Source organism: Bubalus kerabau, chromosome 9, assembly GCF_029407905.1.
Source record: "Bubalus kerabau isolate K-KA32 ecotype Philippines breed swamp buffalo chromosome 9, PCC_UOA_SB_1v2, whole genome shotgun sequence".
Classification (NCBI taxonomy): domain Eukaryota; kingdom Metazoa; phylum Chordata; class Mammalia; order Artiodactyla; family Bovidae; genus Bubalus; species Bubalus kerabau.
Genome location: NC_073632.1, coordinates 107,793,334 through 107,937,512, shown reverse-complemented (window position 1 = coordinate 107,937,512; position 144,179 = coordinate 107,793,334).

The window sequence follows — 144,179 nt, the reverse complement described above, 5'->3', positions numbered from 1 at the left end:
TGGGATTTCCCAGGCAAGAATACTGAAGTGGGTTGCCATTTCCTTCTCTGGGGGATCTTCCCAACCCAGGAAATGAACCCACATTTCCTGCTTGTCAGGCGGATTCCTTACCACTGAGTCATCTGGGTAGGGTTTGGTAAAACTTTCTGAGAAGACCAGGAAGGAATCATTTTAGAGACTGGGGGGCCATACAGTCTCTATCAAAACCACTCAACTCTGCCATTACAACGTGAAAGGAGCCACCGACGTCAGCATATGAGCATGCTGTGTTCCATGTTTACGGGCACTGACATTTGAGTATTGTATCATTTTCATGTATAATGAAGTATTCTTTCCATCTCTTGCAACCATTAATAAGCATAAAAAATATCCTTAGCTTTGGGGCTGTATTTGAGCCACAGCCAGTAACAGAATGGAAAGTGCAGAGAACACGGTAGGGTACTGGAGGTGGGTGTGAACCACCGGCATGAGGCTGGACCTCGAGGAGTCAGTCTGACGTAAGAAGACCTCCGGCTCCTTTGGAAGAACTTTCCCGCCCTACAGCTGGGATGGCAAATACTGCCCCGAACAGCTGCTGTAGCCCTTCTTCCCCAGAGACCAACTCCAAGTGAGCTTCCTCAAAGCACCCAAACAACTGTTTGCAAAATGCGTAGGAGTTTAATGAGTGGGGGCAGAAGCAGAGGAAAAGGTTTATTAGGCTTTCCTAGGCTCTTCCATGTAAGGGTGGGGAGGGTACAATGTGACACTGAGAACACAGTGAGTGAGAAAAAGACATTTGAATGTTCCAAAGACCCACTGAGAGAGACACGGGGAGCCCTGCACTGATTCGTGAGTTAGGAGGATGGAGACAGGCTAGAGGAACATCACAGCGCAACTGATACAAACCACAGCTACACTTCAAGAGATAACATATGCTTTCTTGCAATTAAAAGGAAGAGATGAATAGTGTAAGATCTTGATATTTAAGTGTCTCTTTGGTGGCTCATTGGTAAAGAATCCGCCTGCCAAACAGGAGGCACGGTTTCAATCCCTGAGTCACGAAGATCCCCTGGAGGAGGAAATGGCAATCCACTCCAGGATTGTTGCCTGGGAATTTCCATGGACAGAGGAGGCTGGAGGGTTAGGAAATCAACCCTGAATATCCATTGGAAGGGCTGATGATAAAACTGAAGATCCAATACTTTCTCCACCTGATGTGGAGAACTGACATTGGAAAACACCCTGATGATGGGAAAGATTGAAGGCAAAAGGAGAAGAGGGCAGCAGAGGATGAGATGGTTGGATGGTTTCACCGACTCACGGACGTGAGTTTGAGCAAGCGCCTGGCAGGAGTTCATGGGGTCAGGAAGTCAGACATGACTTAGTGACTGAACAGAAACAATGTGTTATTTAAGAGTTCCTGTTGTGTTTTATTTAAAAGCTGTATGATTCACCACATAAGAGATGGGGTAGGGAGAGGAGCAGGTGGTACCCAGTGCTGAATTCCATTTTCTCAAATCAAGTTCCTTCTCAACTTCAAAATTTCTCCAGTGCTGCACAACCTAATAGAACTTTTAACCATCTTTGGTTTTGTCAGAAAATGCTCTACACTTTGCTCTTTAACTAGATGACAGAGACCAATTAAATTAATGAGCCTCACAAAAGTGTTTCCCTTGGCAAACGGCAGGCTGTGTTAATGTTTGCACAGTGCCGTTTTTGAGCTCTAAGCCTCTATGTTAAATGCCAGTCTTGCCCCAAATATCTCTGTGTGCTATTGAGGTCTACCAAACTATAGTTGGGCTTCCCAGGTGGTGCTAGTGATAAAGAACCTGCCTGCCAATGCAGAAGACATAAGAGATGTGGGTTCAATCCCCAGGCTGGGAAGATCCCCTGGAGGAGGGAATGACAACCCACTCCAGTATTCTTGCCTGGAGAATCCCATGGATGAGGAGCCTGGAGAGGTAAAGCCCATGAGGTCACAAAGAGTCAGGCACAACTGAAGCGACTTAGCATGCATGCACAAATTATAGTTATACTCTTGCCTGGAAAATCCCATGGATGGAGGAGCCTGGTGGGCTGCAGTCCATGGGGTCGCTAAGAGTCAGACAGGACTGAGCAACTTCACTTTCACTTTCACTTTCATGCATTGGAGAAGGAAATGGCAACCCACTCCAGTGTTCTTGCCTGGAGAATCCCAGGGAGGACAGGGAGCCTGGTGGGCTGCCGTCTATGGGTTGCACAGAGTTGGACACGACTGAAGCGACTTAGCAGCAGCAGCAGCGTGTGTGTGTGTGTGTGTGTGTGTGTGTGTGTGTGCAGTGTGCTGTGCTTAGTCGCTATGTTGTGTCCATTTATTTTGCAGCCCCGTGGACTGCAGCCTGCCAGGCTCCTCTTTCCATGGGATTTTCCAGGCCAGAATACAGGAGTGGGTTGCCATTTCCTCCTCCAAGGGATCTTCTCAATGCAAGGATCAAACTCACATCTCCCACATTGACAGGCAGATTCTTTACCCCTGAGACACTTGGGAAGCCCATACACACACACACACATATTTTCAGAGTCAAATTTAATCTTCTGTTTCTATGCATAATGTAGATATACAGAGAGAATACAGCATACATGATGTAGATATACAGAGAGAATATGGCATACACGAATATCATCTTCAAGTGAATCACCTCATTTAGTCAAATCTACTTTTTTATTAACAGTCTCTAGATAATCATTTTCTCTACAATTAGTTATTTAATAATGACAAGTAAAATTTCCCAAATGATCACAAGAGTCTAAAAGATGATAAAAACATGTCTATTCACATCGCTTGAATACTTTAGTACTTTGATAGTGGTCTAATTAAATGCTTATTATAATCTCTCTGACATCATATTTACACTTGCTGTCAGCTGAAGAATAAAGTCAGAGGCAAATAGCAAAGGCTCAGTGATCAGGAAGAAACCTTCATCTTCATTCTGGACAAAACGGAAATGAAATGTATGCTCTGTTTTGTGATTCCTTCAAAATAGTGCAATGTTCTTGCAACATATAAGCACAATGTGTATTTTGAGGACTAGTTGAAAAACTGCAACTCTTTAACTAAGCTCTTTTGCAATATTATTTAAGACTGTAGATTTTTCCTAAACTAGGTTGTAATGTGGTTAAATGTCCATGCTACCTTGTAGAAAACATCAAAATATAAATCCCTTGGTGTGTTTCAGTATCCATGTGGCACCAGGGGTGAAGAATCCACCTGTCAATCAGGGGACACAAGAAACATGAGTTCAGTCCCTGGAGAAGAAAATGGAAATCCACTCCAGTAGTCTTGCCTGGGAAACTCCATGGACAGAGGAGCTTGGAGAGCTACTGTCCATGGAGTCAAGAAGAGTTGGCCACACTGAGTGCACATATGCTGCGTTGCACCGCACTGTTCTCACCACGTACCTATTTCCTAAAACAATAGCTCTTAGATCAGTAGTCACATGTGAAACTAACTAGAGCCTATACAGTTAAAGTGATTTTTCTCATAAAAATATCTTTTATAGATTTCAATGTATTCTCTATAGAAAATCATTATGTTCATTGAAAAAAGTCACAACAATTGAATAAAAAACATTTTTTAATACTGAATCTTTGAATTTATAGGCATGTGGAAAATGACTAATATGTTAGGGTGACAAAGAGCCAATATCTCAAAGATCACTTGACTTTTTAATTTGTTTTAAATGCAAAAATTCACTGAGTACACACAAGGAAAGCACGGACGCAATTTTGGCATTCTAGTGAAATTCCAATTTAGATGAACTGATTATTTCAATGGAATATTGCACATTGTAGAATTATATTGTGTTTCTATTAGATATATGGGGTTTTTTTTTCTAATATGGGTACTTTTTAGCCTTTATAGTTACAACCTAAAATAGCTGATTTGCTAGTCTTGCAAGATAGCTGCTAGTCTTGTTGAAAGATACAGATTTATCTGGAAAAAAATTTTGATAGTAAGCATTTGCCTTTACCTACAGGACAACTACGAACTGATATATAAGTTGTTTGGTGTACAATTACTAAGAAGGAATTTACTCATATTAGTGCTTGGAATATGTAAACATCACATTTCTACCATTTAATTCACTATGCCCCAGAAAAAATTTACTAAAGCTGCAAAAGTGTCTTTGTTGGTTGCTAGTGTACTTCTAAGCACATAAAGTATTAGTTTTAAGGCAAATTAGATTAGACAACTGGTAATAAATATATATGGAATATATTTGAGAGTTCAAAATGAATACATTTCGAGTTCTACTTTTGGCCCGGAGATAGTAAGATGATCCAGAATTAGCCTTCTATCATTAGCGTCTAGGAACTGAGCAAAATACAGACACAGCTATTTTTCAGGCATTACAAAACAGGCGACTCTGACTGTGATCCCCGGGAGAAAGAGAACATCACTCAGGGCTTTGTGCCAAGAAGCAATTTCCAAAATGCAGCAGACGCAGGAGGACCTCAAACAGAGCCTGACACTCTTACAGATGTGAGGACAAAAAGTAGAGTTTGAAAAGACGGAGAGCCTAGAAGATTTGAGGCTAATTTCAGAAAGAAAGGAGTCATGCAGAGGAAGATATCTAGATATCTATATAAGAGCCCTAATGAGTCTTCAGCAGAGTAGCAATCTGTGTATGGTAGGGTAAATCTTCACAGAGATGGATGAGAAAAACTTCTGACCTATTTATTAAGAAGAAATGCTGTGTATATGTGCTCAGTCCTGTCTGACTCTTTGGGACCTTATGGACTGTAGCTTGCCTGACACCTCTGTCCATGGGATTACCCAGGCAAGAATACTGGAGTGGGTTGCCATTTTCTCCTCCAGAAGATCTTCCTGACCCAGGGGTTGAGCCCATGTCTCCTGCATCTCCAGCATTGCAGGCAGATTCTTTACCACCGAGCCACAGGGTGAGGTGCAATGAGAACAATTTTCAGAGCTTACATAAGGTTAGCAATCAAAAGAATTGTCTCTTGCAGATTCACACATTTATATGAAATGCAAAACACCAATACACTTGAGAAGGAAAATAAAGCTATTACCTTAATTTAAACAAACAAACAAACATAATTTTTGGTATCAGATAACAAGGCAATGGCCAAGACAGTATGTTATTGATGCAGTGTTAGATAAATTGACCAATATAATGTAAAAGGAAATCCAGAAATAGCTCATACCCTTGAATTTTGATGAAGATGGAACTATAGTTTGGAAGGCATGGCTTTTCATTAAGTTTTCCTAGAACACTTGTACTTGTCATACGGAAAAAAAATAAATCTTAATCCCTACCTCACAGAATACAGCAAAATCAATTGCAGAATGATTTTACCCTGATATATAAAAAATATAGCATTAAAGCTCCTGAAATGCTTTTCTAGGATGACAGGATATTTATGTGAGTGTGGGATATGTGAACTCGTACAGCACAAAATATTCCTAGCACAAAAGGGCAAAAAGAGATGTTTTAGACAACACTAAAATAAGTGTTCATTAAAATATGACTTTGGAAGAGTACACTGGCGAGATGCAAACTTTGAGATGAAATCTGTGGTATATACATTCAATAAGAACTTGTACCCAGAATACATAAAGGCTAACCTCACCCAATAAGACAAAGGTATCCAACCCCAATAGGAAAAAAAATTAATACCATGTGAGATAAGAATGAAAAAAGAACAGAATCGTTAAATAGGAAAAGATAGAAAATACCAATTGTTGGCTAGGATATAGAGCAACAGAAACCTCATGCACTGAAGATAGAGATGTAATTACCAGAGCTGCCTGGGGCCACTGTTTGGCAACACCTACTGAAGTGGCTTATTCCTTGGAAGGGAAGTTATAACCAACCTAGATAGCATATTCAAAAGCAGAGACATTACTTTGCCAACAAAGGTTCATCTAGTCAAGGCTATGGTTTTTCCTGTGGTCATGTATGGATGTGAGAGTTGGACTGTGAAGAAGGCTGAGCGCTGAAGAATTGATGCTTTTGAACTGTGGTGTTGGAGAAGACTCGTGAGAGTCCCTTGGACTGCAAGGAGATCCAACCAGTCCATTCTGAAGGAGATCAGCCCTGGGATTTCTTTGGAAGGAATGATGCTGAAGCTGAAACTCCAGTACTTTGGCCACCTCATGCGAAGAATTGACTCATTGGAAAAGACTCTGATGCTGGGAGGGATTGGGGGCAAGAGGAGAAGGGGACGACAGAGGATGAGATGGCTGGATGGCATCACTGACTTGATGGACGTGAGTTTGAGTGAACTCCAGGAGTTGGTGATGGACAGGGAGGCCTGGCGTGCTGTGATTCATGGGGTCGCAAAGAGTGGGACACGACTGAGCGACTGATCTGATCTGATCTGACTGAAGCGGCATCACACTTAACCTCATCATCAGTTCTGTTTCTACAGTACATACTTTAAACGATGAGTGTATGTGTCCCTGTATTCACAGCAACACAAATCATGATAACAGCAAAATAAAGTATAAATAAATCAAATGTCCATCAGCCAATGAATTTATAAATCAGTATAATATATGGTAAATTGACTAGTTTCAGTCTTGATTCTAATGTATAACAATTCTTTGAATTGGGGCAATTCATTTAAATTCTCTAAGTATCAATATATATCTGTAAAACAGTCACCATATTTGTCTGGCTGGGTTGCTGAGGTAAAACAAAACAAAGAAAAATAAAACAAAAACAAATGTGTGAAAGTCACCGGGAAATAGCAGAGCTGGAAGGCAGCGCACCTGGAAGAGAGCTCTGCCGTCGGCTCCCCTCCCCCAGCACGCCGAGAGACGTTTCTCGTTTCATTGACTTGACCAAATGTATCTCTTTCCTTTTGCTTATATTCTAGTTAAGCTGGTAGAAGAAATCATAGTTTGAATTCTGAATTTAGACATTTAAAATTTTTATACGTATCCGTACGTGATTTATTTGTGTTTATTCTCTGTTTCTGCCTTGCTAGATCTTTCTCACTTTTCAAGCCTCCTGCTCATTTTTTTCTTCAAAGCCAGCCTGCCATTTGCTGCTCTTTCTTCTATTCGGATATTACAGTGAATTTCAATCACAGCACCTATTTCCTTATTCTCGAACACTTTATTAATAACTCTGATGCTGATGAGTAGGAGGGGAAGATGTTAGATTAACATATCAGAAGGCTAAAGTCTTTTCTTCAAATATGCATTATTAAAGATATAAGAGAGAAGATTCCTTCACATTAACCCTCCCACTCCTCCTCCTTAAGTGTTGTTCATGTTAATTTGCTAGTAATAGCAGTGTGGAGAAACCTATTAGCAGCTGGCAGTTTAGTGGGGAGTTTCACTTACAGCTAAAGAAAATGCACTATAAAGATGGAATGGATATCTTGTGATAAAATGCAGTTTAAGGATTTTAAAAAACAAGAATAGTTTAAAAATACACATGCAAGTTTTACTGATTTTGCTTAGAATTTGACTATATATACAAAAAATATTAACATATTAATTTAGCAAAATTGCTTTTATCGGTTCTCTATTTTTACACTAAGCACCAGCCACTTCCAAATAGCCAGTTGTCTAGCACAGCTCAAACACAGTTGAGGGAGAGTAAAGATAGGCTGGAGCTAGGTTATGATTTTATTTTTATCATATATTCTTTTGCTTACAGCTATATTAAAGTGTAACAGATATACAATAAATGGTGCATATTTAATTAGACAATTTGATGAGTTCTGCCTTATGTATAAACTTGTGAAATGATCACAATTAAGATAAACATCACTTTCAGAATTTTCTCTTATCCCATCATAATCCCACCCCACTAATCCACTCTGCCCCATATGCAGATAACCACCTTTCCACTATCTGTCCTCACTGACTGGTCTCCATTTTCTATAGTTTATATAAATGAAATCAGACAGTTTGCACTATTTTTAGTCTGGGTTCTTTCACTCAGCATAATTATTTAATATATATAGCAATAGTTTATCTTTTTATTATTCAGTTCAGTTCATTCCTTCACTCATGTCTGGCTCTTTGCGGCCCCATGGACTGCAGCATGCCAGGCTCCTCTGTCCATCACCAACTCCTGGAGTTTACTCAAACTCATGTCCATCGAGTCAGTGATGCCATCCAACCATCTCATCCTCTGTCGTCCCCTTCTCCTTCCACCTTCAATCTTTCCCAGCATCAAGGTCTTTTCAAATGAGTCAGTTCTTTGCATCAGGTGGCCTAAGTATTGGAGTCTCAACTTCAGCATCAGTCTTTGCCATGAATATTCAGACAGATTTCCCTGCAGTTCAAGGGACTCTCAAGAGTCTTCTCTGACACCACAGTTCAAAAGCATCAATTCTTTGGCACTCAACTTGCTTTATAGTCCAATTCTCACTTCCATGCATGACTACTGGAAAAACCACAGCTTTGACTAGATGGAACTTTGTTGGTAAAAATAATGTTTCTGCTTTTTAATATGCTGTCTAACTTGGTCATAGCTTTTCTTCTAAGGAGCAAGCATCTTTTAATTTCATGGCTGCAGTCACCATCTGGGAGCACAAAAAAACAAAGTCTCTCACTGTTTCCATTGTTTCCCCATCTATTTGCCTTAAAGTGATGGGACCGGATGCCATGATCTTAGTTTTCTGAATTCTGAGCTTTAAGGCAACATTTCCACTCTACTCCTTCACTTTCATCAAGAGGCTCTTTAGATCTTCTCTTTCTGCCATAACAGTGATATCATCTGTGTATCTGAGGTTATTGATATTTCTCCCAGCAGCCTTGATTCCAGCTTGTGCTTCATCCAGCCTGGCATTTTGCATGATGTACTCTGCATAAAAGTTCAATAAGCAGGATGACAATACACAGCCATGATGCACTCCTTTCCCAATTTGGAACCAGTCTGTCTGTTGTTCCATGTCCAGTTCTAACTATTGTTTCCTGACCTGCATACAGATTTCTCAAGAGGCAGGTCAGGAGGTCTGGTATTCCCATCTCTTTCAGAATTTTCCAGTTTGTTGTGATCTACATAGTCAAAGGCTTTGGTATAGTCATTAAAGCAGAAGAGGATGTTTTTCTAGAACTCGCTTGCTTTTTCTATGATCCAGGATATTTTGGCAATTTGATCTCTGATTCCAATGCCTTTCCTAAATCCAGCTTGAACATTTGGAAGTTTACAGTTCATGTATTATTGAAGCCTGGCTTGGAGAATTTTGAGCATTACTTTACTAGCATGTGAGATGAGTGCAATTGTGCGGTAGTTTGAACATTCTTTGGCATTGCCTTTCTTTGAGATTGGAATGAAAACTGACCTTTTTCAGTCCTGTGGCCACTGCTGAGTTTTCCAGATTTGCTGGCATATTGACTGAAGAACTTTCACAGCATCATCTTTTAGGATTGAAATAGCTCAACTGGAATTCCATCACCTCCACTAGCTTTGCTCGTAGTGAAGCTTCCTAAGGCCCACTTGACTTCACATTCCAGGGTGTCTGGTTCTAGATTAGTGATCACACCATCATTGTTATCTGAATCATGAAGATCTTTTTTGTATAGTTTCCTCTGTGTGTTCCTGCAGCCTCTTCTTAATATCTTCTGCTTCTGTGAGGTCCATACGATTTCGGTCCTTTATTGTTTTCATCTTAGCATGAGATTTTCCCTTGGTATCTCTAATTTACTTGAAGAGATCTCTAGTCTTTCCCAGTCTATTGTTTTCCTCTATTTCTCTGCATTGATTGCTGAGGAAGGCTTTCTTATCTCTCCTTGCTATTCTTTGGACTTCTGCCTTCATATGGGTATATCTTTCCTTTTATCCTTTGCCTTTAGCTTTTTGTCTTTTCTCAGCTATTTGTAAGGCCTCATCAGACAACCATTTTGTCTTTTTGCATTTATTTTTCTTGAAGATGGTCTTGATCCCTGTCTCCTGTCCAATGTCATGAACCTGTGTCCATAGTTCTTCAGGTACTCTGTCTATCAGATCTAATCTTTTGAATCTATTTGTCACTCCCACCGTATAATTGTAAGGGATTTGATTTAGGTAATACCTGAATGGTCGAGTGCTTTTTCCTGCTTTCTTCAATTTAAGTCTGAATTTGACAAAAGGAGTTCATGATCTGAGCCACAGTCAGCTCCCAGTCTTGTTTTTGCTGACTGTATAGAGCTTCTCCATCTTTGGCTGCAAAGAATATAATCAATCTGATTTCAGTGTTGACCATCTGGACAAGACCCAGTTTCCCCCTCAGTCAGTCTCCCCCATCAGGATGATTATCTTATTGCTGAATTCTAGGTCCATTGTGTGGATATACCAAAATATGTTCACCAATGACTGGACATTTGGGTTGTTTCTCTTTTTGGCTATTATAAATAATACTTTGATCACTTGATGCGGTTACTCATTGGAAAAGGCCCTGATTTGGGGAGATTAAGGGCAGGAGGAGAAGATAGCAGCTGAGGATGGGATGGTTAGATAGCATCACTGACTCAATAGACATAAATTTGAGCAAACTCCAGGAGATAGTGAAGAACAGAGAAGCCTGGAGTGCTAAAGTCCATGGGGTCTTGACAGAATTTAGCAACTGAATGACAACAAAATTAAATCCAGGATATCACATTTCATTTAAACAACATATAACCTAGTTTCTTTTGATCTGTAATAGTTTCTCTTTTCTTTCATGTCTTGGGTTAACTCAAGAATTCTACACCAAGTATTTTGTAAAATGTCCGTGAGTTATGATTTGGTCCAATATTTTCTTCAACACTAGGCTGGGATTGTGGGCTTTAGAGACAAATACCATTGAAATGCCCTTCTGATCATATTCTATCAGGGCTGCATAAAACCAATGTGAATTAATACTGGATATTAACTTGGATCACTTAAGGTCATAATAAAGCCAAATTTCTCTCTAAAGTTACTACTTCCCTTTTTTCACACTCTATTCTTTGGAAATGACCTAGTAAATACATCTCACATTCAAAAGGGGATTTTTCACATTTTAAAATGAGGTTGTATAATAGTGTTTCCTTGTGCATAACAAATGACCACAATCTGAATGGCTTCTAGCAACAGAGGTTTGTTATCTCTCAGGTTTCAGTGCTCAGGAGTCTGTGTGGCTTAGCCAAGTCTTTGGCTCGTAATGGATGCAATAGACTGAATCTAGGTGTTTTCAATATGGTGGAATCAGCTAGAGCTCAGTGTCTCTTACAAGCCCATTCAGGTTGTTGGCCGAATCCAGGTCATTGTGGCTGTAGGACCGACCTCTCCATAGGCTTGCTGCTGTTGCCCAGAGATTGCCCTGGGCCCCAAGGATACCTCAAAATCTAGCCCTATGGCCCATTGAGAGGCCATTCACACAGGATGGTTTGCTTTCTTCCAGGCCAGCAGGCCTCCTGCTCCTGCAACTAAGGTCACCCAGGATAACATCCCTTTTGGATTAACTCAAAATCAGCTGATAATTAACTTAATTATGAGAGCAAAATCCACTGTATTCACAGGTTCTGTCTACACTCAAAGGGAAATATGCAGGGTATGTACACCGCAGAGAAGTGGGGGAATCTGTTCAGCCATATTATGTTTCTTGTAACAGGTTGTCTTCCTATTATTAAATTATAAAACTTCTTAATCTGTTCCAGATACAAATCCCCCACCAGATATGTGTTTTGCAAATATTTCTCCCAGTCTGAGGCTTGCATTTTTATTTCTGTAACAATATCTTTTGAAGAGCAAAAATATTTGTCTTACCCAAGGCCATTAAAATTTTCTTGTGTTTTCTCCCAGAAATTCCAAAATGCCAAGGCAATTAAATGAGAAAAGGAAAAATATTTCAATGAATAATGTTACAGAAAAATAAACATTAGCTGAAAAAAAAAACATGAATCCATTCTTTACAATACAGTTTTTACAGAATTCAAATCAAAACTAACCGTATATTGAAATGTAAAACAAAATTTTGACTTCTTTATTGATAATATGAAAATTATTATTTGTGATGAGTTTTATAAAAAAATATTGCAACTGTTTTTGATATTCTATCATAATAAGAACCCTCACTCTTTTAATAACAATTTCATAGCAAATATTTACTCTGTCCAACTTTATGCCAAATAATGGGGAGAGAATATTAAGGAAAAACAAACTGTGTTCAGTTGAAGCTTGAATTTTAGGGAAGAAACAAGTATTGATGGAATAAACAGATGAGTATAATAAATAAAAACAAATCTATTAAAATTACATAGGCATTTACCCTTTGACATAACACTTTCACTAATGTATACAAAGATATACTTGGCAATAAGCAAAAATTCCACTTCTGCCTTCCAGTTGAACTAATATTCCAGCAGATGAAAATTATAAACCTGGACAAAAAAAAATTTAATGATTTGAGAGGACTAGAGAAGGCGATGGCACCCTACTCCAGTACTCTTGCCTGTAAGATCCCATGGACGGAGGAGCTTGGTAGGCTGCAGTCCATGGGATCGCAAAGAGTCGGACACGACTGAGTGACTTCACTTTCACTTTCCACTTTCATGTATTGGAGAAGGAAATGGCAACTCACTCCAGTGTTCTTGCCTGGAGAATCCCAGGGACGGGGGAGCCTGGTGGGCTGCCGTCTGTGGGATCACAAAGAGTCGGACACGACTGAAGTGACTTAGCAGCAGCAGAGAGCAACCAGATATTTGACATAGAAAGGAGGTCTTTTGTATTATCTTTTATATCCACGGAACACATCACTGTGCTTGACACTGTTTACCTCAACAGTTTCCTCTTTATAAGGAATTGTGTTATTTTTCCTTCTGTCTTTTGCTATAACAGAAACAAAGATGCTGCAAAGAATAGCCTGTACATATGTCATTCGACACTTTTACCAGAGAATCTAAGGGAAATTATTTAATGACTTGCCAACAAATTTAATGTCAGCTATAAGAATTTTTGTATATGACATTTATGAAGCAAAGTAAGTTCCTTCTATTTCTAATTTATTGAGTGTTTATCAAGAATGAATGGTTAGTTCTATCAAGTGCTTTTGTTAATGTATCTATTATGAAAAAATTGGAATTTCCCAATGATTCAGCAATAAAGAATTTGCCTGCAATGCTGGAGACAAAGGAGACAGTTTCCATCCCTGAGTTGGGAGAATCCCCTAGAAGAGGAAATGCCAATCCACTCTGGTATTCTTGCCTGGAAAATCCCACTGCCAGAGGTGTGTGACAGGCTACAGTCCGAAGGGTCACAAACAGTCAGACATGACTGAACAACTGAGCACACACATAAAAAAACAGCTCTAAAATAAGACTGAAATTTTAATGAGAGTGCAAAACCAGATAGAGATCTAATTTAAATTTTTGATCATTAAACTGTGGTTTTATAAAAATATTTTTGTTCTTGCTATTATTCACTGTCATGTTTAGGGGTTCAGTGGATGCAACGCCTGTAAATCTTAAATTTCATGTAACAGTTTTCATTTTGTAGTCACATTAGCATTACCGTTTTTGAAATGATTATTCTATGATGAAACAAATATGTAATTGTGCAATATTAGTAGAAACAATGACTTTTCAGATCATATAAAAATAGATAAAAATCTAAAATAAAAAAATAAATACACATTTCAGAGCAGGACAAACTAATATTATATAAACTCAAGAGTTGTCTGCTGAAAAGGCATACAAGTAGCAACAACTCAACACATACTCCTAGCACTGATCCTGATCTCCAGATGACAGTTTCCATCAGAGAGAGCCAGGAGTGTTTGAAGGAATATCTGATTTCTTGTCAGAAAAGCACAGATGAGCCTGGACATCATATCCCTTCAGAAACAAGAAAACAATGAATGATTAATGGGATCTTGCTAAAGAGCAAAGGGAGGAAACAGAGAGTTTGACTCCAACCGGTTGAAGTTGAGACAATTTGAACGTTAAGAATGCTCACCAGTGAAGGTTTTTAGGGCAAGAACTCATCATTTAGGAAAATCAATAAAGGGAAATAATTAAGCATTTACCACTTCTTTCCAGGACAGACTATTTTCAGGATAAGAAATTGTATATAAGGACTTTTTTTTTCTCTTTATGAAAACTACAACCAAAAACTAAACACCTCTGCACAGCAAAAGAAAGCATAAACAAAATGAAAAGACAACATACTGAAGGCGAGAACATATTTACAAGCCACCTGTCTCATATCCCTCCTGAGAAATTTGAGGTAGGGATGTAGAAAGAGGAGCAGGCCTCTGCAACTGCTGATGTCAGGAACAAAACAGATCACAGAGTTCTCGAAGCCCCTGGCCTTCCTGACATTCACTCTTATTTCCTGGATCGTGGGGAAATCTGGGAGGGAAAATGAAAAGTAAAAGTGTTAGTCATTCAGTTGTGTCCAACTCTTTGTTACCCCATGGACTGTAGCCCACCAGGCTCCTCTGTCCATGGGGTTTCCCAGGCAAGAATACTGGAGTGGGTTGCCATGCCCTTCTCCAGGGGATCTTCCCAACCCAGAGATCGAACCTGGCTCTTCTGCATTTCAGGCAAAATTTTTACCATCTGAGCTGAGTTAGAGAGACTAATGAACAACTTTGGAAATATTTTAGTATTTTCACAACTGGCATGGCATATGCTCAGTGAATTTGAGGTCTTCGACCTTTGAGGTGCACTCTGGAATCTTGAGCTGAGCTCCCCATTTGCTTCTAGGTCTCTCACAGTAAAGACCTGAGAGAAGGCCCTTCTCCTCACGGGACAGCCTTCCATCCATCTTATCAGAGGAGGCATCCTGTGTTCCTCTCAGGCAATCAGGTGAGCGGACTGAACCCTGCATTGCAGATAGAGCTCACCCCGCAAGTATGACTCGAGGGCAGCCTTGAGGTGGAGGAGTGCTGGCTAGACCTCAGGTCTAAGCTAAAATGTCATGCAATTACCAGAAGCTCTAAATTTTTCAGTAACTGTGTACATGCTCCAGGCATTAATGGAGCAGCTGTTATGATCCTGTTTATCTTTAAGTTATGAATTCATTAGCCAGGGAGAAGGAGTGTCCTCATCCCCAACCTACAGCATCCACATCCCCATGTTCCCTGAATTTATTTATAAGTGACAGCTTCGGAATTCATGTCAGTTTATATATGTGTGTGTGTATGTGTGTTAGTCGAAGTCATGTCTGACCATTTGCGACCCCAAGGACTGTAGTTTGCCAGGCTCCTCTGTCCATGGGATTCTCCAGGCAAGAATACTGGAGTGGGTAACCTTTCCTTTCTCCAGGGGATCTTCCTAACCCACAGATCAAACCCGTGTCTTCTGCATTGCAAACAGATTCTTTACCTTCTAAGCCACCAGGGAAGCCCTGTCAGGTTATATAAAACCATCTAAATGAAGTACTGTTTCCAAGATATTCATAAGCCTATGTTGTGGGGAGTGTATTTAGACACAGAGGAAAGTGCTGTATGCATTAGACCCTTCCTCTGCCTTCTGGAATTCCCTTTAGGTCTTAGGAGAAATCACTGCGGAATGAGTAGGGGGAGCCGAGGAGCAAACCAGGATCCAAAGAGCTTTGTCAGAACCCTCAGGTAAAGGCAACTTCATATAGATTGGAAGATAAACAACATCAGCAATTAGGAGGCAGGAGCCATGGGAACAGGCAGAACAGCTGCTCGTGAGTGGCCTGGATGTCAGATATCTGCTGGATAGAAGCTTATAGAAAAGTGTTCAGAAAGTGAGTCAAAGCTTGGTTAGTGGCTCCAACCAACACATGGATATGAGTAATGGCTGAGGAGGACGACGGGAGATGAGATGTCATATGGACACAGGTCTCGAGGAGTAACTGGCACCCACTGCAGACAGAGGAGCCTGGTGGGCTACAGTCCATGGGGTTGCAAAGAGAACACAACTTAGCAACTGAGCGCTTGTGCGCACACACACACACACACACACACACACACACACACATACACACAGACACCAGTAGGGGCTCCCAATGAATGTGAGCCCATACACCCCACTTCAGTGAGTGATGTAGACACCCACTGAAGAGATGGGTTCTTGACTTAGGATCCCTAAAATTCAGAAGCTAAGGTGATCTGTGGAAGACACTCGAGGGTATTTAGGAAGGATTGGGTTTCAGACATGAGCAAATGGAGATACAGATGTTTGGAAACTATCAAACTCATTCATGTAGCTGCTGCCATATTTGTGGTTCCTGGAGAGGGAGATGATTAGAATTCAGTTTCCTGTTAATAAAATAGAAAAATTAATAATTATAAAGGTGCCATTTACAGTAGCTATAAAAATTTTAAGGTAACCTGAAATAATTTTTTTAATGTAAGCCTTTTTCCAAGGAAATTTTAAGACTCAATTGAAATTCATTTAAGAATACCTAATTAAATAGACATACCATATGATTGCATATAAAGCCTATCATAAAAAATTTCATTTCTCCTCAACTTGATCTATTACTCCAATAAAAATTTCAGTAGAGGATTTTGTGTAATTTAATAAGCTGAACAAATGGCCAAAGTTAGAAAGACATTCTAAAGAAGAAAGCGAAAAATGTAAAGCTTGCCAATATGGTGAGCATGAAAAGTTATCTTCTTGTGGTTTTAGTTTACATTTTTCTGATTACTAAAAAGGTTGAACAAATACTCATATTTTTGATCTTTATTTGTTTTTCTCCTGTGAGATGCCAACAAGTTATTTGCTCTTTTCTCAACTGGGTGATTTGTTTTTTCTCTCTGATCCATAGAAATCCCTTTAAATATTCCTGATTAAAAATTTTTTTCAGTCATAGTTAGGTAAATATTTTCTGTTAGCTTATGGCTTGTTCTCTAACTCTCCTCATGGTATCTTTCATTGCACAAATATCTGTGATACAATGGAATTATCTTTCCTTTAATATTTAGTGCTTTCAAACTATTTTTTATTGTATATTCATCAAGAAAATACTGACTTTAAATTTTAAGTTAATACATGTCATTTATTTTTGCCTAACACATAAGGTAAGAACACAGTTTCATTTTCCCATATAGATAATTAATTTTCAGCATTATTTATTGAATATCTCCCCTTTCTGCCTGAAGTATAAGAGTGACTCTTGTTTAGTTCCTAAGTGTGCCGGATGCTTTGTAACTCCATGGGCTGTAGCCCACCAGGCCCCTCTATCCATGGGATTTCCTTGACAGGAATACTGGAGTGGGTTGCCATTTCCTTCTCCAGGGAATCTTCCCAACCCAGGTATCCAGCTCACATCTCCGGTGTTGGCAGATTCTTTACCACCGAGCCACCTGGAAAGCCCCAGCAGCGCCTCTGTTGCTCGTCGCTAAGCTGTGTCTGACTCTTTGCAACCTCATGGACTGCAGCATGCCAGGCTTCCTTGTCCCTCACTATCTACCAGAATTTACCTCTGAATTCATGTCCATTGAATCAGTGATGCCATCCAACCATCTCATCCTCTGCTGCCTTCTTATCCTCCTGCCTTCAATCTTTCCCAGAGTCTTGTCCAGTAAGTCGACTGCATCATGTGGCCAAAGTATTGAAGCTTCAGCTTCCGCATCAGTCCTTATTCAGGGTTAATTTCCTTTAGGATTGACTGGTTTGATCTCCTTGCTGTCCAAGGAACTCTCTAACATGCAGCCAATCTCCATATAAGTATGGATCTGTTTCTGAACTGTTTCTGATTTATTTCCACTTTATGTCTCCATCTCTGTATAAATATTGTAATGTCTTAATTTGCATATCTTTAAAAAATGTGACTACTAGGAAATTTTAAATTATGTATGTGGCCTGTATTACACTTCTACTTAACAGAGCTGATGTAATCTTAGTAACCTCCTCTTATTTTGCAAACCTTGAACTATTAATTCTTTTTCCTTGTTATTGTCCTACTGGAATTTCCTGAAGTGTGTTGAATAGATGCAGTAATTGGAGGTAATGTTTTGTCCCTGGTTATATGGAAATATGTTTAATATTTTACCATTAACTAAGATGTAGTTGCAAGACAGATTTACACGGGGATAAAATTTTTCTTCTATTTCTAAACTATTAGCTTTTTTGTTTGCCTTGTTTTAAATCATTAGTGGATGCATAATAATATCCATTGCTTTTTTCCTGCATTAATATGATATTTAATATTTCATATGATAATTATATGATAAATAATATTTCATTATTTTTTAATACTGAATCAACCTATTTTTCCTAAAATTCACACAACTTGGTCAAAATGCATTATCTTTTTAATATATTATTAGATTTTATTTATTAAAATATTTTAAAGACTTTGGTATTCATACTCATAAATGAGTGAGTTTAGCCTGAAATTTTAAAGTGATGTTGTTCCCTGGGTGGTACACATGCAGCCAAACATACACATACACACACACACACACACGGCATTCTTGTTGTATACTTATCTTCATATTTCTTTGACCAAAATTCTTTATTATGCCTCAGACCTTTGTCTGGGATAGTTTTCCTCCTCTTAAAACATATCCTTTAGAATTTTATCAGAAAGGGGTAAGCATAATTTTTTAGATTTTTGCTTGAAATTGAAACTATTTTTCACTCTTGAGAGTTAGCTTTGCTGAATTCGGGTTCTGAGCTGAGGCCCGCGCACTGCCCTCGCGCTGCGGGTGCAGAGCTGTCCTTTCTGGCTCCTGTTGCTGCTGTCTCTGCGTCACCGTCAGTCCCATGGCCGGCTTTTGCAGACAATTTATTTTTTCTCTATTTTTAAGATCTTTTTTTAGTGTTGGGAATTCACTGTTTGATTATGATAGCTTTAGGTGCACATTGTGAACCTTTTGTCTTTTATCATATTAAAAATGCTCAGCCTGTATCTCATCGTTTTGTTCAGCCCTTCTCTTATTATCTCTTTTTTCCTAGACTTGAATAAGACATATATTTAATTGCATTCTTCTATGTCACTAAAATCTTTTTATGTTTCATCTTTCTTTCTTATAAAGGATTTATTCAGACTCACTACTTCACCCTAGTTCAGTTCAGTTCAGTCGCTCAGTTGTGTCCGACTCTTTGCGACCCCATGGACTGCAGCACGCCAAGCCTCCCTGTCCATCACCAACTCCCAGAGTTTATTCAAACTCATGTCCATCAAGTTGGTGATGCCATCTAACCGTCTCACCCTCTGTCATCCCCTTCTCCTCCTGCCTTCAATCTTTTCCCAGCATCAGGGTCTTTTCAAATGAGTCAGCTCTTCACATCAGGTGGTCAAAGTATTGGAGCCTAGTACATCTTCAGCCTAGTACATCATCTTTCTTCTGATTTGTGTAAGATGTTATTTAGTCTCTCCACTGAGTTTCTGATTTAAGGTAGTATGCATGCATGTGCAATTTATTCTGAAGAGCTGTATTTATTTTGTTATCAAATACACCTGCTCACTTAGGAGAGTATTTTATTTTTTATTCTATTTTTATTCCCTTCTTATTCTTTTCTGAATATTTAAATATATATGCAGAGTACATCATGAGAAACGCTGGACTGGAAGAAACACAAACTGGAATCAAGATTGCCGGGAGAAATATCAATAACCTCAGATATGCAGATGACACCACCCTTATGGCAGAAAGTGAAGAGGAACTCAAAAGCCTCTTGATGAAAGTGAAAGTGGAGAGTGAAAAAGTTGGCTTAAAGCTCAACATTCAGAAAACGAAGATCATGGCATCTGGTCCCACCACCTCATGGGAAATAGATGGGGAAACAGTGGAAACACTGTCAGACTTTATTTTTCTGGGCTCCAAAATCACTGCAGATGGTGACTGCAGCCATGAAATTAAAAGACGCTTACTCCTTGGAAGGAAAGTTATGACCAACCTAGACAGTATATTCAAAAGCAGAGACGTTACTTTGCCCACAAAGGTTCGTCTAGTCAAGGCTATGGTTTTTCCTGTGATCATGTATGGTTGTGAGAGTTGGACTGTGAAGAAGGCTGAGCGCCGAAGAATTGATACTTTTGAACTGTGGTGTTGGAGAAGACTCTTGAGAGTCCCTTGGACTGCAAGGAGATCCAACCAGTCCATTCTAAAGGAGATCAGCCCTGGGATTTCTTTGGAAGGAATGATGCTATAGCTGAAACTCCAGTACTTTGGCCACCTCATGCAAAGAGTTGACTCATTGGAAAAGACTCTGATGCTGGGAGGGATTGGGGGCAGGAGGAGAAGGGGACGACAGAGGATGAGATGGCTGGATGGCATCACTGACTCAATAGACGTGAGTCTGAGTGAACTCCGGGAGTTGGTGATGGACAGGGAGACCTGGAGTGCTGTAATTCATGGGGTCGCAAAGAGTCGGACACAACTGAGCGACTGATCTGATCTGATCTGATCTGATAATTCAAGTATCTACAACAAGTCTTCTCTGGGGATTTGTATCAATTCAGATCTGTATTTTAAAGTTTTTTTTTTTAATTTTGTATGTTTAGCTGTTATGAACCAATGTGTTTTCGTCACCATATTTCCAGAAATAAAAGTTTTCTCAATTACTTTTAGAAAAAAACTTTATTTTAATAAAATACTTAGGCTTGGTCGTGTGTACTCAGCCACTCACTAGTGTCTGACTCTTTGTGACCCAAAGGACTATAACCCACCAAGTTCCTCTGGCTATAGAATTTCCCAGGCAAGAATACTAGAGCAATCCAGGGATTAAAAAGGCTGGCTTAAAACTCAACATTCAGAAACTAAGATCATGGCATCCAGTCCCATCCCATTATGGCAAGTAGATGGGGAAACAATGGAAGCAGTGACAGACTTTCTTTTCTTGGGCTCCAAAATCACTGCAGATAGTGATTGCAGCCATGAAATTAAAAGACACTTGCTCCTTGGAATAAAAGCTATGACAAACCTAGAAAGCATATCAAAAAACAAAGACAAAGGTTCATATAGTCAAAGCTATGATTTTTCCAGTAGTCATGTATGGATGTGAGAGTTGGGCCATAAAGAAGGCTGAATGGCAAAGAACTGATGCTTTTGAGCTGTAATGTTGGAGAAGACTTTTGAGATTCCCTGGGACTGCAAGGAGATCAAACCAGACAATCCTAAAGGAAATCAATTCTGAATATTCATTGGAACATCTGATGCTGAGGCTGAAATTCTAATACTTTGGCCACCTGATGTGAAGAGCCAACTCATTAGAAAAGACCCTGATTCTGGGAAAGATTGAAGGCAGGAGGAGAAGGGGATGACAGAGGGTTAGACGGTTGGATGGCATCATTGACTCAATGGACAGGAGTTTGAGCAAGTTCTGAGAGATGGTGGACAGGGAAGCTTGGTGTGCTGCAGTCCATGGGGTCACAAAGAATCGGACACGGCTGTGTGACTGAACAACAACAGGGAACTAGGATCCTGCAAGCTGCCTTGTGTGGCCAAAAAACAAATAAATACGTTTAAAGAAATAAAAAGTGTCAAGTCTGCAAAGTAAACATTTCTTGGAATGTGCGGTATTCATTTTCTTCTTTAAATTAGTATTTCTTGACAGAAGCCCTGGCAGTTCTTGAACTCCCATTTCAAAATTTAAATATTGAACCAGTAATTTTAAATAGCATGAGCTCTGTTTATGATTTTGTTCACTCATCATATAGGAAAAAATCTGTTTATACATTTTAGATAAAATGCCTGTGTTATGGTTTTGCTAAATGAAACAAATAGATGTAAGCAAAATCTAAATTATGATTTTCATTATGTTTTAATCCCATAGATCTTTCTATGAAAAAGGAAATTTAAAAGTTACTGTTTTTCCATTTAAATTCTTCATTCTGTGTCAGTTTTAATACATCTTCTCCGTGCTGACATAACAAATGTTCTCTAGTAACTAATGGGTATTGTAATCTTATTCATAAGGAAATTCTAAAAAGTTACATCCAGTGAGAACACAAGACCCACTGGCTTTTTGAGATGGCAACTGATTGACTTTCTATAGACCCCCATAAATCCAGTGAAACAGAAAAAAAAGGTGCCCCATTTTGTTCCAGAACACATTTAATTAAATTCCTGCCCTTTAGAAATCTGTTCCTTAAAATGGCATCAACCTTGGAGATATCTATCACAAGTCTAGGGAGGAAAGCACATTTTTCCTATGTGTACAACTTCTGCGTAACAGAGTAGAGGACTCTAGGGTAAAGGGCACAACAGAAGTTGTATCTTCCATTGATTATCCCACTTGGGGTTGAGAAATATCCATGGGAAGTCTTTGATACTAAATGGTGGTCCCACTAAAAGCAGAGGAAGTCTTCACAGTTCATTTTTTGTATCCTGCAGTTTTCTTTAGAAAATATAATATCAGAAAGTAACTATTTCAGGAGATAAGTAAATCACACATATTTACACATCAAAATCAATAAACGTAGCAGTTACATAACAAACCTTGGAGCCAGCATCAGATTTTTTTTTTAATCCCCATTAAATTTAAAGTGCATGGACTGAACGACAGCCCCTGCTATCGCGCTATCACTGATACCATCCCTCGGGAAATACAAATAAAGAGCTCCTGAGTCAGGGCCAGAGGGGAACATTTTCCAGGCAGGAAGGAATCTATAGCCCCTTTTCAGTTTAGCCAAGAAGAGGTTTCCACTTTCCCCTCTCTGCCTCCTGCGAAAAGTATTTATAGACATTTGAGAGAAGCACATTTTTAAAGCGTATTACTGGAATCCAGTTACACTAAGAGGGCGGCACTTGTAACTTTTCAGCATCAGGGACACAGAATTGGGCAAAAGAATGAGCAAAGAAAATGTTTGAAGCACTTTAAATAAATCTTGGGTTGTATAATTTTAGAATATTTTTAATAAGAGTTGCTACTTGGAAGAGAAGTTAGAAAACAAAGATAAGAGAAATACAAATAAAATCATTTGTTACAATACCACTTAGAACTATTACTGATAGTTTGATGTCTCTTATTCCAGATTTTCATATGCATCTATTAAGATATTTAAATATCTACATATACTCCATTCTGCCTATCTATCATTAAAAAAGTGCATATTAGATATCCTGTTTTATAGCCTGCTTTTTTTTATCTTGAAAATATGTAGCACAGAGCCACCGTTTTCTGGGAAACAAATGCAGAATTTTCTCAACATTTTAAATCATTATATATTGTTCCATTTTATGGTATCTATCTGTCTATCTGTCTATCTATCTATCTGTCTAGACCTATAGAATCCACCTGCAGTGCAGGAAACCTGTTCCATTCTTGGGTCAAGAAGATCCCCTGGAGAAGGGGATGGCAACCCACTCCAGTATTCTTGCCTGGAGAATTCTGTGGACAGAGAAGCCTGGTGAGCTACAGTCCATGGAGTAGTATGGAGTCAGATACCACTGAGCAACTAAAACTTTCACCTTTTCATATAAAAATAGAAACAGAGATATATAGATTAGAGGTATGTGATATAAATACATTCTTCTATTTAATAGTAATTTGTGTTCTCATAGACACAGATGTAGGGTTTGGAGAATTCATATGCAAATGTTGTTAAGGTTAGGAGGTAGAAGAGTGGAAGAAACAATTTAAAAGGAAAATACTGGGTGTGTATAAAATTAGATTATTATTAAAAAGTCATGTCTGTAGAAGTGTTTTAATTTATACAGCAGGAATTTTACACTGAATTTAAAATGGTAAAGAACCAGAAGAGAAAAGCAATTTTGTTTCTTGGACCAAATTTTTTCCTTGTGGAATTTGAAGATCTGTATGTGAAGATTTCTGCATAACCTGTCTCTATTTCTATCTATTGTCAAAATCCCAAATTAAACCACCTGGTGGATAAAACAGTAATTAGCAAGAGTTTACTGTGCCCATAGGAAAGTTTGCAACCTGGGAGCTTTCAAAGCCAAAACTGATAGGAAGCTCATGATACGAAGGGTGTGACATTACAAGATGGCTTGTAAAGTAAAAGGAAGGTGTTGTTCAACATTTGCAGGGACTGGTTATTACAGAGCAGCTTCCAGACAGCAGGGAACTGTTCAAAAATGATTATCTTATTCCATTTTAGAAAGATGAATTAACTTTCCTGTATGATTACCAGAGGCATTTACAAGAAATGACGTAAGTTAAGTTAGTTTATGCTCACGAAATATGTAGATTTATTTTTGCTCATGTGGTTTAAATGGTTTTGTCTCCTTGGAAGACTGTCAAGCCTCCTCTCCATTTTATTTTAACCCCATTGATACATGCTCTAAAACTTTGGGGAGCATTTAATTTGTTTTCATATTTTCACCTGGTCTCCCCATGGATTCTTAAAGCTTCCTCAAGCATGGTTGCTGGATTTCCAAGGTCAACATCCTAAGAGAGCCAGGGGCATGGTGCTTTCACGACCTAGCCTCAAAAGTCACTTAGTGTCGATTCTGGTGTCCTCCAATATTCAAGGCAATCACAATGCTCAATTCACTTTCAAGGGGAAGGAAATACACCTCATCTTTTGTTCAGGAAGTGCAAAATTCTAGATACACATGCAGCGGATTTTTACAAAGATTTTTGGAAAATACGATCTGTCATACACATCATCTCAGTGAACAGATATTTCACAAAAGGCTGGAAAATAGAGAATATCTTCATAGTTTGTCATAGTTTCTCTATTGCATGACTGAGACCAGAAACAAGAAATCCATTATTTCCTAAATGTATTGTTAACATCTTTTTGTTTAGAAGAGTGTTGGCATTGTGAAATAACAAAATCATTACCTGAAGCTTAGATACAAAATTTAAAGGTAATCTAGATTTTTAAAATTTTGGTAGCTGTTGGATTGATATAGATTTGTAAAGATCTAAAGACAGGCTGCTAAGTCGCTTCAGTCGTGTCCGACCCTGTGCAACCCCATAGACGGCAGCTCACCAGACTCCCCCGTCCCTGGGATTCTCCAGGCAAGAACACTGGAGTGGGTTGCCATTTCCTTCTCCAATGCATGAAAGTGAAAAGTGAAAGTGAAGTCGCTCAGTCGTGTTCGACTCTTAGCGACCGCATGGACCACAGCCTACCAGGCTCCTCTGTCCATGGGATTTTCCAGGCAAGAATACTGGAGTGGGGTGCCATTGCCTTCTCCGCTAAAGACATGAGATATTTTTAATTTTTTTCTTATTTTGTATCAGGGTATAGACAATTAACAAACAGGGTTGTGGCAGCTTCAGGTGAACAGCAAAGGGACTCAACCATACATACACAGGTATTCATTCTCCCTCAAACCCCGCTCCCAGCAAGGTCGACACATAACATTGAGTTCCCTGTGCTGCACAGCAGGTCCTTGCTGGTTATCCATTCTAAATATGACAGTGTGTACATGTCCATCCCAAACTTTCTAAGTATCCCTTCCCCCGTCTTCTGCTCAGTGCCTAGTTTAGTGCCAGACACTGATGGATACAAATGCACTCCTTTAGGTACCCAAATTCGTGCTATTATCCATCCAGTGTTCAGTTACAGTGTACATGCAGTGATGATGGGAACTGTCCACATATTCCTGAAATCTCTGTCAAATACCTACATGGAAAACAGCCTTGACTTCTTGAAGAGATATTTATAGGTGAGCATTACGTGATTTTGACACCTGAGACTAAGGGACTGAAATATGAGTGCAAGAAACTCTGGTCAATCATAGGCATCTTTTAAAAAATAAATACTGAAGAGGAACCTGAACACTTACGTGCTCTCTTAGCTTCAATAAGCACCAAGCCTCTGGAAGGGCTTTCTACTCCTGACCCCTTCAAACCAGCCATTGTTGGTTGAAGCACCCGCCACTCTTCTAACAGACACTGAATAGAGAGGTTTTTCAAATCCTCTATAGAGCGAACTTTGTTGTATCTATTAGCTTCTAATAGGTACAGACTGTCTTCAAATAAAAACATGGTATTTCACAATAGCTCTTGCCTTATGCCTCTCCCAATTGAGTTGCTAAAGACCACTTATCTGAAGTGAATTTTTTTCTGTTGCAATGAAAAAAGTTATACTTCCTCTTTTGAAATATCTAACATTCTGACGTGAAAATACCACTGCACACTCTCCACTTTCTATCCAGTATCTTTGTCAAGAGAGAGAATGGAGTCCTTTTTCTTAAACTAAGTTCTGTCAGTTCAGTCACTCAGTCATGTCCAACTCTTTGTGACCCCATGGACTGCAGCACACCAGGCTTCCCTGTCCATCACCAACTCCCAGAGTTTACTCAAACTCAAGTCCATTGACTCGGTGATGCCATCCAACCATCTCACCCTCTGTCGTCCCCTTCTCCTCCCGCCATCAATCTTTCCCAGCATCAGGGTCTTTTCCAATAAGTCAGTTCTTCCCATCAGGCAGCCAAAGTATTGGAATTTCAGTTTCAGCATCAGTCCTTCCCATGAATATTCAGGACTGATTTCCTTTAGGATGGATCCCCTTGCTGTCCAAGTGACTCTCAAGAGTCTTCTACAATACCACAGTTCAAAAGTATCAATTCTTTGGCACTCAGCTTTCTTTATAGTCCAATCCATGCATCTCTCACATCCATGCATGACTACTGGAAAAACCATAGCTTTGACTAAACAGACCTTTGTTGGCAAAGTAATGTCTCTGCTTTTTAATATGCTGTCTAAGTTGGTCATAGCTTTTCTTCCAAGGAGCAAGTGTCTTTTAATTTCATGACTGCAGTCACCATCTGCAGTGATTTTGGAGCCCCCCAAAATAAAGTCTCTCAGTCATTCCATTGTTTCCCCATCTATTTGCCATGAAGTGATGGGACCAGATGCCATGATCTTAGTTTTCTGAATGTTGAGTTTCAAGCCAACTTTTTCACTCTCCTCTTTCACTTTCATCAAGAGGCTCTTTAGTTCTTCTTTGCTTTCTGCCTTAAGGGTGGTGTCATCTGCCTATCTGAGGTTATTGATATTTCTCCCAGAAATCTTGAGTCCAGCTTGTGCTTCATCCAGTCCAGCATTTATCATCATGTACTCTGCATTTAGGTTAAATAAGCAGGGTGACAATATATAGCCTTGATATACCCCTTTCCTAATTTTGAACCAGTCTGTTGTTCCGTGTCCTGTTCTAACTGTTGCTTCTTGATCCGCATATAGATTTCTCAGGAAGCAGGTAAGGTGGCCTGGTATTCCCATCTCTTAAAGAATTTTCCACAATTTGTTCTGATTCACACAGTCAAAGGCTTTGGCATCATCAATGAAGCAGAAGTAGATGATTTCCTGGAATTATCTTGCTTTTTCTATGATCCAATGGATGTTGGCAATTTGATCTCTGGTTCCTCTGCCTTTTCTAAATCCAGCTTGAACATCTGGAAGTTTTTAGTACATGTACTGTTGAAGCCTAGCTTGGAGAATTTTGAGCATTACTTTGCTGGCGTGTGAGATGAATGCAATTGTGCAGTAGTTTGACCTTTCTTTAGCATTGCTTTTCTTTGGGATTGGAATGAAAACTGACCTTTTCCAGTCCTGTGGCCACTGCTGTGTTTTCCAAATTTGCTGGCATAGCGACTGCAGCATTTTAACAGCATCATATTTTAGGATTTGAAATAGCTCATTGGAATTCCATCACTTTCATTAGCTTTGTTCATTGTGATGCTTTGACTTGACTTTACATTCCAGGATGTCTGACCCTATGGGAGTGATCACACTCTCATGGTTATCTGGGTCATGAAGATCTTTTTTGTATAGTTCTTCTGCATATTCTTGTCACCTATTCTTAATATCTTCTGCTCCTTTTAGGTTCATACCATTTCTGTCCTATATCTTTGCATGAAACATTCTCTTGGTATCTTTAATTTTCCTGAAGAGATCTCTAGTTTTTCCCATTCTGTTGTTTTCCTCTATTTCTCTGAATTGATTGCTTAGGAAGGCTTTCTTGTCTCTCATCGCAAATTCTTTGGATCTCTGCATTCAGATGGATATATCTTTTCAGAGTGCCTGAAGAACTATGAATGGAGGTTTGTAACATTGTACAGGAGGCTGTGATCAAAACCATTACCAAGAAAAAGAAATGCAAACAGGCAAAATGTTTGTCTGAGGAGGCCTTACAAAAAGCTGAGAAAAGAAGAGAAGTGAAAGGCAAAGGAGAAAAAGAAAGATATATTTATCTGAATGCAGAGTTCAAAGAATAGCAAGGAGAGATAAGAAAGCCTTCCTCAGTGATCAGTGCAAAGAAATAGAGGAAAGCTGTCACTAACACTGACAATAGTGTATCCTTTGTCATTTTTTAAAGATAGAATTTTTGAGTGTTGCTTTACTTCTTATAGAATTCTTATCATGCCATAATTTTTAATGTCTAATGTGAACTGCCATTCTATGAATATTCAGCTCAGTTCAGTCACTCAGTCATGTCTGAGTCTTTGCGACCCCATGGACTGCAGCATGCCAGGCTACCATGTCCATCACCAAGTCCCAGAGCCTAGTCAAACTCATGTCCACTGCTTCAGTGATGCCATTCAACCATTTCATCCTCTTCTCCTCTCCTCCTGCCCCCTCCTGCCCCCTGTCATCCCCTTCTCCTCCTGCCTATATTTCTTATTGAAATCTGCTACTTATCAATTTCCCTTCTTTCTTCATTTCATTTATCTTCATTTTCAGAGTGCTGCCTGTGTGATCTGCTGAACAGACTAGAAAAAGCTGAATGCTTCCCTAAGAAAATGTCTTATGGTCTATGAAAGCTTTGGATATTTGTCTGCTTCATTTTTTTTTCTTTTATTCTAGTGATTTTTCCCCCTTTGTTAATGACCAAAAGATCTCTGTCTCATGGGATGGTCTGATTTCCAAATACACATGCAAAATATTCTAGGATCTGATGGCCTCTTTTTTGCTCCTTAAAAATATGTGATGACTTGGCTCTAATTTTGGAAACACTATACAATCATAGGGCTTTCCAGGTGGCTCAGTGGTAAAGAATCCGCTTGCCAATGCAGGAGACGGAAGAAACACAGGTTCTATCCTGGATGAGGATGATCCCCTGGAGTAGGAAATAGCAAGCCACTCCAGTATTCTTGCCTGGGAAATCCCATAGACAGAGGAGCCTGGCAGGCTACAGTCCATGGGGTCACAAAAGTGTTGAACACGACTTGGTTACTAAACAACAGAGACATACAATCCTGTTACTTTGAAGGCAACATAACAAGGTTCATTGAAAACAATGAGAATTCTGTTTAGTAGAGCTGTAACTCAGGAAAGTGGGAGAGCACGTAGTCAGTAAAAGTGTCATAATAAATGTAATGAATATGAGGCTGCCTTATAAACTGTCGAGTGCTGTACAAATATCAGCTTGCATGATGACAATAAAAATTAATAGTTTCAGTTAAGAACCTTACTCTCCAAGGAGACATTTACCACAAGGGGATACACCCATATAAAATGCCAAGAGATGTAATGGAACACATCCAATTTTCTTATTATTTTTCTAAAAATGAAGCCACTATTTGCCCATAAGTAGGGCTTTGAACAAGTGGGATGTATGTAGTTGGGGACAACCACAAGAAAATTTTAATTTCTCTCACCAGCCCTTTAAACCTTCATGATGAAGTAATCTCACGTAGGTCCAATTGCAATTCTGGTCACCCGCTAGATAACAAATCATTCTCAGAATTGAAGTCACACAAGCTGTATGATTCCTGTAATTAATCTATAATAATGAAAACTCCAAATTGCATTATCACCATAGCTTCCTTCTTGCCGTGTCAGGCTGGTTTCATTCAGACAGAAACTCTGCAGGGTGAACGTGAAAGCCCAGCTCCATCCCTCTGTCTGGGGTGGAAAGGACGTGTGAAGTACAGAAAATATTACCTGACTGTAATGTTATGAAGTGCTGCAAGTGAACATTTGATGCTGACTCCTCAGAAATCTACTGGAAACATGCAACCATCCTTCCCGTGGCGTGGACACTGTGTCTCCTATGACTAACCCTCCCCTCAGTGCATTGACGCCTCCCAATCACATTTTAGGTTCTGCAGGTGCTGTGGAGACAAGTTTGACCTTTGGGCCACCACTGGAAACAATGCAGACTGCACTCACTTCTGCCATCTTTCCTCTGCAGTTGCCAGGCAGCTAGTTGGTTAGTCTCATACTTTGGAATATTCCCAAGTATAATTCAGATGCCATTTCACTGCACCCACAAACTCCAAGAAATGCATATTGACCCTGGACTGGCCCTCTCCAGGCTCGAGGTAAAGGAAAGAGGAAATCACATTTTTCCCTATGTCATAAGAGAGAGCTTGTGACACAACACTTAAATAAGTCCAGCAAAAGACATTCTTTTACCAGATTATACAGAAGGCCTAGACTCTTTGACAAGTTAGTAATATATATACTACTAACTTGTAATATTTTATATTATAATCCCATTATTACAATGTAAACTGTATAAATAATCCCATTTTATATATATATATATATATATATATATATATATATATATACACACACACACACACACACACACACACACACACACACACAGAATGTGGTCCACTGGAGAAGGGAATGGCAAACCACTTCAGTGTTCTTGCCTTGAGAATCTCATGAACAGTATGAAATGGCAAAATGATAGGATACTGAAAGAGAAACTCCCCAGGTCAGTAGGTGCCCAATATGCTACTGGAGATCAGTGGAGAAATAACTCCAGAAATAATGAAGGGATGGAGCCAAAGCAAACAGAATACCCAGCTGTGGATGTGACTGGTGATAGAAGCAAGGTGCGATGCTGTACAGAGCAATATTGAACAGGAACCTGGAATGTCAGGTCCATGAATCAAGGCAAATTGGAAGTGGTCAAACAAGAGATGGCAAGAGTGAATGTCGAAATTCTAGGTATCAGCGAACTGAAATGGACTGGAATGGATGAATTTCACTCAGATGACCATTATATCTACTACTGCGGGCAGGAATCCCTCAGAAGAAATGTAGTAGCCATCATGGTCAACAAGAGTCCGAAATGCAGTACTTGGATGCAATCTCAAAAAAGACAGAATGATCTCTGTTTGTTTCCAAGGCAAACCATTCAATATCACAGTAATCCAAGTCTATGCCCCAATCAGTAATGCTGAACAAGCTGAACTTGAACGGTTCTATGAAGACCTACAAGACCTTTTAGAACTAACACCCAAAAAAGATGTCCTTTTCATTATAGGGGACTGGAATGCAAAAGTAGGAAGTCAAGAAACATCTGGAGTAACAGGCAAATTTGGCCTTGGAATATGGAATGAAGCAGGGAAAAGACTAATAGAGTTTTGCCAAGAAAATGCACTGGTCATAACAAACACCCTCTTCCAACAACACAAGAGAAGACTCTACACATGGACATCACCAGATGGTCAACACAGAAATCAGATTGATTATATTCTTTGCAGCCAAAGATGGAGAAGCTCTATACAGTCAGCAAAAACAAGACCAGGAGCTGACTGTGGCTCAGACCATGAACTCCTTATTGACAAATTCAGACTTAAATTGAAAAAAGTAGGGAAAACCACTAGACCATTCAGGTATGACCTCAATCAAATCCCTTATGATTATACAGTGGAAGTGAGAAATAGATTTAAGGGCCTAGATCTGATAGACAAAGTGCCTGATGAACTATGGAATGAGGTTCATCACATTGTACAGGAGACAGGGATCAAGACCATCCCCATGGAAAAGAAATGCAAAAAAGCAAAATGGCTGTCTGGGGAGGCCTTACAAATAGCTGTGAAAAGAAGAGAAGCAAAAAGCAAAGGAGAAAAGGAAAGATATAACCATCTGAATGAAGAGTTCCAAAGAATAGAAAGAAGAGATAAGAAAGCCGTCCTCAGTGACCAATGCGAAGAAATAGAGGAAAACAACAGAATAGGAAAGACTAGAGATCTCTTGAAGAAAATCAGAGATACCAAAGGAACATTTCATGCAAAGATTGGCTCGATAAGGGACAGAAATGGTATGGACCTAACAGAAGCAGAAGATATTAAGGAGAGATGGCAAGAATACATAGAAGAACTGTACAAAAAAGATCTTCATGACCCAGATAATCACGATGGTGTGATCACTGACCTAGAGCCAGACATCCTGGAATGTGAAGTCAAGTGGGCCTTAGAAAGCATCACTATGAACAAAGCTAGTGGAGATGATGGAATTCCAGTTGAGCTATTTCAAATCCTGAAAGATGATGCTGTGAAAGTGCTGCACTCAGTATGCCAGCAAATTTGGAAAACTCAGCAGTGGCCACAGGACTGGAAAAGTCAGTTTTCATTCCAATCCCAAAGAAAGGCAATGCCAAAGAATGCTCAAACTACCACACAATTGCACTCATCTCACACACTAGTAAAGTAATGCTCAAAATTCTCCAAGCCAGGCTTCAGAAATATGTGAACCGTGAACTTCCAGATGTTCAAGCTGGTTTTAGAAAAGGCAGAGGAACCAGAGATCAAATTGCCAACATTTGCTGGATCATCAAAAAAGCAAGAGGGTTCCAGAAAAACATCTATTTCTTCTTTATTGACTATGCCAAAGCCTTTGACTGTGTGGATCACAATCAACTGTGGAAAATTCTGAAAGAGATGGGAATACCAACCACCTGATCTGCCTCTTGAGAAATTAGTATGCAGGTCAGGAAGCAACAGTTAGAACTGGACATGGAACAACAGACTGGTTCCAAATAGGAAAAGGAGTACATCAAGGCTGTATATTTTCACCGTGTCTATTTAACTTATATGCAGAGTACATCATGAGAAATGCTGGACTGGAAGAAACACAAGCTGGAATGAAGATTGCTGGGAGAAATATCAATAACCTCAGAAATGCAGATGACACCACCCTTATGGCAGAAAGTGAAGAGGAACTCAAAAGCCTCTTGATGAAAATGAAAGAGGAGAGTGAAAAAGTTGGCTTAAAGCTCAACATTCAGAAAATGAAGATCATGGCATCCGGTCCCACCACTTCATGGGAAATAGATGGGGAAACAGTGGAAACACTGTCAGACTTTATTTTGGGTGGCTCCAAAATCACTGCAGATGGTGACTGCAGTCATGAAATTAAAAGACGCCTACTCCTTGGAAGGAAAGTTATGACCAACCTAGATAGCATATTCAAAAGCTGAGACATTACTTTGCCAACAAAGGTCCTTCTAGTCAAGGCTATGGTTTTCCCTGTGGTTATGTATGGATGTGAGAGTTGGACTGTGAAGAAAGCTGAGCACCGAAGAATTGATGCTTTTGAACTGTGGTGTTGGAGAAGACTGTTGAGAGTCCCTTGGACTGCAAGGAGATCCAACCAGTCCATCCTAAAGGAGATCAGCCCTGGGATTTCTTTGGAAGGAATGATGCTGAAGCTGAAACTCCAGTACTTTGGCCACCTTATGCAACGAGTTGACTCATTGGAAGAGACTCTGATGCTGGGAGGGATTGTGGGCAGGGGGAGAAGGGGACAACAGAGGATGAGATGGCTGGATGGCATCACTGACTCCATGGACGTGAGTCTGAGTGAACTCCGGGAGTTGGTGATGGACAGGGAGGCCTGGTGTGCTGCAATTCATGGGGTCGCAAAGAGTCGGACACGACTGAGCCACTGATCTGATCTGATCTGATACATATAATATATATTATACATATACATAATGTTGAAACTGAAGCTTCAATACTTTGGCCACCTGATGGGAAGAGCCAGTTCATTGGAAAGTTCATCTTTCCCCCTGATGCTGGGAAAGATTGAGGGCAGGAGGTGAAGGGGGTAACAGAAGATGAGACAGTTGGACCACATCATCAGGCCCCTGGACACGAGTCTGAGCGCATTCTGGGAGATAGTGAAGGACAGGAAAGTCTGGCATGCTGCAGTCCATGGGGTTGCAAAAAGTTCAACGTGGCTGAGCAACTGGAAAACAACAATAGCGTATACAGGATGGAACTGCTGACACAGATTTCACCCCTAGAAAACATATGGGCTCCAGAGCAACAGTGTTTGAACAAACCAGATATAAAGGCATTTCTGTGGTAAATGAAGACATTTGAACATGGTGTAGACTTTAAACGAAATAAGTGTATCAAAATGGAAAGTTGGAGAGTGACTGAAAAGAGGTACAAAATAAAATCTGCAATATGATCTTACATAAACTAAAAATTGCAGACATATGGGGAAGAATATATGTAATATGATATGAATATCAAGGTACAGATAGTGGTGATCTTTTCACAGTAGAAATATAATATTCACTTTGCCATTCTTGCTTGTCTTATTATCCAACTTTCAGTACTATATTTGAATGATTTCTATGATACAACAATTTATGAAAGAAGGAAAGAAGAAAAGAAGGTCTATGCAATCAGAGCCTTCTTTTCTGGTTTCTCCAACTCCAAAAATACTCATTTATGATAAGTTAGAGTCAAAAGTTGAAACAAAGAAGAGACTAGTTGGGGCTCCTCTTTTCCAAATTCTCCACAAATGACCTAATTCCTTATGTTTAATTAGGTTGCAATGCAGTCATACCTGATATCCGTTTATTTTCCTTTTGTTTGCTGAAACTAAGTCAGATGTCTTTCAATTTTAGTGTTCTATTACATACATCATTCTCTCATTTGACAATAAAAGGCCACTCAAAGTAGTCTTCAAAAACATGTAGACAAGCCCATGTAGGGTTAACCTCTGTTCTGTCTCTATTGCTAATACAACACTGTTCAGACATAGCCAAGAATATTACCATCCAGTGATATCCCGTGGACACAGATGTCTGTGTCAACTGACAACATAAAATAGACAGGTATCTACCACTTCAAAAAAATTAAAGAAAGAAGTGACAAACACAGCCTGCAGCATCTTCCCATTACAACAAGAATAAGATCTGTGTTTCTCTCCGTGACCACAGAGATCTGCATTCCCGCTGCCTGCTGGGATCTTCTCCCAGACCTTCAGGGACTGATTCCTCCACATGAGTCACATTTGAGCTCCATGTCCTCAATCTTTTAATTTTATGACAACTCGATCCATTGTTTACACACCATCCCTTCTCTATTGCCCTAGCCTCTTCAAATCACACCAGTACCTAGAATTTGTTAACTGGTATATTAATGTTTCATATTTTAGTTTTTAATCAAATTATACTGGAGTATAGTTGCTTTACGATGTTGTGTTACTTTCTGTACAGCAAAGTGAATCACTATACGTGCACATATATCTACTCCACGTTGGATTTACTTCCATTTAGATCACCAGGGTGGAGAGGGCGATGGCACCCCACTCCAGTACTCTTGCCTGGAAAATCCCATGGATGGAGAAGCCTGGTAGGCTGCAGTCCATGGGATCGCGAAGAGTCGGACACGACTGAGCAACTTCACTTTCACTTTTCACTTTCATGCATTGGAGAAGGAAATGGCAACCCACTCCAGTGTTCTTGCCTGGAGAATCCCAGGGATGGGGAAGCCTGGTGGGCTGCCGTCTATGGGGTTGCACAGAGTCCATGACTGAAGCGACTTAGCAGCAGCAGCAGCAGGTCACCAGGGAACTTTGAGTAGAGTTCCCTTCGCTATCCCATAGGTTCTTGCTGGTTGTCTATTTTGTACATAGAATCAATAGTGTATGTGTTTCCATTCCTATTGTTTGTTACTACTTTTATTGCTTCTGTCACTTTTCTTGTTCTCTGAAGACAACAACTAGGGCTCTCTTCTACTTTATGATGAATTCTTCACATCTACTTGGTATTTGGCATGTGCTAGCTGCTTGATGAATACTTGTTGAATGAGTGAATCAGTGCCATAGATATCTGGATTCCAATAAATAAGCTGCCTGTAGTAATAACCATAAGTAGGTATTGAGTTCAACCAAGAGCTGAAGCTAAAGATAATTTAAGAAACACAACTACCAGCGAGCACTTGAAAATAAATCCAAATAGGAAAATATGTAAAAAATAAACAATAGAAAGACTCTGTGCAAAAAAAGGATTAAAAATTTGCCAAACATTGTCAAAGTTCTCATGGAAATGAACATGCTCATGTATAGTGAAGAGACTTTAAGTAGGTAAAATCTCTCTGGTGAGAAACTTTGAAAAATTCACCAAGATACAAAAAGTTCAGTCATCACTATTTTGAGATATCTTAGGAAAAAATATCACAAATGGGATATAGACAGAAGCTATCCTTGACTATTTTCATAATAACGAGAAACTTATATGTAGCTATTCCATCAACAGGAAATTGGTTTAACTGAAAAGCAGTACAAATATAAGAATGAATAGCATGCAGCCATTGAGATGCTGAAGTGTAAGAATTAACTAGGTTCATTGCTGGTGGTGGGACTTGCAGTGATTTTTTTTTTTTTCTTTCTTCTCTGCACATTTTTAAGAGATTGACTATTTCATATTTAGTATTCCTATTTTAAAAAATAATAAAGCATTAACAAAAAGCATGCTTTCATATGTTTCATAGGCTATGGTGTGTTAGACCAAGTGTAACATTTTAACAGTCCAGTACAGTGTTCAGTGATGTACAAAATAATGAAGAGCCTCACTTCACGATTTCCTCCAATGTGGATGTAGCTTTAACCTTGAATTAACTGAATTTCAGGATTTGATCTATGTGTATTCCATGAGGCTACTATGAGTTTTATGTCTGCCATTCAGTTGCAGTTCCTTTATTGTGCTTTTGGCAGTCTAAGCAATAATTATAGATATCTCTTGTAGGAACCTCTGAACTCCTGCCTGGATTTACACTACTATTCATGTTGATCTGGAATTCTTTTGAATAGCTTTCATTATTAACTTGAAAAATAGATGAATCATGGCATAACTCAAGCTACAAAAATGAGGCTATTTCTTTTCAGGAATAAATACTCTCTGTTGCCCTATGATTTGGGGATAACTACGTAGCCTCTAGCCCCATGCTTAGTTTCAAAACAAGAATATTTAACTTACATTTAAAAAAAATGTAGGGATTCTTTGCTCATAGTTTTCTACTTGGGAAGGACTTGAAAACTGACATAGCTGAATGAATACTGACATAGGGCACACTGGTTCTGATGAAATACAAAAAAATCCATATACCACAGGAGATGCACAACCAGCACGATCTAGAATTAAAAAAAAAAAAAAGAGCTATAAATAAAGGGTATGCTGTGTGTCACTGAGAAAATTTATTCTTTGGTTCTCTCTCCTGGAAGAAATCTGTTAGCGTTTGTGTACAATTCCCGAGGAACTATGTAGATATTTGTCTTGTGATATGCCAAGATAATTTTTGCATACAAAGCTTGTAGTTTTGATATAGTCCCCTATTTAAGTACTAGATGGCTTTATTGATGTATCTTGAGCTTTACTTTTTTTTCTAGCGGACATGGGTGAGTTACTATGTATTTTAACACTATTGAATAAGCGATGATAGAAGAGAAATATTCATCATTATTGAATTTATAACCTAGACTCATGAAAAAATCACTTAGTCCTTATATCCTTCTACCACATTGAATGAGAAGAAGACAAAAAACTTAAACACTACAATGAGAACCAGCCAGAAAAGATATTACTTGTTTTCCATATTCATCCAGCTAATCAAAAGGGTCATTTTAATAAACTTTCTTCTCAGAAGGTCCATTGATGTTTCTCTCATTCTCTCCTTCTCTTAAAACTGAATCACCATTTCCTTGCAACCATTTTACTAATGGAGGTAACATCTTTTGAGAAAAACTTTTGCTTTGCCTTGATGCTTCTTCAGCTCCACCATATAATGTCATTCATCCTTGAAATGTCAAAGACAATAATAAGTGCTCGTATTCTCTCACTGCTCTCCGTTAGATAATTAATGGTCTCTTAAAGATGAAATTTAATGGAATTTTCTTACTTTATTCTATGGGCTCTCTCTCCAAAATGGCTATTAGTCTGGGTTCTTTAACACACATACCAGAAATTACCCAAGTTTTCTCTTCTTATTTATCCGACTTGTCTCTCTTCCTTGCTTTCTTCCTGCTCACCAACCAAAGACATTCATCTCTCAAGGCTGAAGCTGAGTTATTTGCTATTCAATTATATTATAATTTTTCCTTTTCCAGTCTCTTAAACTTACACTACTATCTACTCCTCTCATATTTTTTTTTGTTTGTTTATTCATCATGGACTATCGCCAAGTATTCCTCCATTGCATTTTCATATATTTTCTTTTTCACCTCTATAGCCACTAGCTATATTTATATATTTGTAGTCCTATGTGAGATCTGGTTGTAGAAATTTGAATATGACATGGTTCCTCTCATCAAACACTCCTAATATATCATCAGTTTAGTTCAGTTCAGTCGCTCAGTTCTGTCTAACTCTTTGCGACCCCATGAATCGCAGCACGCCAGGCCTCCCTGTCCATCACCAACTCCCAGACTTCACTCAGACTCACGTCCATCGAGTCAGTGATGCCATCGAGCCATCTCATCCTCTGTCATCCCCTTCTCCTCCTGCCCCCAATCCCTCCTAGCATCAGGGTCTTTTCCAATGAGTCAACTCTTCCCATGAGGTGGCCAAAGTACTGGAGTTTCAGCCTCAGCATCAGTCCTTCCAATGAACACCCAGAACTAATCTCATTTAGGATGGACTGGTTGGATCTCCTTGCAGTCCAAGGGACTCTCAAGAGTCTTTTCCAACACCACAGTTCAAAAGCATCAATTCGATCTCCAAACTGTGACTGACCTCTCCTTCCTAGATACTTTATAGTCATCTACTAAGATAGTTCTACAATTATGAAACAGACTCTCAGTTAATTAGACTTTATTGACAAATAAAAGTAAGCCCTTTAGTTCCTAAGGTTTTTCGTAAATATGCTTCCAAATTTCAGTAATATTTTTAACAGAGATCTTCAACCAAGACATTTTCTAGTAGATCTAGCCTAGCAGACTGCATTGAAATGTAGTTTCATCCCAGATATAGATAGATATAAACAGATAGATAATTACTTATCTAGAAAATAGACTGTCTTCCTTTTAATTTTTGAGAATCAATTCAAGGCTTATTTTTATCCATAAATAGACCTCATTCCCATTAAAAATATTGTTGAAAACTTTTCATGCAAGAGATACTGACAAAGTTATTACAATATTTAATACATTTGGAATACTAATAAATATTACTACAAAAAATGTAACTACACAATTACACTGTGTGTTATGAATAAGACCTGGAACAGAAAAATCCTTCCTAACCTTTTGACATCATGGTACACATGGAAGAAGTATTTATAGGATACCTTGGTGTAAGCAGAGAATCCTGCACATCCAGAGGTGACCAGGCTGTGGGTTCAGCAATCTGCTTCACATCTGAACATCCAAAGTGCTGAAGGAGTCAAAATCTTGTGCATTCCCGGCACACACTATTCTTCCCAATACCGGATGGAAAGCTGTGGTGCAGGAGACCCCAGGAGAATCAGTCTCTTTCACCTTGGGTAGTCATGGAAGGAGGATTTAAATGTCCTTGAAGCAGTTTTTTGTGCTTAGTTTTTTAAATAGCATAGAAAGAGGAGAAAACCTCTGGTGCATAAATGTTCAGGGTAAATGGAAAACAGCATGTTTTCAAAGAAAAGAGAAAAAGACCAGAGAAAATTTTGTTGCTATTCATTCATGGCTAAGTATATTGAATACCTTATTTAATGTCTCTTTTTAGAATGTTTATTTTAAACTTTTGGTCTTTAATTTGCATTTAAAAATATTGTATTAGGTTAATAATTAGCATTTATTTCATTTGTTTTACCCTGCTTACTCCTTTCTCAGCACCTAACTATTACTGATGCATTATTGAGTATTTTCTATGATAATGACTCAGAGGGAAGACAGATAAAACACTGAACAAGGAAGATAACTGAACTACTGAACATAGTTTTGGCAAATCTATACCAAATAATTGGATACATGAATAGATGAATAAATGATAAATGACAAATGAAAAATATTAAAAGCATGTTTTTTATTTGGAAAAGCCAACCTTTTCCTGAGATAGAAAAACTATGGGTTTCAAGAATAAAATTCTTACAAAACTGCACTGAGCATTTACATTATAAGCCACAGAGTTTCTAAAAAAGTAACAACCATCTTCTGACTAAAAGAGAGATAAGAGTTTCACAATAAACTAGAAGAGGGAGATAGGGCTCAGTCTGGATTCCAGAGAAAGGTTTCCGTTCCTTAATTCCTGGGATTACTGGGTTTTGGGCTACAAAGCAGAGTTGAAGGAGTGTTAGAATACAGCAACAGAAATCCAGATAGACTAATGGAAAATCTAAGCACAGCAGGGACTTCTCATATTTGGCAGTATGCATGCAGGGGAGACTCCAAGTCTTGAAAAGAAATCCCAAGTCCCACACGCCACTTCAGCCATGAAAGGAGGCTAGAATGTCAGTGCTAGGAGACTCACAGAGGTCCTGATGGAAGTCAGGTCAGAACCAAGGACAGGGACAGCAGCGTCTCGGTCTCTCCAGGAATGGTAAGCAAGACTTCAGGGACTGTCAGCTTCTGTCTACAAGGATAGCTGGGCTGAGATTCACTGCAAGAAGGTCAGCAAGGGAAAGGATGACTCATGGATAGAGCATCCCTTCCCAGATGTAAGGACAATGGATAAATCAACTGAAAACATATCCTCCAGAGAGGAGTGAAGAACAGTGGGAAGAGAAGAATTCTGAATCTGATTATTTACCCAAAAGAAGCAGCTTTAAAAGTGGAAATGGTTGAGCCACCCTGATTATCATATTAAATTCTTCAACTATAATGTGGAATAAGAGTGCATAAACTGTTATTAATTCCTTTATAAACAAAGAAATTAGATGTATTCATTTATTATTTATAACTATGAATTTTAAAATTATTATAGTATGCTTCAGATTCCACCTTCTGATGAAAACAGGTCAATGGCTTTTAAATCATTGGGGAAAATAAAGGAGTTATATAACCCATGTTCAAATGTGAATTCCTCTATTCGCTAGCTGTGTGACTTTTGTTGAGAATAAATTCTCTATGAGTCTCACACGTTCTCATGTCTTACGAGCAGAGGTGCTGCTTTCTGTGGTTTGTAATTTCCAACCACAGATGTTTACAGACAGAAATGATGTCTTCCTCTGAGGCAAAGGACAGACAAGCTTACTTCCTATTATAGAAGATTTGGATTCCCAAGCTCAGGGTTCCCCTCGTATAATGCATGTGAAGTAGTCATCTCTTTTTCTTCATTTCATTCTGTTAGAATTGGGGCTCAGAAAACTGGCATACAAATAAAAATACAAATATCCTGACTAATGCTATTCCTGTGAGTAATAAAGTCCTTTGTTTCTAACCTAGGAGTCTCAGGTCTTCTGTCAGTATCCATGAAATACAGGCAGTATAATTTTTTAGCATGCATGACCATAAGCCTGATTTTCCTCACCTTTTAAATAAAGATTATATGATTGTGCTTTGTTCTTCACAGGATTGTTATAGAAATGAAAGAAGATCCTGCCAAAAAATACAACATACTAAAATTGAGAGCTTGGACCCCAGAGTCTAATAGCTTAGATTTAAATTCCAGCTTACCATTTACCAACTAAATGACTTTGGGCAAGACACTTATGTCTCTGTGCTTCAAGTTAGTCATAAGTAAAATGTGGCTGGGTAATAATATTACCAACCTCATAGTGTTCTGAGTGTTAAAAGCTCTAAGAATATTTCTTATGTACTGTGTCAGTGTTTGCTATAAGGCTCTGAGAAAGAAATTTGTACCTAACTGGTTTGCAATGAATGATATTAAAGACAGACAGACACAAATAGAAAGTAGATATATGCATACACATATATACAGATTCATAGATACATACTTGCTTGAAGTGAAGTGAGGTGAAAGTCGCTCAATCATGTCCAATTCATTGCGACCCCATGGACTATATAGTTCATGGACTTCTCCAGGCCAGAATGCTGGAGTGGGTAGCCTTTCCCTTCTCCAGGGGATTTTCCCAACCCAGGGATCAAACCCAGTTCTCCTGGATTGTAAGCAGATATTTACCAGTTGAGCCACCAGGGAAGTAAGATAGAATATGTTGGTTCAGAAAGCAAAAAGATAACTTCTGGCTACAGATGCTTGTATAGGATATTGGGCGTTTGAATTGCCCAATGAATGATAAGCAGCATTCATATATATATATATATATAACATAGCATTCACAGCTGCTAGAGAATATATTTCTCTGTATATTTAATATATATGTATTTCTCTATATATATAAAGAAGTGAAAGACTGTGAAGTCCAGAAAAATACTCTATCACAGACACACAAAAAATTGGAGAAAGAAGAGACAATAGTAGGTAAAAGCTACTGTGCCTGTTTTGCACGTCTTTCATATCAAGTTCAACGTAAAACACAAAATAGGTGTTAAATAATGTTGACTACCTAGCAAATTAAGATCTTTACATAATTACTGTGCCTGGTGAATCTTTAAGTTAAAATATGAGTGGTTTCTATGTGCATTGATTTTTTGAAGATTTTTCCAACTCCATTGGCTGGTAGGAGAGTGCCTAGTGCTATTTAAGACCAAAAAACAGAGCTTCAAACACCACTTCTTTAAATGCAAATGCATAATCACCCTCTCTTCAGTCCATTGAATTCGAGGTTTATTGGGCACTTTCTCGGTTGCATTGATTTGGCACTAATGATGTGCTTCAGTCTTATTCTACTTTTCTCTAAGAGAACATAGTGATCGTCTTAGGTTTTCTGTAATCCATTTCATTTTTTAAAATTCTTTGCTTCTCTACTTTTTTGTTCCAGTTTTATGTTATGAACATCAGGTGGTAGCCACAATGGAGAAATATATTCTCTAGCAGCTGTGAATGCTATTCTAGATACATACACTTCCCTCAAGAAATTAAACCATCTGGGTATTTTTCCAAATGCATTGAATTTATTGGAAAAAAAGAAACCCATAAGATGCATCTTATTGGAGAGAAGAGGAAAGAAATGTCTTTATAATAAATTGCAAATGGATGTTAAGTTTTAACAATCTAGAGTAATTTCACACACTGAGAGAAAATAACTGATTTTTTTATGTTTGCCCTTCCAATTTGTTTTGCTCATCTGTTTGAAGATTGGAACAATCTGTATGATTCTGAAGGAAATGTTTACAAGTAGTAAATGTCATAATTGTAGACATCTATGCCATCCTGATAGCATTAGACAGTTTTGTAAGATTATGCTGCCATGTCTGGCCAGTCTTAGCTTTATAGATAATGGTGTATGAGTATGCACAGCTTTTGTCTATTGGGATAACAATAGTAGGATAACAAACAGCTACCTTCAAGAAGGAAAATGGAAGAGCTGACTACATGGAAAGTGAGTGTGCCAGATGACACGAGCACTTGGGAAGCCTGTGTTTCTGGGGCACCCTTGCTGGGTCAGGTCATAGGTAAGGAAAGCATCTTTCGCTAGGGCTTCCCTGGCGACTCAGACATTAAAGAAGCTGCCTGCAGTGCAGGAGACCCAGGTTCGATCCCTGGGTCAGGAAGATTCCCTGGAGATGAGAATGGCTACTCATCCAAGTATATTCTTGCCTGGAAAATCCCATGGACAGAGGAGCCTGGCGGGGTCGCAAAGAGTCCAACACGGCTGAGCGACTAACATTTTCACTTTCACTTTCACACATAGCATATTGCATAGAATGACATTAAATGCCTTGCACAAGCTTCAGAAACAGTGAAGACCCTGTTGGGCATGAGGAAAATGCTGTTCTCTGAACCAATTCACACTGAAATGCCCCTGTGACATTACCCGTCCTATCAAAGTTGTCTCAGTTCATTCCTCACACTTGACTGATAGACAGAAATCTGTAATCCCTGTAGTGGATCCTTTGGGTGTGGTTTGCACCATGTGGAGTTACGGAATGACAGACAGAGAGGAAGTGCTGGGCCAAGAAAAAGAAGAAAACGTCTCTTATCTGCATTATTGGCATTTTGGGCAAGATGCATTTTTATTGGGAAGTGCTGAACATTGTTCTGAACATTTAGAAATGATAGCTTCATTGGTCTTCATCACTACATGCCTGGAGTGCCCTCCCAGCTCATAGTTCCCAACTTTCCCCGTGGCCAGCATCCTACCTGGTTGAGAACCTAAGGGCCTTGACTGATGCGACCTCCCAGCACCAGGAGCCATTCCCCACAGCATTTGCAGCTACAACCTAGACAACACAAATATGACTTTTCTTCCAAAAGTTCAGTTCAATTCAGTTGCTCAGTCGTGTCTGACTCTTTGCGACCCCATGAACTGCAGCACGCCAGGCCTCCCTGTCCATCACCAACTCCCAGAGTCCACCCAAACCCATGGCCATTGAGTTGGTGATGTCATTGAACCATCTCATCCTCTGTCGTCCCCTTCTCCTCCTGCCCTCAATCTTTCCCAGCATCAGGGTCTTTTCAAACGAGTCTGCTCTTATCAGGTGGCCAAATTATTGGAGTTTCAGCTTCAACATCAGTACTTCCAATGAACACCCAGGACTGATCTCCTTTAGAATGGACTGGCTGGATCTCCTTGCAGTCCAAGGGACTCTCAAGAGTCTTTTCCAACACCACAGTTCAAAAGCATCAATTCTTCTGTGCTCAGCTTTCTTTATAGTTCAACTCTCACATCCATACATGACCACTGGAAAAACCATAGCCTTGACTAGACGGACCTTTGTTGGCAAAGTAATGTCTCTGCTTTTGAATATGCTGTCTACCTTGGTCATAACTTTCCTTCCAAGGAGTAAGTGTCTTTTAATTTCATGGCTGCAATCACCATCTACAGTGATTTTGGAGCCCAGAAAAATAAAGCCTGACCCTGTTTCCACTATTTCCCCATCTATTTGCCATGAAGTGACGGGACCAGATGCCATGATCTTCGTTTTCTGAATCTTGAGCTTTAAGCCAACTTTTTCACTCTCTTCTTTCACCTTCATCAAGAGGCTCTTTAGTTCTTCTTCACTTTCTGCCATAAGGGTGGTGTCATCTGCATATTTGAGGTTATTGATATTTCTCCCGGCAATCTTGACTCCAGCTTGTGCTTCCTCCAGCCCAGCATTTCTCATGATGTACTCTGCATATAAGTTAAATAAGCAGGGTGACAATATACAGCCTTGCCATATTCCTTTTCCTATTTGGAACCAGTGTGTTGTTCCATGTCCAGTTCTAACTGTTGCTACCTGACTTATATACAGATTTCTCAATAGGCAGGTCAGGTGGTTTGGTAGTCCCATCTCTTGAAGAATTTTCCACAGTTTATTGTGATTCACACAGTCAAAGGCTTTGGCATATTCAATAAAGCAGAAATAGATGTTTCTCTGGAACTCTCTTTCTTTTTCAATCATCCAGTGGATGTTGGCAATTTGATCTCTGGTTCCTCTGCCTTTTCTAAAACCAGCTTGAATATCTGGAAGTTCATAGTTCACGTATTGCTGAAGCCTGGCTTGGAGAATTTTGAGCATTACTTTACTAGCGTGTGAGATGAGTGCAATTGTGTGGTAGTTTGAGCATTCTTTGGTATTGCCTTTCTTTGGGATTGGAATGAAAACTTCCAAAGATTGTATCAAGTCTACAAGGATCCAATCTATTTAGACATTTACAACATTTTTATTTCTTTAGAGGTAAGATTAAGTTAAAAGAGGTACCCTACTATCCACCTGCTGTGCAGGAGACCCAGGTTCAATCCCTGGGTTGGGAAGATCCCTTAGAGAAGGAAATGGCAACCCACTCCAGTATTCTTGCCTGGGAAATCCCATGAAGTGGAGCCTGGCAAGCTACAGTCCATGGGGTCACCAAAGAGTTGGACATGAGTTAGCAACTAAGCAACAACAATACCTATTTTAAAGCCAGGTTCTAAACCATGGCTTCATGTACAAGGTCAACTATATGCTGGGCAAGGCTCAAGGGAAATAAAACCTGAGGCTCCTTGTGTAAAAAGCAGGGGGACAGAGTGCAATTAGAGGTGTTAAAATGTAAAAATTTTTCCTTTAAAATATGTGATCATTTATAAAATAGAAGAGAGTAATAGCAATACATGAATATAAATTGTCATAATTTTTATAATATAAACTGTCATAATTTTTATAATATAAAAAGACTTATTAATGGATTCCTTAAATTGATCATAAGCTTCTTCTGGCTCCTTTTTCTTCAAATGCATTCATTAGGTTTATCAAGATTTATACTTTTGGCAGCATCATGAAAACTCCAGCCAATTGTTATTTTTATCACTATCATCTTATAAGGCCCATAAAGAAACAGGCTATCTGACAAGTAATTGGTATTGATGAAATACCATTTATATAAAATGCCATTGCATACCACTGTGTATGCTAAATAGAACTGTATTTCACAGAGGGCCCGACACTCAATCTGTTTCCTTTCTAAACTGCATTATCCAAGTAGAAATGTGGGGCCCACCTTCTCTGTGCTGCACAGGTAGGAACAGGGGCTCTCATTTACTGAAAATCTATGTGAGGAAGAAATTCCACACTTAACTGAAAGCAGCATAGGTAGACTTTGGCAAATATAAAATTATAAATCACATCAGAAGCTTTAAGTTTTAAGAAGTTGAGTAAAATACTCATTTCTTTGTCCATAATGAGTCACTTCTCACTTACCGCTTTCAAGATTCTCTCTGTTTTTGACTTTCAAAAGCTGAATTATGAAATTGCCAAATGTAGATTTCTTTAATTCATTCTATTTGGAGTTTTTTGAGCTTCTTGAATATAAAGTGTAATATTGTCATTAAATTTAGGAAGATTATGCCATTACTTCTCAAATATTCTTTTTGACTGTATCTCTCCTTTCCTTTTGGGGCTCCCTTTATGTAGGTCCCTTAGCTTGGTTCATTCTGCTTCATTGTTTTTCTTTCTGTTCATCAGACTGGATAATCTCCTTTGAGCTAACACTAAGTTTGTTGGTTCTTTCTTCTCTCTGAAGCAATCAATTTTTGAACCTCTGTAGTGAATGTTTCCTTTTAGTTATTATACATTTTAACTCCAGAAGTTCTATTTTGTTTTTTTAAAAACACATTTGCTATCTCATTATTTATATTCACCATTTATTGAAACATCATCTCCTACTATCTTTAATATTTTTAGACATGGCTTATTTTACTGTAGCATTTTGAGCACATTTAAAATAGCTGAAAAAGTCCACCTTATACGTTTTCTCAAGGACACTTTCTATTGATTGTTGCTTTTCTTGTAGAAGACATAATAGATGCAGGTTCGATCCCTGGGTCAGGAATATCCCCTGGCGGAGGGCATGGCAACCCGCTCCAGTATTCTTGCCTGGAGAGTCCCATGGACGGAGGAGCCTGGCGGCTGCAGTCCGTGGAGAAGCGCAGAGCGGGTCAGGACCGAGCGCCAGTGCGACTCGCATGCGTGGTTCATACATTCTTGCCTCCTCGTGTGCCTCACGTGAAGCGAAGTCGCTCAGTCGTGTCCGCCTCTTTGCGACCCTCGTGGACTGTAGCCTACCAGGCTCCTCGGTCCATGGAATTTTCCAGGCAAGAGTACTGGAGTGGGGTGCCATTTCCTTCTCCAGGGATCTTCCCGACGCGGGGATGGAACCCGGGTCTCCCGCACCGCGGGCAGACACTTTACCGTCTGAGCCACCAGGGAAGCCATATGTATCCCTCATACTTTTTATTAAAAACTGAGTAGCTTAAATAACATGATGTGAAAACTCTGAAAATCAAATTTCACGTCTCCCCAGTTTTTTGTTTTAGCTGCTTGTTACAGTTGTCCTTGTCTTAGAGAATTTTATGACCTAATGTCTAAATCTGTATTCCTGGGACTTCCCTGGTGGTCCAGCGGCTAAGACTCCAAGCTCTCAATGTCGGGGGCCCGAGTTCATTCCTTGATCAGGGATCTAGATCCCGAGTGACGCAACCGAAGATCCGGCATGCTGCAACAAAGATTGAAGATCACGCATGCCACAGCTGAGACCTGGCCCAGCCCAATAAACACATGCAATGTTTTGAAGAAATAAGGAAATCGGTATTCTTTGTCATGTGTAGCCCTAAAGTCTCTACTCAGTTAGCTTAGTGATCAGTTAATGGTGAGACAGAGATTCCAGTAAAGGCTTATAAACAGTAAGTCTACTATTCTTTTCTGAACTCTGTGGGTGCTGGGGCATGTCTTCAAGGCATAACCTGGAGTCTACACCTCTGCCTTAGCCTTTGCTTCCTGCCTGTGCAACCTCAGGATCGACCAGCGGAGGGAGCTTAGATCCCACTCAGGACTTTCCTTAGTACGTGCCCTTCTCCGTGGTGGGCGCAGCCCTGGGTGTGCACATAACCTTCCAGATTCTCAGAATAATTTGAGAGCTTATCAAAGTTCCTACAGACATCTCACTTCCCAACTTTCCCTTTTAAGCTCTGTTGGTTCGCTTGTTTGCCCCGACTATGTGGCACCTCAAGCAGGCATGAAGTTAATCAACTGCCTTGTTTTGTTTGTTTTGATTGTTTCTGACATTTGCCTTCAAAGGCAATGGTCATTTCACTGGAAGAGCCATGAGGCAAGTCAAACGCAGACAGCCTTGCAAGTGTGATCTTCCAGGGCACTGTGAGTTAGGGCGGATAAGGGCATTTTCCTGAAAATTAGATTTTTAACAAGCTCCGGCACCATTCTACTTCTTCTGGTGACTATCAGTCTACTGATTTTCGCCACTAGTGAGCTGTCATTTTTCAAGGACACAATGGAAATGGTGAGCAGAAAACGGGACGAAGAAAGTTCAAATGCCGCAAGCCCAGTTGTTCTTACCAAGGGTCAGCCATCGGCTGCTGGGGGGCACCTGCTCTTACAGGTCATAGCTTTGGTACCACCTCTCCCTTCTGTGTCACCCAAAGTGTTCAGATCTTTGTCATTCAAATCCTTTCCCAGACTGAGGGGAAATTCTCCTGGAATCTTCTTGAGCAGGACTTTCCAAATTGGGCAGATAATTATAGAGGAAAAGGGAAGTTTATGAGAGGAAACTGAGGAGACGTTTAATGGTAGACTTGTTTCAACCCTCTCTCTGATACAAGGTCGGTATGATGGTAGGGTCTCAAGAGGAAATGCAGCTGTCCTAACTCAAGTTGGTATAAATTAAGTAATATTCACAGAAGGGCCTATCGACAAGGATGTGAGAGCGGGCTGCATGGAATCACAATGGTTGATGAGATCACACAGGGCTAATATGAGTGGGGCGACAGACTCTTGAGCCTAGGAGGCAGGCAGGAACTAGAACACAGAAAAAACCTGGAAGAGGAGACCAGTGCAGAGAAGCCACTTTGAAAAGAGACTGAGTATTGAGACAATTAAGCCTCTGCATTCTTTCATCAGTCTTGAGTAACATTAAATAATGATGTATTTTACCCAAGGTTCTGGGTCAGAAGACACAGGGAGCCCAGGAAACCCCACAGGCAGGGAGCTCACGTAATACATAACCCAACCTCGATAAACATGCTTCCCTTCGATCTCCTGCCTGGTCCCCGCCAGTCACACCCAGCTGGAAGTCAGAGAGCAGTTTGCTTTGACTGTCGGAGTCAGCTTCCTGGGCAGACCACAGCATGGACCTGGAGGCCAGTGGAAGACAGGACTGAACAGAACAATGGGTCCATGCCTGGGAGCCTGGTGACTTAAACCAACATACGCTGCTTTGTCAAAGTTCTGGAGATTAGGAATCTCAAGTACAGGTTCTGGTAGGGCCATGGTCCCTCCAGTCCTTTGGGGAAATGTCCCTTCATCTCTTCTGGATCTGGTGGTTTGCTAATGATCTCTGGTCTTCCTTGGCTTGTAGCCACATCATTCCATCTTCCCATGGTCTTATTTTAGTAAGGACACTAGTCATATCAAATTAAAGGTTCACCCTACTCTGGTATGACTTCATTTAACTAGTTATATTTGCAATGATCCTATTTCCAAATAAGGTCACATTCCAACTTTGAGGAGCACAATTCAACTCATAACAAGGACAATGGGGAAGAAAAAGGCATCTGATACAAAAATTCAGTCAGATTAAGATATAAAAATAAAATCAACAATAATATCAGCATACTATAAAAGATTCAGCTAAATTACAAGGTAAATATGAAGAAAAGAATGATATTGGAAAACCAGTTGGCAGCCATCAAAACCATCCCAGAGTGATGCTGGGATTGCACATGGGATTGTTTGTAATATTCACACTGTAAGCAAGACACTAAACTGTATTCTGTAGCCAGAAAAGTTGAGATCCATATAACCTAATAGGTGATAAATTGAATATCTATTTTCTTTTGTTATATTTGCAACAAAAGCTGTTCAATTATCAAAACCAGAAGTTAAAATTCTATGCAATACGTGCGTTTGCTTTTATACTTATGTGATTGCATCTAAGCACCAAAGATGACAAGCTTGGAAAATAACTTAAAGATGTTATTACTACATGGGTTGGCATGAGCCAACCCATGCCTCTCTGTTCCACTGCTGCAAGTTATTGATTTGGAAACTGTATCATTTAGCTTCTCAATTCTGTCACTTGCTGGATTCATTTTCATGGATATCTTTGTCTCTGTAGCCAAAGTGATCAGACACAGCCCTTGGTTTGGTTGTTACAGCTGTTTTAAGAGGCAATTTGGAGCACTGTGGAGTCAGGGTAATCGCTTGTAAGAACCTTAGAAGCATCTCAGAAAACACACAAGAGTTCTGCGACAAGATTATCTGAAGGTGGTTGCGGACCGCTGCCTGTGGGGGAGCTCTTGAGTGTGTCTGCGGCAGCCAGATGTTTGTGTTGTCACATTAAGCCGTGGAAAGCAGTGAGAGAGGAGGCTGGAGCTAGCCGCAGCAGGGCAGAGCCCTAAGCATTAATAAAGCCCACGCACCTTCCAATAGCTCACGGGGCCTTTGTGGATCAAACGCTACTATCAAACCATTTGCGAAGCTGAGTTAATAGCCTTAGAATCTCCCATATTTTTCTAGGAAGGGAAAAATAATTTAATGACATCTTTGGGGTCTGCTTTGCCTTCTATAAACCCTACACGTTTTGCTTTCCCAGAAGCTTTTCCAAGCTTGCAGAGTTATTAAGCAAATAGGGACCTGTTCTTTTGTGAAACAAAAAGCTTAAGTTCCTTAGAAACAGAAAGCTGCTCTTGCAAGAACACACATCTGATGCACTAATTTGATGGGTATTTTTATCTTCAGGAATCCAAGGTCTAGGTCTGCTTTTAGACAACAATCAGACAGGGCAGTAAAGAATGAATGGGCACGTTGTTGAGTCAATCAATTAAAAAATGAAATAAACAAAGTGAATGAATGAACTCACTTAAAATGATAGTGTTAGCACCAGTGTGGGGAGCAGAAGGGGCCTCCTCTTCATCACTTGCAGGGTGAATCCAACACCCAGGGGAAGGATACTGGGAGTTTTGCAGACTCCAAAGCCACTATGGGATCCGACTGGGAAGAGATCTGCAATTAGTACCTCTGGCTTGAACATCACAGCCCCATTTGGGTACAGTTTTCAGTGTAAACAAATAAAGCGTGCAAATACTAATACTAATGAATTAGATTGGCTTCCATGTGATAGAAAAATTTCATACTCCCACTAGGAAATTCGGGGTACTTGATGTCTAGTGGTACAGACTAGGTGGCCTAGAAAGGCAGGTAAAGGCAAAATGAATAACTTATAATCTGTGGTCTCAATGCCCCACATCTAGAAGGGAAACCAATGGGTGAATTTTTCAGGTATCAAAACATAAAAGAAAGGCTAAGTATTGGAATGAAGAGCAGAAGGCTATTTTGAACTGAAAAAGCCCAGGATGGCTTTACAATGAAGAGAAATTTTGAAATGGGCCCTGAAAGAAGAATAAGATTTTAATATGTACAGAGAAAAATGGGAATTCTGGGGTTGAAGGAATTTTATGAACAGGCAAGGCAGTGTGGATATTGGTCCACTTATTTGCATGCATTGAAATTAGAGTCAGTAAATTTTTCCTGTAAATGGCCACATAATAAATATTTTAGGCTTTGAAGTCCACTTCTCTGGGGTTTGCTTTGTCTTCTATAAATCCTACAAGTGGTCTCTGCTGCAGCTGCATAATTCTGCAATGGTGATGGGAAAGCAACCTAAACAATATAGAAATAGTGAGCATTAAAAAAAAAAAAACTGAACATGACTGTGTTCCAAAAAGTTGTTATAAAACAGATGTCACATAGCTACAGTTTACTACCTATAAACTCCATGAGGACAGGAATTTTTGTCTGTTTTGTTCACTAATTTATTCCAAATACCTAGACAGTGCCCAGCTCATGGTCAATAAACTTTGCTTTTTATTGAGATACAATTGATATATAGCATTATATTAGTTTCAGAAATGCAACACAATGATTAGATATTTGCATATACTGTGAAATTATTACCACAATAAGTCTAGCTAACACTAGCTAAATGATAAATAAATGAAAAAAAAAATAACATGAATCTGGGCAAATGAAATAGGAGCATATCTGAGAACCATTGACTGTCATCCTGAGGTGTAGTTTTATAGCACAGATAACAAGAAACCACTAAAGGTTTTCTACAGTGTAATTACTCTCTGCATTTCAGAATGTCATTTGGCAGATAAGCTTGATGGATGGAAAAGCAAAGATATTTGAAGCAGAAAGATAGGCTGACATATCACAATCCATATAAGAAAGAAGAGATTCTGAACTAGGATGTGAGGTGTTAGGCATAAGTAAAATACAAGTTTTAGAGGCTTAACCTCTAAAATGCAGCCATGTGCTGAAATTTAGAGAAAAGACTTTAAAATAATTATTGGTGACTGGAAGGAGCATTGGAGAAGGAAATGGCAACCCACTTCAGTATTCTTGCCTAGAGAATCCCATGGGCAGAGGAGCCTGGTGGGCTACAGTCCATGGGGTTACAAGAGTCAGACAGGACTTAGTGGCTAAATCACCACCACCAGGAGCATAGCTAGTTCATTCTGTAATTCACAGAAGCCAGAATACTTTTAAGGAGAATGAAAAAAGAAAAAGTCAAATATAGGTGAAAGTTGATATATCCACCTATAAATGCTATGAGCTGTAGGTTATCATAAAGTTAGTTCATTAGAATGTTCTTCTTCTGAGTAAGAATGAAATGTAACAGATGTTCTCATGTGATTATCATTGACTTCCTCTACCCACAGGAGACTCCCTTGTAAGGCATTTAGAAGGTGGTCCCCAAACTTCTGCTTAGGTAACACAGCTCAGAACAGGCACACAGCAAGAGCCCAGGACCTCTGTTGAAATCGTTTCTGTCTTGCACTCGTTGTTTGTCATCATGCCCAGTTACCTGTCATATAACTACTTTATTTAAGCGACTTTTTTTTTTTTCCAAATGTTTCACTTTTAATTGTAGACACAGCTCCTATATTTTTTTTTCAAAGAAGTGATAAAAGTAGCGATTGACTTGAGTTTTCATGAAGTCTGCGTTTACGGAGCAGGACATGCTTTGACATTTGAGGTCACAAGCTGGACCAAAAATAAAGTTTTACACTCTCTACCATATGAATCACCAGCACAGAGGCTAATGACAAATGTCACTGATAAGTGCCTTGTGTCCAAGAAGGAGCCCTCAGGGGACAACAAGTACATGCAGTTGCAGTTTTATTTATGATTCTATTTCTAAAGCATCATTCTCTGTCATCACACTGGCAAGAAGAAACACTGATGAGAAACACAATGAAATTAGGTCAGAAATGAAAGAATGAATTTGGTCCTATAGAAGACAAAGGATAACTTAGAAATCTAAGAAGGGAAGCAAGATTCGATGCCCCTGGTTCTTCCAGAAGAATCACAGCTGTTTGCTCCTTTTTCTACATTTTCATCATCAAAATGTTGTCCTGAATATTCTATTTTCTAGAGAAAAGTTAAATATTCACATTGCTGCAGGGGCCAAACAGATAACCTCATTGTGGGCAAAGTAAGCCAGAAATAACAAAATGGTGAAAGAGGTCAGAGGGAAAAACACAAGTCCATGTGACAGACGAAGGGCTGAAACTGTGGTTCAGTTCAAGCAGAATGTGCTTTTATGTCCTTGGCTCTTGCAATTTTTACGCAAGGCAAGACAAATGCATGTTTCATCTGAAATCTATGAATGTTTAAATACTGTTAATTAATTAATATCTCAATGTGTTGTGTCCAAAAATTATCAGTGGTCCTCAGTTTGCTATCTCCTATTTTGAATCATTTTCTTACGAGAAATCCTTGATGAACTGATCACTATTACCTATTGTTTCAAACAAATGTGTTTATAAAATTTTCATAGGGCTTGATTCAGGGGAGAACAAAAATTATCAGCATACATTAAAGAAAAGAGAATTATTATGGTGCTATTTTTATTCAATAAAAGTAAAGCTAATACTTTTATTGAATATTGATATTTATTATGAGCAAATACTTTTAATAGCTCAGTTGTGTCCAATTCTTTGTGACCCCATGCACTGTAGCTCACCAGGCTACTCTGTCCCTGGAATTCTCCAGGCAAGAATACTGCAGTGGGTAGCTGTTCCTTTTCCTAGGGGATCTTCCCGACCCAGGGATCAAATGCGGGTCTCTTGCACTGCAGGCAGATTCTTTACCACCTGAGCCACCAGGGAAACACCACGCTTTTATTGAACTATGTGTTTCAAGAACTTAGATATAGTAGCATGTTTAATCCTCAGAACAGCCTTACTAGTAGGGGACTCTTAGATGAAGTTGAGGCACAATAAAATTACATAACCTCAGTTCACTTCAGTTCAGTTCAGTCGCTCAGTCCTGTCCGACTCTTTGCAACCCCATGAATCGCAGCACTCCAGGCCTCCCTGTCCATCACCAACTCCCAGAGTTCACTCAAACTCATGTCCATCGAGTCATTGATGCCATCCAGCCATCTCATCCTCTGTCGTCCCCTTCTCCTCCTGCTCCCAATCCCTCCCAGCATCAGAGTCTTTTCCAATGAGTCAACTCTTCGCATGAGGTGGCCAAAGTATTGGAGTTTCAGCTTCAACATCAGTACTTCCAAAGAACACCCAGGACTGATCTCCTTTAGAATGGACTGGTTGGATCTCCTTGCAGTCCAAGGGACTCTCAACAGTCTTCTCCAACACCACAATTCTAAAAGCATCAATTCTTCGGTGCTCAGCTTTCTTCACAGTCCAACTTTCACATCCATACATGACCACAGGAAAAACCACAGCCTTGACTAGATGGACCTTTGTTGGCAAAGTAATGTCTCTGCTTTTGAATATGCTATCTAGGTTGGTCATAACTTTCCTTCCAAGGAGTAAGCGTCTTTTAATTTCATGGCTGCAGTCACCATCTGCAGTGATTTTGGAGCCCCCAAAAATAAAGTCTGACACTGTTTCCACTGTTTCCCCATCTATTTCCCATGAAGTGATGGGACCAGATGCCATGATCTTAGTTTTCTGAATGTTGAGCTTTAAGCCAACTTTTTCACTCTCCACTTTCACTTTCATCAAGAGGCTTTTTAGTTCCTCTTCACTTTCTGCCATAAGGGTGGTGCCATCTGCATATCTGAGGTTATTGATATTTCTCCCGGCTATCTTCATTCCAGCTTGTGCTTCTTCCAGCCCAGCGTTTCTCATGATGTACTCTGCATATAAGTTAAATAAGCAGGGTGACAATATACAGCCTTGATGTACTCCTATTCCTATTTGGAACCAGTCTGTTGTTCCATGTCCAGTTCTAACTGTTGCTTCCTGACCTGCATACAGATTTCTCAAGAGGCAGGTCAGGTGGTCTGGTATTCCCATCTCTTTCAGAATTTTCCACAGTTTATTGTGATCCACAGAGTCAAAGGCTTTGGCATAGTCAATAAAGAAGAAATAGATGTTTTTCTGGAACTCTGTTGCTTTTCCCGTGTTCCAGTGGATGTTGGCAATTTGATCTCTGGTTATTCTGCCTTTTCTAAAACCAGCTTGAACATCTGGAAGTTCACGGTTCATGTATTACTAAAGCCTGGCTTGGAGAATTTTGAGTGTTACTTTACTAGCATGTGAGATGAGTGCAATTGTGTGGTAGTTTGAGCATTCTTTGGCATTGCCTTTCTTTGGGATTGGAATGAAAACTGACCTTTTCCAGTCCTGTGGCCACTGCTGAGTTTTCCAAATTTGCTGGCCTATTGAGTGCAGCACTTTCACAGCATCCTCTTTCAGGATTTGAAATAGCTCAACTGGAATTCCATCACCTCCACTAGCTCTGTTCGTAGTGATACTTTCTAAGGTCCACTTGACTTCACATTCCAGGATGTCTGGCTCTAGGTGAGTGATCACACCACTGTGATTATCTGGGTCATGAAGATCTTTTTTGTACACTTCTTCTGTGTATTCTTGCCACCTCTTCTTAATATCTTCTGCTTCTGTTAGGTCCATACCATTTCTGTCCTTTATTGAGCCCATCTTTGCATGAAATGTTCCCTTGGTATCTCTAATTTTCTTGACGAGATCTCTAGTCTTTCCCATTCTGTTGTTTTCCGCTATTTCTTTGCATTGAAGCTGAGGAAGTCTTTCTTATCTCTTCTTGCTATTCTTTGGTACTCTGCATTCAGATGTTTATATCTTTCCTTTCCTCCTTTGCTTTTCGCTTCTCTTCTTTTCACAGCTATTTGTTAGGCCTCCCAAGACAGCCATTTTGCTTTTTTGCATTTCTTTTCCATGGGGATGGTCTTGATCCCTGTCTCCTGTACAGTGTCACGAACCTCAGTCCATAGTTCATCAGGCACTCTATCTATCAGATCTAGTCCCTTAAATCTACTTCTTATATAACCTACACAGCTTTAAAGTGGCAAATCCCCAAGTTGATCGCCAGTAGAATAAGTCCAGTTTCCTGAGCTCTAGCCTCTGTATATCCTGGCTTGTATTAATCCTGGGATGGCAGAAAGGCACTCAGCCTATCAGATCTGGGTTTTCTTGTGGTTAAAATAGGGGTTTATAACTGACTACCCCCAGTTGTGTGGATAAAAGTAGATAATATAAATGAGATTCTTATATACTACCACACATTATTTAAACATAAATTGTCACGGACAATTTGGTATGGTATAGGGTTCTTAGCATTGGTAAGATCAAAGGCTATGCTCTATTAAAACAGCTATCATCATCTTTGTAATTCTGCAGCCAAGCACGGTATAATAAGCTGGTGCGTGTCCATCAGTGCCTGATGTGATCTTCTTGTTCCACTGGTACCCCTGTATGCTTGCCCCCAGTCGCTCAGTTGTGTCCGACTCTGCAGCCCCGTGGCCTCTAGCCCACCAGGCTCCTCTGTCCACAGGGTTTTCCAGGCAGGAATACTGGAGTGGGTTGCCATTTCCTTCTCCAGGTTGTTTTCCCAATCCAGGGATTCAACCCAGATCTCTTGCATTGGCAGATGGATTCTTTATCACTAGCACCTCCTGGGAAGCCCTCACTGGCATCTTTAGACCACTAAATGTTTTAAATAGGTACTGAATATACAGGGAATTGAATGTAATCAATTCTGTAGTACAGTGACATAAAAAGCATAATCAGGCTGTTCAATATTTTTGTTTAGTGAGTCTCCTCCCCCTGGCACTACCAGAAGAAGTGCCAGGATGCCATCTATCAGCCTCAGGAGCTTGATGCAATGTCCTGCTGAATATGGCAGAGTCACCTTTCACAAGTTGTCAGTCTGTAGGTCTGCTAGTAATTATTCCTGCTACACCATGTTACAAGTGTAACCATGCTGATTTGCTTTAAAGAGAAAGCTGAATTACTAATCAATAGAAGCAGCTAAAGGTGTGATTATTCTTACTGCTTTCTGAGGATAATATTTTGCCAGGACTGAGGAGGAAGAGAAAAAATAGACAACTGAACTTCTAGCTCTGTTCAATGTGCTCAAATTCAACTGTATCAATTATAGAGCAAACACAAGGAAAGGCTGAGAATATTTTTTAATGAGCTTCTGATGTCTCAGCCAGAGGAAACTGACAATTTAAATAGAGTCAAGTTTTATGAGACAGCTAGGCTGACAAGATACCTAAATGGTTATCTACAGTGTTGACACCCAAGACAGCTCACCCAGATGGCCGGGCACAGTGGGAGGAAACCCACAGCAGGGAGACAGTTGTCACAGACTTGTCCTCTTCGCCTTCCCACCCCCTTCCCAAAGAATGACCATCCAAATAAGCTGATGTTACAAAACCACTTAGCCCAGTGTAGCATGCAGTTAGCAATGGCTGTGGTTATTATTCGGAGAAGGCTCTGGCGACCCACTCCAGGACTCTCGCCTGGAAAATCCCATGGGCGGAGGAGCCTGGTAGGCTGCAGTCCATGGGGTTGCTAAGAGTTGGACATGACTGAGCGACTTCACTTTTATTATTAACTCAAGAAGCTAGAAACTTAGACCGGGTCATCTGAAAAACAAGAATAACATCCTTTAGTCATTAGGCCAGGTTTTGAGCTAAGTGATTGTCAGAAAGAGGCATTGTGACTCTTTGTGGAATGAGAACAATTACTTTATTTAATAGATGACCAGTGCAAGTTCTTTGCATGAAGCAGGGCAATCAAAGCTGGTGCTCTAGGACAACCCAGAGGGAAAGGGTGGGGAGGGAGGTGGGAGGGGGGTTCAGGATTGGAGGGACACATGTATACCTGTGGTCAATTCATGTCAATGTATGGCAGAAACCATCACAATATTGTAATTATTTTCCAATTAAAATAAGTAAATTTTAAATAAAGAGAGAAATTAAAGGAAAAAATTAGGAAGAGATAAATAATAGCACACTGTTATATATTAGTTCTGCCATACAGAGCAATAGATTAAACTTTAAGCATAAAATGTAAAGAAATTATTATTGATACATTTTTAAAAAACAAAACAAATCTTACTTTTTGGATCATACAAATAGCAATAAAACAGCCTTGCAGTTCAGATTATGAGGACCTTATATTCTCTGCTGCTGTTGTTTAGTTGCCGAGATGTGTCCCACTCTTTTGCAACCCCATGGATTGCAAAGATGACCAGGATAAGTCACCTTCCTGTGTCCACACTCTGTAATTGACATCATCCCTCTCCCTCCTCCACCAAGAAGCAGAGTTTCTCTCCCCACTCCATTGATCTGGTCTGGTTGTACCATTTCTGAGGTTCATTCTTAAGAGTCTTGTCAATTTCACTCCCTCTTGGAAACTCTTCTGTCAGTCACTTGAGCAGCCCTCATTGACTATGAAGGCTGGGAGGTCAGTGTCCAGGCTGATGATGACCTCTGCCAGCCAACTTGCCAGTTGACCTAAGATACTTGGAAGATTTCAGCCCAGACTGGAAGAACCACTCATCTGAGTTCAAACCAGAACAGGGAGCTAAATAAAGGCTTATCCCCTTCAAGCCCTAAGCTTTAAGATGGTTTATTTTCCAACAAAAGCTGATGATCTGTTTGTTCTCAGGCTGGAAAAGTCAGTGAGACTGAGTTCAGCCTCCATAGTAGCTGAACCTACTGACAAGCCCTGACTTTCCACAGGCAGTGACAGACCAAGACAACTAGATACGGGCCAAGAATGGTCTCGATTGTAAAGGGTCAGTAAGTGATGTTCTGTTATTGATCCCAGTATATCAATTACCAAACACAAAGAAGTCCTGAAAGTGTTGAATAGAGAGGTTGCAGATTTCTTCACTCGAAAGGCTTGGATATTCTTGGAGATACACTTCAAATTACTGTCATAACTTGATGTGAACAGGGATACTGAAAATAGTAACTAAAGATGAAGCGAGGCTCATTGATTAGTAAGTTGAGGATGTATGTGTTTCTCGCTGTGCTTCCCTCTCCCTTCAGAGGCATGGGAATAAACCAAGAACGCAAACTAATGGGAAAACACAATGCAGTCTGCTTATAGTATGATGTTTCTATTTTTATTGAGTTTAACTGTAGTGATAGAGCGTATTCATTTCTAAACATTACCATAACAAAGCACTACTAAATACACAATTTAAGCAATGGATATTTATTTTCTCACAGTTCTGGAGACTAGGAGTTCAAGATCAAGCTGTCAGAGGGTTTTGTTCTTTCTAGGGTCTCTGTCCTGCTTTCTACCTGAGTCTTTACCTCATTTATCAACTACAAGCATCTGTGTTCAAATGTCCTTTTCTTATGAAGACATTAGAGGTTATTAGAATCCACCCTAGTGACTTCAATTGAAATTGTTACCTCTTTAAAGACTCCATCTCCAAAACAGTCACATTCTGAGATTCTGAGGGTTGAACCTTAACGTATGACTTTTGAGGGACACAGGGCAAATAGTAAATACTAAACACACAGCAAAAAAATGCTAAAAAGAATGAAAGGGTCTACAACTCCACAATGTGAGCCTGTCAGTGGTTTTACTTTTTAAGACTCAGGTAGTTTAAACACACATTATTTATTCCACAAAGCAGAATAAAATGAACCTAATAAGGTTCTACATAAGGCAAGAGATAATGAACCCTGCAAGCACTTAAATAGACTTGGTAGGGAAGACTGTGTTGTTGTTGCTGTTTAGTTGCTAAGTCATGTCCGACTCTTTCACCACCTCATAGACTATAGTCCGCCCAGCTCCTCTGTCCATGAATTTTCCAGGCAAGAATACTGGAGTGGGTTGCCATTTCCTTCTCCAAGGGATATTCCCTACCCAGGGATCGAACCCACATCTCCTGCATTGGTAGACAAATTCTTTATCACTGACCTACATGGGAAGCTCCAAAGAGAAGAATGTTCTATTGCCTTATTCTTTTTTATGTTTGTATTTTTAAACAAAGAATATTTAACTATAATTTACATACAGTAAAATTTACCCATTCAAAATGTATAGATCTATGACCTTTAAGCAAATTATATATCAGCATAACTACCACCATGATCAAGATATAGAATATTTCCATCCCCCAAAAGTCCCCCATGCCTCTTTGAGATTCATCTTCTCATCCCTGGTACAAACTGTTCTTTTGTAAAAGGGTCTACCAAAACATTTTGCCTGTTTTTTCTTCCATTGTTTGTCTTATTTTGGAATTGTAACTGTTATTTACATGTCTGGACCACTTGTAAGATGTACATACTGTGACAATTTTTTTATAATCCTTAAAGATATGGGAATACGAGTTCCTCTTACCCTTCTCCTGAGAAACGTGCTTGCAGGTCGAGTAGCAACAGTTAGAACTGGACGTTGAAAAATGAACTGGTTCAAAATTGGGAAGGGAGTACATCAAGGCTGTATATCGTCACTCTGCTTACTTAACTTATATGCAGAGTACATCATGCAAACTACCAGGCTGGATGAAGCACAAGCTGGAATCAAGATTGCTGGGAGAAATATCAATAACCTCAGATATGCTGATGACACCACCCTAATGGCCGAAAGCAAAGAGGAGCTAACACACCTATTGATGAAAGTGAAAGAGGAGGGTGAAAAAAAACAACTGGCTGGCTTAAAACTCAACATTCAGAAAGCTGAGATCATGGCATCCGGTCCCATCGCTTCATGGCAAATAGATGGGGAAATAGTGGAAACAATGACAGACTTTATTTTTTGGGGCTCCAAAATCACTGCAGATGGTGACTGCAGCCATGAAATTAAAAGATGCTTGCTGCTTGGAAGAAAAGCTATGACCAACCTAGACAGACATTTCAAAGCAGAAACATTACTTTGTTGACAAAGTTCCATCTAGTCAAAGCCATGGTTTTCCCAGTAGTTATGTATGGATGTGAGAATTGGACCATAAAGAAAGCTGAATGCCAAAGAACTGATGCTTTTGAGCTGTGGTGTTAGAGAAGACTCTTGAGAGTCCCTTGGATAGGAGATCAAACCAGTCTATCTTAAAGGAAATCAATTCTGAATATTCATTGAAAGGACTGATGCTACAGCTAAAGCTTTAATACTGTGGCCACCTGATGTGAAGAGCTGACTCATTTGAAAAGACCTTGATGCTGGGGAAGATTGAAGGCAGGAGGAGAAAGGGTGACAGAGGATGGGATGGCTGGATGGCATCACCAACTCAATGGACATGAATTTGAGTAAACTCCAGGAGATGGTGAGGCACAGGGAAGTGTGGTGTGCCACGGTCCATGAGGTCCCAAAGAGTTGGATATGGCTGAGTGACTGAACGACAACAACAATCCTTGACTTGCCTTTTCATTGTCTTAAAGCTGTCTTTTGAAGAACAGAAGTTTTTAATTTTCATTAAGTTTAGTGCCTCAACTTTTTTTTATGGTCATATGTTTGTGTTCTAAATTATTTTTTCTCCTATTATTTCTTCTAGATGTTACATATTTTTATTTTCTACATTTAGGTCTATGATCCATTTCAAATATGTTCTGTTTAAAATATGAAAGTTTACAGATTTACAATTACTTCAGCTCCATTGTTGAGAGGCCTATCTTTTCTCCATTGAATTACCTTGGCACCATTGTGAAAAATCATTTGTCCATGTATGTGTGGGTCTATTTCTGGGCTCCACGCTGTTCTGTGGACCCATATGTTTCTTAGTATACCAATAGTGCGTTGTCTGAATTATTGTAGCTTTATAATCTTAAAATGAGTTAATCCAAGCCCGGCAATTTAAGGTTTCCTTTAATGTCTTTTAGCAATTCTAGATTCTTTGTGTTTTCGTAAAACTTTTAGATTACCTTTATTTTAAAATTGATTTCCATGAAATCACAAATTTTTGGACATATCTACATGGATCTAGATTGTTATTTTGTTTTCAAATACTTCTTACATTCAGTTTTGTCATTTTTAAAAAAAAAAATCTATATTATCCTAGGGGCTTCCCAGATGGCACAAGTGTAAAGAATCTGCCTGCCAATTCAGGAGACACAAGAGACAGGGGTCCGATCCATGGGTCAGGAAGATCCCCTGGAGGAGGAGATGGTAACACACTCCAGTATTCTTGCCTGGAGAATCCCATAAATAGAGGAGCCTGTCAGGACTCCAGGGAGTCACAAAGAGTTGGCCACAACTGAGCACATATTATCCTAAGAATGTTTTGAGTTGTTAATAGATATAAATTTCCTGTTGTAATATCTTATTTGTAAATTATAACTTTCTCTTATTATAAATATACTTCTCTCCTTGCTACATTTTGTATTTTATAAAACTGCCTTTTCCTAGTCTATCTCCTCTCCATCCTTTTCCCAAGAGATTATCCCTCAAAAGTAACATATTGTTGGACATTTTCTTGTAATCTGACAGCTTTTATCTTTTTATAGGATAATTTACTTATTTTCATTTGTTCTGATTACTACACTTGGTTTTATGTTTTCTTCTGTTTCATCAAATAGTTGAAGAATGCCTACCCTTTCCTTTATTTCAAGTAATCTCAAAAGGACTAGAAATAGTCCAAATCAACTTTTTAATATTTTATAATTTACTACAGAAAACTGACATGAGAACTGACATGAATTTCATACAACTCTCTGAAATTTGTGAAGTTTTTATAGTTTAAAAATGACTGTCATAAATATTAACTCTTTTCATTCTTCTTATTATTTTATCTCCATTTTTACCCTTGATGAATTCAAGATTTCAAGAGGTTTATTGACTTTTTAAGGTCACACAGTCAATAATTGTGGAGTGGAGAACCACATATTTTACTTTCTTTTTTTATGGTTCTACTGTATATTACAATTATTTTTAATGTATATAAATTAAGATTTTTAGTCGGAGTTTCAATATCTAACTCTCAAAAAATAATAGAATGAATATACAGAGAAGTAGAAGGATAAAGTCAGAGAAGGCAATGGCACCCCACTCCAGTACTCTTTGCCTAGAAAATCCCATGGACAGAGGAGCCTGGGAGGCTGCAGTCCATGGGGTCGCGAAGAGTCGGACACGACTGAGTGACTTCACTTTCACTTTTCACTTTCCTGCATTGGAGAAGGAAATGGCAACCCACTCCAGTGTTCTTGCCTAGAGAATCCCAGGGATGGGGAAGCCTGGTGAGCTGCCGTCTATGGGGTCGCACAGAGTCGGACATGACTGAAGCGACTTAGCAGCAGCAGCAGAAGGGTAAAGTATACTTGAAAAGCACTATGAACCAATTCAACATAGTTAAGATTTATACAATTTGCACATAGCAGTAAGATACAAATTCTACTCAAGTTCCCACAGACTATGAACTAGGAGATACTGGTGCATATCCAGAGACTTAAAACAAGGTGCAAAAGTTCATAGTCTAAAGGTATTGAAATCCTACAGAGCCTGTTCTCTTATCAGTGTGGAATTGTGTTAGAAATCAATATCAAAAAATATTTGAAAATAACTCACATATTTTCAAGTGTAATGTGACATATACCAACAGAGATCTTTGACTTAGCCTCAGTAAAGTTAGAAAACTGAAAAAAAAAAAAACCCACAGAGTGTGACTGCAAAAAAGAAAGCATTTAATTAAGAAATTAATATCAAAATGAGAAATTCATATCAAAGATACTTTTAAAAATCCCATGTATTTGGAAATTAAATGTCCACTTTTAAATGATGGGTATATTTTAAAAGCCACAACAAGAAAAATTAGAAAATATTTGTAATAGAATAAAAAAGGAAAGAGAATTTGCCAAATGCTTTTCTTATTTTTTAGAAAAGAAAAGCCAGAATACTTTCATTCTTTCCACTCTACAATAATCAGGAGCAAGGGCTGGGCCAGAGGCATACCTACCTGGTCCCCAATCCTGACTTTCCACTGTGGGTGGGCTTTTCCCTTCACATGCATGGTCACTGGTCACCCCTAGGCCCTCAATCTGACCTTAGCCAATAGAGGGGGAGAGACTTCATCTGATTGCCTAGCTTGGCTAAGCCACTCACCTCTCTCTCCTCTGATCGTAACTGCTGCCCACAGAGAATGTCTTCTCCTTGGCCACCAGGCATTGAGTACCTGAGTCTTTGAGCTCAAGTTCTAACCATGTGGCTGGGTCCTGCCAAAGTCCACCACTTCTTGGGACAATGTAAATCAATCTGTCTGAACAGTGATTCTAATGTAAGAGTGCATACATCTACAGGCATGAATCACTTTCTTCGTGATCAGATTTAGTAGTAACCAGATTATGCTGTTCTCCAAGCTACTTCACTCCTTGGTTGAGTTTGCACAAAAAAAGAGGAGTGTTATTTGGGGGGACCCTCTTCAACCTGAAGTGATGATGTGTGAAATAATCTGAATCCTCTCACTTAATTTAAATTTTGTGAGGAAAATAGCCTGTAACTACTGTAACACTATTATCTTGTCTGCAGTCTCAAAGGTTGGCTCTGGAAAGGTTTTCTCCACTGGCTCAAAAGTAGGTCAGCAAAAGCTCACAGTGATTGAAACAATTTGAGGGGAGGAAGATAATATTCAGATGATCCTTCAAACAAAGGCAATCCATTAGGCAGCTAAGCCATTTAAGGAAGAGCTTGGGAGATGAGATATGATAACACCAGGGGATGAATATTCTGTAATATCACCGCAATGTCTGTTTAGGTCAGAATTTTAAAGTACAGAGTGCTTTGAAAAATAAATACACATACGCATGGATTCCAGTATTCCCAACTCAGAAAATGGAAAAACAAAACACAGAAATGCTTAGATTCAACCAATATTTAACATGCATTGATTATTCCTCTCTTAGTGAATAAAGCCTGTGTGGTCAGGGCTCATGTCTGATTCACTTTGTGTTCCTCTGTTTGTTACCACTGACTGTTGTTCAGTCATTTCCCAGGAGAGAATGCTGAAATGGGTTGCCATTTCCTTCTCCAGAGGATCTTCCCAACCCAGCGATCAAACCCTGTGTCTTCCACATTGCAGCCAGATTCTTTACCATCTGAGACCCCGGAGAAGCCTCTTGCTCTGCCTTTAGAATGCATCAAGTGTCCTGTGTATCTGAAGAAAGGGATGCAGCTTCCATTTCTAGCAGAAGAGGGCACAGTGGTTAAAAGGGGGAGGAAAAATGTAGCTTTGAAGCCAAGCCTTACACAATGGGTGTGATGATCTGAAGTTCATGTCGAGGGTGATGCTCTGTAAGTTAGAGTGAGCAGCATTAATACAAGTATAGAGAACATTTTTTTCTTAGTTTCCAATAAGGCAAAATAAGCTGTAATAGAAGCTCTCAGTACATGAAAGGGCTGCCAATCCAAGTGTGTGAAATTACAAACTGAAACAAGAATGTTTCCGTTTCTGTAGACCCAGTGTCCAAGAGGGGATGAGAAAGGAGGTTTAGATGGGTAGATCGGACCAGCTCATGGAAGACTTTAAGTACCAAGTTACAAAGTTTAAACTGCCTACTTTTTACACAAGGAGAGGGCTACTGAGGGTCTTTGAGCAGTTTTGTGACAAAAATCAGTGTTGCTTCTGCAAAAAAAAATTTTTTTAAATTAACCTAGCAAGAGTGCATGCAGATAAGTCAGAGGTGAGAGGGACCACAGACAAGGCTGTAGTAATTCCTAGGGCTGTTAATGCAGGTGTGGAATGCTTCAGTGGCAGTTGGATTGATGATAAGAGGAGGATAGAAGTGAGAGCTGTTCTAGAATGAAATGTAGAGGAGTCAACAACTGACAAGAGATGAAGTGAGGGGGAGGAGAAGGGAGGGAAAAGAGAGCTGTTTGCCTCTCTGATACACCAGCAAGGACTTACCTTCTCTCTCTTCTCAACATGTAACCTAACAGCCGAGAAAGCTCTGAAATGTTCTAATTGCCTCTTTGCTCCCTATTTTTATGAGGACCAAGGTAATTAGCATCATAAGGGTTTCCAGAGGGAAAGAAGCACAGGCCTTCCTGGGGAACCAACAGCACCTGCCTGCCTGGCCTCCAGCCTGCTCACCAACGCCTCTGCTCACCTCCCGGTTCAGTCTGTGTTTAGACAGAGTCAGCCAGGATCAGGACACATCTCACACTTCAGGTGGCCCAGGAGTGACTATACATCATGTATTTTAATAAGTGTCTCAAAATGTCAGTTTCTTTCCAGGTAGAACCTACCTGGGAGGATGATATCTTGCACACTCCTAAGTCGTGCATTTCTCTAAGTGTATTTGTTAGGCACTATGATTTAACCACCTGATTAACCTATCAGTTCATTTGTCACTACCAAGGAACTAATTAGTTCATGATTGGTTCCCCAGAGTAGGCAAAACGGCAACAGTCATAGAACATGGGTGGAATGCTAGCCTAACCACCGAAAGTATATTTTTAATTAAAAAAAAAAAAAAAGAGCATCCTAGTAAAGGAATATTCTCCAACTGTGCTATGAAAAACAAAAACAGTGAATACAAGCTTAACAATGACCATCCAGCCCAAGAATCAATTTCCTGTCTGTCAATTTTGGTCACTAATTTTCATCTTTCCAGATTTCCCAACATACAACCATTACTATTAAATGATGTTTTTTTTCTTTTCATGAATATTCTTTTATTAGATTTCTTTTTTTAATATAAATTTATTTATTTTAATTGGAGGCTAATTACTTTACAATATTGTATTGGTTTTGCCATACATCAACATGAATCCACCACGGATGTACACGTGCTCCCCGTCCTGAACCCCACTCCCACGTCCCACCCCATACCATCCCTCTGGGTCATCTCAGTGCACCAGCCCTGATCATACTGTCTCATGCTTTGAAACTGGACTGGCGATTCAGTTCACATATAATAATATACATGTTTCAATGCCATTCTCCCAAATCATCCCACCCTCGCCCTCTCCCTCAGAGTCCATAAGACTGTTCTATACATTAAATGGTTGTTGTTGTCGTTTAGTCACTTAGTCAGACATTTTGTGACCCCGTGGACTGCAGCATGCCAGGCTTCCCTGTCCTTCACTATCTCCCGGAGCCTCAAACTAATGTTCATTAAATGGTAATCATTGTTATTAACAACTGTCCAATATAGAAATGGGTTATTATTATTAATTTGAGCTCACAGAGAACAACTCTGAGATCCAAAGAGGTTAAGCAACTGGAACAACTCACATATTGTGGCATATCTCTTGATTTATTTTTCTAAAAATCTAAAAGTTTATTTTTAAATTTCTCAGTTTTTCATTGCACTGATTCATCAGCTTCCATCATTTGTTATTTTCCTCCACGTTTCTAAAGATTCCCCCAAAAAAGAAAAAAAGGCATTTAGCTGTATTTTCTGGAGGGCATGAAGGAAGTGAATCTGAAGTTTCTTTCATTATGTTATGATGTTACAGTTGACGTGGAGAAACAGAGTATAGATGTTTATAAAAGACCGAGAGACCTGGAACCTGGGTGTCCAGAGTAGTCCCACTCTGCATGCCACAGAGGGGGAAGACGCACTGGTTAGACTACAGAAACCTCCCTAAGTTAGTCAAAGGGCAGAATCATTCTGATAATAGTATGTGTGGTCCCGTTATCTCTCAAGGGACTGGCATAAAAGCTACAATTTATTTTTAAAAATGAATAAATGCTCACAATGAGCTGGGCACAATGCCCCGTGGAAAAGTACATCCAGTTCTATCAAAAGAAGATACTTTATGCACATGGGCCAGTATTGTCTCTCTCTCCACTCAAGTGATGAAGGAGAATAATTTGTGCTCTCAAAGAACTTCATGGTACGGGGAACAATTTTTTTTTTTAAAGAGGCATTTCTTTGTAAAAGAAAATAAGGTTCACCTTTAAATGACTTTCTGGGTTTTTTAACCCTCTTTTGGATACAAGAAGAAGGGGAGATAGATAAAAGACAGAGAAGAATGGAGCATTTTTTTCTGATCTAGACAATGATGAATTAACATTTTCATTAGTTATGGAAATATTTGTTCCAAATCTTTTTGTTTTGTTCTAGTGTTTAACATGTAATAGAAATACTTGTTATTCATGTGACCACAGGGATCTAATTTCCAAGGCAAGTTCTTTCTGTTGAAATAGTTGACAGTTTAGTACCTCTCAGAGTTTTAGAACAATCACTTCTAATTTTGCAAGCATGGTAGGAATTGATGCCTGACAGCGCAACTAAAGCTTTGTTTTAGCCCCAGGACTCATGAGTCAAACAACAGAATGGCTTTCTGGGGCCTTTACTCCTGTAGCCAAAAAGGATGAGAGGTGCCTTTGGCTCCCGGGCAATCTGTCTTGAAGCCGCAAGCCCTCAGCAGACACAGCGCTCTCATCAATAGACGTCTGGACTCCAGTTGGGTGTGTGGGTGGCAGCGCCGACATCTCACTTTGACGGAAGAGTCCTGGGATGCTGTTACCAAAGGTGACGTTTTAATAGCCATCAGACAAATCACTCTTATCTACACAGTCACCGAGCCTCCATCAGCAGCGCCTCACCTGCCGCAGGAGCACACACCAGACTTCTTTTGTGCTACAGCCAGTTAGCCTGCCTTAGAATTGTGACCGAAATGCGTGTTTTACCATCTGGCCATTGCTGAATTTGATAGAGTCTCTTGTCTGTGCTTATCTTGTCACTGGAACAAATTTTCAGGCTTAGAAATGAAGACAGTCCCCATCAGTCATGGGTCTTGGCTCCTTGGCTTCTCATTGTGTGATAGGTGCCTGGAAATCCGTTCACAGGAGTCTGGCGGCGGGGAGACAATGACAGTTGGTAAGCAGAAGGGACGAAAGATGCAGGGTGGGAATACACATGTTTGATACAGCTCTCCAACTCCTGTGACACAAAAGAAGGCATGGGGACTTGGCACTTTTTGCAAAAGTGGATGGCCCAGATTTGGGGGGTAATCAGAAGCACAAAATCAGTGTCTGATGGCTAAACCCATGTCATAGAATTAAAAAGCAAATGTTATTAACTTCTTGGTGTCCACTTCAGAGAATGAAGCAGGGGAAAGATGTTAAGTACACTTCTTTTTTACTGGAAAAGCAATACATATAATTAGGAGTGGAAGCCAAATAGCAATTAAACTATCATGTCCTTCATAGGGAATACAAAGACATTTAAGCAAAGTAAACAGGATACATATAAATAAAGCTTTAAAATCACGAAAAGTAACAAGGAGTGCAGATAACTAAAATCTTGCCATCTACAAGAATTTAATGAGTATCCCATAAGTTTAAGACACCATGCTATGTCTCTACCAGAAAAAAAAAATGTGAGGGGAGGCTAAAGCTTCCAGAATCAGGGAAGCCTAAGACTGAATTCCAACTGAGCTCTTAACTGCTGTAAGAAAGTAACGGCACTGTCACTGAACTTAGATTCCCACATATAATAGCTGAGAATAATATTTACCATTAGGGTTGTTGTGGGAATCAAAACAATCTGCAGTCATTTATTTTATTAATTTAATAAACACTTGTAGGGCATTGTCTTCTCATTTGGATCATTCTAGCAATTCAGAATAATATGGCTAATAAAAGAGGCAAAACGGTCTGCCCTCAAAGGGCTTCCATTCTGGTGAGAAAGATGAGCAAATAAACAATGTATTCATAAGTGTATCAGTTCAGTCGCTCAGTCGTGTCCGACTCTTTGCGACCCCATGAATCACAGCACGCCAGGCCTCCCTGTCCATCACCAACTCCCGGAGTTCACTCAGACTCACGTCCAGCGAGTCAGTGATGCCATCCAGCCATTTCATCCTCTGTCGTCCCCTTCTCCTCCTGCCCCCAATCCCTCCCAGCATCAGAATCTTTTCCAATGAGTCAACTCTTCACATGAGGTGGCCAAAGTATTGGAGTTTCAGCTTTAGCATCATTCCTTCCAAAGAAATCCCAGGGCTGATCTCCTTCAGAATGGACTGGTTGGATCTCCTTGCAGTCCAAGGGACTCTCAAGAATCTTCTCCAACACCACAGTTCAAAAGCATCAACTCTTCTGCACTCAGCTTTCTTCACAGTTCGACTCTCACATCCATGCATGACCACTGGAAAAGCCATAACCTTGACTAGATGGACTTTTGTTGGCAAAGTAATGTCTCTGCTTTTGAATATGCTATCTAGGTTGGTTATAACTTTCCTTCCAAGGAGTAAGCATCTTTTAATTTCATGGCTGCAGTCACCATCTGCAATGATTTTGGAGCCCAAAAATATAAAGTCTGACACTGTTTCCACTGTTTCCCTATCTATTTGGGGACCAGATGCCATGATCTTCGTTTTCTAAATGTTGAGCTTTAAACCAACTTTTTCACTCTTCACTTTCACTTTCATCAAGAGGCTTTTGAGTTCCTCTTCACTTTCTGCCATAAGGGTGGTGGTCATCTGCATATCTGAGGTTATTGATATTTCTCCTGGCAATCTTGATTCCAGCTTGTGCTTCTTCCAGCTCAGCGTTTTTCATGATGTACTCTACATAGAAGTTAAATAAGCAGGGTGACAATATACAGCCTTGCCGTACTTCTTTTCCTATTTGGAACCAGTCTGTTGTTCCATGTCCAGTTCTAATTGTTGCTTCCTGACCTGCATATAGGTTTCTCAAGAGGCAGGTCAGGTGGTCAGGTATTCCCATCTCTTTCAGAATTGTCCACAGTTCATTGTGATCCACACAGTCGAAGGTTTTGGCATAGTCAATAAAGTAGAAATAGATTCTGGAACTCTCTTGCTTTTTCCATGATCCAGCTGCTGTTGGCAATTTGATCTCTGGTTATTCTGCCTTTTCTAAAACCAGCTTGAACATCTGGAAGTTCACGGTTCATGTATTGCTGAAGCCTGGCTTGGAGAATTTTGAGCATTACTTTACTAGTGTGTGAGATGAGTGCAATTGTGCAGTAGTTTGAGTATTCTTTGGCATTGCCTTTATTTGGGATTGGAATGAAAACTGACCTTTTCCAGTCCTGTGGCCACTGCTGAGTTTTCCAGCTTTGCTGGCATAGTGAGTGCAGCACTTTCACAGCATCCTCTTCCAGGATTTGAAAGAGCTCAACTGGAATTCCATCACCTCCACTAGCTTTGTTCATAGTGATGCTTTCTAAGGCCCACTTGACTTCACATTCCAGGATGTCTGGCTCTAGGTCAGTGATCACACCATCGTGATTATCTTGGTCATGAAGATCTTTTTTGTACAGTTCTTCTGTGTATTCTTGCCATCTCTTCTTAATATCTTCTGCTTCTGTTAGGTCCATACCATTTCTGTCCTTTATTGAGCCCATCTCTGCATGAAATGTATGGAAGACTGCAAATACCGCTAAGTTGTAAAGCAAGTTGGTATTGAGGGGTAGATTGTTTGGTGATGTGAAACTTTATGTAGAGTGGCCATGGCAACTGTCACAAAATCTGTGAAACTGGGGTAAAGGAATAAGTATAGTGAGAAAGTGAGTCATGCGGATATCTGGGTGAAAAATGCAACAAGAATTTTATTGAATTTGGTGTGCTGATTCTAAAAGTTTACATGAGAGAATGAAGGGCCAAAATAGTCAAATGAGTAAAAGAGAAAATGGAGGTTGTCCCATCATCTACTGAAACTTATAAAACTAAGGTGATTAAGACTCTCAAGTTCTGCAGAGTTAAACAAGCAAGTGAAGTAAAAGGAGCCAAGAGAGAGCCACACTGATGCATGCTGGACTTGGGTCATTCCAGAGCAGGAGGAAGAGAATGGACTGTCCAGAATTTGTTAGGGAACTGTTGGTTATTCATATGGGAAAAAAGAGAGTTATTGCCCTATATAGCACCAGATACAAGAACCAATTCTAAGCTAAATTGAAAATAAAAGTTAACACCAAATTTGAAATTTAGGACAACAATACAATTTTTTTTTAATATTCTTGAGTTCCAAAAGATTTCTTAAACATATTTCAAAAGGCACAAAACATGAAGAAAAAGGGTTGGTAAGCCTGACTGTTAAAATGTGAAACTTCAGTTCATCAAAAGATATCGAAAGATAGTAGAAAAGAAAGCCATAAACTCAGAGGAGATATTTATGATACATAAAACCAATAAAGGAATACAATCCAGAATAAAACACATGAACACACATATATACACATATAAATATATATGCATTATATATATATGTGTGTGTAAATAGACACACATTGGTGACATATGCATATATGGTTATATATATATATATATGTATAATATAAATCATTAAAAGTAACAAAGCAGCTAATTGAAAAATGAGCTAAAGGCTAAAACAGAAACTTCACAAAATAGGAAACTGGAACTGTCAGTAAAACTTTGCATACCATGTAAATAAAAATATAGGCTCTGTCAATATCAAGAGTTGGGAAACGTCAGTACTGGTCACTGCTGGTAGAAGTATAAACTGGTACAACTACTCTGGAAATGATTCCATCAATATCAGCTAAAGGTTATAAGCATGTATCTCCTACACTGTGATTCCATTTCTCTAAAAACTTGCACATGAACAGAAGAGGTATCTATAATATTCCACAGCAGCATAGTTTATGATACCAAAACATGTAGCATCTATTAACACAGGTATGTTGTATTTATACAATGGACTATTACACAGCAGTAATAATTAATGCATATCAGTAAAACAGAAAAATACAGATGTGTGTCCAAAATATAGCATAGCATGGAAGAAAATTGCAGAGTATGTATATCCATGTATATACATTCAAAGTAAGCAAAACCAAGACATAGAACAAGAAGGAAAGGGATCTGGAAGGGCCATTCAGAATGGCCCAATATCACCACTCATTCTCTATTTCTTACATGGATGAAAGAGCATGCCAGTGTCCACAAAACTGCTATCCTTTCCAACTTACATATATGCTGTTACTATGCATCTTTTCACTATTTGGTCAATATTTTTGAAAAAGTGACTAACAAGGGAAATGAGGAGAAAGTGAGGCATTTTGGTTGCAAAGGGGAAAATACCTTTCAGAATGTAGATGTAGAAAATACTGAAGCAATGGGAGGCTTTTATTTTCTTTGCTTTACAGTTATCTTGAGAAACACTAAGGATGTCTCATTATTGATGATAAGGATTCAATAATGAGTTTTAAGACACAGAAGAGAGGAGCGCTATTCAATAATATGAGGATCTCAGGAAGATTTGTTTTTTAAAGGCAGATAACTCGAAGCACAGTGTAGGCGTGGTGGTATTGAGAGCGAAGTAGACAATTTTGGGAGGACGGGCTGACAGCGATACAGACAAATGGTGTGAGCAACAGAGAACTCTGCTCAAGTTTATATGTAACTTTAATAACTCAAATGGGGAAAGAATCTGAAAAAGAATAGATGCATTCATGCTTAGTTGTTCAGTCATGTCTGACTCTTTGCAACCCCATGGACTGCGGCCCTCCAGGTTTCTCTGTCCATGGAGTTTTCCAGGCAAGAATACTGGAGTGGGTTTCTGTTTCCTACTCCAGGGCATCTTCCCAACTCAGAGACTACTATATTCCAGTATAAATTTTTTTTTAAAAAAATTAAAGAGCTTGTGGAAAATAGACTTAGCAAACAGGGACAGCACTGGACCGCTCCCTGAGGATGCAGAGAAGGAACACTGGCTTTGCAGTAGACACAGAAGTCGAAGGGATGCCCACGGGTGTGAGTGTGGTTGAAGATGGTGAGCAAGAGGTCCCGACAGTTCAGTAGGAGATGGGAAGGAAACCCAGAAATCAGAGATGGGTATGAAGGCGTACGGGAGAAGAGAGCTGAAGATGTCAATCATGAAAACGGGAACATGGAAATAGGAGTGCTGTGGATTCTATCCCAGGGCTTATCTCTGAGGAAAGATAAGCATTGGCTGCTGTGTCAGAAATCTTTCGTTCCATTAAAATTAAAAATGATCTGAAGCAAACAAGGGGAAAATTACCTTTCTTGACATATGGATAATAAAATTAACTGCTCATGTTATTCTCTGTTCTTAGAGGTACTTGAAGTATTTCTTTGTGTAAAATATCCTATGTATTAATTTTCTAAGAATAAAACTGTGCAAAACATTTTGCACTGGAGAAAAACACCGAGGTGAGGAAGTTGCAAAGAGTAAGGCTGCCTGGTGTCTGCTCTACCCTTTCCCCGCCAGGTCCATGGACTTGAAATTCAAGTGTCAAGATTCCTCAGCCACTATCTCCTCACCTGTCTAAACAGAAACTGGTCCCTTTGAACCTTGGCTTTCAGGAAAAGTAGGGGGATTTACAGAGCTGTTCCAATGATAATTCTTAATAAATATCAATAAGCTGCTTTGGTGATGTTTTCAATAGTCTTTCACATAAAACGGAACTTGAAGACATGAAAATGATGGAAACAAAGGATAATTGTCAGTATCCTGATGCAGGATGTTAGGAGAATTACTTTTAAAAGCCCCAAATTCTGAGAAACAAACAGTGTGCCTATTGACCTGTCTGAAAATTTATATATGGGCTGCACCCTCTTGCTATGCTGAAAGCCCCCTACCCCCAGAGTTGTAATCCTTTTAAAAGTGGCACATGAGGGGGCAATGACGCTGTGGTCCTAGCCTGGGTGCTTATTGAGGGCTGATTGATCTTAGCCTTCTGTTCCTCAGAGGCCCCCCTGTGCAGTATTGAATATTGCTGTTGCAACCATCAATCTGAGCCACTTAATGCTAAATTTAACTCAGGAGGTGGTAGGTTCTCTTTGGGCAGTTAATGACATTTGAAAGAGTCATCTCTCCCTTTGGGGCATTTTTCCCTACCAGCATTATAAAGTGAATCTACCCTTGGCATCATTAAACCCAAGAAAAATGGGATTTAACTGCGTTTGGTAATTAAAAAAAAAAGTTTCATAGATAAGCTAGTGGCACAGGAATATTAGGAATTTGCAATTGTTTATTCACTGAAGGGGACAAAAGAATTGTTGGTTTTATCATCCAAGGTTTGCATCTAGGCTCAGTGAAAGTTTCCTTTTTTAACTATATTCTCTTATCAGTCCTCTAAGTGGGAGTACAGCTCAGAGGGGAAGTGACGTGGAAGTTAGACTCTGAATGGGCACACCTTACGCGATTTACAAGGTCAGAGGGAAGTCCCATTCTTAACTTCTCTCTGTACTACCAAAGCTAGAAGATATACCAAAAGGAAGACATGCCAAATTAAGGGACAGGTCTTTATGTTACTGGACTTCCCTGGTGGCTCAGATGGTACAGCATCTGTCTACAATGTGGGAGACCAGGGTTCAATCCCTAGGTTGGGAAGATCCTCTGGAGAAGGAAATAGCAACCCTCTCCAGTATTCTGCCTGGAAAATCCCATGGATGGAGGAGCCTGGTAGGCTACAGTCAATGGGGTCACAAAGAGTTGGACAAGACTGAGCAACTAAACTTTCACTTCTTTCTTTATGTTACTAATAGTTATCAATGTTAATTATCTAGATCCTAAGTTATGGTACTTCACTTCTAATTAGGATATAAAGAGTCACAAAAAAATATTACTCTTACCCTCAGTTCAGTTCAGTTGCTCAGTTGTGTCTGACTCTTTGCGACCCCATAAATCGCAGCACACCAGGCCTCCCTGTCCATCACCAACTCCCAGAGTTCACTCAAACTCACGTCCATCGAGTCGGAGATGCCATCCAGCCATCTCATCCTCTGTCGTCCCCTTCTCCTCCTGCCCCCAATCCCTCCCAGCATCAGAGTCTTTTCCAATGAGTCAACTCTTCGCATGAGGTGGCCAAAGTATTGGAGTTTCAGTTTCAGCATCATTCCTTCCAAAGAAATCCCAGGGCTGATCTCCTTCAGAATGGACTGGTTGGATCTCCTTGCAGTCCAAGGGACTCTCAAGAGTCTTCTCCAACATCACAGTTCAAAAACATCAATTCTTCGGTGCTCAGCTTCCTTCATAGTCCAACTCTCACTCTTACCCTAATAATTACCAAAAATCAATCCTCTACAAAATCTTACTTCTCTTGAGTCCATTGGAAAGCTTCGGCCACAAGGGAAATGGACTGAGTTCTTAAAAGTAACAAGTACCACCAGCACCAGTCCCCTCAGAAGAAATGGGGCATGCAAAGCACCTCTCTTCTGCAGAGCATGGAAGACAGAAGCAGCTGTCAAAAAAGAAAGCAGCAGCAAATATTATATGAATTTTTACTACCAAATATGATCAAATATGAGAGAATAATTGGGAGCCATCAGATTAGGGGTCAGTAAACTGTTCTTTAAAGGACAGAGGATGAGATGGTTGGATGGCATCACCGACTCCATGGACATGAATTTGAGCAAAGCCCAGGAGAGAGTGAAGGACAGGGAAGCCTGGTATGCTGCAGTCCATGGGGTCACCAGGAGTCGGACACGACTTAGCAACTAAACAACAACAACAAAAGCTTTCTTAAAGGAGTAAGAAAATAAATAGTTTGGAATTTGCCAGCTGTATGGTCTGCGTCAGCTCTACGATCGTAGTGCTAAAGTAGCCACAGACGACGTGGAAGTGAGTGACTGTAGCTGTGTTTCTACAAATTGTCTCGACAGAAACTGGTGGCAGCCCCAGGGGCAAGAGTTTGCTGACTCCTGATCAAGGGGCCCCCAGTGTCTTAGATGGAATCCAGTTGGCATCACCCTATTTTCTTTTGACCAAGATGGAGGAGCAACGGCTGCCAAGCAGAAGCTGGCTTCAGCAGCTCGCATGAGACCAAAGAAGCTGGGCCAAGTCCTCATCCTTTCAGAGGCCAGTTTTAGCTTCTGCTTTGCTCTTACACTAAGCAGGCTCCCAGACAAACAGGCCAGAAATCCTGGGACCTCCTTAAGCTCATCCTTTATATGAGGAATGGACTTCTCAACCAATTAAATTTGAATCTCAAAGGACAAGGACACTCTGACATTTAAGTTGGAGTAGCAAATGGACCTTCTCTTTTTTCACTTATTGTTACAAAAAGGGGATCCTTGTGAAGTTTTCCTAGAATGATTTTCTTTATTTTAGTGAATTAGAAACTTGAGTAAGTGGAATAGGGGCATAACAAAATCCTGGTGGTCCAATATTGTATCTTATTCCTCATTGTATAGGATAGGACAGGTACAAAATAATTGTTTGATATATGTCTGCTTCTTGAATCCATTTATTTTTTAAAAACTGACCCCATAGAACAGACCTTCGGTAACAGAACAAAGAAGAATTTATTTTAGATACATCTTAGTGCAATTCTCTTGGAAACATGATTTTCAATAACATGTAATTTTAACTACAGTAAAGTTGTTAGATCGTGATTACTAGTGAACTTTAGCTACATTAGAAAGATCAAATCATAATATGTTTTAATGGTGCCATTAAATGAAGACTATTTCAGATGGTCATTCCTCTAGGAAATAAGTTTTTCTTAATTCTACAGCAAGAGTTCTATCCACCAGCATGTACCTACCTAAGCGTTTTTGCCCACAAATCTATTTATCTTTCAAGCACCTCTCTTACAGCAAACTCGAGGACCACTTACAGACCAGACGTATTCAAACAGAAGACGCAAGGCACTAACAGAGATCAACACAGCCCTGGTGTTTTACTTCGGAATATTTTACTATACAGAGAACAAATACCTTTTATTTCCAGAGCCTTTTTGAGAAGCACTTTTATGTAAATTATCTCACTTATCCTTATATTTAAAGCAGAAAAAGCAAATGTTTTCCCACTTTTAAAAATAGAAAACAAACACAGTGGGTGTTAACTGGCTTGACCAACGACACACAGCTGATAAGTCTTAGAACAAAATCCCTAGCCTGTGTATATTTTTTCCACCATATTCCCCTGCTTCAAACAAACATAAAATTGTTAAGGGTTTTGAATGAAAAATGCTGTTATTTAGATATTTATCCTCAATTCCAGTAAAATCATTTAGCAGAGTTTCCAAATATTCTTCTTTTCAGAGGTTGCTCTGTACTTTTATGAAAGGAATCAATAATGATTTAAAATTATAGTAAAGCAATTTGTAGAATGCTACTTTAATAGGGAGCATGAAAGGCTCAGAATTCTTCAGTAATAAAAAAAAATTTAATTCATATACACACAGTAAAATATTCTACAGAACAATAATTAATAACATCATGACAATGTGTCATGTTTTATTAGTTAAAAACTATTTTGACTTTCTTTTAATACCCAGATTTATACATATTGATGGCTGGAATGATTCATAATGCCATTTTACTATTAAACTACCCCAGTTTCACTTCATATTTTAAACCAAACAATTAATTTTGTTCATGCATACCTTCTCTGAACAGACTGACTTGAATTTGTCATTTATTCTAATTATGCATGCAAAATAAGTTGCAGACAGCCACATAGCTGAGCTGCGTGCTTGCTGTTTAATATTTATAGTGCTCCAGCAATGATTAAGCAGCATGTACAACAAAATCCTTGCTCTTCCAGGCTTGTAAATTTCAGTGTTTTGACAGAATTTATAGTTAAGATACTGGTTTCGTACTGACCAGCCCATTAGCTCTGTGAATCTGTGAACCATGCTGCTGGGCCCCAAGGTCATGAATTTGCTCCTCCTGTTTACAATTAACCTTGCTTTATGTTATAGCCACTAAACTGCACGGTAACTCCAGTCAACCACCTGAAAAACACACTGCCTTGGTGACTCAGGGAGGGCAGGATAGATGAATCAGTAAGCATTCAATTTTGCTACTAGAAAAAGAACTCAAAGCCACTGACAAATTTGTAGCACCTTTATGAAAGTCCCCAGCTTCTAAAAGAAGCTCATGGCCGTGCCTTTGTTGATTTCTGTGTTCATTACAGGTATTCTGGCATTGACTTTTTTATTTTCTATTGGTATCAAACTCAGTCTAGTTTCTACCTTGGTGAAGAACAAAAAACAGTTGTTTCTTCTAAAACCACAGAGCTTATCAAATCTGGGGGAAAAGCGATCACAACTTGAGTGAATAGTCAGAAATCATCCTATGATCTCTCTAAAGCAACAAGACTAGTTTTGTGTGACTCAGAGAAGTAATTTCATTGTTTGGAACTTGGTCATCTTTAAGAGTAATTACTGGATTTCCCTGGAAGTGAGAACTGTTTCATCAGCAAATTAGCATCAACCCACTAATAAACATTCCTTCTAAGACAAACCCAATATGCTTAGTGTTTTCTCTAGATCTAGAAGTTTCTGGATAAATTACAGATTTTGAGTGACCAATAGCAACAGGTGGGCTTCCCAGGTGGCTCAGTGGTAAAGAATCTGTCTACCAATGCAGGATACAAAGGAGATGTGGGTTCGAGCCCTGGGTCAGGGAGATCCCCTGCAGAAGGAAACAGTAACCCACCACAGTATTCTTGGCTGGAGAATCTCAGACAAAGGAGCCTGGTGGGCTACAGTCCATGGGGTCACAGACTCGGACATGCCTGAGCACACACATTAGCAACAGGTGCTTCTCAGCATATCAATTGGGCGGTGGTTTAGTCACTAAGTTGTGTCTGACTTTGGACTCCACGGACTGCAGCCCACCAGGCTCCTCTGTCCATGGATTTTTTCCAAGCAAGAATACTGAAGTGGGTTGCCATTTCCTCCTCCAGGGGATCTTCCTGACCCAGGAATCAAACCCGCATCTCCAGCATCTCCTGCATTGCAGGCAGATTCTTTACCACTGAGCCACTGGCAAAGCCCCATGACATCCTTCATGCTCCTCCTAAAATTGGCTTTAGCTCAAAAAACAGTTCATGTTAAAAATGAATAAACAGGGAGAAGAGAATGGCAACTCACTCTAGTATTTTGTCTGGAGAATCCCATGGACAGAGGAGCCTGGCAGGCTACAGTCCATGGGATCACAAAGAGTCGGACATGACTGAGTGACTGAGCACTCACATATCCAGTGTATAATATATAATTTTTAGAGCTGTGTAAAGCAAATAAATATTCTTCTCAAAATATTATAGCTTAAAAATGAATAAACACTTTCTTGGTAATACTTAAAATTTTCTTGGTAATACTTAAACCATTTGATTTTAGTTAAAATAAAAAAGCTGTTTTAAAAATGTCCACAATTCAGGACTTCTATGTATTATCGAAAATGCATTCTTTCCCTTCTCTATTAATAACTTCACCTCCCCCATTCCAAATAGTGGTTGCTTGAGATGTTGATTTAGTAACAAATGTAATATTTTATGTCATTTGGCTTTTTTTATATTCAACATGTCCAGCTATACAGGAGGAAAAAATCACTACTGCACTTCAAACAAATTCTTCAAGAGATTTTCCTGTGCCAATGTATACAGAAAGAGCTGCCCTTTTGTTTTGCAAACAGTGGCTCTTCTCTAGCCTATAAATAATGGAAAGGAAAACCTCAGAAAGGGTTTTCTAATTCCATTGGCTTCAGGCTAACTACCCAGCATGCCTTCTTGTTTACAACTGCAAGTCCAAATGTATGATTTTTCCCCTTTTCACTCAAAACATTAGCTTTTTGGCTTATGGAATTAACCTCTGCCATGCATCTATGCTGTTTGCTTGCTGTTGCTATTTTAAACACTGAATCTGTTTTGCACTTTTTACCATAAGGCTCTGAGGGTGTTATATAAACTGCTACTCCAGGAATTCTCTTTTTATCTCACATAAGGTAAATGTCAAGCCCTCATCCAAATGTACTGATAGACAAACTAGAAGCTGCTGGAAACCTTTTGAACATAGGTAGCTGTATCAACCATGTTTCTAGCTTCTAAAACAAGCCTGATGATGTCTGATATCTTATGACAAACACGCATCGGATAATTTGCCCAAGTGTCCTCCCCTTGACCTTCTCCCTCCCTCATCACCCCCTTAGGAGTCCTTGTTCTGTGGGCAGTTGCAAATACAAGCCAATCATGCCAGAGTTCACACCCCAATCACCTCAGATCTCCCTTTCTCACACTTCAGCCCTGACTTGATCACCAGACAATTAGCAAGAGCCCCTGTGCCCCAGGGCCTACTGAACTGGCTCAGAATAGTCAGCTTCCCTTTCTTCACCTGCTCCTTTCCTGTCCGTACACGCTAAGTCACTCGGTTGTGTCCGACTCTTTGTGACCTTATGGACTGTAGACCGCCAGGTTCCTCTGTCCATGGGATTCTCCAGCCAAGAACACTGGAGTAAGTTGCCACGCCCTACTCCAGGGGATCTTCCCGACCCAGGGATGGAACCTGGGTCTCCTGCACTGGCAGATGAGTTCTTTACCGCTAGAGCCATCTGGGAAGCCCTTATTGGATGTACTATAACTCAAATTTTATGTTAACATAGTGTATTTTAAAAGAACAACCTAATTGAAGACCAAGAGATCTCTTTTTAGCTCTACTCCCAGATTGCCTTTCTCTATTATAGACTTTTTGCTTGAATTATTTGAATTATGTGACCCATCTATTAACCCATTGCTATGTCTACATACAACATGGGACAAAATACAGTGGCAATCCTGAGATTTAGTTGGACCCCAAAGTCAAGAGATGGAATTAAACAAACCTTTCCATATCACTTTTATGTCTTACATTCTGAGACTTAGTCAAGAAGTGAAAATATGCTGATACCTCTATTTGCAAGACTAAAATAATTCTGTTTGCTTTGCCGTTCCTTCTCTATCTCCATCTGTTTGTTTTTTTATGTAAATTTTACTTGAAGAAAGCTGATAAAATTGCTGTGGCTAGTCTAGGAGGAGGGAAAAGAAACGTAAATGTGGAATGCAGAATGGAACTTTCTGAGTTAATACTTTTTAGAAACTCTCTGTGGTTTTTTGGTGCCCCACCAATGTAGATTGAGTGCTGCTCAATTATTTTGATGCAAATCTACTTCTTCAAACCCAAGTGTATTTATAATGAGATGAGATGCCTTCTAAGGTCCCAGTCTGCTCTACCAGTAACTTTCTATAGTCTTATGAGGAGCAAATAGTCTCAGATATCTTGCTGAGATTTAAACCAAATCAGAACATTTAGTTCAGAGTGGAATGAAAAAGTAGCTTATCCACTATGATCACTGATAATCTTGTGTGTGTTGTCTAGAATCTTTTAACTTTCTTTCACTTGTATGGAATGCTTACTTATTATGGGAAGAGACATATGTGAGAGGGTGCATGCATGCTAAGTCGCTTCAGTCGTGTCCAACTCTACAACCTTACGGGCTGTAGCCCACCACGCACCTCTGTCCATAGGATTCTCCAGGCAAGAATACTGGAGTGGGTTGTCATGCTGCCTCCAGGGGAGCTTCCTGAGCCAGGGATCAAACCCACATCTCTTACCTTTCCTACATTGGCTGGCGGGTTCTTTACCACTAGCGCCACCTGGGAAGCCCATACGTAGAGCACCGTACAACGAGTCACCTCTTTTGGGTTTTGAGACTAAGTCAACATAATTGTGAGCACGCACAGTGATACTTCAAAAATAATGATTGATTATTTGGTTGTAGATCTTCATAAACCTCAGGTATTTTTACAAATGTCTTTCACTATTCTTTATTTGCACTCTTTTGAAGAATCTAAATAACTTGAAAGACATATAAGCAGGTTCTCCTTTGAATGCTACATTGATAACTTCTGTCCACTCACCCTTAACATAAACTGCAAAAGTATCTCTTAATTATTGTAGATTTGAGAGGTAGAATATGAGTTGTAAGCATCAGATCTCCACTGGTTATTGGGTTAAGACATAAAGAATGAGATCAGCACTTCCCATGAGCCTTCAGGACAGGAAACCAAGAAACTTCAGTGTTCAGGGGTGAACCATCCGATCAAAAGTTCAAGAGATGATGATCAGATGTTCAAAAAGTTTACAAGCCTGTTGTTCAACAGAAATTTATTAGTAACTAAACTATATAAGAAGAGGTGGCAAGAATACACAGAAGAACTGTACAAAAAAGATCTTCACGACCCAGATAATCACGATGGTGTGATCACTCATCTAGAACCAGACATCCTGGAATGTGAAGTCAAGTGGTCCTTAGAAAACATCACTACAAACAAAGCTAGTGGAGGTGATGGAATTCCAATTGAGCTATTTCAAATCCTGAAAGATGATGCTGTGAAAGTGCTGCACTCAATATGCCAGCAAATTTGGAAAACTCAGCAATGGCCACAGGACTGGAAAAGGTCAGTTTTAATTCCAATCCCAAAGAAAGGCAATGTCAAAGAATGCTCAAACTACCGCAGAATTGCACTCATCTCACATGCTAGTAAGGCAATGGTATCCCACTCCAGTACTCTTGCCTGGAGAGTCCCATGGATGGAGGAGCCTGGTGGGCTGCAGTCCATGGGGTCTCTAAGAGACACGACTGAGTGACTTCACTTTCACTTTTCACTTTCCTGCATTGGAGAAGGAAATGGCAACCCACTCCATTGTTCTTGCCTGGAGAATCCCAGGGGCAGGGGAGACTGGTGGGCTGACATCTATGGGGTCACACAGAGTCGGACATGACTGAAGTGACTTAGCAGCAGTAGCAGCACATGCTAGTAAAGTAATGCTCAAAATTCTCCAAGCCAGGCTTCAGCAATACATGAACCGTGAACTTCCTGATGTTCAAGCTGGTTTTAGAAAAGGCAGAGGAACCAGAGATCAAATTGCCAACATCTGCTGGATCATAGAAAAAGCAAGAGAGTTCCAGAAAAACATCTATTTCTGCTTTATTGACTATGTCAAAGCCTTTGACTATGTGGATCACAATAAACTGTGGAAAATTCTGAAAGAGATGGGAATACCAGACCACCTGACCTGCCTCTTCAGAAACCTGTATGCAGGTCAGGAAGCAACAGTTAGAACTGGACATGGAACAACAGACTGGTTCCAAATAGGAAAAGGAGTGTGTCAAGGCTGTATATTATCACCCTGTTTATTTAACTTATATACAGAGTACATCATGAGAAACGCTGGGCTGGAAGAAGCACAAGCTGGAATCAAGATAGCCGGGAGAAATATCAATAACCTCAGATATGCAGATGACACCACCCTTATGGCAGAAAGTGAAGAGGAACTCAAAAGCCTCTTGATGAAAGTGAAAGTGGAGAGTGAAAAAGTTGGCTTAAAGCTCAACATTCAGAAAACGAAGATCATGGCATCTGGTCCCATCACTTCATGGGAAATAGATGGGGAAACAGTGGAAACAGTGTCAGACTTTATATTTTTGGGCTCCAAAATCACTGCAGATGGTGACTGCAGCCATGAAATTAAAAGACGCTTACTCCTTGGAAGGAAAGTTATGACCAACCTAGATAGCATATTCAAAAACAGAGACATCACTTTGCCAACAAACGTCCGTCTAGTCAAGGCTATGGTTTTTCCTTGGTCATGTATGGATGTGAGAGTTGGACTGTGAAGAAGCTGCACTGAAGAATTGATGTTTTTGAACTGTGGTGTTGGAGAAGACTATTGAGAGTCCCTTGGACTGCAAGGAGATCCAACCAGTCCATTCTGAAGGAGATCAGCCCTGGGATTTCTTTGGAGGAAATGATGCTAAAGCTGAAACTCCAGTACTTTGGCCACCTCATGCGAAGAGTTGACTCATTGGAAAAGACTCTGATGCTGGGAGGGATTGGGGGCAGGAGGAGAAGGGGATGACAGAGGATGAGATGGCTGGATGGCATCACTGACTCGATGGATGTGAGTCTGAGTGAACTCCGGGAGTTGGTGATGGACAGGGAGGCCTGGCGTTCTGTGATTCATGGGGTCGCAAAGAGTCAGACATGACTGAGCGACTGAACTGAAACTATATAAACTTACAATCAAATAAATGGTATTAAATACAAAGGCAATAAATACTCAAAACTTATCATTTATCATTTATTCTCCTACATTACTCTGTTCCCTACATTCTTGGGGTTGTTGATTTTTTTGTCTCCTGTGATAGAAATACAATCTAACCATGCTGCCACACAGCTCTTTCTATTCTATCTTCAGGAAATTCATGTGGACAGTTTGACATCAGCTATAGTGGAAGAACTCACACCACAGAGACCCACAAATACTACACATCAGGGTTTGACTTGTTGTTTTGTTGACTGTTTAGATATAGAAAGTGTTTAAAAACACCTTTGCACAGCAAACACATCGTAGATTGAATAAAAAAAACTGAATAAATGGAAGAAAATATTTGCCAATGGTATGACTGATGAGAACTTCCCTGTAGCTCAGTCAGTAAAGAAACTGCCTGGAATGAAGGAGACCTGGGTTCAGTCCCTGGATCAGGAAGATCCCCTGGAGGAAAAGAAAGGCAACCCACTCTAGTATTCTTGTCTGGAGAATCCCTTGGACAGATGAGCCTGGTGGGCTGCAGTTCAGGTCTAATATACAATGTATAAAAATAGCTTCTGCAACTCAACATCAAAAAAACAAACAACCCAATTAAAAAATGGGCAGAAGACCTGAACAGACATCTTTTCAAAGAGGACATTCAGATAGCCAACAGGCATATGAAAAGATGCTCAGCATAATAAATCATTAGAGAAATGCAAATTAAAACCACACACACACACACACAATAAGACATCACCTTACATCTACCAGAGTGGGATCATCATAAAGGACACAAATTAGAAACGTTGGCAAAGATGTAGAGAAAAGGGAACCTTTGTTACTGTCAAGTAGGAATGTAAATCTGTGTAGCCACTGTGGAAAAACACTATGGAGGCTTCTCAAAGAACTAAAAATAGAGCTGTTATTAATATATGACCCAGCAATTTCATTCCTGGGTATATATTTGAAAAAAATGAAAACACTAATTAGAAAAGATACATGCACTCCAGTGTTCATAGCAACATCATTTAAAATTGCCAAAATATGGAAGCAACCCAAGTGCACCTCAAAAGATGAAAGGATAAAGATGTAGAAAAAGTATACACATACACAGAGAAATAACCATAAAAAAGAATGAAATTTTGTCATTTGCAGCAACATGGATAGACTTATGCCAAGTGAAAAAAATCAGAGAAACACAAAAACAGTAATATACTTCAATTAAGAAGCAAATTTTACTAAAAAGTACTTTGTGTCTATAACTATCACATTATAAATGGCACTAAAATGGAGGGAATGTTGTTCCAGTGCTCAAAAGCATTTTCCAGTTCAAAAAAGTCTCTTTTATTATTGATGAACTAGTGAAGTTCTTCGTACATTTTTGTTGTTTCACATTCACCTTGCTCATTAATGTAAACAAAGTTCTTACTGAATATTCATTTCATGGGTACACTTGGAAGGCAATTGCCACCGTAAGTTGACCATGAAAATAATTTTTCAAAAATGAGTGAAAGCATTCCATGAGATTGAATTCGCTCTATGAAATGTACAGGAGAGTATTGCGTATTTCTAAACTGTTTGCTACACATCTCTGGTATCATTAAAAATGTTTCTCACTTCCGCTGAGACACACCTGGATAATAAGTTAAGTGCTCTGAGGCAGCTGCAGGAATGTATATTACTTTCCAGAATATCAACAACTTGGCAGAAACCCTCAGCAACCCTCGCTGCTTGCATAGGGAAGTAAGATCTTAATGTACTTATTGTACTAAGACCTCACAGCACTGCAAGCGGGAAGAGGATGAGCGGGAAGAGGGTGAGCAGGAAGAGACTAGGAATGCCCACCCACTATGTGTTCCCATATAGTTACTTCTCCAAAATGTGCCTGCAGCAGTGAGGTGGAGACAGGGATGAAACAGATGGGGCATAGCTCTAGATGACTTATCTCCTTGCCCTGCGCCCCTCTGAGAGGTGCCTGTAACATGCTCTGTGCCCCTGGGGTTCTGCCAGGCTTGAAAGAAAAGCTTCCCACGTGGTGCTCTTGCACACTGGTGTGTAAGAAATTCCTGGAACCATCCCTGTGGTTTCGCCTGTGGAGATGCCTACTCACCCTGGACTCTTCCCTAAGAACCAAACTGGAAAGCTCAGCAGCACATTCTATCTGGGGATGGGGGGCACCCTAGAGGCAGCACTGGAGTCAGTCTCTTCAAACAGCATCTTGACCCCTGCTTTCCAAGGCCCTCAGGAAACCCAGGTCTTCATAACATGCTTCCCGGGCAGCCAGATTTGAAGCGTCACGGAGGAACAGTGCCAGAGGTCAACACATTCACCGTCTTGGCTTTCTCCTGATTTATTTCCTCACTGTCATGATACACCCAGCTCTGGGAGTTTGAGTAGCTGGTGTTGTGACAATTTGCTGATGCTGTGCTGCTTAGATTTCTTGCTTTTTCTTAATGTGGAATATTTACTGAGCTGCAATGAGAATGACCTCTGTTCTGATGAATTGATTCTGCTGACATTTAGCATTTAAGGAGAACAAAGACGGGTAGAGAAATAAGACAAGTAGATGAAGGAACAGCTACAGAATCCAGCAGTCCCTGAAGCTCAGCATCTTCCTGCCGGGACAGCATGGTGGCTTCCAAGAGTCTGTAGAGTGAGGATGCAGACATTCATTTATTTTATGCTACTGAGAACCATCCTCCCAGAAAACCACTCAAATATTAACGCTATTCTCTCAGTAATTTTACAGAGAATGTTAAAAGGAAAATCTGTTATCCAAAGCAAACAGTGTTTGCAAAATCCCTGGATAGATAGATATGTGTGCTTAGTCACTCAGTCGCGTCCAACTCTGTGACCCCTTGCACTGTATCCCACCAAGTTTCTCTGTGTATGGGGTTCTCCAGGCAAGAATATTGGAGTGGGTTGCCATGACCTCTTCCAAGGCATCTTCCCAACACAGGGATCAAACCCAGGTCTCCCACATTGCAGGCAGATTCTTCACCTTCTGAGCCATGAGGAAAGCATAGATCTAGCCATAGACTATCTAATCAATAGACATAGATATAGATAGAAATAAAAATATATCTTCAAGCATTTTTTAGAGGCAAACCAGTAACATAAAATAAATATGTAAATAACCAAGGACACTTATTTTAAAACTTTCTAAAGAAATTATCTGGTTTGTTCTAAAATCTAAATTAATTGCTTTGAAAAAGATATCACGTCCCCTACTGCCGGAGTTTACTAGTCAACATATTATAATTATCTATAGAAGATGTTATGTACCAAGTCAGGGTCCCTAACACTAGACTGGAATAAGAACCCTCTCAGATTCTCTCCAATTTGAAGATCCTGAGATTTGACACATCTCGCATATCTGCAGTGGCTCAGTGATAAAGAAAGCCACTGCAATGCAGGAACCACGGGAGACGTGGGTTCCATCTCTGTGTCTAGAAGCTCCCCCTGGAGAAGCAAATGGCGACTGACTCCAGTATTCTTGCCTGGAGAATCCCACAGACAAAGGAGCCTGGCAGGCTACAGTCCATCAGGTCTGAAACAGTCGGACACGACTGAAGTGACTTAGCACTCACGCATGCACATCACGTTCTAACTTAGCCTACGTATGTCAGGGTTTAGAGTTTGTAAAAGGGATCAGGCTTTGGGCCTGGAGAGCACAGAAGGTGAAGGGTGGAGTTCCCCTCTATCCTGGTTTCTAAGCATCCAGGGTTCGCTTCAATGAAACCGAGACCTTGTGACCCAGATCATGACACTGTGCTTCTGGCAGCCCAGGGTGCTCTCAGGCGTCATGGGGCCTCCGCCTTCCAGCTGCAGAGCTGGGAAACGCACTCCTATCTGGAAGGGCCATGTCGGGTGGGGAAGGACTCTTCCTTTCCAATCAAATTCTTTCCTGTGAAGCAGAAGCCATTGACAAAGGTGATTTTGCTCCTTTCTGCATATGTTAGGGCTTCCCTGGTGGCTCAGTTATAAAAGAATCCAACTGCCAGTGAAGGAGACAGCAGCTTCCATCCCTGGGTTAGGAAGGTCCCTGGAGGAGGAAATGGCAACCCACTCCGGTATTCTTGTCTGGAGAATGCCATGGACAGAGCAGCCTGGGCTGCTACAGTGGGTGATAGGGTTGTAAAGAGTTGCACAAGACTGAGCAGGCACATAACATGCAATTAAGAGCCCAAGATCGTATTCATCTACTGTCTTAATTTGAAAAACATAACAGAGTAATAATTTCGGTTTCCAATTTGCAAGTAGACCATTATCAATAGAATTTAATTTGACCAAAATTCTAGGTTTTTGGAATTTATCTCAAATCCCCTAAATTTAAAAGCAGATGTTATTGGGTCACCAGATCAGAGAAAGCAGGGCCCCACTTTATTGCCACTACCCAGATGTTTTCCTGTCCTGCTAATGTATAAAGCCTACAACTAAAGATCATCCATCTGGCCTAACAGCTGCCCAGTGCCTTTTCCAAAATCCGGGGCTGTGCTGTGAGGTTGAGAGTAGCAGCATCATTTAGCTAAGCAGGGGACCGTCCCAGGTAGGAAAAGGGATGTGGATAGTACAGCTAATGGGGATAACAATGATGCCCTGTAGCATAATAATGGAGACTAACAGCATTCCTGAGGGAAGACCCAGAAGTGAAGATGACCCATTAAGATAATAATGGAGACTAACAGCGTTGCTGAGGGAAGACCCAGAAGTGAAGATGACCCATTAAGATAATGCTGCTGTGCTGTCAACTGAAAGGTGTGAGGGGTGTGTGTGTGTGTGTGCGTGTGTGTAGAACTTACTACTGGGAATTACACTTCGTCTCATATTAGTGTGGGAACAACAACAAAACTTAATCCACATTTATAGTACTTGCAGGGCCAACCAAGATGGACAAGTCATGGTGGAGAGTTCTGATAAAATGTGGTCCACTGGAGAAGGGAATGGCAAACCACTTCAGCATTCTTGCCTTGAGAACCCTATGAACAGTATGAAAAGGCAAAAAGATAGCACACTGAGAGATGATCTCCCCAGGTTAGTAGGTGCCCAATATGCTAACGAGGATCAGTGGAGAAATAACTTCAGAAAGAATGAAGAGGTGGAGCCAAAGCAAAAACAATACCCAGTTGCGGATGCGACTAGTGATGGAACTAAAGTCTGATGCTGTAAAGAGCAATATTACATAGGAACCTGGAATATTAGGTCCATGAGGAAATTGGCAAAAAGACAAATTGGAAGTTCTCAAACAGGAGATGACAAGAGTGAACACCAACATTTTAGGAATCAGAGAACTGAAATGGACTGGAATGGGTGAATTTAACTCAGGTGACCATTATATCTACCACTGTGGGCAAGAATCCCTTAGAAGAAATGGAGTAGCCATCATAGTCAACAAAAGAGTCCGAAATGCAGTACTTGGATGCAATCTCAAAAACGACAGAATGAGCTCTGTTCGTTTCCAAGGCAAACCATTCAATATTAAGGTAATCCAAGCCTATGCCCCAACCACTAATGCTGAAGAAGCTGAAGTTGAGCAGTTATTTGAAGGCTTACAAGACCTTCTAGAACACCCAAAAAAGATGTCTTTTTCATTATAGGGGACTGGAATGCAAAAGTAGAAAGTCAAGAGATACCTGGAGTAACAGGCAAATTTGGCCTTGGGGTAAAAAATGAAGCAGGGCAAAGACTAATAGAGTTTTGCCAAGAGAACACATTGGTCATTGAAAACACCCTCTGCCAACAACACAAGAGAAGACTCTACACATGGACTTTACCAGATGGTCAGCACTGAAATCAAATTGATTATATTCTTTGCAGCCAAAGATGGAGAAGCTCTATACAGTCAGCAAAAACAAGACCAAGAGCTGACTGTGGCTCAGATCATGAACTCCTTATTGCCAAATTTAGACTTAAATTGAAGAAAATAGGGAAAACCACTAGACTATTCAGGTATGACCTAAATCAAATCACTTATAATTATACAGTGGAAGTGAGAAATAGATTCATGGGATTAAATCTGATAGTGCCTGAAGAACTATAGACGGAGGTTTGTGACATTGTACAGGAGGCAGTGATCTACACCATCCCCAAGAAAAAGAAATGCAAAAAAGCAAAATGGCTGTGTGAAGAGGCCTCACAAATAGCTGTGAAAAGAAGAGAAATGAAAAGCAAAGGAGAAAAGGAAAGATATACCCATTTGAATGCAGAGTTCCAAAGAATAGCAAGGAGAGATAAGAAAATCTTCCTCAGTGATCAGCGCAAAGGAATAAAGAAAACAATAGAATAGGAAAGACTAGAGATCTCTTCAAAAAAATTAGAGATACCAAGGGAACATTTCATGCAAATATGGGCTCAATAAAGGACAGAAATGGTATGGACCTAACAGAAGCAGAAGATATTAAGAAGATGTGGCAAGAATACACAGAAGAACTATACAAAAAAGATCTTCATGACCCAGATAATCAGGATGGTGTGATCACTCACCTAGAGCCAGACATTCTGGAATGTGAAGTCAACCAGGCTTAGGAAGCATCACTATGAAAAAGCTAGTGGAGGTGATGGAATTCCAGTTGACCTATTTCAAATCCTAAAAGATGATGCTGTGAAAGTGCTGCACTCACTATGCCAGCAAAGCTGGAAAACTCAGCAGTGGCCACAGGACTGGAAAAGATCAGTTTTCATTCCAATCCCAAAGAAAGGCAATGACAAAGAATGCCCAAATTACCACACAAGTGCACTCATCTCACATGCTAACAAAGTAATGCTCAAAATTCTCCAAGCTAGGCTTCAACAGTATGTGAACCGTGAACTTCCAGATGTTCAAGCTGGTTTTAGAAAAGGCAAAGGAACAAGAGATCAAATTGCCAACATCTGTTGGATCATCAAAAAAGAAAAGAGTTCCAGAAGAACATCTACTTCTGCTTTATTGACTATGCCAAAGCCTTTGACTGTGTGAATCACAACAAACTGAAAATTCTTCAACAGATGGGAATACCAGAACACCTGATCTGCCTCCTGAGAAATCTGTATGCAGGTCAAGAAGCAACAGTTAGAACTGGACAGGGAACAATAGACTTGTTCCAGATAGGAAAAGGAGTACGTCAAGGCTGTATATTGTCACCCTGCTTATTTAATTTATGTGCATCATGAGAAATGCTGTACTGGATGAAGCACAAGCTGGAATGAAGATTGCCAGGAGAAATATCAATAACCTCAGATATGCAGATGACACCACCCTTATGGCAGAAAGCGAAGAACAACTAAGGAGCCTCTTGATGAAAGTGAAAGAAGAGAGTGAAAAAGTTGGCTTAAAACTCAACTTTCAGAAAACTAAGATCATGGCATCTGGTCCCATAACTTCATGGCAAATATATGGGGAAATAATGACAGACTTTATTTTGAGGGGCTCCAAAATCACTGCAGATGGTGACTGCAGCCCTGAAATTAAAAGACGCTTGCTCCTTGGAAGGAAAGTTATGATCAACCTAGACAGCATTTTAAAAACCAGAGACATTACTTTGCCAACAAAGGTCTGTCTAGTCAAAGCTACGTTTTTTCCAGTAATCATTTATGGATGTTAGAGTTGGACTATAAAAAAAGCTGAGCACCCAGGAATTGATGCTTTTCAACTGTGGTGGCAGAGAAGGCTCTTGAGGGTCCCCTGGACACCAAAGAGATCCAACCAGTCTATCTTACAGGAAATCAGTGCTGAATAGTTATGGGAAGGACTGATGCTGAAGCTGAAACTCCAACACTTTGGCCACCCGATGTGAAGAACTGACTCATTGGAAAAGGCCCTGATGCTGGGAAAGATTGGAAGTGGAAGAGGGTAACAGAGGATGAGATGATTGGATGGCATCACTAACTCGATGGAGATGAGTTTGAGTAAGCTCCAGGAGTTGGTGATGGACAGGGAAGCCTGGTGTGCTGCAGTCCATGGGGTCGCAAAAAGTTGGACTCGACTGAGGGACTGAACTGAACTGAACTGAACTGAACTGAATAGCACTTGCTATATTGATAGCACAGAACCTCATGCATCTAATGTCTAAAAATTAATTTGTGAGAGTCTTATGGAAAAGAAAGATTGAACTGATTTGTGGATCCATGCTCAGTCTTATTGGACTTTTTGTGACTCCCTGAAAGGTAGCCCACCAGGCTCCTCCTTCCATGGGGTTTTCCAGGCCAGAACACTGAAGTGGGTGCCATTTTTTTCTTCCAGGGGATCTTCCCAACCCAAGGATGGATCTCATTCCTCCTGTGTCTACTTGGCAGACAGATTCTTTACCACTGAGCCACCCGGGAAGCCCGAACTGATTTATCCATATTTGTTATCTTCAAATATTGGTGGACATTTAGCGTGCATATGCATGATCATCCCTTAACGTAGGACACATAAAATTGTTGGCATCTATGAAATACTTCAAGAAGAAAAGCTGATAGAAAGCAGAATCCTGTGGGCCTCCTGGGTGCAAAAACTTGCTGTCCTCCATTTCTTGATTACAAGAAATAGGCTTCATTCAGCCTCCAAGACTTTTCCTAAATTCCAACAGGTAGGTTAAAACAGTTGCTAGTTGTGGAAGGGAGGAGATCTGGAGACAAAGAAACAGAAACAACACTGCAGCCTCAGGGCAGGGTCCTGACTCCCCCCCAGGGATGCTCACCACAGTATCTTTGAGCCGTTTTGCAGATCTGAAATCCTCGCCAGGTGGGAGAATTTAAAGATATGCTACCCACAAGCTTGTAGACTCCAGACTAGTTGCAACCAGAAGGTTGATAATGCTGATGCCCATTCACCCCAATCAGAAGAATGTCTACAGCTGATCATACCCCTCTTTAAATGAGGACTATAAAACTTCTCACCAGATGGAGACACGCAGTCTTGAGGCCCTTAGCCCTCTGTAGCCCCCTTTGCCTGGCAAACCAGTAAAGCCTGTCTTTTCTATTTTATGCAAAACTGTCTTGAGGTTTCATTAAAGTGATGGGGTACAGGGCTCAGATTTGGCTTCAAAGCCTCTTTCCATTAGTGTGCACTTTCCACTATGAAAAGAGAATCTGTGCAGTGGGGCTTTATGAGGTAGAAACCAGAGACGGCTCTGGGTCCACCCAGCTTAATCAAGATCATAAAAAATGTCCACATTTGTGAAAAATTTCTAGTCAACACTAATGACTTTTTTTTTTACTTTAAAATTTTAAAGTTGAATTTTGCTAGCTTTTAAAAATATCTCCAGATATGGAGGGAAAAAAAATAGATATAACCACTTTCCAGGTTGATTATACCCAAAGATAGTTTGCTTTGTAACTAGACATATTATTCACCAAAAGTTGTCTTAAAAAAAAGTAAACACATTTGATTATACTTTATTTCATTTAACCCTCAAAAATTGAGAAATATACTTTTGTGCAGTTTTGTGCGTGTGTGTGTGTGTGTGTGTGTGTGTGTTTTCCAGATAAACAGAGTGTTAGAGAAATGAGGTGCGCTTCCCTGGTCTGTGCAGCTGTTTACCCCAGGTCTGAATTTGCAGGTCGGGTCTTTTGACCCTGAGCTCTTCCCATGATAACACAGTGGCCTCCCAAGATTGTCTTCTGGGCAAGCATTCCTTGAAACTGTTTTGTGGTGGACCAAATAAAGCAATGAGCTTTCCTGGTGGCTCCATGGTAAGGAATCCACCTGCCAATACAGGAGATGCAGGTTGGATCCCTGGGTCGGGAAGATCCCCTGAAGTAGGAAATGGCAGTCTATTCCAGTATTCTTCCTGGAAAGTCCCACGGACAGAGGAGTCTGGTGGGCTACAATCCCTGGGGTCACAGAAGAGTAGGACATGACTTAGCCACTAAACAACAACAACCAAATAAAGCAACTCAGTGTGCCCTGCATATTTGATAAAGTGTGAAATGTGAAAGTGGATAACACCTGTCAATGACAAAGACAAATGAAGCACTTTATTATAAAAGTTTAATGGGGTAAAAATGAAAAATTTACACTTATTATTCATAGCTCAGTAGGCTTGTGGCAAAATGAGTTTACTTACTGAGACCCTATGCCCTCCAACCGGGAAAACAGAAATAGGCAGAATGAATGACACCATCTCAGCCTCCTCATCTCAGGCTGCCAGGATCAGAGCCCTTCCACGTTGGTGTTATAAGAACCATTAAATAATCCAAAGTCATGAAGCCAGAATACCTGCACATTCACTAAAATCTTCAATAGCTTCCGGGCTCCATGCAACCATTTTGTGCTTGACTCTTTTTCATTTGTAAAATGAAGGGACTTTGTAAATCCCTGCAGATTCTGAAAAGTAGTTTTAGACACAAGAACCGCAGTTCTGCAAACTCTGAAATCTTAGCTCCACCCCCACTCCCCACCCCTCCGGGTGGCCAGAGCCCTTCTGCTCAGGGATCCAAGGCCCACAAGAGAAATGCAGCCCTCGGAGCACAAGGCCAACAGTGAGATCTTTCTTTGCATGTTGTTCAGTCGCTAAGTCATGTCCAACTCTTTGTGACTTTGTGACCCCATGGACTGCAGCGCCCCAGGCTTCCCTGTCCTTCACTATCTCCCAGAGCTGGCTCAAGTTCATGTCCACAGAGTCGGTAATGCTGTCAAACCATCTCATCCTCTGCTGCCCTCTTCTCCTTTTGTTTTCTATTTTTGCATGATGCAAGTCTAATCATGCTATCACTCTAAATCTTCTGTTATCTACCCGTTTTGTCAAGATAGGGGTTTCTCTGATAGTTCAGATGGTAAAGAATTTGCCTACAATGCAGGAGACTCAAGTTCAGTCCCTTGGTCAGGAAGATCCCCTGATGAAGAGAATGGCAACCCACTCCAGTACTCTTACCTGGAGAATTCCATCGACAGAGGAGCCTGGTGGGCTATAGTCTATGGTGTTGCAAAGAGTTGGATATGACTGAGCAACTAACACACTTATTGTCAAGATAAAGAAGACCAAGGTCCTCAGCTTATTATAATAAGAATCCTCTAAATCTGATCCTTGGACCTCAGCCTCAGCTCTCACCTGTCTCCTTTCCACACCTCTGTAGGCTGGTCATGATCCCCAGCTGGTATTTTTACTTCTCAGTACATTTCCAGGTATCTCCAAGGCAGAGCCTGTGCTGATGTCTGGGTCTGCGATCATATCCTCCTATAACCAGAAGCTAAGAACCTCTCTTCCAGAACAGTTTTAACTCTGCTAAGAGAACAGGGTTTGGAATCTGTGAGACCCTGTATAAATTCCCAACCTTACCACTAACAAACTCAACATGTCAATGAATCTTTCTAAGCTTTAGCCCCTTTAAATTGTGAATGCATGTGTGCATGCTAAGTTGCTCCAGTCCTGTCCAACCTCTTTGCAACCCTGTGAACTGTAGCCAGGCTCCTCAGTCCATGGGATTCTCCAGGCAAGAATACTGGAGCTGGTTGCCATGCCCTCCTCCAGGGGATCTTCCCAACCCAAGGATCAAACCCACATCTCTTATATCTCCTGCATCAGCAGGTGGGTTCTTTACCACTAGCATCATGTGGGAAGCCCTAAATTGTGATTAAGCATATTTAATTCAAAGAGTTGTTGCTGAGGATAAATACTATAATGAACGGAAGGCATCTAAAACAGTGCCTGGCACAAATAAATCATTCAATAAATAATAGTATGTTTGTGTGCATGCTCAGTCTTGCCTAACTCTTTGGGACCCCATTGACTATAGCCCATCAGGCTCCTCTGTCCATGGAATTTTCCTGGTAGGAATATTGGAGTGGGTTGCCATTTCCTTCTCTCGGGGATCTTCCAGACCCAGGGACTGAACCCACATCTCTTGCATCTCCTACATTGGCAGGTGGGTTCTTTACCACTGAGCCACCTGGGAAACGATATTAGATGGTATACTTATTATCATTAGGTTAGACCCAACTAGAGCTCTTCCTCCTCCAGAAAGAATTCTCTGAATGTCTCTAAATCTCTCCTCAAGCCCTAACCTACCATTCCATGGGAGGAATTAAGAGTTCTTCCAAGTACAGAGGTTCTTCATTGACTGAGCTGTGGCACAGTCTTATAGGCTGAGCTCTTTCCAGGCAAGAAAAGGAAGTTTCTTCTTTCTAAAAACTAAGATCCTGGCATCCAGTCCCATCACTTCATGGCAAATAGATGGGGAAACAGTGGAAACAGTGTCAGACTTTATTTTGGGGGGCTCCAAAATCACTGCAGATGGGGATTGCAGCCAAGAAGTTAAAAGACACTTGCTCCTTGGAAGAAAAGCTCTGACCAGTCTAGACAGCATATTAAAAAGCAGAGACATTACTTAGCTAACAAAGGTCCATCTAGTCAAAGCTATGGTTTTGCCAGTAGTCATGTATGGATGTGAGTTGGAGTATAAAAAAAGCTGAGTGCCGAAGAATTGATGCTTTTCAACTGTGGTGTTGGAGAAGACTCTTGAAAGTTCCTTGGACTGCAAGGAGATCCAACCACTCCATCCTAAGGGAAATCAGTCCTGAATATTCATTGGAAGGACTGATGCTGAAACTGAAACTCCAATACTTTAGCCGCCGGATGGGAAGAACTGACTCCTTGGAAAAGATCCTGATGCTGGGAAAGATTGAGGGCAGGAGGAGAAGGGGACGACAGAGGATGAGATGGTTGGATGGCATCACTGGCTCGATGGACATGAGCTTGAGCAAGCTCCATGAGTTGGTGATGGACAGGGAGGCCTGGCGTGCTGCGTCCATGGGTTCGCACAGAGTCAGACACGACCGAGGGACTGAACGGAACTGAACGGAACTGAACAACTGCTGGCATCACAGGGCCTGAGAGCCTCCCCCCCTTCCTTAGCCTCCTGACTATCTTTTATTGACCTTTCTGTGTATCTCTTTTGCAATGTGCGTGCCCACACTGATGAAATCTATTGCTACATTTTTTTCCTTGAAATATAATTTAAAGCTTTTATTCTTATTTTTTATTGTATTATAGTTGTTTTACCATGCTGTGTTAGTTTCTGCTGTACAACAAAGTGAATCAGCTATGTGTATACATATGTCCCCTCCCTCTCGCACCTCCCTCCCACCACTCCCCATCCCACCCATTATTTGTAGAGATGTGGATGGAACCTCTCCCTTCTCCAGGGGATCTTCCTGACCCAGGGATCGAACCAAGTTTGCTGCATTGTAGGCGGATTCTTTAACCTCTGAGCTACCAGGAAAGCCAATGGATGGCACTAGAGCCTGTCATACAGAGTGAAGTATGCCACAATTTTTAACATATTATTTTAAATACATTTCTAAAAGGCCATACCTTTCCATCAAGTGTTTTTTTTGTTTGTTTGTTTGTTTGTTTTTTGCCTTAATGCTACATTTTTCAAGTTGTTGTTGCTGTTCAGTCACTCAGTTGTGTCCAACTCTGCAAACCCATGGACTGTAGCAGGCCAGGCTTCCTTGTCTTTCACCATCTCCCAGAGCTTGCTCAAACTCATGTCCATTGAGTCAGTGTTGCCATCCAACCACCTCATCCTCTGTTGCCCTCTTCTCCTGCCCTCAGTCTTTCCAGCATCAGGGTCATTTTGAGGTGAGGCTCAGCAAAAATCACATTCCCAAGACTTAGAGTAAGTATTTGAATTGTTCAATTTTCTGCCATTTATTGGCATTAGTTGCATTTATTTCTTCTCTTCTTATTTGCTTGCAAATTCCCAGGAAACAGCAACCAAGTTTTCATACAACTCTATATCCTTCACAATTTCCTGCACATTATAGTCCTTAGTTAAGTATATGCTAAGTGACTTAATGACACATTAAATAAGAGACAAATGATTGAAGTGTTATATATTAGAAAAATACAGTGTGTATCTACATTCAGCTGAGAAGTAAGTAGCAGCTTCCACTTATCTCTTGGAAAAATCTCTGAAACATTTTGCAAAAAAAAAACAGAACTTGCATATTTTTTTTCCTGCCTACAGAATGAACAGCAAACTACCCTGTTCTTTTACCATAAAAAATATAGTGTTAACTGCAGGAATAGACTCTTTTGTCTTTTCAGGATCTCCAGTACATAGGTTGCATGCTGGAAATTCTTTTTCTTGATTTCTATCGTGGCTTTCTTGTTAGGCACCAGGAGGAATCTTTATAGACACAGCATTTGGTTTCTGTTCTTTGAGAACACGTCTGCAGCAGCTATTCTTAGAAACCTTTGTGGGAGGCCAAGCTCCACCTCTGTGGAGACTGAGTCACCGCTGCCTCACTAATTATGCATTATTCCCACTGAGGATTATGGGTCTAAATAACTACAAAACCAAACCAAGGAACCTGGAGGCTAATTGGGCTGAAAACATCCCTTTGCTCAAGCCGGAAGGCGGGAGATATGCAGTCAATTAAGCTCTAATGGGCAAACCCAGGAACCACTGCTCCCCTCTCCCTGCAACCGCCAGGCTCAACTTGCAGGCTTCAAAACAGTGTGCATGCATTGTATGCCCCCTTAATTCCCTGAAGCAATTTCCTGGTAAGTTCTGCTGCTCTAGTGTTCGGATTTCCTTTTTAAAAATATTAGTTAACAGTGTTTCTTTCGAGAAATCCTGTTTGTGAAGCACCATGATGGCTCCTGAGCTTCCCTGGTAGCTCAGCCAGGAAAGAATCCACCTGCAGTGTGGGAGACCTGGGTTCAATCCCTGGGCTGGGAAGATCCCCTGGAAGAGGGCTCCACTCCAATGCCCTTGCCTGGAGAATATCCATGGACAGAGGAGCCTGGCTGGCTACAGTCCATGGGGTTGGAAAGAGTCAGACACAACTGAGAAACTAAGTGTGATGGCTCCTGGGTGACTAAGAGCATTTGCCAGAAAATGACCTTCTAGTGAGGAGAAACAGACATGGACACAAAATTTAAAAGAGCTTCTGATGAAGGATGGGAGGCAAAACAGGGACACATTCAGAACTGGCTAAGCCTTCAACTCCAAATTGTAGCTCTGGGGTCATGGCAAGGGTCCTTTAATTTTTATTCAGGGTCTTAAATGGGTCATAGAGCAATAGGAAACTTCAGACAGACAGTTCTATTCTGCCCCTTTCACCTGAGGTATTGGTAAGGTCCAGAGGTATAAAAAAGCCACAGGCTAGATAAGACACAGAACATTAACTTTACATGATGGGTATTTTAAACAGTCTTGCATAGAGACCAACAGGTGTATCTGCCCAACACACATTTGCAGCGTGGTTGCAGGGTTCCATGTAGTCTTCCAGTCACTGAGCATTGAACTCAATCAGCAGTGGCCCTGTTCTCATTGAGTATCATTTATAGGGAAATGGGAAGGGACAATTAATGAATAAGTAAGGGAGCATACAGTACTTCAGAAGGTGAGAATCGTGAAATGCAACAGAGCAAGATGTAGGATGTGAGTAAGGTGACCAACCATGTGCTTTTCCTGGTGCTGAGAGGTTTCCAGGACTTGGGACTGTCAGAGCTAAAATTGGAGAGTCCTAGCCAACCAGAACAAGTTTTTCATCCTAGGTATGGGAGGCATGGAGGAATCAAAGGTGACTCTAAGGATCTGGGCCAATATGAGGATGGACTTGCCATTGAACACAAATAGAGAGCAGAGGGTTACAGAAACAGTGGATGAAGGAGCACAGAACCAGAAGGACTGTTGTGACGTATTAAGCTTAAGATGTTCATTAAACATCCCAGTGGGTGTGCTGGGTTAGTAATTAGATACAAGTCTGAATTTCAGGGGGGAAACCAAGGTAAAAGAAATAAATCTGGCTGTCATTAGAATGTAAATACATTACATTTACTGCATTAAAGCCATTGGGCTGGATGCAATCATTAAGGGGGTGTAGATACAATGGTGATGGGAATGATCCAGAAAAGGAGGAAATTTGATGAAAAGAGAAATCATGACTTACAAAAGAGAAATAATGATTTGCAAAAGAGATGGTCATGAATGAGTCAGAGGGGAGAGGAAGCACTGCACAAAAGGAGAGATGATTCTAGATAGGAGAAGGAAGAGTTTTGCTTGGTTATAGTGGGAGGGGTGATAGTCTAGATGGCACAGGGAACTTGGAGACAGAAGTTTTGATGTAAATTAAATGAGTACTAAAAATATTCTTTGAACTAGGAGAGCAGAGTAAGAATAGAAGAGAATAGGAAATACAGGAGTTCATTGCACCTAATATGAATAAGATTTTTTTTTTCTGAAATGCATGTGCATATGTATCTTAGTCATGATATAATATTACTTACTGATTGCTCATGGGGGTGATACTTATTGCATACTTCAGTGATATTTCAGAGCTATTTCTCTGTGTGATTATCAAAACAACCATAATTTTAAAAATAATCATAATAATGGTAGCAGCAGTACTGAGAGAAGCATCAATGATTGGAAGTCATAAACTTCAAGGAATGATGGAGAGTGACCCAGGGTTCTGGCTGACTATACCAAGAAAAGGTTCTATATCATGGAGCTGCGGATGGAGGAGGGGACATGACCCAGAGTTGGCAATAATGACTAAGCAGAATTTCTTCCTCCACTCCAAGCACAGTGGGGCACAGTGTGGGAGAGAAAGCAGCTGTTACTAAAGCAGGCTGCAAGAGAAGCCACACCCTTAGAACAGCACTGGGATTATGCAGGGAATTGCAAATGCACATGTCTTTTCAAGATAAATATAAGTGGCATCAAAGAAATTTGTCACTTCTAGGTGGAGAAATCTGCAGGATCCCCACTTGGACTGAGAATTACATGTGCTCTCTTTCCCCTGCTCTTGGGGCATGTTTCATGTTCCTTGAATCACTGTGAGAAACGCTGACCTTAGGGGAAGCAGGCTAATATGTTTTCAGTGTCTGCTAAGTACTTTGTAGTCGTTATTTTATTCTCAGGAAAGCAATATGTGCTAAGATTATCCTAATTTGAGAGATAAAGAGACTGAGACGCAGCACTTTTCTAAGACTGTAGAGTAGTAGCAGAGGCACAATTAGAACACACCTCTCCCTGACTTCAGAGCCTACGCTATTTTTAATTATGCCACCTTGTAGATGTGGAATGTCTCATGCATGCCCACCAGTTATACTAGATGATTAAGATTGAGAGCTTTTCATTTAAGGTCAGGAACAAGATGGGTTGTCAACTCTCACCACTCTCATCTAACATGATACTAGAAGTCCTAGCCATAGCAATCAGGCAAGAGAAAGAAACAAAAGACATTCAGATCAGAAAATAAGTAAAACTGTCTTTGCCTATATCAATAATATGATCTTATATGTAGAAAATTCTAAAGGCTCCATTAAAGAACTGTTAAAAACAATCAACAGATTTGGAAAGCTGCAGAACCCAAAATCAACATGCAGGAATTAGTTGTGTTTCTATACACTAAAAAGGAAATATCTGAAAAATACATAAATGGAACAATCCTGTTTACAATAACATAATGAAGAAGAAATGCTTAGGAATAAATTTAAGGAGTTGGAAGAAGTTGGAAAACCTGCAGACTGAAAACTATAGGACACTCAGAGCAATTAACAAAGAAACAACCAGCAAAATATTCCAAGTTTATTAGTCAGTAGAATTAGTATTGTTAAAAGGCCCATACTACCCAAAGATAAAGACATCTACATATTCTATGCAATCTCTATTAAAATTTTCAATGAGATATTTCACAGAAATTTTAAAAATAATCTTAATATTTGTGTGGAATCACAAATAACCCCACATTGACAAAGAAAGTCTGATTAAAAGCAAAGTGGGATCCATGATATTCCCTGATTTAAAACTATACTATAAAGCTATTGTAATCAAACCAATATGGTATTGGCATAAAAATAGACAAACAGACCAATGGAACAGAAGCAAGAGCCCAGAAATAAATCCTAGGATATGTGGTCAACTGGTAGTTGACAAGAGAGCCAAGAATACTCAGTGGGGAAAGGACAGTCTCTTCAATAAATGATGCTGGGAACACTGGATACCCCCATGCAGAGAAATAAAGTTGAAACCCCATCTTACATCACTCATAGAAATTAACTAAAAAATGTTTTAAAGACTTAAATATAAGACCTGAAACTGTAAAACTTCTACAAAAAACAAACAAATATTGGGTGAGTGCTCTGACAGATTATCTGTAAAACTGTTCTAACTGATCTTCTTGAATGCAAGTTCTTCAGTGGTCCCTTTTCATTTTGACTCTATGCTTGAAAAATAGAACATTTGCAGAGATGATTTAAACAGATTTGAAAAGTGCTTTCCTAATTGCATATAAGGGCAGAACTCTCCATGTTCTTTGGAACCCCCCTACCATAGCCCCCCTGAGGAAAACACAGCCCACTTGCATCTAAGAGATGCCTGACACCGCAACTAACATCTAAGTGTTTTCCAATACCCTAGCTTACACTGAGCCAAGCTCCACACTAGAGTGATGTACTGGCTCACAATAGGAATCAGTCAAGTGATCCCAGACCAGAAAAACAACTCATCTTAATCGGAAAAGTGGCAGATACGTAAATGTTTATGGTTTTAACCCACTGATTTTGCATTAAAAACCTAACTGATATAACAATGTGTGGGGCAAACAGAAGATTATATACAGTTAAAGAGAAAATTCAGATCTAGAAGATCTGAAATCTCCAAAATGTATCAAATAGAGACTAAGAGATGGAAAACATTAAAGAAGGATATCTGCAGGATATATTGAAAATGTGGCAGTTTGATTTCTGGTTCCTCTGCCTTTTCTAAATATAGCTTGAATATCTGGAAGAGCATGGTTCATGTACTGTTTAACTCTGGCTTTGAGAATTTTGAGCATTACTTTGCCAGCATGTGCTGCTGCTGCTGCTGCTGCTGCTAAGCCAGCATGTGAGATGAGTGCAATTGTGAAGTCGTTTGAGCATTTTTTGCATTGCCTTTCTTAGGGATTGGAATGAAAACCGACCTTTTCCAGTCCTGTGGCCACTGCTGAGTTTTCCAAATTTGCTGGCATATTGAGTGCAGCACTTTCACAGCATCATCTTTTAGGATTTGAAATAGATCAACTGGAATTTCATCACCTTCACTAGCTCTGTTCATAGTGATGCCTCCTAAGGCCCACTTGATTTTGGACTCTGGGATGTCTGGCTGTAGGTGACTGTTCACACCATCATGGTTATCTGGGTCATGAAGATCTTTTTTGTATAGTTCTTTTGTGTATTCTTGCCACCCCCTCTTAATATCGTCTACTTCTGTGAGGTCCATACCATTTCTGTCCTTTGTTGAGCCCATCTTTGCATGAAATGTTCCCTTGGTATCTCTAATTTTCTTGAAGAGATCTCTAGTCTTTCCAAGTCTATTGTTTTCCTCTATTTCTTTGCATTGATCACTGAGGAAGACTTTCTTATCTCTTCTTGCTATTCTTTGGAACTCTGCATTCAAATGGGTATCTTTCCTTTTCTCCTTTGCTTTTCGCTCTCTTCTTCTCACAGCTATTTGTAAGGCCTCCTCAGATAGCCAGTTTGCTTTTTTGCATTTCTTTTCCTTGAGGACAGTCTTGCTCCCTGTCTCTTGTACAATATCACAAACCTCTGTCCATAGTTCTTTAGGCATTCTATTTATCAGATCTAATCCCTTGAATCTATATGTCATTTCCACTGTATAATCGTAAGGGATTTGATTTAGGTCATACCTGAATGGTCTAGCGGTTTTCCCTACTTTCTTCAATTTAAGTCTGAATTTGGCAATAAGGAGTTCATGATCTGAGCCACAATCAGCTCCCGGTTTTGTTTTTGCTGATTGCATAGAGTTGTTCCATCTTTGGCTGCAAAGAATATAATTAATCTGATTTCAGTGTTGACGATCTGGTGATGTCCATGGATAGAGTCTTCTCTTGTGTTGTTGGAAGAGGGTGTTTGCTATGACCAGTGCATCCTCTTGGCAAAACTCTGTTAGCCTTTGACCTGCTTCATTTTTTACCCCAAGGCCAAATTTGCCTGTTACTCCAGGTATCTCTTGACTTTCTACTTTTGCATTCCAGTCCCCTATAATGAAAAGGATATCTTTTGGGGGTGCTAGTTCTAGAAGTTCTTGTAGGTATTCAAATAACTGCTCAACTTCAGCTTCTTCAGCGTTACTGGTTGGGGCATAGACTTGGATTATTGTGATATTGAATGGTTTGCCTTGGAAACGAACAGAGATCATTCTGTCATTTTTGAGGATTGCAAATCTCAATGCAGGTCAGGAAGCAACAGTTAGAACTGGACATGGAACAACAGACTGGTTCCAAATAGGAAAAGGAATACATCAAGGCTGTATATTGTCACCCTGCTTATTTAACTTCTATGCAGAGTACATCATGTTTTGAAATGCTGGGCTGGATGAAGCACAAGCTGGAATCAAGATTGCTGGGAGAAATATCAATAACCTCAGATTTGCAGATGACACCACTCTTATGCAGAAAGTGAAGAGGAACTAAAAAGCCTCTTGATGAAAGTGAAAGTGGAGAGTGAAAAAGTTGGCTTAAAGCTCAATATTCAGAAAATGAAGATCATCGCATCTGGTCCCATCACTTCATGGGAAATAGATGGGGAAACAGTGGAAACAGTGTCAGACTTTATTTTTGGGGACTCCAAAATCACTGCAGATGGTGATTGCAACCATGAAATTAAAAGACGCTTACTCCTTGGAAGGAAAGTTATGACCAACCTAGATAGCATATTCAAAAGCAGAGACATTACTTTGCCAATAAAGGTCCATCTAGTCAAGGCTATGGTTTTTCCTGTGGTCATGTATGGATGTGAGAGTTGGACTGTGAAGAAGGCTGAGCGCTGAAGAATTGATGCTTTTGAACTGTGGTGTTGGAGAAGACTGTTGAGAGTCCCTTGGACTGCAAGGAGATCCAACCAGTCCATTCTGAAGGAGATCAGCCCTGGCTGTTCTTTGGAAGGAATGATGATAAAGCTGAAACTCCAGTACTATGGCCACCTCATGAGAAGAGTTGACTCATTGGAAAAGACTCTGATGCCGGGAGGGATTGGGGGCAGGAGGAGAAGGGGACGACAGAAGATGAGATGGCTGGATGGCATCACTGACTCGATGAACGTGAGTCTGAGTGAACTCCGGGAGTTGGTGATGGACAGGGAGGCCTGGTGTGCTGCAATTCATGGGGTCACAAAGAGTTGGACACGACTGAGCGACTGAACTGAACTGAACTGAACTGCATTTTCGACTCTTTTGTTGACTATGATGGCTACTCCATTTCTTCTAAGGGATTCCTGCCCATAGTAGTAGATATAATGGTCACCTGAGTTAAATTCACCCATTCCAGTCCATTTTAGTTTGCTGATTCCTAAAATGTCGAATGTTCACTCTTGCCATCTCCCATTTGACCATGTCTAATTTGCCTTGATTCATGGATATAACATTCCAGGTTCCTATGCAGTATTGCTCTTTACAGCATCAGACTTTACTTCTGTCACCAGTCACATCCCCAGCTGGGTGTTGTTTTTGCTTTGGCTCCATCTTTTCATTCTCTCTGTAGTTAGTTCTCCACTGATCTCCAGTAGCATATTGGGAGTAGCATCCCAGTAGATAGCAGTAGCTATCTCCAGTAGCATATGAACCCGGGAGTTCATCTTTCAGTGTGCTATCTTTTTGCCTTTTCATATTGTTCTTGGGGTTCTCAAGGCAAGAATGCTGAAGTGGTTTGCCATTCCCTTCTCCAGTGGACCACATTTTGAAGGTATAATGACTGAAAGTTTTCCAAAATTGTTGAAAACATCAATCTTCGATTAATATCCAGTTCAGAATGACTGTGAATCCCAACAAATAAGAAGTAGAACAATGTTAGATCTAGACACACACCAAGTTAAAATGTAGAACACGAAAAGAGAAAAAAAAAAGATTGTAATAAAGTACAAATTGAGGGGCAATTTACAAAATATCTAGGCTTTACTCTTCAAAAGTATGAAGGTTAAGAAAGACAGAGAAAGACTGAGGAGCTCTTATAGGTTAAAGAAGACTGAGGACATAATTAAAAGCTAAAAATATTTACAGCTAAATGATAATAACAATGCTAATTAAAACTCATGAGATGCAGCTAATAAGATACTTAAATTCTCATAGTGTTTAATGCTCTTATTATGAAGGTAGAAAGACTGAAACAAATGAACTAAGTATCCAATTTAACTTGTTAAAAATAATAAATAAAAAATAGAAATAGGCAATAAGGGCACAAATGAATGAAATGAAAATGAAACATAACATTAGAGACAATCAGCAGAAATCAAAGACTGATTATTTAAAATAACTACTAGGAATGACAAATCTTTGAAAATATTAATCAAGAATAACAAAATTTAAATTAAAATACTGTTAAAATCAATAAAAGTATTATTTTAATAAAAATTTTAGTATTTTAATAAATTTAAACTTTATTTTTAATAATTTTTTATAAATTAAAATTTTAATTAAAAGTGTTAAGTATTTTAATAAAAAATTAAAATACTATTAATACAAAATTAACAGTATTAAGAATATTAAAGAGAAACATATCTGCAGATATAGCTGAGATAAAACAGTTGTAAGCAAAACTACAAAAATTCAGACTGATATATTTGAAGATTTATGTAAAATGGGTAAATTCTAGAACATTTCAAATTACTAAATCTAACTTGAGAGGAGAAAGAAAATCTTACCATTAAAGAAACTGAATCAGCATGTAAAAGTCTTCTCCAGAAATCATTTTCAGACCCAGAGAGTTTTTACCACTAAGTTTTAACAAACGTTCGAGAAACAATTATTTCCAAACCTTATCAAGTTCTTTCAGAGAATAGAAAAATAAGTGTTGCCTCTCTAATTCAGTTTTAAGGGTCATTGCAGTCTTGAGGTGTTTTTTTTTTTTTTTAAGAAAAAGCATAAATGAGGGATGGCAATGAAGAAAATTATAGCCTATTTTTACTTACAAGAAAAATATTAAACAAAATAGCATCCAGATTTCTGATGTATAATCTACCGTTCCATCAGCACACTTCATTAAGTCACTTCAGTATTTGGAAAATATCACAATATAAGCCTTTTATTAAAGAATAAAAGAAAAAGCAGAGGAAGAATATTTCTGGGAATAAATTGCAAATGATAATTAAAAAAAAAAGAAAAGGATTTCCTCAAGTTTAAAAGTTATTGAGTCGGGGGCAGAGAGGTCAGAGCTTTATGAGAATGAGGTATGGGAGTGTGGTTGTCTCCATTTTCTTCTTTTTTTTTTTTTCCATTTTAGAGTATCACCAGAAAATGAGGCATGAAGAATGTAATTATTCTCAAGTTTCCTAAAAGAGCTCAGGCTGGGGGCTTATCTCATCATAGTCATTGCTGGAGGGATTTTGGCAACAGCAGCTCACAGTGGGCTGCCTGGTCTATAGACCCTGAAAAAACCGCCAGTTAAAAGAAATTCCCTTGAAATCAACTTTTACCCCTAAGATTCCTATTTAAGATTATGTATATCAATTGTTTCCAAAAGTTCTTTTTTTTCCCTTGTATGTGATTATACACCATGTTTTTAGATATTGTGATAAGCTTTATACAATGAAATGGTGATGTTAGTAAGTGGTGGGTTTTTTGGTTTTTTTTAAGTGGTGGGTTTTATGTAAGGACTTTCTGAACCAAATAAATAATGGCAGCTTTGTGTTATATTACACTTCTAATTTTATGGGTCCCTGAAACTGAAAAATTTGGGAACCAAAAATATGTAGTTTTAATCATAACTCTTAGCACAATCTTATTTATTTTACTCTTTGTCTTCCCCCAGGAGTTATGGAGCCCCTTGAAAATGCAAACTGTGGCCTGTTGATGCAAGATCTGAGCGGATGCTTGCACACTGGAAAAGCAAAATAACATACTTTCCTAAGGGCTGATACCACATATTTTCTTTTGTTGGCTCTTTCAGGAAATTTTGATCCATCTAATGAGGAATACTGGGTGATTAGGGAAAGGACATGTTATAAATAAATGGAGTCAAGAGTTTTGCATTGGCTCAGATAAATGAAACGCTGAAGAATGGCTGGCACTATACTTCAGATTCCACAGCAGAATCAAGCCTTAGCCAAAACATGAAGCACATCCCTCCTGTCTTGTTTGAGAGCGCGTCTCCCAAGGCTGTCCTGAGTACACCTCCCGGGACACCCCTGCCGCTGTTCCTCCAGATCATCCTTCCAGCTTTCTCCCAGGAAAGCAGGCAGGGTTGCATCAGCTGATGACACCCGGGTGGGGAGTATGCTGACATCTCCTGGGGGCTGTGCTCCTGTCACAGTGAACCTATAAAAATCATTGACAACCTCCCTCATGCTGGATTCCTGGTGCTTCTCAGTCTTTACAGGCAACATTTTTTTAAGATAAAGATGAAACCTCCCTTGGACATCATCCCATGTAGGTACTAGGCAGCCATCTCCTCCTCTGCCATCTCTCCATCTCCTTGTGGTTGCTGTTCAGTTGATAAGTTGTGTCAGACTCCTTGTGACCCATGAACTGCAGCATGCCAGACTTCCCTGTCCTTCACTACCTCCTGGAGTTAGCTCAAGTTCTTGCCCATTGAGTCAATGATCTCTAGAATCATCTCATCCTCTGTCACCCCCTTCTCCTCTTGCCCTCAATCTTTCCCAGCATCAGAGTCTTTTCCAGCGAGTTGGCCCTTTGCATCAGGTGGCCCAAGTATTGGAGCTTCAGTTTTAGCATCAGTCCTTCCAGTGGACACTCAGGACTGATCTCCTCTAGGATTGACTGGTTTGATCTCCTTGTTGTACAAGGGACTCTCAAGAGCCTTCTCGAGCACCACAGTTTGAAGGCATCAATTCTTCGGTGCTCAGCCTTCTTTATAGTCCAACTCTCACATCCATACATGACTACTGGAAAAACCATAGCTTTGACTGCATGGACCTAACTTTCATCGCCTACTTTCTCTGCAGATATCCTTCATTGCCTGAATCCATAAGTGGATGCTGCAAGGAGTATTTACTTGTCCAGAGACATCAGTGTTCCGTTCTCTGTGGTGAAAACCTCTCCAATCCACCGAGGTCAATAAGAAATGTATATTTACTGAAAAGAACTATGAAAATACACCTGCCTTACTTATGTATATTTCACAGACTGTATGAAGTGAGATAGTCCCTGTATGAGCTTCTGTCTCCTCTCTCAGAAAAGAAAAGTAGGTTTCCTATAATGACATCAGTTCTGGTACATCTTCGCCTACACTTCGCTCACAGCCTTCAAGACCGCAGTTCCTGACGGGGCTCCCAGATGGCCTTGCACACTCCCACGCTGCTGGTGGGATGTGCAGGCCCTGAGCCAGATGGGTCGACAGCATGTCTGGAAGTCATGCTTCTTACCTTCCTTCTGCCTAGATTGGTACAGCAGTCCATCATCTTCCTAGTTCTTATTTTTTTCTGTATAAGTAATTCCATTCATTGTGTTAGCATATCAAAAGTATATAAAGGTATATAATGAAGTTTCCTTTCTGTCTCCTCTCCTATTTGCTAATTCCCCAAACTCCTTCCATAGGTAACCATGGTAACTAATTGTTTTTCAAGACATGTAATAATACAAATATACGTTCCCCCTTCTCTTTAGATACCTAGTGACACAGATACTGTGCACCTTGCTTTTTTCTAGTAGGGATATGTAAATGAGACGATGGCAGAGAAACCTACAAGTCCACAAAGTACATTCTCCCACTTCAGGGTAAGTAGTTATAGCTCAGAGCAGCTGCTCAGACAGGAACGGGCATTTTACAACCTTTGTTTGATTGAGCTATGGCTGTGGGTCCAGCTCTTTCAGATACAATGTGAGGAGAAGTCACGCTCACTTTCAGATCAAGAGTTAAGAAGCAAGGATGCGTTCACCATTTCACTGGCTGGACGCAGACAATGATGAAGCTTTGGAGGGAAGTAGGACCAGATGAGGAAAGGAAAAACATGATGGTCTTCACGCAATCTCAGTTAAAGAAAACAAAATGATCCTTTGGAGTTAAGGTCCCAGAATCACCTCTTGGAGGAGAACCCCTTGCCAAAAATGAGAGTGAGAAATAAACTCCAATTGTGCTGATGCATGTGGGCTTATTTTTTTAGAGCTCTCTAGCAATGGCAACCCACTCCAGTACTCTTGCCTGGAAAATCCCATGGACGGAGGAGCCTGGTAGGCTGCAGTCCATGGGGTCGCGAAGAGTTGGACACGACTGAGTGACTTCACTTTCACTTTCATGCATTGGAGAAGGAAATGGCAACCCACTCCAGTGTTCTTGCCTGGAGAATCCCAGGGACGGCGGGCCTGGTGGGCTGCCGTCTATGGGGTTGTGCAGAGTCGGACATGACTGAAGCGACTTAGCAGCAGCAGCAGCAGACTACCTTTGGACTTCCCTGGTGGCTCAGATGGTAAAGCGTTTGCCTACAATGCGGGAGACCCAGGTTCGATCCCCGGTTTGGGAAGATCCTATGGAGAAGGAAATGGCAACCTACTCCCGTACTCTTGCCTGGAAAATCCCATGAATGGAGGAGCCTGGTAGGCTACAGTCCATGGGGTCTCAAAGAGTCAGCAATGACTAAGCGACTTCACTTTCACGTAGACTACCTTTGGGGACGTCCTTGGAGGCTCAGTGGTAAATAATCCACCTGCAATGCAGGAGATGCAAGAGACACAGCTTCAATCCTTGCATCAGGAAGACCCCCTGGAGAAGGAAGGGGAACCCCACTCTAGTTTTCTTGCCTGGAGAATCCCATGGCAGAGGAGCCTGGTGGGTTACAGTCCAGGGGGTTGCATGAGAGTTGGACATGATTTAGCGACTGAGCAACAACAAACAGCTAGACAACATTTTACAGCACAGAAATCATACCATGTTGATACACAAAGAACTTTCCTTCTTTTTGTTGTTACAGCCTTTCACTGTTCTATCACTTTAGACTTTCTCCTATTGTAATTGTTTCTAGCTTTTTGCTATTAAAAATTATGCTACTGTGGGTGAGGTACACACAGGTCATCCCACATGGGAAATACCTTTTATACAAATACTTCATCCTAGAATCAGAAATCTTGTTTCAGTAGACTATTTAGTGTTTATTTTCAGTATACACATGTATATATGTATATACAAACATATGTGTATATATCAAGACCTATGCCCTACTAAGATTAATGCAAAATATATACATATCAGTCAGTCCCCTTTCAGAAGGGATTATTCCAACAACTGGAACACTGAGAGGCAACCTTACCCAGCCCTTCTCACTTAAAACCAGCAGCCTCAACGATTTTCACTAAAAATGAACCATCTTTTAAGATGGATAACATGGAAAGTCTTGTGTTTTATTATAAATCAATTTCACCTGTGCTCACTCAGTACTCTAATCCACTCTCTCTTTATGAACACTCTGAAAATATTTGATCATGTGACACATTTAAAAATTGAAAGTGGCAAAGAATAGAAGCAAGGAGGAAATTGTGGTGAGCATAAAGAGAGATGGTGGCGAGAAACCAGAACACCATGAAAACCAGACAGAATGTTTCAGAGGCTTAGAATAAGGCCACTTCAAACCAGGTCTCCTGTGGCACCATTACATGAAAGCACAGGGAAATAGCTGGTACTCAAAGTGAGGACCTTGAGATATCAAGGACTCAGTGAACCATCTTGTGTAGGCTATTAAAAGCAAAATATGTAAAAGTGTAGTATTTTAATTAACATTACCAATCTAAGTAGTGAGCTCTGGTGGCAGCTCAGAAAGTACGCATGTATAAACCTGTTCATTCTCTACCAATTCTGGTAAGGTGGACCAGAATATTTTAGGTCCAAGTAATTCAAAACTCTAATATATATGGCAAGAGGTGAACTACTAAACTTATCAGGAAAAGACGTTTGAGAAAGTTCACTTTTAATGGAGAAAAGAGTATGAGTTCAGTTTAGTTCAGTCGCTCAGTCGTGTCTGACTCTTTGCAAGCCCATGGACTGCAGCACACCAGGCCTCCCTGTCCATGACCAACTCCCGGAGCTTACTCAAACTCAGGTCCATTGAGTCAGTGATGCCATTCAGCCATCTCATCCTCTGTCATCCCCTTCTCCTCCTGCCTTCAATCTTGCCCAGCATCAGGGTCTTTTCCAATGAGTCAGTTCTTCCCATCAGGTGGCCAAAGTATTGGAGTTTCAGCTTCAGCATCAGTCCTTCCAATGAGTATTCAGGACTGATTTCCTTTAGGATGGAGTGGCTAGATCTCCTTGCAGTCCAAGGCACTCTCAAGAGTCTTCTCCAACACCACAGTTCAAAAGAGTATGAAGTTTCTAGTAAAAAGCAAATGACTTCTGACATTTGTATTCTTCTATGTGCCTTGTTGTGTGTGACCTGTGTAATATTCTTAAATATGCACCCTGGCTTCCACCTGAAATAAATGATGTCCCCTGTGTGGAACTATCCTGGCTCATTCATTAAGAATAGTATTTAGCTGGAAAAATAGGTCCAGCAGAGGAGGCTCATTAAAGCCATCACAGGTTAGAAATTCAGGCTCAGAGCTGTGGGCTTATCCATAGGTTGCTATGGTCCTTGACTTGCCAGTTCTTTTCCTACACCTCCAACCTCCCAGCTCCTGCACTAGGCACAGACTAAGCACCTTCACTTCTTGGAGGGGAGAACTTGAAGGAAGATCCATCAACGCTACTGATAATCAGGGGTGGGTGCTCATTCTCCAGGGTCACTGCCAAGTGGACATCCAGTTTGGCAGTCTGCAAGGGCTCCTGGAGAAAAGCTGTCTGGATCTAAAACACAGTAAAGGTGAGTTCCAAAATCACTGCAGATGGTGATTGCAGCCATGAAATTAAAAGACACTTACTCCTTGGAAGGAAAGTTATGACCAACCTAGACAGCATATTAAAAAGCAGAGACATTACTTTGCCAACAAAGGTCCGTCTAGTCAAGGCTATGGTTTTTCCTGTGGTCATGTATGGATGTGAGAGTTGGACTGTGAAGAAAGCTGAGCACCAAAGAATTGATGCTTTTGAACTGTGGTGTTGGAGAAGACTCTTGAGAGTCCCTTGGACTGCAAGGAGATCCAACCAGTCCATCCTAAAGGAGATCAGACCTGGGTGTTCACTGGAAGTACTGATGTTAAAGCTTAAACTCCAATACTTTGGCCACCTGATGGGAAGAACTGACTCATTTGAAAAAACCAGATGCTGGGAAAGAGGAGGAGAAGGAGGGCAGGAGGAGAAGAGAACGACAGAGGGTGAGATGGCTGGATGGCATCACCAACTCGATGGACATGGGTTTGGGTGGACTCTGGGAGTTGGTGATGGACAGGGAGGCCTGGTGTGCTGCAGTTCATGGGGTCGCCAAGAGTCGGACGTGACTGAGTGACTGAACTGAACTGAAAGGTCCCTAGCTACTCTGTACACAAGTGAGGCATTCGTTTTCATTCCGTTTCATTCGCGGCAACTGTGTGCTTTATTTCCTCGACACTGTTATGTGAATGCAATATCCTTCTCTATTTTGGATCCCAAATTGCTCTTTAATATTGCATGGGGAACAGCTGCCTCATTGCTCTCCTTGCCCACCAAGTGGGTTATGGAGACGCTGACTGTCTGCAGCGCAGTGAGGAGACTTCGGGGTGAGTGGTGCTCCATAAAGGACAAAATATTAACATGGCAATAAACACCAAGTTCTGTTCTCACTGAGACTGTAATAGGTCCTCACATTTTACAAAGAAACAGATGGGCTAGAACTCCTTCCTTGATCTGGAATTAGCAAATTCGACTTTCTGATTATGCTAATCTGAGGAGAGTTTAGCATAGAGCATATGTGTTTGGATTCAGGATATTTCTTATTTACAAGCAGAACTAAATTTAATTTCTTCTTTCCACTTTCTGAGGCCATTTTTGCAGGTTTTAAACACTTGTTTGGGGACTTCGAGAAACCATCCACCTCTGTCTCAAATGCCAGGATTGGGCCCATGATTGCTTCACACCATTATCAAATTTGTACAAACACACTTCTTGAAGTCATTCCTTTAAGAATCTCAACCAGAGAATCAAATTGCCTGCCCCCAACCATCAACCTTACTCTTCAGTCTGAAACCTACAAAATAATATTTTGTCTAACACCACCCTCAACATGAAAACAGTAGTCTTTTCTTTGCATGATGCTTGATGGTTTATGAAACATTTTCTCTTTTTTTTTAAGACTTTATTTTTAGAATTGACAAGTCACTCAGTCGTGTCTGACTCTTTGCGATCCTATGGACTGTAGCCTACCAGGCTTCTCTGTCCATGGGATTTTCCAGGCAAGAGTACTGGAGTGGGTTGCCATTTCCTTCTCTAGACGATCTTCCTGACCCAGGGACTGAACCCAGGTCTCCCGCATTTTTTCTTTGGTGGGGGGGCAAGAATACTGGAGTGGGTTGCCATTCCCTTCTCCAGGAGATCTTCCTGACTCAGGGACTGAACCCAGGTCTCCCATTTGTAGAATACTTCAAGGTTTACAAGTGTGAAAGGAAGCTACAGAGATTATTCCCACACTCTATATGCATAGCCTCCCCAGTTATCAATATCACTCATCAGAAAGGTACATTTTTATCAAGAATGAACCTGCATTAATATCTCTTAACCACCCAATAGCCATAGCTTATCTCAGGAGTCACCTAGGTGTTATGCATTCTGTCAGTTCAGTTCAGTCGCTCAGTCTTGTCTGACTCTTTGCACCTCCACGGGCTGCAGCATGCCAGGCTTCCCTGTCCATCACCAAGTCTTGGAGCTTGCTCAAACTCGTGTCCATTGAGTTGATGCTGCTGTCCCACCATCTCACCCTCTGTCGTCCCCTTCTCCTCCTGCCCTCAATCTTTCCCAGCATCAGGGCTTTTCCAACGAGTCAGTGGGCGTGTACAAAAGTATAATGATATATAGGCAACATTGTAATCTCATACAGAATATTTTCATTGCCCTAAAGTCCTCTGTGCTTTGTCTAATCATTTATGTTGTTCAGTTGCTCAGTCATGTCCAGCTCTTTGCGGACCCATGGACTTCAGGCATCCCTGTCCTTCACCTTCTCTTGGAGTTTGCTCAAATTCATATCCATTGAGTTGGTGATACCATCCATCCATTTGGTCCTGTGTCATTCCCTTCTCCTGCTGTCTTCAATCTTTACCAGCATCAGGGTCTTTTCCAGTAAGTGGTCTCTTCCCAACAGGTGGCCAAAGTATTGGAGCTTTAGCTTCAGCTTCAGTCCTTCCAATGAAATTCAGGGATGATTTCCTTCAGCATTGACTAGTTTGATCTCTTTGTAGTACAGGGACTCTCAAACTCTTCTCCAGAACCACAGTTCAAAAGCATCAATTCTTCTGACCTCAGTCTTCTTTATGGTCTATCTCACATCCATACATGACAACTAAAAAAAATCATACCATTGATTATATGGCAAAGTAATGTCTCTGCTTTTTAATACTCTGTCTGGGCTGGTCATAGCTTTTCTTCCAATGAGCACACATCTTTAATTTCATGGTGCAGTCATCGTCCACAGTGATTTTGGAGCCTAAGAAAATAGTCTCACTGTTTCCACTGTTTCCCCATCTATTTGCCGTGAAGTGATGGGACTGGATGCCAAGATCATAGTCTTTTGAATGCTGAGTTTTAAGCTAGCTTTTCAGTCTCCTATTTCACCTTCATCAAGAGGCTGTTTAGTGTCTCTTCACTTTCTGCCATAAGGGTGGTTTCCCCTGCATATCTGAGGTTATTGATATTTCTCCCGGCAATCTTGATTCCAGCTTGTGCTTCATCCAGCCCAGCATTTCACATGATGTACTCTGCATATAAGTTAAATAAGCAGGGTGACAATATACAATGACGTACTCCTTTCCCTATTTGGAACCAGTCTGTTGTTCCATGTCCAGTTCTAATTGTTGCTTCTTGACCTGCATACAGATTTCTCAGGAGGCAGGTAAGGTAGTTTCGTACTCCATCTCTTTAAGAATTTTCCACAAATTTGTTGTGATCCACACAGCTAAAGGCTTTGGCACAGTCAATAAAGCAGGAGTAGATGTCTTTCTGGAATTCCCTTGCTTTTTCTATGATCCAACAATGTTGGCAATTTGATCACTGGTTCCTCTGCCTTTCCTAAATCAAGCCTGAACATCTGGAAGTTCTCGACTCACATACTGTGGAAGCCTAGATGGAACGACTTTGAGCATGATCCTGCTAGCATGTGAGATGAGTGCAACTGTGCAGTAGTTTGAGCATTCTTTGGCATTGCATTTCTTTGGAACTGGAATGAAAGCTGACCTTTTCCAGTCCTGTGGCCACTGCTGAGTTTTCCAAATTTTCTGACATATTGAGTGCAGCACTTTCACAGCCTCATCTTTTAGGATTTGAAATAGCTCACTGGAATTCCATTGCCTCCACTAATTTTGTTTGTACTAATACTTCCTAAGACCCACTTGACTTCATACTCCAGGATGTCTGGCTCTACGTGAGTGATCACACCATTGTGGTTATCCAGGTCATGGGGATCTTTTTTGTATAGTTCTTCTGTGTACTCTTGCCACCTCTTCTTAATATCATCTTCCTCTGTTAATTCCATACCATTTTGTCCTTTGTCGTGTCCATCTTTGCATGAAATGTTCCCTAGGTATTTCTAATTTTCTTGAGATCTCTAGTCTTTCCCATTCTATTGTTTTTCTCTATTTGTTTGCATTGTTCACTTAGGAAGGCTTTCTTATCACTCCTTGCTATTCTTTGGAGTTCTGCATTCAGATGGGTGTATCTTTCCTTACCTCCTTTTCCTAACTATTCTCCTTTTCCTAATCATTTATATCTTCCCCTAATTCATTGCAAGTACATATTATTTTACTGTCTCCTTGCTTTTTCCTTTTTCAAAATGTATATTTGGAATCATACAATATACAGACTTTTCAGGTTGCAATGTTTCACTTAATAATATGTGTTTAACTTTCCTCCATGTCTTTTTGTGGCTTAATATTTCATTTCCTTTTGTGTGCATGCTAAGTCCCTTCAGTCATGTCTGTTTCTTTGTAACCCTAAAGACTGTAGCCCACCAGGCTCCTCTGTCCATGGGATTCTCCAAGCAAGAATACTGTAGTGGGTTGCCTTTTCCCTCTGCAAGAGATCTTCATGACCCAGGGATGGAACCCACATCTCTTATGTTTCTTGCCTTGACAGGTGGATTCATTACAACTAGTGCCCCCTGGAAGCCCTCATTTCCTTTAGTACCTAAAAGCATTCTATTGTCTGGTTGTACCACAGTTTATCCATTCACCAACTGAAGGTCATCTTGGTTTACCCTGGATTTGGAAATTATGAATAAAGCAGCTATAAACATGCATTTGCAGGATTTTGTGTGGGCATAAGTTTTTAACTCCTTTGGGTAAATATCAATTCCAAGTAGTGTGATTGCTGGATTGTATGGTAAAAATGCTTAGTTCTGTGAGAAACCACCTCATTCATCATCGTCCAAAGCGGCTGGACCTTTGTGCGTTCCCACCAGCAATGAAATACAATTCACATTGCTTCGTGCCCTTGCCAGGATTCTGTGTTGTTATTGTTCTGGATTTTGGACATTCTAACAAGTGTGTATATTAACTTCATACCTGCAACCTTGCTATAATCTTTTATTAGTTTCATTAGATGGATTGATTTTTTTTAAGATTTTCTACATGGATAACCATATCATTAGAAAAGACCCTGATGCTAGGAAAGATTGAAGGCAGGAGGAGAAGGGGACGACAGAGGATGAGATGGTTGGATGGCATCACCAAGTCACTGGACATGAGTTTGAGCAAGCTCTGGAGATGGTAAAAGCCAGGGGAGCCTGGTGTGCTGCAGCCCATGGAGTTACAAAGAGTCGGACACAACTGAGCAACTGAACAACAGCAAACCCATCAGCAAAGACAGTTTTGTGTCTTCCTTCCCAATCTAATAGACCTTCTTTTCTTACGTTGTTGCATTAGAAAAGACTTCCAGTATAATACTGAAGGAGTGATTACAAAGGACATCCTTGATTTGTACCTCATGTTCGTGTAAAAGCTTTGGGTTTCTCACCAGTAAGTGTTTTGTAGGTAATCTTTATCAAGTCACAAAAGCTCCCCTCTATTTCTAGTTTATTAAGTTTTTCTCATAAGTGGATGCTGGATTTTGTCAAATGCTTTTTTCTCAATCTATTAACATGATCATATGAGTTTTATTTTTTAGTTTGTTGATATGATGGAGTGCAATGGTTGACTTGTAGTTGTTGAACCAGCTTTACATAATCAGGATAAATCCCCTTTGGTCATGGTATATAATTAATTTTATGCTTTTTTGGAATCAGTATGCTAATATTTTGTTGAGGATGCTTATCTATGTTTGTGAGAGACATTGGTCTGTAATTTTCTTTTCTTATAATGTCATTCTCTGGTTTTTAAATTAGGATAGCACCAGCCTCAGAGATGAGTTTGGAAGTATTTCCTTTCCTTCTATCGTCTGAAAGAGATTATAGACAATTGATATAATTTCTTTCTTATACCTTTGTATAATTCACCAGTGAACTCAGACATCATTATACTTTTGAGTAATTCCAGAAGTGGAATTGCTGGATCATATGGTAGTCCTATTTTTAATTTTTTTAAGACTCATAGTGTGGTAAAGTTCTTCAGTGTGATTTTTTTTTTTCCTACATTGAAAAGCTGCAAGAATCAAACCTGAAGAAATAAAGACATGGACAGTATTTTAACTTCTGGGATTTATTATATAATGGAGGTTTTGGGAATTTCAAACTTATTATGTTAAATAACTTTTGTTGCATCTCAATTTATATGAATGAAACTTTTTGAAATTAAAGTTTAACAGTATTATTTGATCAGCTCTTAATGAAGATAAATGAACAAATCTGGTTTTAGTCTCTGTTGTACACGAACTTACAGAGAATACCAATTTGATAATCATTGACAAATTGGCAAGTTAATGTTAAAAAACAGAAATTGTCATTTTATAATTCTTTTCTGTGACAAACAAATATGCCTGTTATTTCCTGCATTATCCCACTTCTTTATATTCCTGAGCAATATCCAATATTGTTTTGCATATTTTAAAGCTTCCTATAAATTGTATCACACTAAAGATATCCTTCTAAACCTATTTATTCCCGTAACGTTGCATTTCTGAGTCATCAGCATTGATCTGCATAATCTTGGTTCAGTTATTCTCAATGCCCTATCATGCTCCATGGCAGATTTCTGCCATGGAATGCATCCTTTCTTGCATCTTCCCGTGGGTGAATATTTATGTTGTCTCCCATTTGCTACCACCGTTTCCCTAGGTTCAACTCATAGCTATGAGTAGAACAACTCAATGAGAGGATGCGCATTTCTTAAACTTTACTAGACACACCACATTGTTCTTCAGCATACTTATATAGAAATACATTCTCATGAGCAATGAGTCAAAGTTCCCAAAGTTCCTTTTAAGCTTTTTCAAATTTGTGTGCAAAATGTTTTACCACTGTGGTTATAATTGATTTCTCTGATTACCAGTGAGAGTGAACATCTTTTCATAGTTTTTTTTGAATTCAGGTTTTAAGACTTTGATCTCTAAATCTCACTGCTGCTTCCCCATATCCCCTAACAACCATTATACTCTTGATATTGTAACTGTAGAAGCTGACATTTATTTATTTGATGACTGTTCTGCTTATCAACAGCCAGTAACACTTAAAAATAGAATAACTTATTGAAATTAATTATGTTAATTAAACAGGAAGATATTAGTTATGCAGCCACAAAATTAAAAGATGCTTGCTCCTTGGAAGAAAAGATATGACAAACCTAGACAGCATACTAAAAAGCAGAGACATTACTTTGCCAACAAAGGTCCATCTAGTCAAAGCTATGGTTTTTCCAGTAGTCATGTACAGATGTGAGAGTTGGACCATAAAGAAGGCTGAGCACCAAAGAATTGATGTTTTTGAACTATGATGCTAGAGAAAATCCTTAAGAGTCCCATGGACTGCGAGAAGATCAAACCAGTCAATCTTAAAGGAAATGAACCCTGAATATTCATTGGAAGGACTGATGCTGAAGCTGAAGCTCCAGTTCTTTGGCCCTCTGACGCGAAGAACTGACTCATTGGAAAAGCCTCTGATGCTGGGAAATATTGAGGGCAAGAGGAGAGGGCGATGACAGAGGATGAGATGATTGGATGCATCATTGACACAGTGGACATGATTCTGAGCAAACTCCAGGAGATAGTGAATGACAGGGAAGCCTGGCATGATGCAGCCCATGGGATCACAAAGAGTCGGACATGACTGAGAGACTGAACAACAATTATTCATACAGATATTTACTATTATATTGCACATATATCTCTGCTTTTTCTCTATTTAGAATGATTTAATATGTTATAGTTTCTTGTAAAAGCAAAAATATTGAGAAATACTTATTTTTTGCCACATTCTTTGACAGAGACTCTAGACAATTTAAACACACATGAAAACTTGAGGAAAAATACAAGTTAATGTGCAGATCTGTGTTCTGTGAAATCCAAACTCGTTGCTGTTGGCTGACAAGTCTCGTTCTCCTGACCTCATGTCCTTCCGAGCTTCCCTTCCTCCCTTGGGGGAAGCTGTCACTTGGAGCAGTCACTCTCCTGAAAACTGCCCAGCTTGTGTCTCCCCCAGGACACAAAATAGGGGATGTCCCTCTTCTTGAAATCCCTTCCTGAGATATTCCCAAGGCCCGATTTCTCAACCAGATTAACCTCAAACTGTCTAATCTCTATCACATTCTTTTTATTTTCTTCAGATTATTCATACTTTTTCACCATCAGATGTGGCCCCTTTTTACTTTTCACTCTCTGTTTCATTAGGCCAGAACACAGCTCCAAGAGAGGGCCCTGTGTATCCCAGTACCTGGAACTCTGCCTGGCGTGCCAACGTGCTGGAAAAGTCCCTGGAGGGCTTACCTAGTCAAGGTCATATTAGAGGTCGCACCCTTCTCACGTGAACACAGTAAAACCCATCCACAGCTAGGAAAGTGTATTAGTGGCCATGGCGGTGCTTCGTGGTGTCCTTTGTGACAAATGAATGCTATTCAATTTACTTCCTGTGTTTCGAGTGCCAGACCTTGGCTTCTAAGTTGAAGAATGATTCTATGGGACCAGACTAATTGAAAGACATTTGAATTACAAACACTCGACTGTGGTTTTTGTATATGGAGGGGAAACGTGTGAAAATGAAGCGGACAGGCCATTTCAGAGGTCTTCTTATCGGGTAATGATGCTCCTGCAATAGCTGCTTGTGTGCTGCCGGCAGGAAAGAGCCCAAAGTCACAACTATTCAACAATGATATTCAATTCATTATTCTAGCTCAGTCTAAAATGCACATGACACAGAAATTCCAGATACAAAACCATCTTCAAGGCTGATTTGTATTCACATTGATGAAGAAACTACTTCACCCTGGATTGGGTCTTCGCAGGTACTTTTGAGTGTGAAAAATAAATAAAGTACAAAGTATCATTAGATGTTGCATATTTATTTGGGTACTTTTAAGAATATGAAAGCAAATGGCCTCTAGTTTTAAATGGCGCACGTTTATGCGTTAATAACATGAATGTCATAGGCTATAGTGTCAAACCACATTTTTCAGATGATTTTCAAAAAGAAAAAAAAATCACACTCATGATTCGGAGAGCTGTGTGTCGATTCTTTGCAAACATTTTATTCCAGATGTGACTAATTAGTAGTATAAACAAATTTGCTCAGGGACTGTTTATATTACTTAGGAAAAAAAGCCTAATTAGGAAAGAAGCTACATAGAACATGTCTCTGGGAAAAGTTACTGATTTGGGTGATTAGCATCTTATTCTGAACGTTCTCTAAAGACCCTTTGTGGGGATCATTTGTTATTACTATTTTTTTTGCATTCTTAGCATTAATATATAAGCATTCCCATGTACTATTCTTATATATACATAGTAATTATAATATTTGCTTAATATCACCAGTAACACCACACAATTGTCAGTGAGGAGCTGAATATTTGCAAAGAAACTGAACTTGTTTTTTTTCCTTTTAGACTAACTATAAGTCGTAACTTCTTTTTAAATATTTTTAAACATTTTTTATTTTTTGTCGAGGTTTAGCCAATTAACAATGTTGTGATAGTTTCAGTTGACACTGAAAGGACTCAGCCACACATAGACATGTATCCATTTCCCCCCAAACTCCCCTCCCATCCAGGCTGCCACAGGACACTGAGCAGAGTTCCCTGTGCTCATAGCAGGACTGTGTTGGTTACCCACCTTAAATATAGCAGTGTGTACATGTCCATCCGAAACTCCCCAACTATCCCTTCCCGTAATCCCTTCCCCCGGCAATGACTGAAGTCATAATTTCTAACTCCAAAGCTTGAAGAATTTTTCTACAGGTTTCTGAAGGCCTTTGCCTGCATGAATATTTTGTTGTCCACTTAAACTCATGAGAATTTGGAATCTGTTTATGTTTCTGATGTTAATATTTTAAAAGCATAAGAATAGCAATTAGCTTCCCAGGTGGCAGTAGTGGTAAAGGATCCGCCTGTCAGTGCCAGGCACATAAGAGATGTGGGCTCGATCCCTGGGTCAGCAAGGTGCCCTGGAGAAGGCAATGGCAACCCACTCCAGTATTCTTGCCTGGAGAACTCCATGGGCCAGAGGAGCCTGGTGGACTGTGGCCCATAGAGTCACAAAGAGTCAGACACGACTGAAGTGACTTAGGAAAGGAAAGTCAAGTGGCTCAGTTGTGTCCAACTCTTTGCGACCCCATGAACTGTAGACTACCAGGCTCCTCCATCCATGGGGTTTTCCAGGCAAGAATACTGGAGTGGGTTGCCATTGCCTTCTCCAGAGGATCTTCCCAACCCAGGGATCAAACCCAGGGCTCCCATATTGCAGGCAGATGCTTTACCGGCTGAGGCACCAGGAAAGCCACTTAGCATGCCCACAAGTTTAAAATCATAGGAATAGTAATTAATCAGGCCAAATTAGGGGATGCAAGTTGAGTGCAGACACTCACTTTCCATATCTAATTAAAGAATTACTCAGACTGAATGACTCTCCTTGGCTGACAGCATCCTATTTATGTTTCATGCATTCAGTTTTGTGCTTATAAACTGGAGATACTAATCTGATGGAGCCAAGCTCATCTGTAAGTCGACTCCTGGTAGATATGTCTTCTAAACGGAGGTTGTTAGGGTTTTCTTTTGACCCGTGAACCTGTCTCAAGCCATTGAACTGGAGCTGATAGAGTCATTGAGGGAATGAATGGATAAAATTTTCAGTACACAATTACAAACTGACCTTTCACCAAAGAAAGTATTGTTGACCAAACCCTAGACAGAGAACAAGCTTAAGTATATAATTAAGGCAAATTTTGCTTCCAGTTAAAGCTAACAGATATTTGGATCATGCACAGAAATGACACACACACAAAAATTCCACCATATCTTACATACCTCTCCCCAAAGACAAGTATATTCCACATGCAATCCTTATCGTTTTAGCCAAGGCTGTAGAGGTTTTGTTTCAGTTCAACATCACTTTCATTTGACATGCTGGAACTTTTGTAAAATTCTGTACAAGTTAGCCTGGTTATCTATTCTAAAATTTCAAAGTAATAAACTAAAAGCATTTAATATGTTGTTTTAGCCAATTGTGTTATTGAAAGAAAAAATAATAATAAAGCTTCCACATGGAGACAATTACAGTAAAATTAAGGGAAACATATGATATTACTTAAATGTGCAGTTTAAAGCTACATATTGAAAGTTACGGCCCATTAATGTAAGTTATTTTGTGGTGGAAATATCTAATTATCTCTTGCAGATAACAATATAAATGTAAATGTTTCAACCTAGTCATAATCACCTGCCGGGAGAAAAGCTGCACAATTAGGGATTTAGATGTGCCCCAAAGATGAATCGTTTATGAAACTCACCCTTGGTGTCTCCGCTGTGCCATTTCTGGGTGTCTCTTTCATAGATCAATCGAAGGAAATATATTCAGTTTTTGTGTGTTGAAATTACATTTTTATAAGGGTAATTATTTGGGGTGATTAATAATGGCAGTGATTTTTTTAAACTTGCAACTAACATGGTTCTCAGGAAAATGCATCGCCAATAGTGAATGCGTATAAATTAATTTCAAGGATTTTTTTCACCCACTGATTTCATGCCAGAATTGTTAACCTTTCAGTAGTTACAGGCAAATAAACGATCACAAGCTTCAGCCCTAAAATATATGCTGAAGCAGATAATTTCGTAAAACAACTAGGAATTTGGGTACCCTTTAGACAGCAGTCCTGAACCTTTTTTAGTACCAGGGACAAGTTTCACGGAAGACAGTTTTTCCATGGACACTGAAGGAGACGATTTCAGGATGATTCAAGGACGTTGCATTTATTGTGCAGGTTATTTCTAATATTATTGCATCAGCACCATCTCAGATCATCAAGATCAGATCCAAGAGGCTGGGGACCCCTGCTTTAGGAGTTATGACTTGCCCACGCTTCATTTATAGGCATTTTCAGCCTAGGTGCTATATATTTTCTATTTAGACATGTCTGAGCTGAGCTCTGTTGTTACAGCAGCAAACCCAAATATCAGGAATGCTAAAGTCCTGGGTGAGTAGCCATGATCCCCAAAGCACCACTTGTTTATGAACATTTCTGACCATTTAGCAAGTCAGGAGCCTGAAAGTAAGGGCTTCTGTTAGAATGAGAGTAGAACATTTTTCCATATAAGTGAAAGAAATAAAATATTTGGTTTACCTTCCTGTCCACTTGCCCTCATTTTTAAGATACACTCTTTTGTTTCAATTAATTGAAAAACACAAAGCTAACATGTATTTTCACAGTATAATGCTTCAGAATTTTTCCAATGTCTTCATGTTAACTGAGAAGAAATATTGATCAATCAATACTTTTTGTTCTCTTAGCCACGTGTTTGGATCAATAGTGGATATATGTCCCAAGAACTCACAATCATCTGTGACCATTGTATGAAAGAAGTTTTATTTTTGTTTGTTTGTATAAAGTTGATTAAATGGTAAAGTTCAAGTCTGGAGCTTCTAATGTCAACATTTGCTGCCACGCAGGGATAACCAATGTATGGGAACACCAACACAAGTCTAATTGGAGGTGAGAGAAGGAAAGAAGAATCTGGTAACATTACTGGAGCACCTGGATCAAACCGTAACTGAATGTATACTACTGGGATTTTCCTTTGTGTATGACAATAAATTTCTCTCTCTTTCTTTCTTTTTTGGCTCAAATGAGCATTTTACTACCTGCAATATAAAAAGACCTAACTACAAGTTGTTTAAGCTTCGTGCCTCTTATAACACTTATGCTGTATCATGTATTTTTTTCTTATTCATTTCCTTCACTAGACTGTTAACTCATGGAAGGCTGGAACCACGTCTCATCTTCGTGAGCCGATGACTGATGAACTGCATGTTATACTGTGTTGCTGTTGTTATTCAGTTGCTAAGTCATGTCCTATTCTTGTGACCCCATGGACTGTAGCCCTCCAGCCTCCTCTGTCCGTGGGATTTCAAAGGAAAGAATACTGGAGACGGTTGTCATTTCCTTCTCCAAAGTATCTTCCTGACCCAGGGATTGAAGGTGCATCTCCTGCATTGGCAGGTAGATTCCTTACCACTGAGCCACCTGGGAAGCCCTAGGGTACTTCAGTGATACATACATGTGCAATGATATATATGAGTTTCCCTGGTGGCTCAGCTGGTTAAGAATCCACCTGCAATGTGGGAGACCTGGGTTTGATCCCTGGGTTGGGAAGAAAGCCTGGAGAAGGGAATGGCTGGCTATCCACTCCAGTATTCTGGCCTGGAGAATTCCATGGACTATAGTCCATGGGATCACAAAGAGTTGGACATGACTAAGTGACTTTCACTTTCAATGATATATACATGATACATACATTTGTCCAAACTCTTATTATACATTTATTAAATACTTACTGGACAAATGAAATGAAGATGGATAAACTTTTTTGCTGTTCAGTAGCAGTATTTTCTAAATTGCCAAATGTGTTAATTTTGGTCAAAAAAATACCAAATTTGCATTACAACAAGTAACGTTTTGTTTTTTAATCAAATTTAGGACTTTTCTCTCTTCAAAGTTTTCCTACAAAGAATAAAATCCAATCAAATTTTCACTGTGTTTTCTCAGTGGAAGAGAAGTATCAATTTTCAAGCTTCAGTCTATAGATCCCATTTCAGTGGTTCAACAACAGTGAACAATTTAATAGAGAGAGAAATGAGGTTGATGAGGGAATCAAAGTCCGGATCATGGAGGGTCTCAATTTCTATGCAAAGCAGTTTGGATTTTATTGTGGTTGGCAATTTGGAGCCATTGAGGAGTAACCACCCAAGAGTCACACTTTGGAAAGATCATTGGGCAGATTCAGAGAGCAGGGAAAGAGCCAAAAGATCCTTTGATCTAGAAAAGACCCAGCCCGACTGAGTGTAACTGTCCAAACTGCAGAGGAGGCAGTGAGGAGAGACACGTAAGACAGCAGATGCTGAAATTAGGGGTTGCACGTAGGGGAAGAGGAAACAGATTAAAGATGATGTCAGATTTCTGGCTCAGATGGCAGCCATGCATGAAAATATTTTAAAAAGTAAAATAAGTAGACCCAGAACAGAAATTAATTTGGCTTTTGGACAAATCAATTAAAAAGAGAGAGAGAGAAAGAATTTACCAAAAATAATCTTGTGGGCTTCACTTACCTTTGCCTTTTACTGGCAATAACTCTTTACCATGGGGCTTCCTAGGTGGCGCTAGTGGTAAAGAGCCCGCCTGCCAATGCAGACTTTAGAGACACAGGCTCAATCTCTGGGTCAGGAAAATCCCCAGGAGAAGGAAATGGCAACCCACTCCAGTATTCTTGCCTGGAGAATCCCATGGACAGAGGAGCCTGGCAGGCTACATACAGTCCATGGGGGTCACAAAGAGTCGGACACCACTGAGCAGACTGAGCACCTCTCTTTATCCGGCACCTGGAGCCGGGCAGCTGGTTCTTCTGTCATGAAGACGTTCTGTCCACGTGCTCTGCCCAGAGAAGTGATCCTTCCAGGCCTGGATCACCTCTGCTGACCTGAGCTTACAGCAATCTTCTGAGCAGGGTGCTTGTGGCAAGCTTATTGATGCTTCTCCCATGCCCATGCTTATCTGGCACACACAGAATGCTGAAATTGGGCATGGTAAGCCACATTCCACTTTATGATCTTCATGTATTTTTTTTTTAAGGTGAAAGAATGTTCAAAAGTGTTTTATTTATGAAGTTTACTTAATTTCCAATGAGTCTCTATCATGGTGACTTTTTCCCTCTGCTGCAGAGCACGGGATTGGGAATGCCGCAGACAGACAGACGGAAGGAGAGCCTTCCTCGCTGTGGGCGGCGGGCCAGGTAGAAATCCCGAGTCGTATCTCATCACTTGTATCTGATTTCCTCCCCTTTGGCCAATAGGTGTCCCTGTAGCAAATGAAAGAATTTTGAAAGGAGTCCAGGGGTGTAATTAAGTGAGACAATACAGATGCCAGGATTTAAACACTGCCAGTTTTATGTAATTTAATTAATACTGTGGAGAGGAAGAAATGCTTGCCTGTGCAGTATTTTGTGAAGTAAAGAGCTTCTGACTATAGAGCATCATTCTGACAGAATCCAGAGAAATAAAGAGTTGATCCATAGATGGCTCTATTCGCTTAGAAAGAACAACCACATGCAGAGTCCTGTTTATTATTTTATGTCTGACATTTTAGGAGTCTGTGTAATGTCATTATCTGGAGAAATTCCAACAGCATGCCAATTGTCCCTTACAGGTGTCCCTGTCATTTCAGACAATCTTCTCAGACATCTATTACTCATAGCACCTGTTCCCTTCACGGGAGGACTGGACCTTATGAAGGGCTTTTCCTTACAGATGAGAAGGGAAGGAAGACATTTTGAACCGAAAGGATGGTTCTTCTGCTTAAAAATACACATATGCTGGCATTGGTGTTACCAGCTTTTACTTAGCTTTTATTCAGCTAGGACATTTTGATAAATATATATTCCATCTTCCTCAGAGAAGCAGTGGATAATGCTTCAGATGCAGACTCAAAATCAATTTTGGTAATAACGGGGAGAATAGCTCATAGCTCCCTAAATGAAAATCAGGCAACTTGAAAGGAGAAAGCAAGCCTGTGACTTGCTTTCACAGCAAAACACTCAATGAGATCCCACTGTCTCTGGTGGCTCCTCATTTATGGCTTATGGATTTTGAATGAGGGAAAACTATTTGAAATTTCAAAGAGTTTGGGGTTTTAAATTTGTCTTTGTTTAAAATGTTCCTTTTTTTCTCTTTGTACTTCATAGCTCTTCTCAAAACTTGCATCCTCAGTACACAGTAACACTGTGTTCTGGAAATAAAAACAGAAGATGATAAATGAAAACAAGGAAAAATGAAAGGATATGCTGACGATGAAGGGCAGAGGGCTCCTATGACGTGAAGCTCGGTTCTTCACTCTGGACACACCATCCCAAGACTGATTCTATCTGTCTACTTTCATCAAATATGACTGTACTTAAATGAAGTGGATTAATAATTCTGCTTAGAATATAGATTCAGTAGAACCAAGATAAAATATTGAGGCAATCGATTAGCTTTTGATAGTTCAATAAATGTATGCCAAATAATTCAAATGTAATCACAGTAAGACATGGCCCTCCTATTTTAATTAAGTATATTTAAAATGCTCATTCAATCATGTTTAGTGTAGCTGAAATTTCAGAAAATTTGATCACTGGCCAAGAACAGTGACCAAGGCATGAACAAAGCTACTGGATACTGCCTGCTCCTGGTGGATGATTTATTTCTGCTGGGTAACTCCTCCCAAATTTTTGTGGCTTAAAATGACAATCATTTCATCTGTTCATGTGCCTGTAAATAAAGAATTTAGACTCTGGGCTCTGCCGGGCACTTCTTTTGCCCCGAGAGACCCAGGCTGGGATCACAGGGTTGCAGTCAGGCTGCTTCATTCCCAGGTGTCGTGCTGGAGGCGAGGCTCAGAGCAGGAACTTCCTGTCTCAACTCAGCCAGCTTGGGCCTCCTGACACAGCTGCCAGATCCCAGGAGAGGGTTTCAAGAGGAGCTAAGCAGGAAGCTTCAGATGCAGGCCCAGCTGTGGGTGTTATATCACATCCTTCCACTGCCCTGCCTTGGCCAAGTTCAGGCAAAAGGCCAGGTCAGATTCAAAGGGAGGAGCACAGACCCTGTGTGTCGATTAGAGGCAAGAATTTGAAGTCACCTGTGTGTGAGAGTTAGTTGCTTAGTCGTGTCCGACTCTGCGCGACCCCATGGACTGCAGCCCACCAGGTCCCTCCATCCATGGGATTCTCCAGGCAAGAACACTGGAGTGGGTTGCATTTCCTTCTCCAAAAGAAACTATAGAAAGAAAGAAAGTGAAGTCACTCAGTCGTGTCTGACTCTTTGCAACCCCATGGACTTTAGCCTACTAGGCTCCTCCATCCATGGAATGTTCCAGGCAAGAGTACTGGAGTGGGTTGCCATTTCCTTCTCCAGAAGTCACCTGCAGTCTATTGGAAACCATCCTCTGGCCATGAATTACTTGCGTTCTCTGAGATGCAAAATACACATTTTCCTCCCAAGAAGCTGTAACTCTCATCCCATTGTGGCATCAGGCATTAACACAATTCAGTTCAGTTCAATTCAGTCATTCAGTTATGTCCTGTGTCCAACTCTATGAGACGCCATGGACTGCAGCATGCCAGGCTCCCATGTTCATCACCAACTCCCAGAGTTTGCTCAAACTCATGTCCATCAAGTCGGTGATGCCATCCAACCATCTCATCCTCTGTTGTCCCCTTCTCCTCCCACCTTTAATCTTGCCCAGCATCAGGGTCTTTTCCAATGAGTCAGTTCTTCACATCAAATGGCCAAAGTATTGGAGTTTCATCTTCAACATCAGTCCTTCGAATGAATATTCAGGACTGGTTTCCTTTAGGATGGACTGGTTGGATGTCCTTGCACTCCAAGGGACTCTCAAGAGCCTTCTCCAACAGTTCAAAACATCAATTTTGAACCACATTTCAAAAGCATCAATTCTTTGGCCCTTGGCTTTCTTTATGGCCCAACTCTCACATCCATATATGACTACTATTCCCAGGATCTAATTTTCTGTCAGACACAGATATTGATAAGCCTCCTCCCATGAGGCTCCTCAGGTTGGAAGATCCTTGAATTAAAAAACAAAAAAATCTAGTCACAGACAAGACGAAATATGCATGGAGAGACAGACACAGAATGCCTGAAGTCAACACTCCAATTCAAAGAGGGAAAATGGGAAGCATAGACAGAGTGACTGTGAAGTCCAGCCATGAAGGCCGTCAGTGTCTTGTGCTCATTTAGGAAGACCTAGACCTTCTCACTTTGGCCACATGAAAGCAAAGAACTGACTCATTAGAAAAGACCCTGATTCTGGGAAAGATTGAAGGCAGGAGGAGAGGGGAATGACAGAGGATGAGATGGTTGGAAGGCATCACCGACTCAATGGGCATGAGTTTGAGCAAGCTCTGGGAGATGATGAAGGACAGGGAAGACTGGCATGCTGCAGTCCATGGGGACGCAAAGAGTCAGACACGACTGAGTGACTGAACAACAGCAAAGACCTTCTCAAGGGGAGGAGAACTGGTCAGCATGTGGCTTCTCTCTTTGGACCGTGGGCTTATTCGCCTGACTCTTCCTTGTTTTGCTATAAGAAATGGACCATGTTTATGACACATTAGCTTTTGCCTGCCCTCAGAGCACTGGGGAGAAAAAGAATCTTCTTTCTGTCTTGTATTTTGGGGACAAAATGATACAGTTTCCTAAATTAAGGTGGGGTGTGCCCAGTCATGTCCAATTCTTTGAGACCCCATGAACTGTAGGCCACCAGGCTCCTCTGTCCACAGGATTTCCCAGGTAAGAATACTGGAGTGGGTTGCCGTTTCCTACTCCAGGGGATCTTCCTGACCCAGGGATTGAACCCAGGTCTCCTGCGTCTCCTGCATTGGCTAGCAGGTTCTCTACCATTAGCCACCTGAGAAGCCCAGCTCAGTGGGATGCCAGAGTATAAAACCTTTAATCCAGTCCATTGGACAGACGCCATGCCCAGATTCTTCTTTGACACAGGCTTCTCTCTACTTGGGCTATGAGTTGGGGAGTTACGAGGAACCACCATTAAGTTTCCTGGAGATTGTCATAATTGTCATACTGAGTGAGTTTTGAGTAAGAAAGAGAAATATCATATGATATAATTTATATTCAGAATAAAAAAATCACATTATACAAGTGAACTCATTTGTGAAACAGAAACACGGTTAGGAGGATAGGATAGTTAGGGAGTTTGGGATGGACACGTACACACTGCTGTATTTAAAAATGGAAAACCAGCCAAGACCCAAAGTACAGCACAGGGAACTGCTCAATATTTTGTAACAATCTAAATGGGAAACGCATTTGAAAAAGAATAGATACATGTATAACTGAATCACTTTGCTCTACACCTGAGACTATCACAATATTCTTAATCAATACTATTCCAATATAAAAGAAAAAATTAAAAAAGACAGATGCTTAGAAGAAGTTGTGTCCAGTGTAGAGGAATAACAAGCACCTCTTAAAACTCTGAGATCTTCACAAAGCATGGTGTTCCCACACCCCTGACTTGACTTTAACCCCAGGCCTTGTGTTCCTGGCAACATCTGTCTTTGATCTTTGCCCGAGTCACCTTTTACCTTGAGAAATGTTTGCCCAGTGAAGAGGCATGCAGTGAGAAATAGTTTTATTTTCCAACTTAGCAAGTCCAAAGTTGGAATATTTCTTTTGAATTCTGCTTTGAAAAAAGCAAACAGTTTCTTTTCACATCTGTCTCTCTCTCCACGCTTTATCATTGAGAGCTAAAAGAAGCCCGATGGTGCTTTCAACATCCTGCCTGGAAATCTCCTATGCTAGATCCACGAGTTTACCAGACTCACATTCTATCTTGTGTTCCCACAAGGATGAGTTTGCAAATGTTCTTCCACTTCAGGTCACAGGTCACCACTCTTCCAGGCTTGAACGAGAATTTGCTCCATGCATTTCAAGTTTGCAGTAGCATTCTTCTCCCTACTCCTCACCAAAGCTGATACCACCCTGGTTTAGGTTTTTGAGGCTGAAGGATCTCACTTCTAATACTGCTCTTGCATGCTAGGTTGCTTCAGTTGGGTCCGACTCTTTGCAACCCTATGGACTTTAGCCCGCCAGGCCTCTGTGCACGGGACTCTCCAGGCAAGAATACTGGAGTGGGTTGCCACGCTCTCCTCCAGGGGATCTTCCCGACCCAGGGATCAAACCTTTGCCTCCCATGTCTCCTGCACTGGCAGGTGGGTTCTTACCACTAGTGCCGCTTGGGAAGCCCACACTCTGTTTCAATTTTTCTATTGCTGTTTAACAAAACACCTTAAAACAACAACAGTTTATCATAAGTTATAACTGTGTGTCCAGAGAGTTATTCTGCCTTACTGGTGTCATATGAAATGCTGGGATGACAGAAGTTTCCAGAATGTCCTCACATGGTTGACAGTGGTACGGATCACTGGCTCCATCCAGCAAAGGCTGGGGGCTGGGGCTGTTCCATCAGAGTTTCTCCACATGGCAGCTTGAGCTTCATCATAACATGGCAGCAGGGTCCCAGCGAAAGACATTCCAAGAGTGGAAGGCAGAAGCTCCGGACCTCACAAAGGCAGCCTCAGAATTTCACAGCGTCATTCCCACCATGTTCTGTTGGCAAAAAGAGTCCAGGAGCAGCCTAGACTCAAAGGAGGTGGAAAGAGTCTGCCTCTTAATGTGGAAATGATGAGGTCAAACTGCAAAATCATCTGTGGAATGGGAGATGTGATTCATCAACCATCTCTGCAAGTACTTAGGGATGTTGGGGTGGGGAGAATGTGTTTTGTGTGTGAGGAGAACATGGATTTGGGGGAGGCTAGAGGAGAGGGAGTGAACTGTGTGTCTCCCCAGGCTTACATGCTGAAGTTCTAACCCCCAGTACCTCGGAATGAAACCTTGTTTGGAAACACGGTCACTGCAGATATAATTAGTTAAGAGGGGCCCCCTGCTCCAATAGTGGTGTCCTTATGAAAAAGAGACACTTGGACACAGATGGGTACACGGGGAAAACAACGTGTTAGGAGAGAAAGGCAGAGATCTGAGTGCAGGGGCAAAATCCAAAGAATGTCAAACACCACGAGCAAACCCACAGGATCAAGGGGAGAGGCCTGAGACCGACTGTCTTTCAAAGCTCTCAGAAGGAACCAGCAGTCCAGACCACTAGAGCACATGTCTGCTGTGTAAGCCAGCCGGCCTGTGGAGCATTGCGAAGGAGCCCTGGGGACTCTTACCAGTAGCCCTGGGACCTTTGTTGAGCACCAAGCCTGGCGGGTAAAACAAGAACAGCAAAATTCCCTTCCCTTCAGTGATCCAGGTTCATAGAAGTACCAGGGTCTTCATAGAAATACAAATATTCAAATAATCTCTGATGCAGTTTCATCCACCTTTTGGCACAAGATCTCATGTTGTGTTATAATCAGGAACAAGGCATATATGTTAGTGACGTGTGTGTGTGTTGTGATTTCCAATCACAAAATACGGGCATTGTCAGTGACCTGCACTGGAAAGACTGTTTTCCTTGGCACCACTGGCGCATTAACTTTAAGGTGATATACAGAGTTTTTGTTGTTCAGTTGCTAAGTCATGTCTGACTCTTCGTGACCCTATGAACTGCAGCATGCCAGACCCCTCTGTCCTCCAGTATCTCCCGGAGTTTTCTCAAACTCGTGTCCATCAAGTCGGTGATGCCATCCAACCATCTCGTCCTCTGTCGACCCCTTCTCCTCCTGCCTTCAATCTTTCCCAGCATCAGGGCCTTTTCCAAGGAGTCAGCTCTTCACATCAGGTGGCCAAAGTACTGGAGCTTCAGTTCTAGCATCAGACCTTCCAGTGAATATTCAAGGTCGTTTTCCTTTAGGATTGACTGGTTTGATATCTTTGTTGTCCAAGGGACTCTCAAGAGTCTTCTCCAGCACCACAATTTGAAAGCATCAATTCTTGGGCCTTCAGGCTTCTTTAGGGTCCAACTCACATCCGAGCCTGACTACTGAAAAACCCACAGCTTTGCCCATACAGACCTGTGTCATATGCAAAGTTTAGACCAGTCTTAGATTTCAACCAGCTCTTCTATGGAGGGACCTCCTCCAGAAAGCCAGGATTAGACAAGTAGACACCGTTCACACCCAAATCCTCAGGCTCACAGGTCACTGCCAGTTTTGCAAAGAACAGCAATTTCTTCACTGTTTTCTTCTGATTTCCTGGGCAGCTGCTTTGCCAGTCCAGAAGGGTGGTGCTATGACCTCACGCCAGTACAGCACATCAAAACCCAGTACAGATGCTGGAATATGTATGAGGAGATGACGAAGACTGATCTGTCTGCGGGGGATTCAGATGTGAGCATCTGCTCTAATGGCACGAGAAAGGATTCGACTCATCAACCACAGTGATTCATAACCATGGCTGTGTTTGCTCTCAGAATATTAAGGGAATCAACCACTCACTTAATTGCCAAAAAGGAATCTTAAAAAAAAAATACAGCATCTCTCTCACATTCTCTCAATATATAGATTTTTATATAGATAGATATCCCAAAATGGTCTCACTGGCTCAAGCATAAATGTAGCAAAGAAAAATTAAAATGAGCTAATACCTTTGATTAATGCGAGGTGCCATGCCTGAACTTAGAAGCATAAATATCTCTTTATACGTAATACTGTCTGCAAACAAGATCAAATCAAATTTCAAGGCACTTTGCTAATGAAAAGTATTGATCTTTATAGCATTTGGATCAAACCATTGCCAATTTTCAGTATCTTTGAGACCTCTTCTAGCAATGAGGGCTTCATCCTTGAATATATAGATTCCTCTCTCTCTCTCCTCCTCTCAGGCTAACGTTAGACCTCATGGCTTCTCTCTTCAGATTCTCTTCTGTGTTGATCTAGTTCATGTCTAAATCATCAGCTGTCACTTCCAGGTAGATGACTCCCACGCCATTGTCTTAGTAAGATACCTTCCTTTTCAATGCCTCGTCCACATAGCCTGTCCTTTACAACTCATCTGCTTCCTGACGGCTTCTTGCACTTTCTATTCTCTAACTTTCTGTTCAGTTTGCAGCCTCCACTCCACTCCTTCAAGTGTAACTACCCTTTAAAAATTGAGGGATAGCCCTGGTGGTCCAATGGTGAAGAATCCCCCTTCCAGGACAGGGGACATGGGTTTAATCTGTGGTTGAGGACCTGAGATCCTACGTGCTGCAGGGCAACTAACCCCATGAGCCACAAGAAGAGAAGCCCAGGCGTTGCAACTAGAGAAAGCCCTCACACAGCAATAGACCCAGCACGACCAAAACTAAAAAATAAAAATAGAAAAATTGAGGTGAAGATCCATGTTATCCATCCTTCCTACCTCCTTTCTGGCCCATCATGACTCAGGCAGTCTTCTTTCTGAACACCGGAATACATCAGCTGTTCATACAGAGACTGGCTTTGCTCCATCCCCAGCAGTAGAATTCAAAGACTGAACATGATATTTTGAGTGGGTACCTGTCATGGGGCAAGAGAAGTGAGGTAGCTGAAGGAAGTAGGCACAGCCTAGCCACCGTGACCCTTCCGATTGTCTCTAGCAATTATCAGGGTGACATTTATCTCTGAAAGATCACCAGCACTGAAGCTTAGAGTCAGCCTCACTATTCAGTTAAATATTAATCATCCACCATGTGACACCTCATGTTTTATTGAAGATTTCTATTTAAATCTAGTGTTTTTAATTAGCTTCAGTGTGTTTATATTTGGTCTCCCCAGCTAGAGGATAACTCTCTAAAGAAAAGGTGGTTATCAGTTTTCTAATACCCCTAAGAGGGTCAAGATCTGTTGAACCAGTATAATGATAAAGATTCACCCAGAAGGGACTCTGTTTAAACAGTTGGTACTTTGATTGATTGAATCAACCATGAGAACCTCTTAATTGATTTGCAATTGTAACTGAAATGGAAATATTTCCTCACGCTAAGTGAGTAATGGAGGCAGGACAAAAGAATGAAAGGGGAAGCTATCACTTGTGGCTTTTTGAAGCCAATAGTTAAATGAATGTGCTGGAATCAAGCGCTTCTTTATAGTCATAATAGAAAAACAAATGTGTTTAGAAATAGCCCAGATTCTCTCTTCGAGAAACCCCCATATGGATCTGCTTTTGGCAACAGGTAACAAAGATATTGATTTCAACTCACTTCCAGAGTAGATTGCGATTTCTAAAGAAAGCACCTTTGAAAGCACCTAATCTTTCAAAGATTACCTTTGAAAATGGTAATCTTTATTTGAAAATAATATGTAGAGATGGCTTTCTGACAAATGGTAATGTTCTTGTGTACTAGAGCAGTTGATGTCCAGACACATTCCCACACAGTCATTAATCAGCTCAAATGAAAGACACTGTATCCTGTGAAAGACTTTCCTACAGAAATCCTTGCACTCAGTTACTACATCTGCCCTGTCTCTCCCAGAGACCCTAAAGTAAACCTTCGCAACCTAGACACGAACATGAATTGCTTCCTTCCCACGTGTTTACTTTTCTCATCCTATAGATATGCATGGTTTGGTCAATTTAACAAAATGAGTTATGTTATACAGTCAACATCAAACAGCCTTTGTTGATCAGTTGCTAAGTCGTGTCCGACTCTCTGCAACTCCAAAGACTGCAGCACACCAGGCTTCCCTGCCTACTATGGGTTAATCATTATAGCTATGCCTGGGCGGGATAATAAGAAACAGGGAACCATAAAGTCCAAGTGACTAAAACCAAAGACTTTATAAGAGAAGAGAGAAAGCAGGAGTGGACTGGGAGGTGGCAGCCAGATTGAAGTCCCTGAAATTTCTGAATCTGAAAGCTACCAGAATCCATGAATCTTGGATGAAACAGGCTGGTCTGTGGGTGGAAGGGTGGTCTTGGGACTTTACTCGACATCGATCCTGTGCATACAGCTGCCAGTCCTTTTAAGATAAATTCCCATCGTTGTTGCTTGAGAAGATGTACAATTGTTGAATAATTATGTGATGAACATGTGTCACTTTGCTCCTTTTTTCCTGCATCTATCTTTTTAAGCACTTGGTTAGGCTGGAATCCCTCTGTAATTACAAGCACGGTTGTACCGGTGACTGGGCTGGCGTGCGCTGCCCTCCTGGTGAGATCCTCTGAGTTCAGAGGCTGGTGGAGGCCCGGGGATGCCTGGGCAGAGGTAAATCTCCCAGACATATGGCCTGTTTGCCACCTGAGGCAGAGGGACTACATCTTCCATTTTAACTCTCATAAAACATGCTTTGGGACCTAGACATTTTTGATGCATAAATCTTGGGCACTGAAAGTTCAATCTTGTTCTCTTGACTCTGGAGTTATTTCAGGCCAAATGCCACTGTCAGTATTTCCAGAACAGCAAACGGTGTGAGCGAGGGGCCAGGGCAGGGAGGGTAGCCGTCGACTCACCCTTGTGGAAAAATACTATGAATATTTTCTGCTTTAAATGTTTGTTATTTTTTTCATGTCAGGGATTAATTAACAACCAAAAGAACATGCCCAGAGACAGAAACTACAAGATCAGCGAATCATGAAATCGTCACTAGAAACCACAAGCGATGCAGCCCTTTCTGCAGCCGCAGTGTTGCTGTTGTTCTTGTTGACCCTCAGCTGGGAAAACTCCAGAAATACAGAACTCACCACCTCCCTCCCCCAGCTCATTCGCACCTAAGACCATGCTCTGTCTCCTAAAAATATTCTTTTGTTTTGAAACAAAATCTTCCCCTCTTCAACTTTCACATCTCCCAAAGATGGGAATACAGTCTTAACAGTCTTGAAAACACAAAAATGAAATTTGGTGATAAGAAAATAAGAATAAGTGGCCAAAGTAAACAGAACTCAGAAGCTTACTGTTTTAACTGGGAGCATCATTCACAAGGGACATTAATATCTGCTAATGAGAATGTATAATCCTTTTAATGGACTGCTATCAGAAACGAAGCCTGGGGAAGGAAACATCTCATAACAAGCATGCTTTGCAAATGCCCAGGCTCATTTAGCAAACCCACAGTTTCACGAATAAAAGGTCAGATAATTTTGGCTCTCTCCCACATAGAGCTTATTAGTAGCCCCTAAAGAAATGATTTCCCTTCATTTACATATTAAAATAATATTGTTTCAGACCTCTAAGCTCACCAGAAAAATTGGTCTTCAGCTCAACTCCTTTAAAAATATCTGTCTTTTCTCTCCTTCTGGCTATCAGGAATTCCTTTATTAAATTAAATTTTATTTTATTTTATATTAGAGGATGGTTGATTTACCACGTTGTGTTAAGTCATTCGGCAAAATGATCCAGTTGCACATATACGTATATCCATTTCTTTTCAGAGTATTTTCCCATATAGATTATTACAGAATGTTGAGTAGAGTCCCCTGCACTGTGTGTTAGGCCCTTGCTGACTGTCTGTTTGTATGTACAGTACTGTGTACACCACTGCTCCCACTTAAAAGGGAAAATAAGTACCTATAAAGGTGCACCCAAGGACCCCACCACAAAAACCTATTCCCACAAAATCTAGTTGCTGCTGCTGCTGCTAAGTCGCTTCAGTCATGTCCGACTCTGTGCGACCCCATAGACGGCAGCCCACCAGGCTCCCCCGTCCCTGGGATTCTCCAGGCAAGAACACTGGAGTGGGTTGCCATTTCCTTCTCCAATGCACGGAAGTGAAAAGTCGAAGTGAAGTCGCTCAGTCGTTCGACTCTTCGCGACCCCGTGGACTGCAGTGCACCAGGCTCTTCCGTCCATGGGATTTTCCAGGCACGAGTACTGGAGTGGGGTGCCATTGCCTTCTCCGAAAATCTAGTTGGGAAGGGAACAAAGACAAGAGATCTAGGCTGGCAAATTTCTTTTACTCTCTCTGCCCGATTTGTTCTAGTCCTGCCAAGATGTGGGTTAAGTATCAATCTGTTTATGACCACACTCATTTTGAGAGCTCTGTGAAAGTACAATCAAAATGAACTCTTGTTGCCTCCTTTTGAAAACATTCCAGGCTTGCTGTCTCAGCCTTCTTAAAAATATCCTCAAGGGCATCATCTATAGGTTTGCAATGAAAAAGGAAACAAAAGTTTGTAAATAACTCTGGTTACCAAATGCCGGTTCTCCCAGTGTGGTCCGTGGACCAGCAGATCAGCCTCTAGGGAACTCATGAGAAATGTAGAATCTTGGAACCCCACCCTAGACTTCCTGCAGCAAAAACTAAAGGTGGAGTCGGGCAGTGTGAGCTCTAAGGACCCTCCTGAGATTCCCCTCAAGCGTGAGAACCACTGCTCGGGCCACCGGGAAAGAGCAAAAGGCTTTTCACGTGAAGAGTCTGGACCAACCTTTCGCCCAAAGGCAGGAGTGTGAAACGCACACCACACAGGACTTTCCCAAGGATGGGGCAGACAGGAAGATTTAGAAACCTCATGGCCAGTTGCCTAACTTTAAATTCTCACTCTTAATGTTATGATAAGAAAGCTTGCTGCCGTGGGAATAATAGGATGTAGTTAACTACCCTCAGTGATAATATGTCATCCAGGCTTGATGGTGCAATTTGAAAATATCATTAAAGAGACAAGTTGTAGGATAGAGGATGACAGAAGTGTGATTATCTTTGGAAATTAAATCCTCAAACATCATGTGGCTTCTAAATGTGTGTCTCTTATCGATTTGAAACTCTTGGCTAATAGCTGACTTACTCAAACACTGTTCCAGATACATAGGCATGTGTAACTCCACACAAACATTTTAAAGGGATTTGAAGCCAGATGGTACTGGTGGTAAAGAACCCACCTGCCAATGCAGGAGACATAAGAGACGAGGGCTTGATCCCTGGGGTCAGGAAGATCCCCTGGAGGAGGGCATGGCAACCCACTCCAGTATTCTCGTCTGGAGAATTCCATGGGCAGTGGAGCTTGGTGGGTTACAGTCTGTGGGGTTGCAAAGAGTCGGACATGACTAAAGTGACTTAGCATGCATGCAAAAATCTTGAATATCCTTGAAATCCATTGTCTGATTTATTAATAATTGTATATAGCTTTTTTCCCCTTACTAAATTTGACACAAACTCGTAGCAGAAGAAGAATAACATATGGGAAGGAAGGAAGAGAAACAGGGAGGGGAGAAAGCTTAGAAGGAAATCGTCTAAAAAAATACAACATAAAAAGAAGCGAAAATTCACCCGAATTCCCATAATTCAGAGAAAAGCACTGCTTCTTCTTGTTCACATCTTCCAGACAGAGGCCTGACGAATAAATTGGCCGTGCATGAGTGACACAGCAAGTGTACAAAATAGGAGTCGCCCTGCTCACGCTGTTCTTAAACGGGCCGCTTTTCAGTACCTGTCAGACACGTCTTCAAGTTAATAACCTACATCACCATTTTTAATGTTACATGGTGTTCTTTTTGCTTTGTATGCCCTGATTTGATGTTATAGTGTGTTCCATTTTCTATATATGTCATCTTTTCTTTACTACATTTTTATATTTTTGCTACTGTAAACAATATTGTTACAACTATGCCCAGATACTTTGGCATACCTGTGCGCTGTCCTTGGGGGATATCACTGGAAATCTGATTTCTAAGTCAAACGCTGTGTCGCTTTTAAATTTTGATACACGACGCTAAACGTCTTTTCCAGAACAGTGTACCAACATCCACTCTCTCCAATGATGTGTGTTCACACATAGTCTTCTAAACCTTCAGATATATTTGGTTCTTCCAGTGCTTTAAATTTTCAGCAACCAGATGAGCAAAGTCATCTATTTTCTTGGTTTTTATGTTAATATTCTAACTCCTTGTCTTACTGAAATCTCTTACTATTTCTGGTAGTTTGTCAGTTGATTTCTTATTTTCCAGCATCAAAAAAATCACGTAATCTACAAACAGAAGAAAAAGAATCCTACAACTTTCCTGTACTGCCACTTTTTAGTTTATACTTTTGTCAAGTTTCCTTGTTTACTTTCCATATTCCTGGTTTTAATGGGAATGCGGTTAGTGCTTTAAAATTGTCTGCTGCCTTTCAGTTAAGCTATACAGTTTTCATTATGTGTTACCATTGATTTCTCCTATTATCACTTTAAAAAGTATCACATATTTTTTAAACATGGAGTCAATACAGAATTTTAGTGACTGTTACTTTAGTACTTATTGGCGTGAACATGACTGTTAAACTTACTATACTTTTACCTTTAACTCACTTTTGTCCTTTTATCATTAAAAGTGATAAATCACTAAAAGTAAAAAATATCACAGAAAGTACTTTGCTGTTCTGCTTATATTTCCCTAAGTACAGGTATGAATACACTTTATAATTTTATATTGTAACTATTTTATACATAATCTATTATTGCAGTTGCATTTTCTTTATTTTGCACTGTTTATTTTTTGCCTTTTTTTTTTTTTCCTGAGACAGAATTTCATTGTGCTCAGGAGTTGAGGACATGTTGCTTCTTCATTTGATAATTATTTAGGGATTTACCTCTCTGTAGTCTATGCTAGACACCTGGTCCTGGCCCTGAGTTAGCTTGAATTCCCTTTTTCTCATTTCCTCCAGGTCACTTCATCCCACCTCCAATGTATCAATCAGATGGTCCTAGCTGAGGAGTTGCTGTTGTTGTTGTTCAGACACTAAGTTGTGTCCAACTCTTTGTGACTTCATGAACTGCAGCACTCCAGGCTCCTCTGTCCTCCACTATCTCCCAGGGTTGGCTCAAATTCATGTCTGCTGAGTCGGTGATGCTATCTAACCATCTCATCATTTGCTGCCCTCTTCTCCTTTTGCCTTCAATCTCTCCCACATCAGGGTCTTCTCCAGTGAGTCAGCTCTTCGAATAAGGTGGCCAAAGTATTGGCGTTTCAGCTTCAGCATCAGTCCCTTCAATGAATATTCAGGGCTGATTTCCTTTAGGATTGACTGGTTGGATCCCCATGCAGTCCAAGGGACTCTCAAGAGTCTTCTCCAACACCACAGTTCAAAAGCATCAATTCTCTGGTGTTCACCTTTCTTTTGGAGAAGGCAATGGCACCCCACTCCAGTACTCTTGCCTGGAAAACCCCATGGACGGAGGAGCCTGGTAGGCTGCAGTCCATGAGGTCGCTAAGAGTCAGACACGACTGAGCGACTTCTCTTTCATTTTTCACTTTCATGCTTTGGGGAAGGAAATGGCAACCCACTCCAGTGTTCTTACCTGGAGAATCCCAGGGACAGAGCCTTGTAGGAGGCCATCTATGGGGTCGCACAGAGTCAGACGTGACTGAAGCGACTTAGCAGCAGCAGCAGCACCTTTCCTTATGGTCCAACTCTCACATCCATACATGACTCCTGGAAAAACCACAGCTTTGACCATACGGACCTTTGTTGGCAAAGTGATGTCTCTGCTTTTTAATACACAACCTAGGTTTGTCATAGCTTTCCTTCCAAGGAAGGGACCATCCAGGTCAGACCAGCTGACCATCTGGGCTGGGCCTGAAATTGAGAGGTGAGTCAAGAAGGAGAGTGGGAACTGCTTCAGCCCCTGGCTGCAGAACCTGAAGGGTCTGTCCTGAGCCCCCAACCCAACCCCCTCCACAGAGCTCCTCTGGCTTCTGTCCTCTCGGCAGGAGTGATCGGTTCCTTCTAAGGGACAGTTTATGTGGTGTATCCATTTTCTCACTCCCATTCTTGCCTCACCCCTCTGACTGGGCTATTAAACATGATACTCCACAAAAATGGCTTGTTTATTTCTGCCTGGTATATCATTACCTATTCATTTTTAATTTTCAAAATATC